Source organism: Acipenser ruthenus, chromosome 1, assembly GCF_902713425.1.
Source record: "Acipenser ruthenus chromosome 1, fAciRut3.2 maternal haplotype, whole genome shotgun sequence".
NCBI lineage: Eukaryota > Metazoa > Chordata > Actinopteri > Acipenseriformes > Acipenseridae > Acipenser > Acipenser ruthenus.
In genome coordinates, this window is record NC_081189.1 from 114,106,181 (window position 1) to 114,250,359 (window position 144,179).

The window sequence follows — 144,179 nt, forward strand, 5'->3', positions numbered from 1 at the left end:
AATCACGTTTAGTTGGATTGCAACATCTCCCCCCCCCCCCCCCCCCCCCCCCAAAAAAATAAAAAATTCGCGGAGCTCAGCTGCGCCACTTAACCAAAAGAAAACTTATGAAAACAAATCCACCTGCAGAAAAATTTGAATCGGTCAAAAAACTTTTTATTTTATTATTATTATTTTCCAACAAAACATATTCTAGCTTTATTTTAAGACGACTGTGAACGAGCCAGTAATCAATAAAATAGCAGTATATCCAAACATTTTAAGAAATAATTTACCGGTATGTAACAAGATTTATCAGTTTAATTAATAACTTGATTTAGTTAATATTGAATCATACATCAAAGTACTCAATATTTAAAATGTTAATAGCTAATTAGTCACAAAAAAAGTATTCACCATAGGCATCAATTGAATTTTTAAATGAATGTTATCAAGTACAAAAGTTAGCATAAAAAAGTTTCTACAAAAGAAGAACCCCATTCCAGCACCTCAAAACTGAGCCCACGGTTCAAATGCATTCAAACTCCTGTAGCTGTTTGGTTTTGTCTCCCTTTATCTGCGCTCAATAAATTAGTGTCACAAAGGTCACTGACACAAAGGTAAACTCAGTGACATACAAGGGGGTGAGGGAAATCTTTTTCTCTTTATAGTAAAAAGGTTGTGACATTCATCAGAATCAGGCACTTCGTCTGTTTATTTAGTTTGAATAAGTTAAAAAATGCCTTTTTTATTTTTTGGTGACTATTGACATGCGAGTCTCAAAGAAAATATACTGCCACTCGACTGTCAATAGAAAAAATGGTATTGACACCGACTGTTCTACTGACATCCTGTATATAAAAATATTCTATTTTTATTTGTTTGGCATTATACCTTATGGCATTATTATTGTTATTATTATTATTATTATTATTATTATTATTATTATTATTATTATTATTATTATTATTAGAGTGTTCAAACCAGTTAAGATTTCAAAGTTATCCTATAGCTCCGCCTTTCATCACCAGCTCCCGCTTACTCTGCGGTCTGAGAATAAGGCGGTTGAATGTTCTACTCCTACTGTGCTGTGTTTAAATATTTATTTATTATTTTTAATTTGTTCCAAGTTGGCAGTGCTGTGAAATTCAGGACTGTGTTCTGTTATCATTTCTTAAACCAAATCTACTAGCATTAGCAGCAGTGTGGAGTAGTGGTTAGGGCTCTGGACTCTTGACCGGAGGGTTGTGGGTTCAATCCCCAGTGGGGGACACTGCTGTTGTACCCTTGAGCAAGGTACTTTACCTAGATTGCTCCAGTAAAAACCCAACTGTATAAATGGGTAATTGTATGTAAAATAATGTGATATCTGTATAATGTGAAATAATGTATAAGGTGATATCTTGTAACAATTGTAAGTTGTCCTGGATAAGGGCATCTGCTAAGAAATTAATAATAATACTGTTCACCCAAATTTTTATAAAATAAGTTAAAATTAGCAAGTGTGGGAGAAATGTGTGTGTGGCTGTGTTTGCACAGCCACAGATGTAACTAGTTTATTTAATTTAATTGACTACCTGTTAATTTGTTTTAGTTTAATTAGTATCACCTGCCTACAATTTAGGAGGCAGGTATTTAAACAGGGCAAACGGTTTGATCAAGGCAGTCCCCAGTCTGTGTGAGGAGAGAGGCTGGTACAGTGAAGAAAACCTGTGTGGTTTCATAAAGGTTGCATGGAAACCTTTGTATCTGTGTGTTTGAAGAATTGTTTGTAATCCGTAAATGGCTTAGCCATTCGATTTTAACACCTGAAAACAGGGAGTTTACTTAGCGCTCCAAAACAGTTAGGTTTTGTTTTGTTTTTGTTCATTTGTCTTTTATTCGTGTAATTAATCAAAATTTGCACGCAAGTTCTTTCAAATCTTCAAATCTTGTGTCTGGGTCTACATAAAAAAGGGCTACGAACCTAAAAATAAGTAAAATCCTTTACACAAGCTAATAAGTTTTAAAGAGTGATGCCCTTTCTGATGTTTTAATATTGCTAGATGAACCTTTCATATTTTCATATTTTTTCTACACTATAAAAATAGACAATGGTATTAGAGCTTAGAACTAACGGCCATGTTTGAGATGTAAATGGTTAAGACTACATAGGAACACCAAACATACTACAGTAGATTTTAAAACTAGGCCTGTTTACACTAGTTTGAGATCTAAAAACTACAGAAAGGGGGGGGGGGGGGGAGATGTAGATATTTGAAAATAGCAGGTGAATAACAAAAACCAAAAATTGAGGTTTGAGTATTACAAAATAAATAAATATCCAACTATGTTAAAACATAACATTTTATGTGGTGTATAATGCAGATGACTTTTGAATTGGACTATTTTCTATCTACATTTACTGCCACAAGGGTGTCTTTAGAATGCCTGCCCTATTTTTTTGGGACTGTTGATTGAAAAGCACCAGTCCATACATTTCCCAGTATCTACAGTATGTTACAGTAAAAGTCCAAATCTGGTCAATCTTAAATGTCAACATTTACCAAATAAGGTGGCAAATGTCCAAAATTATGAAGAAAGATTGCTTTTCAGACATTTAACGGTTAATTTTATGATTTATTGGTGAATGCAGGTATATCATTGAAGAATGTATTTATTTGCGCCACACATAGCGCTTTGAGTTTTGGCCAAAAAGCTCTATCTTGGTCTCATCTGACCACAAAACCTTTTCCCACATTGCAGCTGGGTCACTCTCATGCTTTCTGACAAACTCCAGACGTGCTTTCAGATGGTACTTTTTGAGTAACGGCTTCTTTCTTGCCACCCTCCCATACAGGCCAGTGTTATGCAGAGCTCTTGATATGGTTGACTGGTGCACCATTACTCCACTCCCAGCCACTGAACTCTGTAGGTCCTTCAAAGTGATTGTTGGCCTCTCTGTGGCTTCTCTCACAAGTCTCCTTCTTGTTTGAGCGCTGAGTTTTGAGGGACGGCCTTTTCTTGGCAGTGCCTGGGTGGTGTGATGCAGCTTCTACTTCCTGATTGATCCAACTGTGCTCACTGGGATATCCAAACACTTGGATATTATTTTGTACCCTTTCCCTAATCTATGCATTTGTATTACTTTATCTCTAACTTCTGTAGAATGCTCTTTGGTCTTCATTTTCCTTCAGATTCACAGCCTGACCAATGATCCTTCAACAGTGGGGTTTTTATCTAGAAAACGTGACAGCAACTTTAATGGTTCACAGGTGGAGGCCAATGGTAAGGTAATTGTGTCCTCGTTAGGGCAATTTCTTTCATTGGTGTAAACTGGGAGCTTCCACAACACAGGGGTTGAATACTTATGCAAGCAAGAGATTTCAGTTTTTTATTTTTCTTAAAAATATTTCCCAACATAAAACCAATGTCACCTTACAATAATTGATTTTGAGTTTCAGTGTTTTAAAATAAAATATCAAACAGAAAGAAATTTCAATGTACCATTTGTAATTCAGTAATATGAGAGAATTGGTCAGGGGTCTGAATACTTTTGCATGGCACTGTATATTTAATTACTTGTTGCAGCATGGTACTCTTGTGGCTCTTGGAGTTACAAAGGACTCCATGCCTCACAATGCGCGAAAGTAATAATGGCACTTGGTTATTCTTGAGATTTACTGGTGTAGTGTTATTTTCAGGAACGCTGTAAAAATTGGTAAGCTGCGCACTGCGCTTGCTCACACATGCTTAAACAACTTCCACCAAGAATGCAGGGAAGCGCCCATTCAAATCCGGTACGTTATGCTGTTTTCGGGCTTTTACATATTTTTTAATTCAATGTATCATATTTTCCAGTCTTTTACATTGTTGTTAATGTCATTTATCATATTTTTCTCACCATTAAGAAAACAGTATGCGAATATTTATGAAACATTGTACATTCTTTTACTCATGCAACTTTGTGGTGAACTTCTCATTTTGCCTTGTTTGTCGTGAATTTCTTTTTCTGTTGCGAAATTGATTGTCTGTATCCAGTTTTAAGTTTGCAAAAAACAAATGTGTAATTAATGGTAAATGTACCTCTTTTTGACAATAGATAAACACCCATCAGATCGCAATTGATTGCATCTGTACCAAAATATGACAGTGTATCACTTTCAGTGTGACAATGTATTGTTTTCTGATGTTTCGTTTTGGTATGTTTCAACTTTGAATTATATTTGATATGATTCCAATTTCGTGTATATATATATATATATATATATATATATATATATATATATATATATATCATAAGGATATAATAAAATTGGGAGTTTAAGCTTAATTTCTGTTTTTGGTTCGAATGCAGCAGCTCATCCCTCAACGGGCTTCAGAGCACCCTCCACAGATAAGAGGATGCGTTCACGGAATCTGACCAATTTAGACAGTGGGTTGGCTAAATTGGTCAGATTCTGCGCAGAATATGCACAGAATGATCTCTGTGAAGGCACCCATTGTGTTCATCCAAGAAGCGCATGTAGTCCATCTATTGGCTTCACGGGATGTCAATCAAAAGTGCACAGACCATAGCCACCCCAGAAAATCGAGTCGAGGAGTGGGAGCGAGAAAGAAAAACCGCAAAGCAAGCCTTCTAACATACAGAAGACAGATGGCAAAATAATCAGACATTGTCTACATTCAGTTCATTTTTCAAAAAAAACAAAAACACATCAAAACAAACATCAGAACGCGGTTCATGAGAATTCACAATTTTGTAACGGACGGCACCGAACTGTTGTGTTTATCTGAGAGGATAGAGTATTAAAAGGTAGGTTGTGTTATTATTATTATTATTATTATTATTATTATTATTATTATTATTAGACATGCTTTAATCAGAATTATTCTGCAATGCAGACCGACTGACGAGCACCTTATCTGGTTTTGTTTAAAGAGAAATCGCAGGAAAAGATGACAAATAATCTGCTTGCATACATTTCTTAAATGATACCCTTGAACTGATGTACGCTTTACGCAAAAGAGACGCTGTTCAATGTACAAGCTGTGTTTTTTGCGTTACGTGGTATTTTACATTAGGTTACAACACTGCCGTCTCTGCTGTGAAGTATGTACCGGTATTAATTGTTTAATGTATTCTTATATGTATGGCCTTTGTTGAATTTGTAGCAAAAACATATATGCGTCCCGTTACGTAATACGGAGCCTGTATGAGTCCTGAAATTCCGCAAGTGTACAGTTTTGGTATGTAGAGGGATTTGCAGCTGCATTTGGGTACGGGTTAACGGTATATTACATGTGTTTTTTTTATTGTATATTTCCAAGTGCAAACAAAGTTCATGAGCATTATCTCAAAAAAGAAAAAAAAACAGTTTTTGGTGAGTAAAATGAGAAACCCATTAAAAACAGAGTGTAGGGCTGTTCAGTGGTTATAAATAAATACGTGTGTGGTTTATGTTTTTCTCAAAATTAATGGAATAAAATATGCAGAGGCTACTACAACATAATACACAAAAGCCCAAATACAATAAGAAAGAAATAACTCATTTTAAAACAAAACAAAAAAAAAACTGCTTTAGTGGCAACAGAAAAAGTAAAATAAATAAATAAAAAAGCACAGGTTATGGTGAATGTTTGATGTTTGTTTTCCTGTATTAAGTTGAGCAACAAAAAAAAAGGGAATGAAACAAATCAATGCCATTTTAAAAATGTGCTTTACATTTCTCAAACAATGGCTGAATAAGAAAATATTGCCCACAGTTGGAATGTACCAATATTGAAATAAAGATATCTAACAATATGTCAGCAAATTATGTTTGTGTGAAATATTTGTCTCAGGAAGCCTACAAACTGTAAAATATGTTACTCACTGTCACCCAACAATGAAGCATTTGTAAAAATTATTACAGAATTTGTTGCATCTAATAATATATCAAACCTGGCAATACATGGGAACACAAAAGTGTGCCGGATCACATAGCAGTGTGCTGGTTTATAGAGGTAGCTACTGTTAAATCTAATACTGTATCTATAGAAAAAAGGTATCAATGACAGACAAACTGTTTGAAAACTTTGAAAAACTCAATTACAGTACAGTAGGGGCAGGGCTGCCCTACCACTTTGTGGGCCCTATGCGATAGACAAATGGAGGCTCCCCTTTCAGTCACATGTGAATAGCCTTTTCTGATTAGTAATCACAAGCTACGCAGCCTAAAAATGACTCTGCATAAACTATATACATAAGAAGCTTTTGCAACACCTAAAAATGTTTTTTATAAATTCAGTAACTTATCAGAACTTTTCTTTCTTTTTGTGTCTTATAAATGATCATGTTTCTGACTTTTGAGCATTCATTAACTTCTGTGTTTCTTTTTCTCTTTTGAGATCCAGAGAGGTATTTAAAGTACACCCTGTAATTCAAGGTTTTAATTAATTAATTAATTAATTAATTAATTAATTAATTAATTAATTAATTAATTAAAATCTCCATTATATAAACAAGTATTTTACTGCAGATGTATCAAACCCAAGGCGTAAAATAAAATTATCTTCGGATCCTGTTTTGTAACAGAATTTACTTGGGTCGGTATGTAGGAAAACATTTTTATTTTACAATTTTATAAATGTTGGTTTGAAGTTTGGTTTTTATTGGCTATTAGACCAGACAGACATCTAAACCCTTCACAAGGTTACAATTGGATTTTTTTCTCCATATAGACAGAATATAAAACAGTAATATTGTGTGTAAGTGATGTATCGAGAGACAAAAGCAAATCAGCCAAAAGCACCATTCCACATTTAATTTGGAGTTCCCAGGACTCTTACATGAAATGTTGAAAAAACAGTAAGAGAAATGTCGCCAAAGGAAGGTGAAAATGTCCATCACAATTACATCCCAAAAGTAGACAAATCTAAATCAAAAACAAAATGGCCAAAATGGTTTAATAAATCAATTAAAAAAAATATTCAGCGAAAAAAGGCACTTCACAGAGCGTTTAAAAGGGACCAAAAACAAAGTACACAGAAAGAGTACTTGGAACTGCAAACACAAGTCAAAAAAGAAGTTAGAAAGGCAAAGAGAGAGATAGAAATCAATATTGCTAAGGGGGCTAAAACCAATTCCAAAATGTTTTTCCAATATTATAACAGCAAGAGAACACTCAAAGAGGAGGTTAAATGTCTAAGAGACACAAATGGCAAAATCATTGATGAAGAAAAAAAAATAGCAAATATATTAAATGATTACTTTTCACAGGTTTTTACAAAGGAGGACACGGACAACATGCCCCACATGTCGACCTGTTCCTATCGAATTTTAAATAACTTTAGCATAACAGAGGCAGAAGTGTTAAAGTGACTAGGAGCTCTTAAAATAAACAAATCCCCTGGACCGGATGAGATCCTCCCAATAGTACTCAAAGAAATGATAGAAGTTATTTACAAACCGCTAACCAAGATCATGCAACAGTCCCTTGACACGGGTTGTACCGACAGACTGGAAAATTGCAAACGTAATACCGATCCACAAAAAGGGAGACAAAACCGAACCAGGTAACTACAGACCAATAAGCCTGACTTCTATTATATGTAAACTTATGGAAACTATAATAAGATCTAAAATGGAAAATTACCTATATGGTAACAATATCCTGGGAGACAGTCAGCATGGTTTTAGGAAAGGGATATCGTGTCTAACTAACCTGCTTGACTTTTTTGAGGATGCAACATTGACAATGGATAATTGCAAAGCATATGACATGGTTTATTTAGATTTTGACAAAGTCCCGCATAAAAGATTAATTCTCAAACTGGACGCAGTAAGGATTCAAGGAAATGCATGCACATGGATTAGGGAGTGGTTAACATGTAGAAAACAGAAAGTACTGATTAGAGGATAAACCTCAAAATGGAGCGAGGTAACCAGTGGTGTACCACAGGGATCAGTATAGGTCCTCTGCTCTTCCTAATCTACATTAATGATTTAGATCCTGGTATAGTAAGCAAACTTGTTAAATTTGCAGACAACACAAAAATAGGAGGAGTGGCAAACACTGTTGCGGCAGCAAAGGTCATTCAAAATGATCTAGACAGCATTCAGAACTGGGCAGACACATGGCAAATGACATTTAATAGAGAAAAGTGTAATGTATTGCATGCAGGGAATAAAAATGTGCATTATAAATATCATATGGGAGATACTGAAATTGAAGAAGGAATCTATGAAAAAGACCTAGGAGTTTATGTTGGGGCTGAATGGCCTCCTCTCGTTTGTAAACTTTCTTATGTTCTTATGTTCTTCTTTGTTATAACTGTCAGTGCTACACGATTAGTTGAGACAAGCAGTATTTTGAAAGATGAAGTCAGCCAGCTGAAAATTCTCCGGACTCTGTTATATTTTTGAGATTTTTTGAGCCATCATTCATCTTCATCATCCTTATTCTGAGATTGTTTGATCTTGAGCTCTGAAAATTTTGGTTTCCTGCCAGGGTAACCCTCATTGTGGTCTCTATTGGCGCAAGAAAGTACGGTTTCCTCTCTCTATACTGATCGATGAGAGTAACGCTATTTGTGGTTCCCACTGGACAAAAAGGAACATTAATTTCTGAGAATTAGCTACGCTGAAGGATAGCCTATATATCTGGTAAAAGTAAAACATAAAAAAATACATTAATATAAATATTGAAATAAATGAATATATAAATGAATACATAGAGATTATGTATTTATTTATTTATCTTGATATTTATTTCTTTTTCACTATCATATAAACACTGACATTTAATACTGTATGAAACGAAAATAAATATTAAACAGTTCTTGTTCAATTGTATATTAGTGAAGATTTTTGTACATACAGGTCATCATGCTTTCATGTAATTTTACTTTCAAATAAAAAAAATATATTAAGGACCCGTACAATTGCTTTGTTACAGGACTTGTTGTCTGTTCAGTTTGTCTCGTCTATCTATGTTACATGTATTGTAAGGGGAACGGGTCACGTCGTTAGTGAATGGGGAAAATGTGTGTCGTTGTTTACAGGGGTTGCAGAGCATTTGAGAATTCAACACCGTCTCCCTGAGTTAGGGTTGCCACCTGTCTGGGTTTGACTGGACAGTCCGGGAATTGGCATCTGTGTCCGTGTGGCAGGAATTAACAAGTCTGGACACCCTGATGTCCGGCTTATAAGTGAAACGCATGAGAAACACCAACCTTCCTATAGTATTTTCTTTGACATACATTAGTCCATGAGCCAGGGGGGTCGGTCAGTACCAAACAGGGGGACGAAGGCTCACTATGATTTTTGGCAAGGTCTAGACCCCTAGAGATAGAAAACAGGTGATAACTCTTTGCCAAATCTGTTTTATCACCACATTTTCAACTATACCCCAAATTCGCCAGTAGCTAGATTCCTACAATTGTGAAGTATGGTCTTTATATCACTCTTCTATGAAATCTTTATTGATTAAGTTAGGGCATTGAAATTAACAGCTAAGATAGTCAAACACCTGCACTTGCCAAACAGCATTCAGTTATCTTCACTGGTTTGCAATTGGCAGTCTGTCTATTGCACCTTATATTAAATGCAATTTTTGAACACTTTTTTTTCAGAAAAAATTAAGATAAACATTAATTTACATATGTTGACTCCTTTTTTATAAAATGTTATTAGTGCACTTTTATATAGAGAAATGTATCGGTCAATTTAAGACCTTTTGTAATTTTCTAGGTGCTGTATTAATGAGTTTACCCCTACTCCCATTGTATTTTCAATGAAAAAATGATTCACAAGCCTACAAATACTGCACAACTATTTCCACATGCTTCATGACAGCTATTTTATCTTATACAAACATTTCTTAAGTAGTATTTGCTTGTTTAAAATGACGATAGTTAATCTTGATGTTGAATAGGTGTACCATATCTGTATGGTGTATATACCATATGCACACATCAACTAACCTGTTTACTTTGCTGTGCTTGTGGGCAGATCTGACTTCTGAACGTTTCATTTCTTTTTTAAGTTAGTCTTTACTATTTAAAAAAAAAAAAAAACATTGTTGTGCCTCCTATATATGGGACACTAGTCTCAGATGGATACAGTACCAATTATAAAAAAAAAACGTGGGCTAAATATCTTTACTTCTTTAATACAACGGTTTTAGTGCACTTGTATATTGAGTAATGTATTAGGGTCAATTTAAGACCTTTTGTAATTTTCTGGGTGTAATTTTCTAGGTGCTGTATTAACCTCTTCTGTGCTGCAGGGTCTTTAAAGCAGTCTCCTGTTAAATCTTTATTGGGTCTGTGGTTTCTAAGACATTGTATCATCTGGCTGTTCATCAGAGGAACTGTCATCACATCCCATTGCTTGATTGTCACAGTCAGAAAGTCTACACATATCAGTGCACTTGAGAAGATACATTAGGCAGTTTGCAGCTCCTGGGACAGTCGCAGGCCAGTAGATTGAGCTTAGCCTGAGGTGCGGGCTGTCCTTCCATCCAGTCTACTGCAAGTTTCACCTCCCCATCTTGTGTTTCCCACTTCCAGCCACTCCCAATAGGGCTAGGTGTCTATAGGTTCTTTTCCAGACACCTCTTCCATATTGCAGCCTGGTAATTGGTCAGTTGGGCATCTTTCTTTAACCCTTTGCGGTCCTATGTCGGACCAGGTCTGACATTACAATTTTTCCTGTCCGGTCCGATGTCGGACCCTGTCCAATATCAAAAAGGCATCATACACAGGTCCCTAGTCTCTGGAAAAAGCCGAGAAAAACTTTCAAGGGCCGAGAAAGGCAGATAGAAGCCCCCCCCCAAAAAAAAAAAACAGAGGCTGACCTGAGCAATACGCATAGTCCCTTAACCACAGACATAAACAAACAAGATAACTGCTTCCGCATCCAAGCTTTTTGAGATGTTATAATAAAATAATGACTTGGATAGCATTATTGAGGAGTTTGGCGATAAATCAAGTGATCAGGAGATGATTTATCAGTATGCAGTACTATGAAGAGTTATGTGATAAATACAGCGAACAAGGAGTGGGGCAGGGATGGAGATGCAGTACTGAGTGTCCTTTTGATATGCATTGCCTTTTCAAACCCGTTTTACTGTGAATAAAATTACTTTTAAACAGTGTGTGTAAAATAAACAACTCGTGTGAAAATAAATTAGACCTGACGCGCCTGACAGGTGCTGAATAAATGGACCACAAAACGTTAAACAGTCTGTGCATGGGGGCAGTTGGTGACTCTCAATCTCGCCTTTCTTCGCACAGAATAGGTGATATCTCAAATCATTTACATTCACTGTAGCAGATTTGGCTGCATAGGAAGGCATGTGAACCTTTCCAATTTGTCCATCAGCTCCTCAGATGGATTCCATCCCCCCCCCAACTGTGAGAAGGCTTCCTGTGCCTCTCTGTTGGTACTCATAATTTTGAGGGCACTAATTTTCCCTTTGCCTGCAAATGTGCTGACTGTGTCATATCCTGTATATGCATGCATGCATGCATGCCTGTGAGAGCCTGACAAACATTTGTGCCAATAGCAGCTACTAGTTTCTCAATGTCAAGGGCTCTTGTGCATGCTTTAGTGCCACATTTCTGGAACAATGCAATCTTGGAATGCATGATGAAAACATCATTGTCCTCTGAGCTTATAATTACTGCTTGATAGCCTTCTTCAGCAACATGTGCTGCATGTAGCAACACATGACCATCTGCTTCCTCTTGTGCACTGTTGAGATCAGGCACCTCCTGGCTACCTTCAGATGTGATCTTGTAGCATTTGTCTTCAGAGGTTGCAAAGAGTACCTTATCCTGAAGTCTCTCAGTGTACTCTGCCTTTCCCCACTCATTCACCAAGAAGGAGATGAAGCTTGTTTTGTTTCTGACTCGGCTGAGAAATTTTCTCCACTGCCTTACAATTTGTGAGGCTGTGATGCTTTGTAGCTGGAGTCCAGGCTCTTCCCCTCTAACTGTTCTTTATAGATGTTTCCTGGTATGTGTCAAACACCACAGCAATCCTTTGACTCCTACTTCCCTCCCTCAGAGCCATGAGGCTGGTGCACAAACAGGCTAGCACAGCCATGGACAGCACAGCAATGGACAACACAGCCATGGATAGCACAGACATGGCCACTTCACCAAAGCTGGCTTGATCACCTCTCACCCTTTGAACAAGATTCGTTCCATCAATCACAGTGGCAGAATTGTCTGGCATTTTTTCAGCTGGTGCTACATTCTTAAGCAAGCATGTGGCTAAAGCAGCTTTGTTGGTATTTTGAAGGAGCCCTTCTGAGGTTGCCAATGTCCATGGCAAAGATCCCAGAGCAGGGCTTCAATTTCATTTTTTTTTCCAAAATAATCATGTTTGGTCACTATATATTGTAATCATAGATGGCTAAAAAAAAAACAAAAAAAAAAAAAAACACAGCTTGCAAAACAACGCTTAGATAGACTTAATATCATCTTTTTTTTTCAAAACTGTTTCCTTCTGCAGTGTACTGAGTTTCTATAATCCTTGAATCCGAGAATCTCATATGAGAGAATAAAGTCACGCGGCACTTAAAATATCCAGCACTACTTTTATTTATTTATTTATTTATTTATTTATTTATTTATTTATTTATTTATTACATCATAGTGTTTTTGTCACTGACACCTACTTCCTTATAGAGTGTTGTAGCGTTTCAGGCATTCTAAATTGGGTGGAAAATACAGTAGCCTGGTGTCTAAAAATATCTCTGCAGGATTTTCCCACACCGAAAGTTGCAGATATGTGGGAGCAACTTGGAAAATGCCCGATTCCTGCAATCCCACGCTGAAATTCAAGCCCTGCCACAGGATGGGAAAGTACACTTGCCATCTGAAGGTTCTGTCTCTGTGCCATCACAGTGATGCGACCAAAGAGTTCCCTGTCTGCTTTCAGAATTATTGCCCTCTGTGGAAGGGTGGTGGACAATTCACTGACACACACGGGAGACAGAAGGTTTATTGCAACACTGCACTGGTGCCCAGTTTTATTATTTTCTTTTTTTGGCTTTATTTTCTCTTTGTCCGTGGTCTGAATACCGACAATGGTAGTCAGGTCCACAGTAGTACATACAGGTACAGTCCAAGGTTTCGCACTCACAGGTGCTCAAAAGAATAATACGAACAAAAGACGAAAGAAAAAGGGAAAATATAACAGTAATAAAACTTCAAAATAAAGGTGCTACACTCGGCAGCGTTACCCCGACCGTCGCTATCCGTACGGCCTGGGTCTCCGTCCTACTCTCACCTGTTCCCTCAACCTGCATGTACTGTTCGGGGTTCTGCCCAAGTTTTTCCCTGCTCAAAATTCCTTTTCTTTTTCTTTTTAATTTGTTGTTGTGCTCGTTCTTCTTCAGCCGTGCTCGGTCCAGCCGCAGAGCTTCCGCCAGCTGGCTTGTTTCGTCTTAGATGGGCAGGCTGAGGGAACAACAGAGTGTTATCTTATAGGGTCAGCAATCCCCCAAGGCCCGCCTCTCAGCCACTCTGAGAGAGGGAAAGCCAACACACCCTCCTCTGCCATGACTGACAGGCGGATCTACGAGTCTGCTGCCCCCTTCCTGCAGTACCACGCATGCGCCAGACAGTCAGCACAGATTTCCCCTGTTACACCCTCCCATTGCGTTTCATCTCCTTCTTCTTGCACATATTGCTAAAGGTTTTCAACTTGTTTTCATGGAGTCATGAAATTTTTTCATCGGCGGGTTGCTCTCAAGTCTCTCAGTTTTGAAGTCAGCATAACTTTGTTCTCCTATTTCATATGCCTTAATCAGGTCAGAGGCTATTTCCTGAGAAGCTGCTTTTGCTTATCCTGTTTCACAATAAAGGGGTTGATCCAGCTTTGTAGTAGACTCACCACTGGTGACACTGCATCTTCATCTTTTTCAGTTTTTGATTTGTGTAGCTCTGCATGATGAAGATCTGATTTGTTGTTCTGCACCATATTGCTCATCAGCTCTTCTGTATTTAGCTGTGCTGTAATATCTCTTCACAGCACCTGGTTTAAGACTGAACATTACTGTACCACCTGGTGTCTGTGTGTCTTTATTTACTGTGACTTCAGTGGTTTGGTCAACAGGAATGTGTCCAAATAGATTGTTGCCAGACAGCTGAACAGAAAAGTATCCATCCATGAAGCTCTGGTAAACAGGGTGTTCCACTGGAAGCATTGTCATCTGGGCATAGTAGATGGGCAAATACCTATTGATGTTGATTTAAAAAGTGAGTTCCAATGTTTCTTAAGAAAATGCACAGAGTCCTTTCTTAAATTAATAATAGGTTTATTATAATACATGCAGGGAATCATGTCCTAAATACAGAACAGACAGATTCCAAATTCTTTTGACTTTACAAGATGTTAAATACCCCTCAACACAGGGCGGTTCCCCTCCCGTTTCTGGTACGTAACCAATGGTAAAGCGACCTGTTAATTGGTGTTGGTATTTTTACTTGCCCCCCACCCAGCCAAAGCCTGAATTTCAAAGGGTCCTTTAAAATTCAAATTAACCAGATCTTATCCTGTTTCCCCAGACAGTCAGGGGGTTGGAGGTGTGTGAGATTACAGGGGGAGAGATAGTTAAGGATTTATTCCTTCTTACTATAACAAGAGAACTGTAAAATGGTTAAGAATGCCCGCCCATGTTGTTGCGTGATCTGAGTGAGATAATTAAATAAGAAAGAACAGAAAAGTTCAGGTTTCTTTAATGCACACACATACACAGAAACGAAAGTAGTGTCTGTGTACCCCAATTGAGACGTGTTCAAAAGATGTGATGATATGTCATGTGCTGAGCTAGCCTTGTAAATGGCTCCCCAGCAAGAAATTACCATTTATGTTAACCAGCTATTGTTGTGTTTATTATCTTGGATGTGTCAATTTCTTTCCTCCAGCTGCCAGCAGTTGTTCGTTGGAAAAGGTGCCGTTGGTTAATTTAACCCTCTTCTTAAGAATATGCAACTTCAGATGACCTTACCACTCACTCTCACTTCCTCTGCTAATCCTTATGAACGAACAGCGCATAGGAGATTTGTGAATTTAGTCACTCAAGTGCACGGAATGTGTGCTGCAAAAAGACAGATAATTTAAACCAAGCAGAATAATATCTGCTGTTATTTCTCTTTTCCATGTTACAACATTCCCGTCTTTTTTAAAATTAAAGATGGAGGGGGGTGATCCGCTACAACCAAGTTGTTCACGTGATCCTGGGCCCTCAGATGTCCTCTTCACTGGTTCTGAGTAGTCACACCAAGTAACGTGTTAGTATAATATACTATAGTAAAACATGTTCCTCTCATTCTAAGTCTCTATATTATGTGAAGGTATCTACCTTGTCTTTGCTGTTTCTTCATATAAGTATGTCATAAGCAAAAACAAAACAATTAATATCTCGTCACTCAATGTAAATAGAAAACAATACTGTTAATACAATTAATATCACTGCACATATCCCGAGGGTTGTATACCTGGCACCAGTAGCTCAGACAAGTACAAACTTAGCGCATTTCACAGGTGTTTTTTGGTCAGCGTGACCCCAACCTAGCTCCCATTTTACTTTGACTTACAAAGATACAATAATATTTTTACTTTTATAACAGAATAAACTGGAATATAGAATACTCTAACGTAACTATTGGTTAATACAGAGCATATTAGAAGTTTTTGTATGAACAGTGTGTTTTAACAATTTGTTTAGTATTTCTGCTGGCTTTACATTCTTTAAAACACAGTACAGTTATTACAACATTTTCACACACATGCAGTTTCACAAATGTTCAATTTGCATCCCAAAGATCAGCCTGCTTCCAGTAGTTGTCACAGTCTTGGGTCAGTTTCTGCTCTCAGTGAGTCTGTCAAAGCCACCACAGGTGTGTCTTTAAAAGCCTGATACCTGCAAAAACTTAAAACATTCCCAGTCCCATCATCAGTGGGAAGACTTCAAATAAATTAGACTGTTTCTATCAAAGAGCCATCTAGCTCTGCCGCATACACCTTTCACTTATAGGTGATTAAGGGGCTCCCGAGTGGCGCATCCAGTAAAGGCGTTCCACATGGAGTGCAGGATGCGCTCTATAGTCTGGACGTCGCGAGTTCGAGTCCAGGCTATTCCACAGCCAACCGTGAACAGGAGCTCCCAGGGGGCGGCGCACAATTAGCCGAGCGTCGCCCGGGGGGAGGGAGGGTTAGGTCGGCTAGGGTGTCCTCGGCTCACCGCGCACCAGCGACCCCTTTAGTCTGGCCGGGCGCCTGCGGGCTTGCCTGTAAACTGCCCGAGAGCTGCGTTGTCCTCTGACGCTGTAGCTCTTGGGTGGGTACATGGTGAGTCCACAGTGTGAAAAAAAGCGGTCGGCTAACGGCACACGCGTCGGAGGACAGTGTGTGTTCGTCTTCGCCCTCCCTAGTCAGCACAGGGGTGGTAGCGGTGAGCTGAGCTTTAAAAAATCATTGGCCATTCTAAATTGGGAGAAAATAATAAAAATAATTGGCAACGACTAAATTTATAAAAAAAAAAAAAGGGTGATCACACTTTATACAAGGGAAGACAGGTTTTAAGTTCATTCGTGACAGCTGCTAGGTTTGGATTTTCTCCAACAGCCTCTCCTCGCAGGTCTCTCCTCGCTGGACTCCCACAGCTAGACTCCCGGCTGTTTGATTGGCTGCCGCTTTGTGCTGGTGCACTGTGGCAATGTGCCCCGCCCCTGTGTGCATTTGTGTGTTATGTGTTGTATGTTGCGTGTGTTAATGTTGGTGTATAGAGATTGATACACGGGATATAAACGGGTCAGTGTTTCACGTGTGATTTAAAAATGTAGATTTGTATTTAGGCACGGGATGGCACATCACTGCACGTGCATTTAAAGTATAGTATGTGAGCACGGGGTTGCACAGAATTAATTCACGTGCTGGGATTCAAGTGAATAATTAATTAGTAATTGAATCCCAGCACAACAGTATATATAGATGCACATTTCTTTCACTCAGGGTTGGGTGTTCGGTGAGTGGAGAACGAGTGTGGAGAAGGTGAAACTAAAATAGTAAAAGAAAGTAAGAATGTAAATATAAGTGTTTCCGTGTCACAAAGACGGCCAGAGTGGGTGGCGTCAGACCAGAAAAGGAATACACAGACAGAGACGGTGGTGATGATGAGCTGAGTGCAATGGCTGCACTCAGCGTTTATTTAACAAATAAAAGGGTTGTAAACAGCACAAAACAGGACACGGCACTGGTAGCCAAAAGAAACATATAAACAAAACGGACTAAACACTTAACAAACGGTGCACGGAGACAAACAAACACGGTGAGTACAAACAACTATTATATTTACGATCTTTCTTCACTTTACTTTTACTCCTCTCTCTCTCACCCGTTCTCCACTCTCGAACACCCAACCCTGACTGAGTGAAAATGTGCATCTATATATACTGTTGTGCTGGGATTCAATTACTAATTAATTATTCACTTGAATCCCAGCACGTGAATTAATTCTGTGCAACCCCGTGCTCACATATTACATTTAACCAGCACGTGAAGTGATTTGTGCTCTCCTCGTGCCTAAATACAAATCTACACTTTAAATATACGTGAAACACAGACCCGTTTATATCCCGTGTACCAATCTATACACCAACATTAACACACGCACGCAACACACAAATGCACACAGGGACGGGGCACATTGCCACATATACCCCCCCTTGTGCGCAGCACACATGGCCTCAACGGCCACCTCCCCCCTTAAAAACCCAGCAGTCCAGGACAAAGTCTCGGGCTGGGAAGGGAGGCTTCAGTGGGCCCATGGCTGGAAATGCTGTCAGCTCCCCTGCCGGTAGTGGCACGGCTGACAGCATGCTGGTCCCGTCCTGCAGCGAAAAAGCTGCGGGGGCAGGTGGTCCCCCGACCTCCCCCTTCTTCGTAGCCGGCAGCTCCCTCCTGTGGGGCTCCGGCCACAAGAACTCCTGCAGCGAAACTGCTGCTGGGGAAAGTGGTCTCCAGACCTCCTCCCCCTTCTTCGTGGCCGGCAGCTCCCCTTTCTGGGGCTCCGACCACCGTACTCCCTGCGGAGGTACGGGCAGCAGAGGCAGCTCCTGCTCCTCTGCTCCGGGCGGTGGCGGAGGCAGAGGCAGCTCCAGCTCCTCTGCTCCTGGCGGTGGTGGAGGCAGAGGCAGCTCCAGCTCCTCTGCTCCTGGCGGTGGTGGAACCAGCAGGCATTCACCCTCTGCTGGTGGAGGTGGGACCAGCAGGTATTCACCCTCTGCTGGTGGAGGTGGGAGGGGCAAGCAGTCCTCCCACTGCGGTGGAGGTGGCGGAGGTAGAGGCGATGGGGCTGATGCTGGCCACTCAGAGGGAGGCTGTGGCGGTGCTGGCTCCCTCTGCTGTGGCGGCTGGGCATGTGCGCGCCATGCTGCCTTCAGCAGCATAGCTCGAGGCTGCTGGGGAACACCAGCATCCTGCCCTTCTCCCCCCAAAAAATTTTCAGGGGGTTGAGCCTGTAACTCCTCCCCTTCTGGCTCTTGGGACGGCACCAGCAGGTATTCACCCTCTGCTGGTGGAGGTGGGACCAGCAGGCATTCTCCCTCTGCTGGCAGCTTGGGTCCTACGGCTGTGGAAGCCCCGACTTCCCTCTTTTTGGGCTGTGGACGCACCGACTCCTCCCTTTTGGGCTGTGGACGCACCGACTCCTCCCTTTTGGGCTGTGGACGCACCGACTCCTCCCTTTTGGGCTGTGGACGCACCGACTCCTCCCTTTTGGGCTGTGGACGTTCGGGCTCCCCCCACTCAGGCGTAGGACGTTCGGGCTCCTCCCACTCAGGCGTAGGACGTTCGGGCTCCTCCCACTCAGGCGTAGGACGTTCGGGCTCCTCCCACTCAGGCGTAGGACGTTCGGGCTCCTCCCGCTTGGGCTGTGGACGCTCAGGCTCCTCCCATTTGGGCTGTGGACGCTCAGGCTCCTCCCACTTGGGCTGTGGACGCTCAGGCTCCTCCCACTTGGGCTGTGGACGCTCAGGCTCCTCCCACTTGGGCTGTGGACGCTCAGGCTCCTCCTCATAACTGCGGAAGGGACAGTTGGCGAACAGATGATCCTGGTCGCAGAGGAGGCACCCCGACGATGGCTTGTTACATCGCCGTGGATGCCTGGCCCTTAGGCGGCACTCCTCCTCCCTGTCCTTCACCTCTTTATCTGTCTCCCGCTTGGGCTGTGGAGGCAAAACCAGCAGGCATTCACCCTCTGCTGGTGGAGATGGGGACAGCAGGTACTCCTCTGCTGGTGGTCCTGCTACCTGGGCTGCTGTTCCGTTTATCGTTGCCTCCAGGTAGCTGAGGAGAAACTCCACACCTTCCTCCAAGGTGTTTGGGGTGTGTTCCTGCTGATAGGCCTCCCATCTCTCACTGTCCATCATCCACAGGGCCCGAACGACTATGGGCAGAGCCTGGGCCTCCAGCCCAGCATTCTCCAGGAACCAGTCCCGCCATTTTGTGGCGTCTTCTGCCATTTTTTTTTTTTTTTTAATCCAGACCCCTCCTGGTCTGACGCTTGGAGGCGCGGCTATCCCACGATGACACCACGTGTCACAAAGACGGCCAGAGTGGGTGGCGTCAGACCAGAAAAGGAATACACAGACAGAGACGGTGGTGATGATGAGCTGAGTGCAATGGCTGCACTCAGCGTTTATTTAACAAATAAAAGGGTTGTAAACAGCACAAAACAGGACACGGCACTGGTAGCCAAAAGAAACATATAAACAAAACGGACTAAACACTTAACAAACGGTGCACGGAGACAAACAAACACGGTGAGTACAAACAACTATTATATTTACGATCTTTCTTCACTTTACTTTTACTCCTCTCTCTCTCACCCGTTCTCCACTCTCGAACACCCAACCCTGACTGAGTGAAAATGTGCATCTATATATACTGTTGTGCTGGGATTCAATTACTAATTAATTATTCACTTGAATCCCAGCACGTGAATTAATTCTGTGCAACCCCGTGCTCACATATTACATTTAACCAGCACGTGAAGTGATTTGTGCTCTCCTCGTGCCTAAATACAAATCTACACTTTAAATATACGTGAAACACAGACCCGTTTATATCCCGTGTACCAATCTATACACCAACATTAACACACGCACGCAACACACAAATGCACACAGGGACGGGGCACATTGCCACATTCACTCACCGTGTTTGTTTTGTTTGTCTCTTTATTTTGGTGTATAGTGCCGTGTCCTGTTTTGTGTTCAAACCTTTTGTTTTCTGGTCTGTTAATTCTTCACCAAAACTCCAAGTCTCTGTCTGTTTATTTCCTGCTTCTGGTCTGACGCCACCCACTCCGGCCGTCTTTGTGACATGCACTAATAGGCTTGCTGTCTATTATACTAAACTGCGTTAAAGATAATACATAAGCAATACAATAGTTTCAGTGCACTTCAATGGGATCACACAACTACAAAACGCTGTGTGGAAACCAATCAAATTGCAAATCAACCTCTATTCAATTTAACCACACTCACTTGGTACTAATCACAAACAGTAGATCACCTAATTAAAACAACACCATCTTTATAATGTTACTTAAATACAGCTAAGGTTAAGAGTTGGAATGAGGCCTGTAGTAGCCACTGGGAGAGATTTGGAAAAGGTCCTCAATCTACCTGTCCTCACTCGGACTGCCACAGCTCAGACTGCCCTTGGACGTGTGGCTCTTAGACTGCCACAGCTCAGACTGCCCTTGGACGTGTGGCCCTTCGGTGGCTGGCGCTTAGAATGTCTGGTGTTCTAAGACACTGTTTGCCAATTTATACTGTCCTGCTGGTCTAGAGCTGGTCCAGTTTACATGCTATCTAAATTCACTTCAATCAACCACAGCTCTGAACAATTTAGAAAATTAATGCCTTCAGCCAGCTAATGAAGTTACATCAGCAAACGAGCATTCAATTGTACTTAACAAAATCGCTTCCTTCTGAGTGCAAACAACAAAACACAATCCAAGCAGGTCGGTTGCTAGAACAACTGATTAACCAAGGGAAAAACAATGTTCATTTTAACACTACAGCCAGCTAAGAGACACGCCCAAACTGCTCACTTGAAAATCACTGTTTTGTGAAAGAACAGGTAGTACATTAATATCCCTGATATCCTCCAAAAGGACCCTTTTTTCATTTCTGTACAAAAACTGTAGGTTTAGGTGGCAATGTGTCTGCATTTTTTTTTTTAGCTGCATGTATTATTATTCTCATTTAATAAATTTACTTGCTATTATTAAATATCTTTTTTTTCCCCATGTGCTTTATTTTAAACTTACCTCACTCCTACTGTGCTTTATTAAATCTTAAGGAGATGGAAAGCAGAAATGTATAAAGAAATGGTAACGTTATATATATATATATATATATATATATATATATATATATATATATATATATACATACAGTGCCTTGCATAAGCATTCACCCCCCTTGGACTTTTCCACATTTTGTAGTGTTACAACCTGGAATTAAAATGGATTTAATTGTGATTTTTACCATTTGATTTACAGAACATACTTAACACTTTGAAGGTGCAAAATATTTTTTATTCTGACACAAAAGTTAATTAAACAAAAAAAAATACATTTCTTGGTTGCATAAGTATTCACCCCCCTGAGTCAATACTTGGTAGAAGCACCTTTGGCAGCAATTACAGCTGTGAGTCTTTTTGGGTAAGTCTCTACCAGCTTTGCACATCTGGATCCCGCAATTTTTGCCCATTCTTCTTGGCAAAATTGCTCAAGCTCTGTCAAGTTGGATGGGGACCGTTGGTGAACAGCAATTTTCAAGTCTTGCCACAGATTCTCAATCGGATTGAGGTCTGGGCTTTGACTGGGCCATTCTAAGACATTCAGCTTCTTGTTTTTAAGCCACTCCAGTGCAGCTTTGGCTGTGTGTTTAGGGTCATTGTCCTGCTGGAAGGTGAACCTCCGCCCCAGTCCCAGGTCTCTTGCAGACTGAAACAGGTTTTCCTCTAGAATTTCCCTGTATTTGGCTCCATCCATCTTGCCCTCAATCCTGACCAGTTTCCCAGTCCCTGCCGATGAAAAGCATCCCCATAACATGATGCTGCCACCACCATGCTTCACTGTGGGGATGGTGTTCTCAGGGTGATGAGCAGTGTTGGCTTTGCGCCACATATAGCGTTTTGCGCTCAGGCTAAATAGTTCAATTTTGGTCTCATCAGACCAGAGAACCTTTTTCCACATGTTTGCTGTGTCTCCCACATGCCTTTCAGCTTTGTGGAGTGTCCGGGTTATAGTTGTCCCATGGACAGTTTCTCCCATCTCAGCTGTGGATCTCTCCAGCTCCTTTAGAGTTACCATTGGCCTCTTGGTTGCTTCTCTGACTAATGCCCTCCTTACCTGGTTACTGAGTTTAGGTGGACGGCCTTCTCTAGGCCGAGTCGCGTTTGTGCCATATTCTTTCCATTTTTTAAATGGTGCTCCGGGGGATGTTCAGAGTTTGGGATATTTTTTTATAATCAAACCCTGATTGGTGCTTCTCCAGAACTTTATCCCAGGCATGTTTTGATAGCTCCTTTAGCAGATTGTTTTGTGGAACATTTACGAAGCATTCGAATCAACACCTTGACATTTCCTTTAACCCGACACTTCAACAGCAATAATCACACTGTTGAAGACATCACCGTTTGTGGAATCAGTCAGTGTTTTGGTACAAATTATACTCGGAAGCAAAGAGAATGCAAGCTTATCTTCAAACTTGGAACTTTGGAGCCTCTTGGAATGAACACTCTATTATTATTTATTTCTTAGCAGACGCCCTTATCTAGGGCAACTTACAGTCGTAAACAAAAATACATTTCAAGAATCCCAGTACAGGTATTAATACAATTAAGAGCAAGATAAAATACAATGACTTTGGTTCTAGCAAGTACAAGTATATGACAAAATACGATTCAGTAACGGAGCAGATAAGTGTCAGTGATCGCACTGTGTAACAAATTTTTTTTTTTTTTTTGTTCCTGGGTAGTAAGTGTTATTTCCTAATTGCTTATGCGTCAAAAGTATAGAAAATGGCTATTATTCCCCACAAACTTTGCTTTTGTGACCAGGACAGCGATATTTTGAAATTTACCTATTTTCCAGAACATTGCAGATAGATTCAGTGCTGAGTAAACTTGGAGTAACTTCTAGAACTTTCTAGAACTTTCCAGTAATATAAATAGTAGTATAAATACAGGGGCCTTAAGCCCACCAGTTCATTTTAGTTCCAGCTGCCTAAGTGGATACATATCTGCATTTTTCTGAGATGGCATCAATGTCATAGGAGACTTCAAAATGGTGGCATTCCTGATGGGTCTCCAAGGCGGTTTTACCAAGTTTCCCTGCTATCTTTGCCTTTGGGACAGCAGGGACACCAAGGCGCACTACCACAGGCGGGACTGGCCACAGCGGACTGAGTTCTCTGTGGGGAGGAACAACGTCAAGTGGGAGCCACTGGTGGACCCCTGGAAGGTGCTGATGCCACCACTGCACATCAAATTGGGCCTTATGAAACAATTTGTCAGAGCTCTAGATAAGGAGTCGGCAGCCTTCAAGTACCTTCAAGACTTCTTCCCTAAGCTGTCTGAGGCAAAGGTCAAAGCCGATGTCTTCGTCGGACCACAGATAAAGAAGATCCTGGAGTGCAATGAATTCCCCAAGAAGCTCACTAGTAAGGAGAAAGCGGCTTGGAACAGCTTTGTCGCAGTGGTTCGGGGCTTCCTGGGCAATCACAAGGCCGAAAACTATGTGGAGCTGGTTGAGACTCTGGTGAAGAACTACGGCACAATGGGCTGTAGGATGTCCCTCAAAGTCCATATCTTTGATGCTCATCTTGATAAATTCAAGGAGAACATGGGAGCGTACTCGGAGGAGCAAGGCGAGCGCTTCCACCAGGATATACTGGACTTTGAACGCCACTACCAAGGACAGTATAACGAGAACATGATGGGAGACTACATTTGGGGGCTGATTCGTGAAAGTGATTTACAGTATATCCGTAAATCTCGAAAAACTACTCACTTCTAAATCTTCTGTAGTCATTTTGTATTACTTTAGTATAAATACATGTTAATTTGGATTCATATGTTGTTTTTTCTGACGAAAAGACACAAATTCGCCCGTTTTCTCATTGGAAATAGGTAAATTTCAAAATATCACTGTCCTGGTCACAAAAGCAAAGTTTGTGGGGAATAATAGCCATTTTCTATACTTTTGAGGCATAAGCAATCAGGAAATAACACTTACTACCCAGGAACAAAAATTGTGTTACATAGTGTAGTTACATCAGGATATAATTATCTACAAAATATTACAGATTAAATAACACTTGTGACAGATTACAGTACTCTAAAGTACAGGATTAAATGCAGTAAAAATAGGGAGCAGATAAGAGCAAGTAAAGCACATTAAGGAAGAGTGATACTGTCCAGAGGGAAAAGAGGAGTTCTACAGGTGCTGTCTGAAGAGGTGAGTCTTGTGGAGGTGCCGGAAGGTGGTCAGGGACTGGGTTAGGGGTTGCAGCGGGAGGGGGTGGCAGGGAGTTTGGTTCTCTTCCATTTCTTTTCAGCAGATCGCAGTGTTGTTCTTGCTGAGCGGAGCACAGAAGAGAGCCAGGGTTGGGGAGGGGAGGGGCGAGCAGGTTGGGAGGTGAGGGGACAGAGGGAGTCGAGGGAGGAGAAGAGGGTGGAGGTAGCAGAGTCTACAGAGAGTTGGGAGAAGGAGTCAATAGGAGGGAGGTGAGAGAGAGCGGTGGAGGCAAGGACAGGGGGAGAGAGTGGAGGTTACAGCGAGAGGTGACAGTGGGGGTAGGAGGAGCAGGGAGAGATGGGAGAGACAGAAAAAGAGATGAAATAGTGATCAGAGAGGTCCAGGGGATGACAGAGAGGGTGGAGGGGCAGCAGGCCCTGGAGTAGGTGAGGTCCAGTTGACGGCCAGCTTTGTGGGTAGGGGGGGATGGAGAGAGACAGACAGAAGTCGAAGGAGTGAAGGAGAGGGAAGAATCCGCCCGAGTGGCTGGGGTTGGAGAGATGGATATTGAAGTCACCTAACAAGCCAGTTGGGGTAGAGAGAGGGGAGGGAGGAGAATAGATAGTCGAGTTTATCGAGAAAGTGAGTGAAAGGTCCACGGGGATGGTACAGTAAAATTAGCAGGAGTTGACTAGGAGAGGTTAGTTGGACAGTATGAAATTCAAAAGGTGTTAACAGAGAGTGAGGAGAGGTCAGAGAGGACAGAAAAGAGTAAGGAAGGAGAGAGGAGAAGACCAGTCCCACCTCCCCATCCAGTGAGACATGGGGTATGGGACAGGACGTAGAGAGAGGACGGGGCGGCAGGAGTTACAGTGTTATCAGGGGACAGCCAGGTTTCAGTGAGAGCAAGGAAATCGAGAGAGAGAGGTGGGAGGCAAAGGCAGAGATGAAATCAGCTTTGTTAGCAGAAGAGTGACAGTTCCAGAGTGCACCAGAGAGAGTGTGAGGGAATAGAGGGTGAGAGGTGGGGAGAAGCAGAGGGATGAGGTTAGAGGGGTTGGAGGAGCAGCGGCGGAGAGAGGGCAGAGGACAGAACAGGGATGTGAGAGACAGTCATAGCAGGACAGGTGAGACAAATAGGCACAGTGGGAGTGAGAGCGGTGGTGGGGGGCGTTGAGGTGGTATAAACCTGACTAGTAGATGCCGTCTTCCAGAGCCCTGCTAGGTTTGGATCTTTTCCAACAGCGTCTCGGCACAGGCTTCCCCTTGCTGGACTCCCACAGCTAGACTCCCGGCTCTTTTGTTGTGAGGCTCCTGACTCCCACAGCTAGACTCCCGGCTCTTTTGTTGTGAGGCTCCTGACTCCCACAGCTAGACTCCCGGCTCTTTTGTTGTGAGGCTCTTCGGTTTGCTGGCGCTTCATGCTGGCACAGAAATTGCCTAACTGACTTATATAACAAGTAGATGGAAAAAAGCTGTGTGGAAACCAATCAAATAGCAAATCAACCTCTATTCAATTTAGCCACACTCACCTGGTACTAATCACACACTACCTCACCTAATTCAAACACCACCTTTATAATGTTACTTAAATATAGCTAATTTAAAATTACTAGGAGAAGGATCACTTACCTATCTTGCCTCAGACTCTGGTTACCTGTAGACTCCCACAACTAAATTCCTGGCTCTTTTGTTGTGAGGCGCTTCGGTTTGCTGGCGCACAAATAGCCTAAGTGACTAATATAACAGAATATAACAGCAAATGGACTTCTGGAAAGATTTCAGAAGGGGAAAACGGTCCTCGGACTAATCCTAGCCACTGAAGTGATGGAGGAACTGGAGTGCCTGAACATCTCTTTGCAAAAGAGAACACAAACCATTGCCTGAATGCTTGCTGCAGTGGAGTGTGTCAAAACCTCTCCAAGAAAAAACAAAACAAAACAGAGGACAGCTTTAGCAAAGCATATGATAAAGCAACAGGATTAAATCAACTCCTTGAATATCCAGCCAATTCAAATGCCACACATGAGAAAACCACCGAAGCGCTTTACTGGTGAGGCTGTTGCACATGCACCAACATCTCCTTTGGAGTACTACAGAGCTGAGTACTACAAACTGCTAGACACTGTAGATGTGTAGTTCAGAGAGCGTTTTGACCAGAGAGGCCTGCAGACTCTTGAAAAATTGGAGTAAGTTCTCCTCACTGGAGAGACTGTCAGTGTTGTCGACCAATACCCAGAGTTGACCAGGAAGTCATTACATGTGCAGTTAGCCATGTTCAGCTCAAAATACACGTGGAATTCCAACACTGAAGTTGCAAAAATCTTGAGGGACATGCTGCCTGAGGTCTGTGGCCATTTTGATTAGATTGAGGCCCTTGTGAGGTTACTGTTAGTTGTCCCTGTCTCCTCTGCTGAAGCTGAGAGGAGCTTCAGTGCTCTTAGAAGGCTGAAGACCTAGCTTCGTAATTCTATGAAACAAAGTCGCCTGAACAATGTAGCCATTTGCCACATTCATCAAGAACAACTTGATCACTTGGAAAGGAAAACACTCTGCCAGCAATTTCAACCGGCGCAGGAATATTTTCGGATCTTTTCTTTAGAAAAACAAGGGAGTTCTTATCTACTGGTTGGCAAGGACAATTTGAAAGTTAACTATACAGTAGGTTAAGCTACGGCGAAAGAAAAAGAGAGGGCTTGTCAGAATTGCATTGTAATGTGTTTTCTTCTAAACGCAAGTACAGTTATGCTTCTAAATGTGTTGTTATTTTTGTTGTGGATGGTTATGGTTATTTTATTTGTATACTAAAACAGGAATTTTCTTTACAAGGGGACCATTCTTGATATTGTCATGCTGTGCAAATCCAGGTGTCAAAATGAATGTTTGTGTAAGTTGTAGGAAATGAGGAATTAATACATAGAAATCTGACCTGCTGCAACAACCAGGATATATACCGTAACAGAGAGGTACAGATAATATATTAAACTTATTTTACACAATACTTATTTTTATTCAAGAAAATGTTATCCATTTTAACTGGATAACATTTTTGACTAAAGTTTATACTGTATCAATCATTAAATCAGCAATTTGATTTATTTTGTTTTCCCCGAGTTACCCTAAGTATTACTGATGTAAGTGTTATTACTGTTTCATACCCCAGTTTCACAGAATGGCCTCCCCCCACTGTTAAAACCAAAGTTCCACCCCTGCCAATTACATTAGGCTAGCATTTTCCAGTAGTGCACTTCAGTTCTTTGCTGTAAGTAATTCAAGTGGCTACTACCTTCTACCTTAATAAAAGTTTACCATAGTAAAAGCATGGCAATGTGTCATAAAGCACAAAACCTGCCCAATCAGAATAGCAAAGTATAGAAAGGAAAATTAATAAAAATGGCAAACCAAGGTAAACTATGGTAATGCATGATATAACCACAGAAAAAGCATGGCAAAACTGCACAAATACCATGCATAAATGCTGTGGTAAACTTTTATGAGGGTAATTATGTTAACCATATTGAGGTGGGAGAGAAAAGGCTTTTTTAATGAGCATATACCTTGGAAAAAAACATTTCCAAGGTAAATTTAAATCTGGTCATGCCCTCCTTCTTCACTCACCACATATTCCACCCTCACATGTAAATATGGTTTATTTTTGTGATTTATTTGATGTAAATAGTTTCTTTATTTTGTACCAGTACTTGTTTTCCACAATCTAAATGCGCCTAATTATTCCATGAAATTCATATAATGGCAGCATTATCTTTTTTTTGCATATTTAAACGTGTTTATTTTATAAATGTTCAATAGTATTGGAAAATGTGTGTGTGTGTGTGTGTGTGTGTGTGTGTGTGTGTGTTTACTGAACCCAGGAAAGGATTACCAAGAGTCTCGGATACTCGATAGGCTGTTAATTATGTGTGACAGAATAGAAGGAAACCAGAAACAGAGTACTGTCTGACTCTGTTTGGCAGAAAGTGCTGATACAAGCTTGATTTAGCTTTTTGTGTGCAGAAAACAGCCACACATTTTATATATATATATACAATATATATATATATATATATATATATATATATATATATATATATATATATATATATATAACAGATACAGAAAGAACCATTGTTTTCATTGGAAATTAGCCCTATTAGAACGATCACTTTTACAAAATCTACCCGGATAAAATGATCTCGGCAGTGACTGACACTGAACTTTCTCCAGTGTGAATGTGTTATTCTCTCAGTGAAAACAAAGACCTTGGTAGGCTAATGTGAAGATCTGGCTGATTCACAGATAACCTATTTAGTGCGAATCATGTGTGACGTATGCAACCGTTGCTCTCTTCACACAAACTGCAACCATGGCAACAAGTGTGAGGAGGTAATAAGATTGAAACAACATGCATTGAGAAAAGCATATCCAGTCTACGCTGGATATGTTTTTCAAGAGAAAGGGCACCTAATTACTGTATTTAGCATGTAAGTGTACTTGTATTTTTTTCATTGATTTACTGTTTTGAAAGAACTACTGGAAGTTGTTGTTTAACCTTTTTGTTTTATAATTTCTAAATGAATGTGAAACTTAAGTACCTAGTTAGTGTGTTGTCCATTGTGCTGTGAAGGGAAGTGAGGAGCCTCGCCCCTTTATGCATGTGTTTCTATAGTTCTAGGTTTTTTTGTACCATAATCAATGGGAGCATGATACTGATACTGCATGTCCCACACTAGCTTCCCACATGAGCTAGCCATCCTGTGAATCCTGCGGTCACAAACTCTTTCCACTTCACTCTCAATGGCTTTGCCAGAATCTTCACGTACAAAGCTATCTACCAACAATAGCTTGGTTTTACTTGCATTCCACTGACAATGTAGTTCAGTCTACAAATGAAGGTGTTTTGAAAAGACCTGTTTAGCTTATTGCTGGCATTACAATAACAATAAAAATATTAAACAGTCCAGCAATGTCATGTGAGAGTAATCCTATTTACAATACACCACAAATGAAGTTTAACGTCCTACTGTCATTACAATAACAAGAATAGAATATGAAACACTTAAAGGTGTGTTGACTGACTCTTTGCTCTTCACATGTTCACTGCTGTGTATTACTGATTGTAATTTAAATAACATCCCGTTTACTGTAAATGCACAATTCTCCCAATTGTTTCTTTGCAAATTCTGCCTTGTTATTTACTAAATTTAACAAGAGGTGTGTCTCCAGACAGAATGTCTTTATGAAACAAACAGTGTGTAGTGCAGTGTATCCTTTACACAGTAAAGCAATCCATTTCCTTTCAGGAATGTATAGGTAGAAAAATAGATTTGAGCTTGTTTCTTCATCATCAGATAATATAATTTAATTAAGAAATGGTCATGGCTTAACATTGCTAATTATAGCTTTATTAAATGCAGGTAGAGTGGAAAGAAGTAAACTAAACAATGATCAAATACGCAAATAATTTAGCTTACTTACTTTGGGAAAGCACTGTAATAACTAACAACTACAAACACAAATGGCACTTCAAACGTATTTATTTATAGTCTACAATCGTACATAAAACCAACAAAAGATTGCAAAATGCACATTGAAAGAGTTGTATATAGTAAGCCGTGACAAAATACCAGAATAAGTCACAGGAGTCAGAACCACCATGTAACACAGTTTGTAACACAGATTGCTGACAGTTTGAGCCACTTTTCACAACCGCACGCTGAACCTCCTTCACCACCTCCAGTGGCAACTACAGTAAACTGATAAATCTACTAAAAGGGCTGTTTTGTGCATAAACACAAATACAATTCTAAACATACAATTCCTTTTACTTACTGGCAACATCAATCCTTATGTAAAAACTGAAACAGCACATTTTGAGTTTAATTACCTAAATACCCCTAACCACTTCTTTCAAGAACTACAGTGGCAGCATCTAAATGAAATAGACTCTCCTTTTAGTGGGGGTAGCGCTTCGTCGTCTTAACAGCAACTTTTGTTTCTTAGCTGTTTTGTGTTTTAGTTTGCCTTTTTGTATGCCCACGGGACCTAGCATTCTTGTAGCGTCAAGTGAGGTTCCTCTGTGTGTCTGCGTGTAAGAGTTTGAATAAAACCTGTGCTTTGTCAAACGCAATGTTCTGTGTTCTGACTCCTTTATCCAGTGATCACCCATGCATGTACCAAAACACCCTGTTACATATGGTGTTAGCTGTGGAATCAGTGGTCCTGCAAAACACAGAATAAGACAATAGTTACCTATATTCCAGAGAGACAGGCTGCAGTCCTCATGTCATTCTTCCTGTTCCAATAAGCCTGTTTTATACCTAGTGTAACACAGCAGGGAGGGGGTTAAAATCCTCCCTGCATAAAAAAAAAAAGTGCAAATGCAAGTTGGTTTAGTTTAATTGTTTTGTCTTATAGTTTAATTATATTTGTTAATTGTTTTATTGTTAATTATCCCCTGCACCTGCTAGTAATTGGAAATTAGAACCAGGTGCAGGGTATTTAAAAGGTGCAGTCAGTCTGCATAGGGCTGCTGTGTGAAGGAGCCCAATTGAAGAGGTGCTCAATTGTTAAAAAAGGTAACTGGGTGTTCCTTGTTGGTGTGTAAAATTGTGTGTTTTCCAGCCGGCAAACAGCTTAGCTGTCCGGCTTACTAGAATTAAGTTCCCGACGTGTGTAGTCAGCGCTCCAAAAACAGAGTTAGGATTTTTGTTTGTTTTGACTTAAAGAAATTAAAGTGCGTGCAAACGCGTTTCTTTCAATTTCTGGTTGTGGAGTCGAAGGAGCCTGAGCAAGCCTGTGCGGTGAGCGTCTTAATTACACTAGCTTAATGTTTACATTTTTACATGTTTACAGCGCTTTGGGATGCCTTGGCATGAAAGGCACTATACAAAATAAATTTGACTGATCTGATTCATAACCGCTTCTTTGTTTCACCCAATAGTTTACCTTGTTCTGCTCCAGTCATTAAGTTTCATAACACTTCCTTGGTTTTAACATCTGCTTATCTTCAACATTCCATTTGCTTCTAATATTTATCATTTCAGCAAGCAAAACAATTCGGGGTTACACCAGCATTAGATGTTTTAACCTTGCAGGTGCAGGAATTATTTACATGGACTTGTCACGTGTGACCCCGAACCAGTTATGTGTAGTAAGAAATTGGATCCCTTTGCATGGAGAATTTCAGTGGCTAGAGTTCACGGCTCCTCGATTGATTCAGATTCAGTTGTATTAAGTCTGGCCACTGATGATGCAGAGCAGAACAGATGTTGGGTGCCCGCTGATATGAAGAACAGTGAGTTTTGGCCTCCTACTGTGTTCTAGATGGATGGCATACCTCGTAGGGTGTCTTAATGTGAACAAAATGAAATATATGAAAGAAACACGTACAGGTCCAGAATGATTGTGAAGGGTACAGAGTTAACTCTGACTCATCAAGTGGGGAAAAAAATCCTCTTGTTTATGTGTGCATGTGACAGGTGCAGAGGTGAATCACCCCTAGCAGGGCCCAAGCCATGTCCAGCCTGCAGTCACCTAGTCAAACACTGTCGAATCTTGTTTGAGTGTAAAGATGCTGAAGGGATATCTTTCTCTCACTTGAATGTACATCCAAGGGGTGTAAAAAGGGTTGAATGCATGGACTGTGAACGCGGTCACCTGGTAAAATGGGCACATCTGGGCAAACTGGAATGTAAGGAAGGTGTCCCTATTAAGCGTGTACAAGTGTCTTGTAGGTATAAAGTCCTGACCATGGCAGCCCACATCTGTGACGCGCGACGCTGGATTAAAGGGCCTGTGGTGGTCTTTGCAGAACCCACTTGAGCTGAACCTGACACAGACTCTGAAACCTGCTGGGAACGTGCTGAACATGGACTGGATGATTTAGAAATGACATGTATTGATAAAATGATATATAATTAAACCCAAAGTAGTGCTTAATAATCTTTAGTCTGTAAGAAATATTGTGAAAATACTGTGTATGCTTTCTGTCTAAGAAACCAGCACTGCCTGGTATACTAGCAGGCCTCAAGGAGTCTCTTATCAAGATAGGCACTTCTCCCAGAATTGAGTGCCAAATCTGTTAGACACATTTCAGTTTGAATGTAAAATGTTGCAGTACTAAGTAGATGCGTGTTAATATGCTTGCTTTAAATAGTATAAACTGTTATGATGAAAAAGGGCTAGGGGTTTCTTAAAAAAGAAAAGAGAAAACTATAACGATCTAAAAGTCAGTACACTGCCTTTTAAATAATGAAAAGAAGATGGTTAGGGATTCTTAGTTGATAAAGAATAGCCCCTAGCTGAAAATAATGCAGAAAATAAGTTGTTATATTTGAAATAACAATGAAAAGTAACTTGGAAAGCAAGAGATTTTTTAGTTTTAGAAAAGTAAACTCTATGTAACCTGTATTCCTGAATTTTTTTTATAAACCTGTCTTTGGAAAGATCATTGCTTGGTACAAAGAGGTATTCTTGGCACAAGAGCGGGGATCCTCTTATCAATAAACTTACGGCGTTAAGGCCAGGATGGATGAGGAGAAATACCTTCTCGTCTTAGAGGAAGGGGGGTTAGGATAGAAATGGACTTATTCCAATATATATTTAATTAGTTGCACTGGCAGAAAGAAGCACGTAGGGCACAGGTGTAGAAATAGAGAAAGTTCTAGAAAACATTTATCAACGCTAAAATTGGCAAAGGGAGAGCTGTCTCAAGCAAACTGGTTTCAGCCAGTTTGTGTACAACTGAAAAGTTGTAAAAGTCGTCTGAAGTTCAGCTAAGTTCAGGCTGCTAGGAGACAGACACTACAGCCTTACAATTTAAATAGAAACAATCAGATTTTCCCTGGAGAGAAACTCTATACTAAAAAGACATAGGATAGAAGTTCCCTATAATACCTGCTAAACACACACCTGTAGGGAAAGAAAGAAACTAATTTGAAAAGATGATATGATATGAGGGAATATATTTTTAGAAGACAGGTTCATGTAATCAATTATAACTATTATAACTATAACTGTTATAATACAACTGTTGGTGTTGTATATATTCAAACAACAATTCTTTGTAATGTACATATAGAAAGTAGTGATACAAGGTAGCAAGAATCTTGTGAACTCTGCTTCACCTAACCTTTCAGACAAAGGAGGGAGTCAGAAATGAGTAGATGAAATCATGGGCCAGTGTTAATTTGTTGGCATATGACTCCAATTAAGTCTGAAGAGTTGGTTGGATTTTTTAGAGACTACTGTTTGCCAAAAAGATAAGAGCTGTCTATATATATTGATGATTGGATTTAATTGGGGCTTCTCATTGCTTTCAATGGGACAAAAATCCTATAAAACCCCCTTGCGAATCATACTGACTTCCGTATAGAGCTAATTGCTGTTTGATCAGAACTTAGAATTATCTGCCTTTTGAAGACAGTTTTTCTCTTCTTGTTCAAACCACATTTCCTTGTTACTGGAAGGTAAGGGAATATTTGATTATTATATCTCACATGTATTGAATGCATTGCTATAAGGTATGGAAACTATGTTTTAGTATTAAGAGCGTGATGTATTGAATGTGCTAAAATATAGCAGTGGGTGCTGTCAGCTTTTTGCTCGGCCAGCCTGAGGGCTGCACATAATACATATAAAACTGTATTATTGTATTGAAGTATTAATGCTATGCTTGTAATACCTCTAGACTAGTTGTTATTACCTGCTGGGATTTGCGCAATCTACCAATCCAATATTAAAAGCATTTTAATAAACCGAAGGAGCACTGAAGTCGCTCTGATTCGTAAAACTTCAAAACAAATGAGTCTGTGTGATTCTCTTGATTAAACAAAGGTTGTATGGACACGCAGCTCATCCAGTGCTCGAACATAAACCACTAGGAGTTTAAACCATCTCTGTCCTCCTAAACATCTCCCCTGAGTTTAAGAGTGTGTGCAGAGCAAATACATAAATAAAAAGAGTATGTGAAAAGTGAAAACGTGACAGACTCCCTTAAACACAGTACATTCTCTATTTAACAATGTATTCAGTTTATACCTGTACACTCCAATATGTCTAATCATGCAATGTTCCCATGGAAACACACCTGCCAAGTCTGACACAAGGTCAATTGTTAAATGACTACATATTTCTGTCTGTCTCGCTGGGCTAACACACTTCTGTCAAGAACAGTAGTAGCCTTTATATGAAAAAGGCAGGCCTCCGATCTTCCAGTCGCAAGTTTTTTAATCAAATTTGACTGGTGTTGTCATTTTCTATACATTTTGACTTCTACCAGATTACAAAATGAAGCAATATCACAATATTAGATGTATTATTTTTGTAAATAAAAAGACAAAAACGCAAACTTTACCAGACCCCCCCCCCCCCCATCCGTCTGTCCGTCCGTCCGTCCGTTAAGGGAAACATTGCTTAATTTCTAATTAGTATTTGGACATGAATCATTATAAACCACAATATTAGTTTTCTTTACAAGTGAATTATCAAACAACAAAACATAAATAAACATAAAAATAACAACAGAGATGTGAAATGTCTCTTTGTACTGGACAGAGCGACCTTTAGCAGAAATATTTCCGACCTTCGATGCAGTGTGTTTTTCCTTGTGTTCAATCATTTACCTGAAGCAAACTACACCAGCTGCTAGCTTCATACATTTAGTGTAACTGGTAGTGCATGAATAAGGCATATGTTTACTGTAGTTATTTTAAGTGAGAAATATATGTATATTTTCACGGGGAACTACATATTATACGACAGTGGGTACATTTCACAGAAACCGTGATAAGCATAAAAAACCCCACAGTTGTAGTCATGGATGATCTTAAGTATGTTTTCAGTTGTTGGAGGGATAGAAAGCTGCGCTCAGCAGTAGCATTAGACATTAGGATGGTAAGATAGATTGTTATATGATATGAGCGTGACTTGTTTTTTATGTAGGGTGCAAACTAAATATTGTGTGCTATACAAGTGCCTTTTTTCCACGTGTACGTTCTGGCAACAGTTGTGGGAGAGTTTTATGAATCCAGCTCCTTGTTCCCAAACCAGCTGGTTTTATTACTCAGTAACCAGCCAGTTCCCCATTGAGAGATGTATGGTGAATGCACTAATGGGATGGGTTTGAGTAACATTATCTTGTTACACTATACAGTTTCTGTACTTTAGACCTCCATCCAAGGCTGTCACCTGTAATTCCATACGGCATAGGATCCCTGCTCCAAACAATCCCTGTATTGTCTTTATGGGGATCTTGTTCCCTTGGCTCATACAATATACTACTGTAGTTGCCACTGCCAGCTATTCCTGCTATTAATATATGTTGCATTTTTTTCTCTGGTTATTTTAAGCACCCAACATGAGGGAAGCTTGTGTGCTTTTGTAAATTGCTATAACTGCTACAGCAGTATGTCATAAACCATTTGAGGTGACTTCATAAAAAGGAGGCTATGTCTGTCATGTGGAATCTCCACTTTGTTTTAACATTTTTCCACATTTGATATTTTCAACATGGGCTTCTGTGTTCCTTAAATATGTCAAATCTATTTTTAAAAGCAATACAGAACATGACATACCTTAACTGCAAAGACAAACCATTTGGCAGTAATATATCATACTGTGATACAATAGCGAAATGTTCCTGCACTGAATAAACTGTACACAAGATACTGACTCAAGGATCTGTATCATGTCCCACTTGCGTACATACAACAAAATTTAATTTCTTTCCCCTCAGTTCTCGGCTGTCGAAAGAGGCCTTTGGGATCTTGAAAGATTGTGCCTTTTATATGATTAGAGGGTCAGATTAGTTCATGCAAAGTGGTCCATATTTGCTTGACTGACTCTTTTAAAAAATACACTGGAGCATTTAACCAAAGCTGTGGTTCCGGAACTCTGGTAAATGTGGATAACTGCTCAGTTCTTACAAATCCTGTGACACTACTTAGGTCTGTAGTGATATCTACTAATAAAAAATGTACTTGATATGAAGAAAGACCCTCTTGTCTGTTTTGTTCCTTGGCTTTAAAATAAAAAGATCCTCCAAATTAACTTATGTAGTTCTAAGTTATGTGTAATTGGCACTACCCAATTAATTTGAATTATTGTCCCATTACTTTTGTACTGCTTATTGGCTGTTAAATTTAGCTTGACCCAGTAACCCTAGCTAGGGCCTTGTCCATTTTAAAGCAGAGAGATAGTGTCTTACTTATATTTTACTTGGTTGAGCAACACCTACTGTATGTTTGAATAGACTGGTTCAGGCATCTCCCGGGTCATGTTATATGTAAGCAATAAGTCCTGACGCACACTACATTATCAGTATTCAAAACTGTTTGAGTGATAATGGTGGCTGTAAATAGTTTATTATGTGATGGCATTGATTAAAATTTTTTAATGTACTTCACTGTACTTTATGCATTTATACAGCATTCAATTTAAACAAAAGACATGTGGCGCTTTTTTTTTGTGTGAAATTAAACAAAACCGGTAAATCACTCTTGATGTTAGCGAAGTGAATCAAAAGTTGTTTGTTACTTGTCACAAAGATGGCCGGAGTGGGTTGCGTCAGCATTTAATAATTAACCAACAGAACAGAAAATAAAAAGGTTGTAACACACAAACACAAACACGACACGGCACAAAACGAACTAACACTTAACAAACGGTGCACGGAGACAAACAAACACAGTGAGTACTAAAACAAACATTACGATCTTTCTTTCTTTCTCTTTCTTTCTTTCTTTCTTTCTTTCTTTCTTTCTTTCTTTCTTTCTTTCTTTCTTTCTTTCTCCTCTCTCTCTCACCCGTTCTCCACTCACGAACACCCAACCCCGAGTGAGTGCTACGTGTCTCTATATATACTGTTGTGCTGGGATTCAATTACTAATTAATTATTCACTTGAATCCCAGCACGTGAATTAATTACGTGCAACCCCGTGCTCACATATTACATACTTTAAATGCACGTGAAGTGATTTGTGCCATCCTCGTGCCTAAATACAATTTAAATACTCGTGCTGCACACACCCATTTATATCCTGTGTATCAACTACAATACACCAACATTTAACACACCACACGCAACATACAACATATAACACACACATGCACACAGGGGCAGGGCACATTGCCACATTACTACTTTAACTTTTACAACAAAATCATTTAAATTTACCTTTAAAAGCTGGTCTAGTGAGTCTAATGTGTGTTTGTTCTCTCCTGCAGTGGATAACTCACGTATATGAGACACCGGCAGCCCTCGAGTGTGTGTTCTGACATGGAGTGACACAAACCACCACATGAAAACATGAGGAACTGCATGTTTCCCTGTAGAGGTGCTTTTAGGTAAGAGTTTCTACAAAGGAACATGAACTGAACTTATTAACCCACAAGGAGCTGATTAAGTGTTTGCAGTTCAATATGTGATACATTCTGCAGTACACAAAATTGTTTAGTTTCAATTTAAAATAATGCAATGCAGCAGCATGATTTATTTTGTGTTACCGGTAGCCTACAGGCTAAAGTAAAAAGAAAGTGCACTATGTGTTCATTTGAGTTTACTACTGTACTGTATACTGTGTAGGTGTACTGTACAGATGTAATGTGAAGCCGACCCAAAACACATTAGTGTTATTTCAGCGCAATGGTTTATACGTTTAAAATACATTGAGCACTGTAAACGTGTGTGTGCGGTTTTATTGTGTTTTTTTTAAACCTGACAGCAAGGGGCTACTGTATGATTTATGAAAAGCTTTTTGGGGGTGAAGGTGGGGGCCCTACTATAGAATCTAATGGCATTAACTGTCTTTCATTATGTATTTGAAAAAATGTCGCACGACATAGTATATTGCAGCTCTCTTTATTAAGATATTTTCTCTTAGTACATACGACAAAATGTATACTTGTTGCAACAGAAATGCAAATTGCGGTATGTTTGTGCTGCGACTGGCCCATCTCAGTACATCTACCCCTCAATCTGTTTATATATAACCTCTTGTATGGAAAAGCCATATGAGCTATAAATAGCTAGTTTACAAAGGCATGTAAGATATAGTAGCCAAATTACAATCACATAAAACACATTTAAAACTTTACACAGCATCACATACATACACAGGGCTTCTTCAAATAGTCATACAATAAATTGTTAAAATGATGATGGAAAATCTCTGATCTAAGTCCAATCTGAAACTGCAGAAAAAACAAGAGACTTCCTTCCAGTAGCACTTTTTACCATCGGTATGTTAAAATATTTGGTACCAGAAACAAGGCTGTAATCACAAGTGAACATCTGGAACAGACTACTCAAATAAACAGGCAATTTGTTATGTGCCCCTTTAAAAAGAATCTGACTCCAGTGAAAGATCCTTCTATTAACACACACATTTAACCCGGAATACAAGGTACATTGATGTTCTGAAGGAGTACTCTGAAGAATAAATGTACAAATCCTGTTGAACACTGTATCAATCTTCTTCAGTGACTTCTTACTAGCAGTCATGTGAATCACATCATTATAGTCCAGAATAGGAAACAAAAGCTGCTTAGCTAATTTAAACCTTGATGTTAAATTTAAGCAAGGATGCTGGCCATACAACAATCTGAGTTTTCTCCCAGTTTTACTATATATTTCTTTTATGTGTTTTTCGAATTTAAGAGTTGCATCAATATTGACACCTAAGTATTTAAAAGTATCAACTCTCTCCAAATATGTGTTATTACAAGTAACAATAATATTATTATTATTATTATTATTTATTTCTTAGCAGACGCCCTTATCCAGGGCGACTTACAATTGTTACAAGATATCACATTATTTTTACATACAATTACCCATTTATACAGTTGGGTTTTTACTGGAGCAATTTAGGTAAAGTACCTTGCTCAAGGGTACAGCAGCAGTGTCCCATACCAGGGATTGAACCCACAACCCTCCGGTCAAGAGTCCAGAGCCCTAATAAAATTTGATTATTGTTTTGTATAATTTTCTCTGAACCAAATAACATGATTTTTTTTTTTCATTTAAAATCAATATTTTTATCAAACTGATCTTGAAGTTCAAAAAAGTCATTCTGCAGTGTCTTAGTTAAATCATGGACATTGTCGGAACTGTAATAAACCACAGTAGTGGTCCAAGAATTGACCCCTGAGAGATACCAATGGATAAAGGCATAAAATCAGATTCCTTCCTGTCAGACAATAGCTTGGAAATGTTCTGATAAATATGATTTAAACCACAACAATGTAGTATGCATAACTCACTTATTAAAAAGTATTCTATAATTAATTAAATCAAATGCATTTGAGAAGTCTATAAAGATGGCACCAGTTATTTTCTTTTTCTCTATAGCCCAGTATATATCATTTGTTAATTTCAGCAATGCTGTCGTTGTCAAATGAGCTTTTCTAAAACCAGATTGATAATTAGTTAATACATTATTTGTTGTTAAATAATCAGTCAGTTGCATTTGGACAATTCGTTCAATGATCTTTGATAAAACTGGTAAGACTTTTTAAGATGAGAGATACTACAGCATTTCACCAGACATCAGTGACATATGAATTAACACAGTAAGCGGACTTTTCAGAGCGTAAGCAGCAAACGTAAGGAGTTTTGGTTCTATCCCACCTGCACCTGCTGTTTTAGTAAAATAAATTTGCGTTAAATGTTTATATACTTCGCCCTCGCTTACCGGTTAAAATTTAAAACATAACCCTTTGTCATGGTCAGCAGAAGTTACATCAGAAGTTTTTTTTTATTTACCTGTATGTTCACTCTAATTAGTAAAATAATGGTTAAAAGCAATTGCAATTTGCACTGGCTCACTAACCATTTGACCTTGTATATTTAAGTGCGAGACAGAAACCCTTTTCCCTCTGTTGAATAGTTTATTAATACCCTGCCAAAAAGTATGTGGGCTATGTAGATTTGTATCAATGTAATTAAAAAAATATTCAGCTTTCGCCTTTCTTATTAAGGCTGCACTTTTATTTCTCAATTGTTTGTATAATATTTTATCAGAATGGTCTCCAGTTAACCTAAACCTCTGCCATACCTGATCTCTCATACGAAACAGCTCTAATAAATCATGTGTTACCCACGGTAAGTGATTTGATTTAACTCGCATTTTCTTAAACGGGGCATGTTTATTATATACCGCTGTAAATTCAGAATAAAAGAAGACCAGGCAGATTTTAAATCAGGAATTAGTTTGAACATATCCCATTTTATATTGATTATAGTGCTCCTTATGACATCACTGATATCCTTCTACTTTCCCATGATTTCCCACACAACTCTCAAATAGCTTATATAATTCCACTGCATCACACGACATGGCACGTGACCAAATCCATTTGTGTACATTGCACATAAAGAAATGATTGCCCCAGCACTAACAGTTAACATGGAAATCTATATACCCTATGCTTTTATTTTCTGTATTTAATATATAAGATGTATTGTGTGTGTGTGTGTGTGTGTGTGTGTGTGTGTGTGTGTGTCCCTGGCAATTACAGGCCAATATATATATATATATAATTAGACAATGAGGTTCATTGACAATGAATATCAGCTGCATTTAACAGATTCTATGAACATTTTTTAACATGCTTTAACGAAGACAATATGTCGAAACGCGTAAGCTTTATTTAGTTTTTATTTTTACATTGTTCTTAATAAAATATGAATAATTGAGAGACACTTTGTCTAAGTGTCATAAGTTTTTCATTAAGCGAGAGTTGCCGTCTTCACTCTTCAGTGGTGGAAATATCATATGTAGTTTGTTTTCTTTTAATATATATATATTTGTTCATCTAATCTTTGGTCTATGATTATTTTTCTCTCTTTTAGGTATCCTGTTTTGACTTTAGCTGTATTGCTTTTCTTCGCATACATTTGCAGTAAAGCATCCAAGACCGAGCAGAAGCCCAGCATGGGGGAGGGGTTTAATGTGGATCCCACTCGCGCAAAGGTTTGAATATTTTCTTCTGTCACTTATTGTATTTGGCTAGTTTATAACTCGCACAATTTTAAAAACTGCACAAAAATAAACCAGTCTCAGATCCTGTCGATATTAGTAATACATAATTAACCGTCCGATGAGCAGAGAATCGTTTTGGATATAATATAATTTAAAGATTGTGGAACAGTATGGCAATAACGAAACATTAGATCTCAGTCCATAATAAGACTAGATGATTAGTCGTTACATGCCAACTTGAATCTTCCATCTTTTTTCTGGTGTAATAAGAGAGTATTATTATTATTATTATTATTATTATTATTATTATTATTATTATTATTATTATTTATTTCTTAGCAGACGCCCTTATCCAGGGCGACTTACAGTCGTAAACAAATACATTTCAAGAATCACAGTACAAGTATTAATACAATTAAGAGCAAGATAAAATACAATGACTTCGGTTCTAGCAAGTACAAGTATATTACAAAATACGAATCAATATCAGAGCAGATAACAGTGAAAAAATAAATTGCTTGTCTGTTCTTAAATTAATAAATATAATTACTCAAACATAGTAAAAAAAACTTGTCAATCCTACAAGTAATTATTGGGAAATGGTGGTAATTGGTAGTCTTTTCTAGTAATTCAAAATGTAAGTAAATGCATTACTTACATTAAGTAAACATAAATTACTTCTCATTGCTTGATATAATAATTGTAGTTACTTAAAAACTACTTAAATCCATTGCGCAAGTAATTTTTAGTAATAACTGCTAAGAAAAGTAAGTAATTAATAGGTTTTTCAAGCAAAACATTTTTTTACTTTCATTTACTTCAAATAATATATAAAATTACTTACAAATAGTAATAGAACTTGTCTATTTAGAAAGTAAATAAATATTAAGTAACCAAATTATATTGTTTGAGTAAAACTGTTACTTAAAGTAATTAAATATTTTACAAAACTGAAAATGTTTGTGCCTTTTTTTACTTACTACAGGTAGCTTTTTAAGTAATTAAGTTAATAACATTTACTTAACTAATAGTTTGTAAATATGTTTTTTAAAATAACATTATGAAAGTGCTTCTTTAAAACTATATAATAAAATTGGACTATCACATTGATTTTTGGTACCAAAAAGAATGTTGTACAATATAATGAAGAGAAAGATATAAACTTTTAAGTAAAATAATTTATCTAGAATTCACATCTCAAAGCAAGTAAATAAGATAAATTCAGTCCAGTACAAATTCCATATTCATTTTCATGGGCACAGACTATATAAAAAAAACATCAAAATGTATAAACATCAAAATGTAATACAAAATATTGTTTCTCTAATGTGACATGAAATCAAAATATAGTATGTGGTGCTGTGGCAGAGCAGGGCTCTGCCCTTAGAAATACAGCGGAGGGAGTCGGGCCGCCGTTCCCGCCTCCGCCACCGGAGGGAGTCGGGCCGCCGTTCCCGCCTCCGCCACCGGAGGGAGTCGGGCCGCCGTTCCCGCCTCCGCCACCAGAGGGAGTCGGGCCGCCGTTCCCGCCTCCGCCACCAGAGGGAGTCGGGCCGCCGTTCCCGCCTCCGCCACCGGAGGGAGTCGGGCCGCCGTTCCCGCCTCCGCCACCAGAGGGAGTCGGGCCGCCGTTCCCGCCTCCGCCACTAGAGGTGCCACCAGCGCTGCTCCTGCTGGAGGGTCCAGGCTCCCTGCCAGCGTTCATGGTCTTGGAAGGTCCGGGGCCCCCGCTGTTGAAGAAAGCTTGGGGGAGCCGACATCAACCCCGCCCACCACCGCCCGTTGAAATAGCCCATCCAAGGGACATAAGGGGACTCTTGGGGGGAGGACTTGGGTTCAAAGGGGGGGGGGGGAGTTTGGCCGATTTGCGGCCTCCGTACTTTGTACGTGGAGGGAGGTGTGTGGCAGAGCAGGGCTCTGCCCTTAGAAATACTGGCAGGGAAGGAGTTAAATTCTCCTCCCTGCCCAGATTGATTGCTTCAGGTGGGAGCAATCAGCTAATTAATTATTCAATTAAGGACTGAGGCGCCTGGCATAAAAGGAGGCTTCAGCCTCCCATTAGGAGAGAGAGTTCTAGAAGGAGTAGTGTTTTTGTGTGTGCTGTGTTAGTTTTTTTGCAAACCAGTGAAGGCAACACCCAGCCTGGAAGCCTTATTTGTAAGTTTTGTTTTGTGTTTATTATTTTGTGTTTAAAACCTTTTTGTCTGGCCCTTGTGCCGATTTATTTTGTATTTTTGTTAATTAAAAACTTTATTTTTAACTTTAAACTGTCTCTGAGCCTCAACCTCGGTCATTTCCTTGTCACATTTGGTGTCAGAGTGGGATAACGCCACCTGGAGGCTCAGGGCAGTATTTTTTTTTTTTTTGTTTGTTTGTTTTTTTGAATTGAGTTTTTGCTTTTTTTTCTGGAAAAAAAAAATGGGGAAGAAGAGCAGACAGCGGCAAAGGCAGGAGATGCAGCAGCCGAAGAAATGTAAGCTGCTGCAACAACATCCACCACTGGAGGACCCGGTCAGCCTCTTCCCCTGGTGTTCCTAGTTCCAAGGTGGACCACCGCTGGAGGTCCTGCCCAGAAGTGCCACCGGCAGACTGGTGTGGCCGTTGTGAGGAGGACAGCCACAACTGGGCAGGATGCCCCTACAATCAGGCCCAGGAAGAGGTGCAGTTTTCACCCCGGGCATCAGGGGCCACCCCACTACCTCCAGTGCCACCATCTTCACCACCATCCCAGGAAATATGGGACTGGTTGATGCACCCTGAGGCGGACCTCTTCCACGACCTCCCCATAGTTATCAACACGCTGTGGCGTCGAGATGGGGGGGAGGTGGGAAAAGTGGGAGGAACAGCATCACCCGGCGTCCTTCGCAGAGCTTGCCCTCATGGTCGTTAACTACCTGGCGGTAGATATGGGAGAGGCCCCAGTCATTCAAACAAAGAAGGTGGAGCTGTCGTCCCGAGAGCCAGAGAGGGAGGAGCTGTCGTCCCGAGAGCCAGAGAGGGAGGAGCTGCCGTCCCGAGAGCCAGAAGGGGAGGAGCTGCCGTCCGAGAGCCAGAAGGGGAGGAGCCGTCGTCCCGAGAGCCAGAAGGGGGGCCGCTGCCGTCGCCCAGAGAGGGTCCGCCTGCTGTTCGTGAGGGGCCGCCGTTCCCGCCTCCGCCACCAGAGGGAGTCGGGCCGCCGTTCCCGCCTCCGCCACCAGAGGGAGTCGGGCCGCCGTTCCCGCCTCCGCCACTAGAGGTGCCACCAGCGCTGCTCCTGCTGGAGGGTCCAGGCTCCCTGCCAGCGTTCATGGTCTTGGAAGGTCCGGGGCCCCCGCTGTTGAAGAAAGCTTGGGGGAGGACTTGGGTTCAAAAGGGGGGGGGGGGGGGAGAGTTTGGCCGATTGTGGCCTCCGTACTTTGTACGTGGAGGGAGGTGTGTGGCAGAGCAGGGCTCTGCCCTTAGAAATACTGGCAGGGAAGGAGTTAAATTCTCCTCCCTGCCCAGATTGATTGCTTCAGGTGGGAGCAATCAGCTAATTAATTATTCAATTAAGGACTGAGGCGCCTGGCATAAAAGGAGGCTTCAGCCTCCCATTAGGAGAGAGAGTTCTAGAAGGAGTAGTGTTTTTGTGTGTGCTGTGTTAGTTTTTTTGCAAACCAGTGAAGGCAACGCCCAGCCTGGAAGCCTTATTTGTAAGTTTTGTTTTGTGTTTATTATTTTGTGTTTAAAACCTTTTTGTCTGGCCCTTGTGCCGATTTATTTTGTATTTTTGTTAATTAAAAACTTTATTTTTAACTTTAAACTGTCTCTGAGCCTCAACCTCGGTCATTTCCTTGTCACAGGTGCTTATACGTGTAATACTATAAAAGTATAATGCTTATACTTGTAATACTATACCATACTTGAAACAAACTGAAAATGCAAGTAGAAAAAAACAGCATTGTTTTCAAGCATAGTTTACATTAAGTCATTTTTTTCTTGTTTTTATTAATGAAGTTGCAAGACAGTTTTATCTAATCAAAGATGGTCTGGAAGTTGCCTTGTCTCTTAGACAAAAAAAACTTAAAGTAGCACAGCATCCTTCTCATGTACATTATCTTGTAACACTTCTTTTTGGATGTGCAGTAATGCCCCATAAGCTATCTGGGGATAACCAAGGAGGTATGTGTAATAAAACCCCATAAGTGTTAGAACTGCATCGGTAGAATCTTCTGCTTTACCAGTTGGCTGGTCTTTGTACATCAGCATTATTGAATTTGAATCTTCTTGATGATGGACCATAATCCACGGTGTGGCATTGTTTTTGTGGGCACTAGCAACACTTTGCCAGGTCTCTGCAGTTTGAAAGAATAAAAACTGTATTTCATTAAGAAGAAAACTACATGATGATTTTAATTTAGACAATGTCAAAATATAATTCTTCTCAAATCTATCTAATCTATTCATACTTGCTATGATGAAGCCTTCAAAAATTATTTGAACTTAACACCTGAAGCAGGCACAGCAATTAATTAAGTCTAGTAAGGGAATCCATCAGATTTTGTTCTATTTTTTAAGTTGAATATATATATACCAATGTCTTTTTGTGCCAAAGTAAATTTTTAAAGCCACAACACTAGTACTAGGTCTGTTATTGGAAACATGCTCAATTTTACATTAAAACAAATTCTTACCAACAACGTATGTTTCCAAGTGAAGCAGCTGTAATTCTGTTTTTAGGGAAAAACATATGCACTTAGGTAGAATGCAGCGATGTCAAATTTGCTCTATCATTAACTGGGTCATTAAACGCTAGTTAAGGTCAAGAGCAAACCCTCCACTGCTGCAGCTATAAGCTACTGTATTTGAAACGGTATAAAGTTGTAGAGCTGGCCCATGTTATCAAAGTTTGAGAAATATTTACATTATCAAATTTAAAACATACTTCTTACCTTGACAATGTGTACAACATGGTGTGCAGCAGCTTTTCCCTTTACAGATAAGCACTGAACCACAAGAAGGTGGTAGCTGAAGGCAACAAGTATTTGCAATTCTAAAATTAAGAAACACTATTTTTAATAAAATGTTATAATAAAGGACAGTAAAATGTTCTTGTTATGTAAAAAACAAAAACACACTGCAATAACATATAACTAGAATTCAATCTACCATGATTAGCAATCACATGTACAGTATATAGGGTCATCCAAGTTGTGTGCCTAAATTACATAAAGGATTAAGTAAGCTTACTCTTGTAGTCTGTAGTTAGTTTATAGCCTTTGCATTTTCTATTAATATTTCTCCTACTCTCATTTAGAATTGTTTATCTTGCTATGATCTTGCTATCTTGATCATGTTATTATCATAAAGATAGTATAGTGTCTACATTGCTGACATGTGGCAAGATTAGAAAAAGTTTGTCCTTCAACTGAAACACAGCATTAATGTGGTAATACTGATTAAATCACTTTGTTTAATAATGTACTCTGTTGGGTAACATAATGGTGTCACAATATAAACCGCAGATATTGCAGACACATCTTGGGGAGCAGTGTGGAGTAGTGGTTAGGGCTCTGGACTCTGGTTCAATCCCAGGTGGGGGACACTGCTGCTGTACCCTTGAGCAAGGTACTTTACCTAGATTGCTCCAGTAAAAACCCAACTGTATAAATGGGTAATTGTACGTAAAAATAATGTGATATCTTGGATAAGGGCATCTGCTAAGAAATAAATAATAATAATATTTTGTTTAATTGCAACAACAAAAGTTATGCTGGAAACATAATATGAATAACTAAAAAATACCAATCAAATGTTTTGTTTTTTTTAAATACTTAAGAGTTCTGCATTTAAACTGTTTGTTTGCAATATCTGTTTTTCATGGAGACACCATAAGTGTGACTTTTAGTGTATATTATGTTACTGCTTTAAAAATAATTATTAAAATTACATCAGCATGTTTCGAATAACTGCCAATATAAGAGAGATGGTAATCTAGTACACAAAGGACTAAATAAAAATGTGAAAGTGTTGCGAATATTATTATTATTATTATTTTTGTATTATGTTAATATACAAGCATCATGCCCCTAAAATGACAAATGTCCCAGATAGGGGCACTGAATGACAATCACAAAGTAAAAAAGTGATAGATTTTAGAAATATTAAACTTTATGACCCAACCACAGCGCATATGTTTTCTTGTTATTGCCAAAATAAAATCTTGTCTTAACTTTGGGTGGTCTATTAGATGCCCTCTCCCCTTCAAGTGCCACTTTACAGAACTTACATAGCAGGGCTTCTTGAAGCAAGGATACATTTTATTAATTTCTTCCACACGTTGCACTTTGAGGTTTTCTATCTTCTTCGGCCTGGCATCAAAAGAAAGACGAAGGAGTTGCTTGATCCTCTCAGGTGAGGCATTCTCACTGCATTTACTCAGATCATTTTCAATTGCCTCTTGGGCTCTGTCTGGAGGTTTCTCACCTGCAAAATGCCACATCATTTTTTATGAGTAGCATACTAGTTACAACTCCAAGCTGAAAGTTAAAAGACTATTTATATGCAGCATTATAAGCGTATGTTATATTAACATTTTCTAAAAGGACTGGTATTAGAAATGTTCACATAAAACAAACTGAGATGTCAAATAAGGAAATAATCAAGTTTGTATTTCTGATATTTAAATGCTGCCCTAACAAAGCCTTATATACTTTAATTCAATGACAATACATTGGATACATTGGAATTAAAACATAAATTGTTACTTAAGATAATCTATACCTGTCAAACTGTCTTTGCAGTTATTCACTTTCTGAAAGCTGCAGATTTGTGAAATACTTCCTTCTGGGTGCTGTAATCTGCCTGCTTTATGAACTCCACTTGTTTCTTCTTCAGCTGATGCTTCCATACAAGAGGACCCTAAGTGAAACATTATTGTACATACACAATTAAGACATTAACACCAGGGCAAGATAAATTGACATAAAAATCTATCACTTTTGGAAAGATGTTTTATTTTATAAAACAAAAAGGTAATTCAAGTTTAAAAACCCACCAAAAAGAACTCTGGGTGTTTTTAAATAAATTTTCAACTAAATGTTTACCATATGTATGGATGGTAGTTTTGAACACTTACCAGAACTGAAACTATCTTCCCTTTCCATCTGAGCCTTTTTATTACATTTAATACCAGGTTTTCTGCCTCTGTTGGATACTGAAGGAGTGCTGTTGTACATCCTCCTCCTTAGGAATCCAATTATCCCAGTCTGTTGAATTGTTTTAAATCAAAACATATGTCATATTTCATGTTTGCTTTTAATGTGCTATAAGCTATGCTAAAACTGAAACTTTTAAAACAAAAAGTATATATCATTAGTATATATTATGTATGCATATTGGGCCCTGTTTTTGTACGTGACTAATGTTATGTTTTATGTTATATTTAGGCTTTTGTAATGATCAGTTGCGTTTCTGAAAAAAAAAAAACATAACAAAAAAAAAACACACGCATTGTGATACAATATGGTATATGGCTGCAAACCCCAATACAACTGGGTCTTTATCTCAGGTTTTGGAGAAAAGAACAGAAAACCTTACTTTTTGTTTGTTGAAGTGAAATATGTGTTGGTGTATTTATAGGGTTGCTAGGTTTTTGACCAGAAAGTCTAGTTAAGGGCACCTGTACAGTCTCTGATCAGAAGCACTGTCTGGTTTTTCAATTTTCTATATATCTAAGCATCCCGTAACAAATACAACTTGACAGATGTGTAATAGAAGCGTCAACATATGTTGCAGCACTTGGTAAGAGAAGGAATATGATTTAATCTTCCTTATTAAATTCTTAATCCAACACAGTATACACCTCTTAGTCTAGAGATTAAATCTAAACATAAAATATTGACTGTTTTACTGTTAACTAAAATCATGTACTTAGGTAATTCTGTCTCACTCCAAGTGCTGGGTTGTCACGCAGTGAATTATACTTGTTAGCAATAGCTCTTGCAAGGTCATGCAATTCCGCTTCAGTTGGTCTTCGACCTGATTGTGTACACAGGTGATCCATACATATTCTTATAAGCCTCTTCCTAGTACCATCAATTTCCTTCTGGCTGTATTCCTCTGGACTACTAAGGACGGAAATATGTGGCACAAATAGCGTAGCGTGTTCCTCCTGTGCTGTGTCTTGCACTTGAAGTAGCTGCGGACTGCATGATTGAACGGCTTGCATGATTCTGGGTTTTTTGGCAGGAGTGGTCTCAATGTCTTAAACACAATTACGGTATATATTGGTCAGCACATCATATTACAGAATTATTAATCAAAGATTGTAAAAACAAACGTGTAATAAAGGGGTTAATGTAAAAGAGACAATATCATTTGTATTTTACCTTGTACAAAGAGTTTTGAATGCCTCTAATATTTTTCCTTGAAAGAAAATCTTCAAATAAACCTTTCAGGTCTCTGTCAGACAATGTTAAAAATGTCTGCCCATCAATACCGTCACCTTTAAGTGTTTAAATACATGATATTACTGCTTTGCATCAAGTGTCTGTCTTTCAGAATTATACATTTATTATTAAATTACTATTTTCATATTTTAAAATATGGTATCTTTTCAAATGCTAACATATCTGCCACAGTGAGTTTTGTGAAATTAAATATTTAAAATTGGATTTTTAACGTGAATTTCTGAGGATCAGTTAAATGTACAGAGCAGACATGCCAGACTTTTTCATTATGAAAATATTATATTTTATCACAACTAATATTATACGTGTTAATTTAATTTTTAGATATTAGTACATTATCCTCTATCTACATACCTTTCAAAATGTCTATACAGTTTTTTTTACTAGTTTTTGTGTTTGTAGCCAGAAACACCGTTGTTCCACAGACATCTGGCGAACGTCATCGAAGTCCATATCGAAGTGGTAACATTAGAAATAATAATAATAATAATAATAATAATAATAAGCAAAACAGATGAGGACGGTTTACGGCTTGATACTGAAAGTCAAGGGCGTAGGTTTGGTTTGAACATTGGTGGGGACACAATTTTTTAGGGGGGTGGAGTCATGGTCGTTAGGGGGGTTCGGGGGCATGCTCCCCCGGGAAGAAATTTTTTAGGAGACAGCTGTTAAATGGTAACTTCTGGTGGCTTGAAATGAATGCTGGACATGAATCGAGGACAATCTGATTGACATGAAGTTGGCTGGTATACACTTAAAACACTATGATAAAGTGGCCCTCCTGGAAGCTGGTTTGACATCCCTGCTATAGAATTACTAATAACCTGAATTATAACCTATCCCAGCCTTACTGTAAGCTACCAATACCCCTGGCGCTACAAGCATGAGCACATGCACGCTCACGTGCTCTGCCTGCCTCTCCTGTGTCTGTGCTGCTGCTCGTACCTGGGTGCATTGCTTCATTCACCTGATAAAATAATAAATTGATGCATGCCATATAGAGAGAAAATATATGGCTATGCTAACTTTATTTGCTGAGTATTACTATACAGCATTAGCCTACTATTATATCACAATGTGCCTCAAACAATAATATATCTCAAAACTGAGTCTAATACTTTCACTGTTATAATCACTAAGTCATTACAGACCTCACCTGCGACCCTGTTGCTCCACCTGCCTCTGTACTGCTTTTACCAGGCTGCACTGCTTCACTCGCCTGATAAAATGATAAATTGATGCATGCTGTTTAGAGAGAAAGTATGACTCTGCTAACTTCATTAGTAAATTATTTTTACATTTGCTATGAGAATCATTATCAATTGTGTTTATTACTTTAATAACATCTTCCTACTTACACTTTGACTTTTTGTAAAAAAAACTTCCTTATGTCCATCTTTCTTTTTTTGGTTGCTATTATGCTTGTCACCTAAAGCCAAATTGAAGTGATTAACTAACGTTAGTTGAATGACGATATCAAAATATGCTCACGCACACGCACACACACACACATAATGATTTAGCTGTGAAACAAGCTAGCTAGCCACCAAGGACGTGGGGTTAGCAGCTAGCAATGGGTCGCTAACGTAATAGGTAGGTAGGTCGGTAGGTTTATTCACTCAAACTATGTTGCTGACGACCTGACAATACCTTCAGCCCCGGCACCTGGCTTTCATTCAGTCAGTGGCTCACACTCATATCAGACTGACCGGCAAGCGGCAACATCAGATGAGCGTCTTTCCAGAGTCCAGCCAGCGGTTCTCAACCTATTTTTACTCACGCCCCACTGAAATTTATTTGTATATCTGTCGTCGTCGTCTTTTTGGAGGAGGGAGGAGTAACGAGAGGGGGGATCTTGAGATAGTTAACCCTTTGTGGAGCGGATAAAATGACTTGACAAAAGACGTTTCAGATTTATCAAAATTATTGGTAGGGACAATTCAATGGTCCCTTGACATTGGTAGGGACATGTCACTACCGTCCCTAGCTAAATCTACGCCGGTGCTGAAAGTGCGGGAAACTAGTCAGAACGGAGGCTGCAGTGCCTGCTCGACGAGAAGGCTCTGATTGGCTGAGTTCCACCACGAGGAGTAAGCGCCGATTGGCTACAAATACATCTTGCAAATGCCTCTCGTGGAATTAATGTTAGTCGGAGCTATTTTAAATCCTGTATTTCAAACACCGTTAGTTATTTTGGGAAAGATGGCTTTTAAATGTACTTTGTGTGGTATCCTGTTGCTTACATTGAGAATCCTACTGACTCACATGGCCACAGAACATTCTTGTAGCCCCAACTTTATGGTCCAGTGCCAGCTGTGTCCTAGGATATATATGAAATATAATTCATATTGGCCATAAACCAGTGAGTCAAAGTTATTTATTTATTTATTTTTTTACATAAGTTGATTTTTGTAAGCAGATTAATAAATTAACTTTAAGGCATAGAAAAGTTTGTAACAAATACATTAACAGGTTTTGTATGATTTAATTGTAAGAAATAAAAGTGATTATTTTAAGTAATGTGATGTGTCTTATCTTATTTTAATTTAACTTATGTATCTTTCACCTTTAAAATATATAATGCATTTTCTTAGTATTTTTAACAAAACAGTTTTTTATTACCAAATTGTATTTATTAATTTAGTTAACTCCTTTATCCAAATGATGATGTAATGATGTAATTGAATAATTCATTACATTTCACTGTGTAACAATTTTTTTATTTTTTTTTGTTCCTGGGTAGTAAGTGTTATTTCCTAATTGCTTATGCCTCAAAAGTATAGAAAATGGCTATTATTCCCCACAAACTTTGCTTTTGTGACCAGGACAGTGATATTTTGAAATTTACCTATTTTCCAGAACATTCCAGATAGATTCAGTGCTGAGTAAACTTGGAGTAACTTCTAGAACTTTCCAGTAATATAAATAGTAGTATAAATACATGGGGCCTTAAGCCCACCAGTTCAGTTTAGTTCCAGCTGCCTAAGTGGATACATATCTGCATTTTTCTGAGATGGCATCAAGAGACTGCAAGCATCCGACAGACGCATTTTGCTATGTCTGCGGCCAATTTATCAAGACAAGAGCAAAAAAGTACTCTGTGGAAGCATCTGCTAAGATGTGTGAGGCCTACAAGGCATATTTCAGCATGCCTGTCGGGGATCAAGACAAACCCTGGGCACCTCATTTCACCTGCGAGCACTGCAAAAAAACTCTGGAAGGTAAGATGGACAATTGTTGCTCGGAATTTTATGTTATAAAATGTTAAAATTTTTAAAATTGTAAAAGTTTTTAATTTTAAAATGTTTTACAATTTTCAATGTTATTGAAAAAATATATATGAAAAATGTTGCGAGAATCTCTTACACATTAGTCATGGGTGAAATAAATGTATTTTTGTAGGATGGTACAGAGGGGAAAAGAGAGCCATGAAGTTCGCTATCCCAAGAATTTGGCGGGAACCCACTGACCACTCAAGCAACTGCTACTTCTGTATGGTGGACCCTTCCAAACGTCGGACTGGCAAGAATGCACCTGCTATCACGTATCCGGACCTTCCTTCATCCATCGCCCCGGTGCCACACTGCCATGAGCTCCCCGTACCCACTCCTCCGGAGAGAGAGCAGCCGTCTTTAATAGAGAGCAGCAAGTCAGAGAGCGAGGAAGACGTTGTAGATCCAGATAACAATTTCAGAAGTGGAGCTGAGGAGAGAAACCCATACTACCCCAACCAAAAAGACCTCAACGACTTGATTAGAGATCTTGGTCTCACCAAGTCCAATGCCGAGCTTTTGACATCTAGGCTCAAGCAGTGGAACTTGTTGGATGAAAGTGTGCAAGTCGCAGATCAGAGGAAGTGTCACCAACCTTTTTCCAGCTTCTTCACCCGTCAAGATGGGCTCTGCTTCTGCCACAATGTGACCAGTCTGTTCGAGGCAATCGGAATCGCCTGTAACCAGAATGAGTGGCGCCTCTTCATTGACAGCTCATCCAGGAGCCTCAAAGCCGTGCTGCTCCATAATGGTAACAAGTACCCGTCTCTTCCCCTGGCTCACTCGGTGCACCTCAAAGAGGATTACAACAGCATCAAGACCTTGCTGGACGCCTTGAAGTATGATGAGTACGGCTGAGAGGTCATAGGAGACTTCAAAATGGTGGCATTCCTGATGGGTCTCCAAGGCGGTTTTACCAAGTTTCCCTGCTATCTTTGCCTTTGGGACAGCAGGGACACCAAGGCGCACTACCACAGGCGGAACTGGCCACAGTGGACCAAGTTCTCTGTGGGGAGGAACAACGTCAAGTGGGAGCCACTGGTGGACCCCCGGAAGGTGCTGATGCCACCACTGCACATCAAATTGGGCCTTATGAAACAATTTGTCAGAGCTCTAGATAAGGAGTCGGCAGCCTTCAAGTACCTTCAAGACTTATTCCCTAAGCTGTCTGAGGCAAAGGTCAAAGCCGGTGTCTTCGTCGGACCACAGATAAAGAAGATCCTGGAGTGCAATGAATTCCCCAAGAAGCTCACTAGTATGGAGAAAGCGGCTTGGAACAGCTTTGTTGCAGTGGTTCGGGGCTTCCTGGGCAATCACAAGGCCGAAAACTGTGTGGAGCTGGTTGAGACTCTGGTGAAGAACTACGGCACAATGGGCTGTAGGATGTCCCTCAAAGTCCATATCCTTGATGCTCATCTTGATAAATTCAAGGAGAACATGGGAGCGTACTCGGAGGAGCAAGGCGAGTGCTTCCACCAGGATATACTGGACTTTGAACACCGCTACCAAGGACAGTATAACGAGAACATGATGGGAGACTACATTTGGGGGCTGATTCGTGAAAGTGATTTACAGTATAATCGTAAATCTCGAAAAACTACTCACTTCTAAATCTTTTGTAGTCATTTTTGTATTACTTTAGTATAAATACATGTTAATTTGGATTCATATGTTGTTTTTTTCTGACTTTATGTGAACGAAAAGACACAAATTCGCCCGTTTTCTCATTGGAAATAGGTAAATTTCAAAATATCACTGTCCTGGTCACAAAAGCAAAGTTTGTGGGGAATAATAGCCATTTTCTATACTTTTGAGGCATAAGCAATTTAAATATGCTTTATTTTGCTCTTATCTGCCCCCTATTTTACTGCATTTAATCCTGTACCTCAGAATATTGTAATCTCCCAAGTGTTTAATCTGTAGTATTTTGTACTTAATCATATCCTGATGTAACTATCACTACTTAATCATATCCTGATGTAACTTTCACTATTATCTGCTGTATTATTGAATTGTGGTTTGTCACACTTGAGAATTATTGTATTTCTTGTTCTTATTGTATGACTTATATTGTAACACTTGAATGTATTTGTATTTGCTTGCGATTGTAAGTCGCCCTGGATAAGGGCGTCTGCTAAGAAATAAATAATAATAATAAATAACACTTACTACCCAGGAACAAAAATTGTGTTACATAGTGTTTTCAATTAAAACATTTCTGGAAAACGTTTAATAACAGCCCCCCACTCTGATCCGACGGATTTAAACCTGCTCCACTGCATTCTCTTTCATAGGGTTTGATGGGATTTGATAGGTATTTATGGTATAGGGAGTTTGTAAGCTGGGGAACATTTGTCTGCCCCCCACTTGTACTACCATATAACTGCCATGACAGTGGGGGTAGGAGGAGCAGGGAGAGATGGGAGAGACAGAGAAAAAGAGATGAAATAGTGATCAGAGAGGTCCAGGGGGGTGACAGAGAGGATGGAGGGGCAGCAGGCCCTGGAGAAGGTGAGGTCCAGTTGACGGCCAGCTTTATGGGTTGGAGGGGATGGAGAGAGACAGAAGTTGAAGGAGTGAAGGAGAGGGAGGAATCCGGCAGAGTGGCTGGGGTTGGAGAGATGGATATTGAAATCACCTAATAGGACAGTTGGGGTAGACAGAGAGGGGAGGGAGGATAGTAGATAGTCGAGTTCATCGAGAAAGTGAGCGAGAGGTCCAGGGGGACGGTACAGTACAATTAGCAGGAGTTGACAGGGAGAGGTTAGTTGGACAGCATGAAATTCAAAGGTGTTAACAGAGAGTGAGGAGAGGTCAGAGGGGACAGAAAAGAGTAAGGAGGGAGAGAGGAGAAGACCAGTCCCACCTCCCCGTCCAGTGAGACATGGGGTATGGGACAGGACGTAGAGAGAGGACAGGACGGCAGGAGTTACAGTGTTATCAGGGGACAGCCAGGTTTCAGTGAGAGCAAGGAAATCGAGAGAGAGGTGGGAGGCAAAGGCAGAGATGAAATCAGTTTTGTTATCAGAAGAGTGACAGTTCTAGAGAGAGTGCGAGGGAGGAGAGGATGAGAGGGGGGGAGAGGCAGAGGGATGTTAGAGGGGTTGGAGGAGCAGCGGTGGAGATAGGGCAGAGGACGAGAGTGAGAGGACAGAATAACAGGGATGTGAGAGACATAACATGATCTGTAACACTACAAGCTCTTCAAAACACACAAAACAAAACAGCACACAATACAACACATATAGTACATAAGCACAGCTATCCTGGTGTTCTACACTTATTCACGTTTCCTCTCAGCCCACTCCGACACACTCTCCACTCTCTGCACACTTCCGCTTACACTTAGACCCAGTTCACACTACTGTGCTGGTCCAGGGCCGCCACAGGGCTGCCTCAGATTTAGGCCAGCAACCCTGTTCGCACTTGTGGTTTAGCGCCTTTGCGCGTTCACATGTGACTGAAAAGCAGGCCTAAAATGTGGCAAATTGCATTATTTTTTATTTTTATGGAATGATCGCCTGCACTCAGAATAGAAGAGCTACCGAGATATACAGTAATCCTTGATTTGTAGCAGATTATTAATATATATTTTTTTCAATGCAGCACAGTATCAATTTTATGGTATATATTAAAAAAAAATGATTGACTATTTTGACTTAATGTTATGGTGTGTAACGGGGTGACAGTCCAAGCTTACTCCCACCCACAATTACATTACTCTCTCAAGAACACAGAGGCATTTAGAACGCAGTGTTCACAGGTATAAATATTTATTTTCATAAAGGATACTTCACTCAGATTGCAAATGACGACTAACAGGTTGTACAAGGACTGACATTCACAAGCCATGCTCACGACTGACCACCTAATACTACCGCTCCCTCCTAAGAAAAGACATGGCATTATTATTATTATTATTATTATTATTTATTTCTTAGCAGATGCCTTTATCCAGGGCGACTTACAATTCTTACAAGATATCACATTATTTTTACATACAATTACATTATTTTTTACACATTATTTTTACATACAATTACCCATTTATACAGTTGGGTTTTTACTGGAGCAATCTAGGTAAAGTACCTTGCTCAAGGGTACAGCAGCAGTGTCACCCACCAGGGATTGAACCCACAACCCTCCAGTCAAGAGTCCAGAGCACTAACCACTACTCCACACTGCTGCCCATTAAATAATAATTAATATTTATTCAATAACCGGTTACACGCCATGTAAATTCATTGTATTCTACATAGATTCATCATAAAACATTTTTTAGGAAGTTCAAAGCTTGAAAGGTCACCTAGTAACATAGTGCAGGTGAGGCTGAGATGTCAGAGCCAAGGGTACAACATAGAGTGCTCAGTGTCTTCTTCCAAAACGTTTCTGTTATTGAACAGTACCATAGTGCATGGACATTACTGTGTATCTCATCTCCTAAACAGTACTGGCATGCTTGGGTGTCTGAAAGAAGACCCATCAGAAACAACCTTCTGCTGGAAAGATGTGCTCTGTGACAGACAGAGTATTACTGCATATCTTACCCCAGAAAACAAAATCCTGTGGCACTTATTAATGGGGCAACAATCTCCCCTTCATTGGATCCCAAGAAACGATGGTTCCGTTTTTAAAGACTGCCTCATTGGATGCTATTGAAAGTAGGGAGTTTTTATGAAGGCAACATTTTTCTTGCAGCCTCTCAAAAGATAAAAACCTCCCATGCTCAAAATGGTGGGTTAGACAGGAAATGCTCTTTTGCCTCCAGGAGATAAATTCAAGCTGTTTATCTGCTATCCAGAGATCAGGATTGTGCCAAATGGAGCTTTGAAGTGTGGATCATTTAATTCTGGGTTTCGAGATTAATTAATTGCCACACACTTCTTTTTCCAACATGTCATCTAATCCTACAAAGGCCCATTTATGCACATTTTTATGGAATTTGTCCTAATTTGCATCCATTTGTTTTATGTGAGCAGTACATTCAAATCATTTCAGCCTTCAGAACAGTATGTTTAGTGCGCATATATATATATATATATATATATATATATATATACATATATATATATATATACTGTATATATATCTGTGGTAACGTTACTGGTGGCCAAGGCTGGCTAGAAGCAAAAATGGCAACCTAGACAACAAGAGCTGCAGTTGAAAGCCTTGGCGCATTTTTAATAAATTGCAACGCAAACAAAAGAAATTAACAAAACAAAGTTTCAAACAAATACTTCTAAATACCCAAAGCACCTTTGCTCACACAGGTTATACGCTGACTGGTTCCACACAGGCTTAGCCTTCACACAGACAACCTTTACACAGCCCTTGACCTGCTAACTACCTAACTACAGGCAGGTGACCCTCATTCTGTTAGAGCCAGGTGTTTCCCATCCTGGCTTTAATTACAAACTACAATGCATTCTGGGAGATGTAGTCCTGTATCACACCCCTGGACTACACTGGATGGAATATATATATACACACAGTATATATATATATATATATATATATATATATATATATATATATATATATATATATATATATATATTAAAGTGGGTATACATAAGGTTTAATAAACTGGGAAAAATACATTCATGTCTGCACATATACTCTAGTAATTCCAAGGTGAAACAATTTGCACTTCTCATATGTAGGCAAAATTTCCATGTCCATTACTGTCAGGAAAGTTAAATCCCCTTTATCTACTTTTTTTGTAGCGTGTACAAACCTTTGTCACTGAAGTCTTGCAGAGGAAATGCAAACGGTCTTCCACCAGGAAGAATATGTCTGCTCTCTTCCCTGAGCGATACAAGACAGATATCCCTCCTTTCCTGAGAAAAAATGATGTTCTGAGCAAGGCAGTGTTCAGATACCCCCCGCCATTTGGGTTTCAAAGCATGGAGAGGAAACTGAAGGAAGTTCTGGGCCTTTTCCCCGAGGCTGCGCAGGAGGAGAGGAGCATGAAGTCCTGCAGCCGCTGTGTGGTGGTGGGAAGCGGTGGTATCATGCGTGGGCTGCAGGTGGGCCAGCTTTTGAATCAGTTTGATGTTGTAATCAGGTGAGGAATATGTGTCTATGTATATTGTCTAATTTAAAACTAATTTATTATAGATAACACATTGCAGCAGAGGCCGTTGCTCCCATGGAGCATTGTTACACAGTACCATCATAACTACAGTCTTACAGGTCCCATTGTTGTTTACAGAAGAATGTTTTGTTTAGCTTTGAAGTGTGGAGTGAGGACTGCAGTATATCACATTCTTAAACCCTTACTCCAAGAGATCAGCAGAATTCTGGGCAGTTTATTGAAACTGCTTTTTTATGGATAAAAGCAGATTACATACTTTTATATTGCGTTAGAACTTGAAAGACATTAAGATAAGATGGTGTGTGACATTTTTATTCTATTTTATGAGCAGACTTTCAGTTAAAACAAATGTTAAAATGTATTGGCTGAAAACAGATTTTATTTGAATTTTTTTCAGGTTGAACAACGCTCCAGTTAGTAACTTTATTGAAGACATAGGCAACAAAACCACTATCAGGATGAGTTATCCAGAAGGAAGCCCCAAATCTTGGGATGACATAGATCCTAAGACCCTGTTTGTGGCAGTCATTTACAAAACAGTTGACTTTAACTGGTTGAAGGCCATGATTAAAAGGGAAACAGTGGTGAGTAGTTTGTAAAATCGAGTACTTACACTGTGTAACACAATTTTTGTTCCTGGGTAGTAAGTGTTATTTCCTAATTGCTTATGCCTCAAAAGTATAGAAAATGGCTATTATTCCCCACAAACTTTGCTTTTGTGACCAGGACAGTGATATTTTGAAATTTACCTATTTCCAATGAGAAAACGGGCGAATTTGTGTCTTTTCGTTCACATAAAGTCAGAAAAAAACAACATATGAATCCAAATTAACATGTATTTATACTAAAGTAATACAAAAATGACTACAAAAGATTTAGAAGTGAGTAGTTTTTTGAGATTTACGATTATACTGTAAATCACTTTCACGAATCAGCCCCCAAATGTAGTCTCCCATCATGTTCTCGTTATACTGTCCTTGGTAGCGGCGTTCAAAGTCCAGTATATCCTGGTGGAAGCGCTCGCCTTGCTCCTCCGAGTATGCTCCCATGTTCTCCTTGAATTTATCAAGATGAGCATCAAAGATATGGACTTTGAGGGACATCCTACAGCCCATTGTGCCGTAGTTCTTCACCAGAGTCTCAACCAGCTCCACATAGTTTTCAGCCTTGTGATTGCCCAGGAAGCCCCGAACCACTGCGACAAAGCTGTTCCAAGCCGCTTTCTCCTTACTAGTGAGCTTCTTGGGGAATTCATTGCACTCCAGGATCTTCTTTATCTGTGGTCCGACGAAGACACTGGCTTTGACCTTGCCTCAGACAGCTTAGGGAAGAAGTCTTGAAGGTACTTGAAGGCTGCCGACTCCTTATCTAGAGCTCTGACAAATTGTTTCATAAGGCCCAATTTGATGTGCAGTGGTGGCATCAGCACCTTCCGGGGGTCCACCAGTGGCTCCCACTTGACGTTGTTCCTCCCCACAGAGAACTCGGTCCGCTGTGGCCAGTCCTGCCTGTGGTAGTGCGCCTTGGTGTCCCTGCTATCCCAAAAGCAAAGATAGCAGGGAAACTTGGTAAAACCGCCTTTGAGACCCATCAGGAATGCCACCATTTTGAAGTCTCCTATGACCTCCCAGTCGTACTCATCATACTTCAAGGCGTCCAGCAAGGTCTTGATGCTGTTGTAATCCTCTTTGAGGTGCACCGAGTGAGCCAGGGGAAGAGACGGGTACTTGTTACCATTATGGAGCAGCACGGCTTTGAGGCTCCTGGATGAGCTGTCAATGAAGAGGCGCCACTCATTCTGGTTACAGGCGATTCCGATTGCCTCGAACAGACTGGTCACATTGTGGCAGAAGCAGAGCCCATCTTGACGGGTGAAGAAGCTGGAAAAAGGTTGGTGACGCTTCCTCTGATCTGCGACTTGCACACTTTCATCCAACAAGTTCCACTGCTTGAGCCTAGACGTCAAAAGCTCGGCATTGGACTTGGTGAGACCAAGATCTCTAATCAAGTCGTTGAGGTCTTTTTGGTTGGGGTAGTATGGGTTTCTCTCCTCAGCTCCACTTCTGAAATTGTCATCTGGATCTACAACGTCTTCCTCGCTCTCTGACTTGCTGCTCTCTTCTAAAGACGGCTGCTCTCTCTCCGGAGGAGTGGGTACGGGGAGCTCATGGCAGTGTGGCACTGGGGCGATGGATGAAGGAAGGTCCGGATACGTGATAGCAGGTGCATTCTTGCCAGTCTGACGTTTGGAAGGGTCCACCATGCAGAAGTAGCAGTTGCTTGAGTGGTCAGTGGGTTCCCGCCAAATTCTTGGGATAGCGAACTTCATGGCTCTCTTTTCCCCTGTGTACCATCCTACAAAAATACATTTATTTCACCCATGACTAATGTGTAAGAGATTCTCGCAACATTTTTCATATATGATATATTTTTTCAATAGCATTGAAAATTGTAAAACATTTTAAAATTAAAAACTTTTACAATTTTAAAAATTTTAACATTTTATAACATAAAATTCCGAGCAACAATTGTCCATCTTACCTTCCAGAGTTTTTTTGCAGTGCTCGCAGGTGAAATGAGGTGCCCAGGGTTTGTCTTGATCCCCGACAGGCATGCCGAAATATGCCTTGTAGGCCTCACACATCTTAGCAGATGCTTCCACGGAGTACTTTTTCGCTCTTGTCTTGATAAATTGGCCGCAGACATAGCAAAATGCGTCTGCCGGATGCTTGCAGCCTCTTGATGCCATCTCAGAAAAATGCAGATATGTATCCACTTAGGCAGCTGGAAGTAAACTGAACTGGTGGGCTTAAGGCCCTTGTATTTATACTACTATTTATATTACTGGAAAGTTCTAGAAAGTTCTAGAAGTTACTCCAAGTTTACTCAGCACTGAATCTATCTGGAATGTTCTGGAAAATAGGTAAATTTCAAAATATCACTGTCCTGGTCACAAAAGCAAAGTTTGTGGGGAATAATAGCCATTTTCTATACTTTTGAGGCATAAGCAATTAGGAAATAACACTTACTACCCAGGAACCAAAAAAAATAAAATAAATTGTTACACAGTGTTATCTACAGCGTCCTGGTTCACTGAGGCGGCAAATTGTAATATGATCTCTGGATCATAAGGTTTCAGTTCAAGGGACAGGACAGTGAAAACACACTGACCCTCGGAAAGGGCCATTGCAAAGGCAGGGGGAAAGGGGGCGGGGGGTGCGGGATTTGACTGAGATCCAAGGTCCTTTCTCCTGACTGCCAGCCAGATTAAATGAACCACATACATAAGAGTCCCAATTGAAAGTGCACATCCTAAACATGTCAGTTGAGACTTATTTTTCTGTGAGGAAACTGACACTGAAAAAGAGAAGTCTTAGTTTGCAGTAATGTTGAATTTTATTATTATTGTTTATAACTTTTTTTTTCAGTCCCTATGGGATAGGTTGTTTTTTTGGCAGGGGGTGCCGAAGGAAATCCCCATAGGAATATCCCAGTTTCGAATCCTGAACCCTGAAATCATCAGTCAAACAGCGGTGGACCTTCTCCAGTTTTCAGAACCACGATGGAGGTTTTGGGGGTGGGACCAGGTACAGTATCTCTTGGTTTAAGGAGTTGTGTCCTGTAAGGTCACAGCACTGACTTCTGATTGTCACAAGTTTGATGAATGGACGTGTGTTACAGGAACTTTTCTTTATTCTGTATACTGGAATTACAGAATATGATTTTAATTCTAATACCGACATCAGTTTTTTTATTTTTTATACCACTGTAGGATTTTCTATGTTAAATCAGTCCGTCACAACTCGTTGGCTGTCTTCATCAAATTGATCTGAACTCATTCCTCTTTGCTTAGAGACATTTCACACCTGAAAGAAATAGTGAGACCACCAATGTTAAAAGTGACACCTATGATGCCTGACTTATGGGACATACCATTTTACAAAAGCTTTCAGAAAGAGAGGCTACTGTACGTGTTCTGCTGAACTCTGTTCTCAGTAACCCTCTCCTCTTGTTTGCGTCTAGAACGTGCCGACACTGGGGGTCACTGCCACAGTCCTGGCCACATACCTGTGTGACGAGGTGAGCCTAGCCGGGTTTGGATATGATCTCACGCAACCTGAAGCTCCACTGCATTACTATGAAAACAGACGCATGGATGCCATGAAGGGGGAAACCATGCACAATGTGGACGCTGAGAAGCAGTTACTAGCGAAACTGGTTAAAGCTGGAGTAATCACAGACCTCACAGGAGGAATACACTGCAGCTTCTGTGAAAACTAAAATCCAGCATTAGTCACTAAAGCCAGCACATAATATTGTGTATTTTATTTAATTTTTTTGCTCTTTCAGGAAGAGTTTTTTTAGTGCATTTAATTAATTTTATTGAATTTGCTTGTACAAACAAAACAAAGTAAATGTGAAAGTAGGTGATTAATTTAAGGTAAGCACTGCGTTTTTGATGATTGTATTTTTAGGGGTGCAGTGAAAAACATTTTGGCTCCATACTGTATGAAGTTTGTGTCTGTTAATTACATTCCATACAATGCAATGGAGGTCATTCATTTCCGTTATCATGTAGTAGTTGTAGGGAATTTATCCAGGTTTACAGGGATTTCCTCTTCACTGCGCCAAATTGTGGATGGCAATCAGAAAAACGAATCTCTCAGGCCCTACTCTCTTTTTTACTTTTCAATGATACATTATATTTATTCAACTTTTGTAGACTGTTTAAGAAAGCAATACTAGTCAGGTTCAATAGGTTAAGAAGAATATTTCATCTGTCAAAAAAAAAAACACTATGCAAGATGATAAAATCCAAGACAGAGTGGAGTTGCTGATCTGTGAATCAATGGAACCTCATGTGAGTGTCTGTTCAAAACTAGGATACAAATATCCTATTATACTTCTAAAACGACTAAATATAGGTAAAACATTATAATAATTTTTAAACAAAATGTTTTAACTAAAATGCAGACATTTATTGAATACTCCTTCACAGGAAAAACTAGTCCAAAAAGACAACATTTTTTGTTTTTAAAGAATGAATTTTCCTGAACTTTTTCCATTTTTATAAATGTTAATTGTAACATTCCCATGCATTGATGGTGGCAGCAACATGTTACAGACAAGGCATGAAAGATGAAAGGTATCCCCATTGGCTCATGGCCGTACCTTATTTCTTGAGAATCAAGATGTGCTTATGGCAATCTTTTTGGGTGGAGGAAAAAAAACTTTGCATTTTTCTGAGATTTTTCAAGCTACTTCAGGACGCTTTTCATGGGGCACTGGGGTTCTCCCAGTTTCTTAAACATGAAACCGCGGAGACTATCTTTATGATTCTTAGGCCCTGTCCACATCAGTCTGCATTTGTCACCTCTCGACTCGACTACTGCAACTCTCTCTATGGTGGTCTTCTGGCATGCGCCATCAACTGACTGCAGCTAGTTCAGAATGCCGCTGCCAGGATCCTTACCAGATGTAAAAAAACTTGAACACATCACCCCCCTGTCTTGCCCAGCTGCACTGGCTCAGGATTACTTTCAAAATTCTCCTGCTCACCTACAATGCCCTTCATCACACAGGTCCCTGAGTACCTCATAAACCTGCTGACCCGCTATGTCCCTGCGTGCAAGCTGAGGTCCTCCGACTCTGGCCTGCTTGTTGTCCCCAAGCAAAAGTGCACCACACTTGGAGAACGCTCTTTTAGCTTCATGGCTCCGACTCTCTGGAACTCTCTCCCAGCTTTGGTGTGTGATGCTCCCACCGTCGCTCGCTTTAAATCAACTCTCAAGACCAACTTGTTCTCTCTTGCTTTCCATGCTCTTTAAGTCTGATATCTGTGATTAGCTGTTGTGTCTTTGCTACTTCTCACTTTTTTTTTTTAAACTGTATCTTATTCTCATGATTCTGTACGACATATGCATCCACAATGTTCTAGAATTCACATCCTAGCCTTGTATTTAATGTATTAGGCATTGTATTTCACTGTGTCTTGTAAAGCGCTTTGTGATGGTGGTCCACTATGAAATGTGCTATATAAAATAAAGATTGATTGATTGATTGATTGAAACTGTGTTAAGGGTTAAAAAATGATTTTAAAGTCCTTAAATCCACATTAAACATGATTTATAACCATGTTCAAAAACCGAGTTTGATCCCTACTCCAGGGGTTAGTCTCGAAATCAGTCAACCTGCTTGACCTGTAATCTGGATGTGGAGTGTGTTCGAGTTTGGTTTTAGTATCCTCCAAAATGCCATACTGCGTACCTCCTCCATGAATTCCGTGAAGGCCGGGAATTTTTGAGGGCGAGGAGCCATCGCCTTTGACCAGAATACTGAGCGGCATGGCTCTGCCGCTGTCGTCCAGGGGACCTGCAAAAACGATGCAGCACGCTGCATCAGTGCCGATGTCGAGTCCAACAGCAGTGGAGCGCTGGCTTCTGAGGCCACCTCGAAGCTAGGTTCCACCTTGGCAGGGGGTTCGGGCACCCCGACTACCTCAATGCCAGAGGAGAAGGAGGCTGCGTCCCAGTAGTCCGCTATAGAGAGTATGTCCTCCAGTGCCACCTGGGATGCCTCTTCCTGTTCACCCTGATCTCCCCTGGGGGAGAGAGGGTACGGTAGTTGGGGCGGTATTGGAGCAGGGGCTGCGGCTGGAGCCGCAGGTGCCTGTCAAGACAACAGCTCCAGGACCTGCTCCATCTGAGCCTTCAGGTCTCCAACCTGTTCTCCATCACCCAGGGCTGAAAAGCCACACAGATACTGCAGGCCACCTCTCTCTTGAGGGCCGGATGCATCGGAGGCACAGGTAACCTACGATCTACGCTCCCCTGCCTCCAGAGCCCGCTCCTTCTCCACCCTTGCTCCGCAGTGGTGGAATGACCTTCCTACAGATGTCAGGACCGCCCAGTCCCTGACCACATTCCGGCGCCTCCTTAAGACTCACCTCTTCAGACAGCACCTGTAGAACTCCTCTGTTTTTCCCCTGGGACACTATCACCCTTCCTTAAAATGCGCTTTATTTGCTCTTATCTGCCCCCTATTTTACTGCATTTAATCCTGTACTTCAGAATACTGTAATCTGCCAAGTGTTTAATCTGTAGTATTTTGTAATTAATCATATCCTGATGTAACTATCACTGTCACTGTTATCTGCTGTATTACTGAATTGTATTTTGTCACACTTGTGCTTGCTTGAACCAAAGTTATTGTATTTATCTTGCTCTTAATTATATTATTACTTGTACTGTGATTCTGAAATGTATTTACTTACGATTGTAAGTCGCCCTGGATAAGGGCGTCTGCTAAGAAATAAATAATAATAATAATAATAACCCACCTGGCAAACACGGCAGGTATACTGACGGCCTATATGGATGGCGTCCTGTGCGAGTCCCTGCTCCCTGCTCCCTGAGTCCCTGCTCCAAGGGCAAGCTGTTGGCCAGAGCCTGGCTAGCTTAGTTGTGGCTCGCAGACAGCTGTGGCTGTCACAAGCCAGAGGTCCTGATTCGGATAAGAGATCCCACCGGGAACGTGAGGCGTCCCGGCAGGTGGCTGCGTTGCTCCCGCGTGGGGCAGGCCGATCCGCTGGCGAGCTCCTCCGATGCGGACTGTCACCAGGACAGTTCCGGTTCCCATGGCTCTGCTGGGTGACCTAAGGCATCGCCTGCAGGGCACACCAGCAGCGAACAACCGGCCCTTCCCAACAGGCAGAGGAAACTCAGGACGTGGTGCGCATTTTTTGGCTACCCAGTTTCTTAATGGCGTGCGGCGATTACGTCCTCCCAGGAGGACCGTTCTCCCCGCATGGAGCCTTGATATCGTGCTGGAGGCTCTCACGAAGGCCCTGTTTGATCCCATATACTCCATAAAGTTGAAGTATCTGTCTATGAAGACAGCCTTCTTCGTGGCTATCACCTCCGCTAAGCAGGTCAGTGAGCTGCAGGCATTAGGATTGTAGGAGTGCTGGAAAATGGGGAGTTCTTGAGAGAGAGAGCAAGAAAGTATTGTTGTTTTTAGTAAGCCCCGTCTCCGCGATTGTGTTGAGCAGCACTGCACTTTGTTTTTTTAATTAATTGAACTTCTATTGTTTTTATTTAACAGTGCAAACCCCATGTCGTGACTGTGTATTCCTGACTTGTCCTATTTGTTTAAATGTAGTTAACCATCTGTATTTAATAAAACGATGTTCATTGCCCTACATAGTGTTGTGGTCTTAGTTTATTCTGCCTGACTGTTCCCACCCTGATCGAAAAGAACGAGTGCCGATCCCGGGTGCTACAATTGTATTCGCTGATTGTGGGCTTGTTTTATTTGTGTGTTGTAATATATTCACAGTTTTATTTTTATTTTTGTGTAATTATTTTGAGCACGTTATTTTGAAAGAACACTCTATTTGTTTAGACACACTAGTTGTACACATCGGTAATTGGGAGGTGCAGTGTGTTAAATACTTCACGTGGAGAGCAAATTGAGAGAGATCTGATTGAAAGGAGAGGTAGCTCCTTGTTGTATGAGTGAGCCATTTAAATGGCACGGGGTAAATCTGTTAGGAAGAAAGCTGTACACAAGAGAATGCTGAAATGATATTAACAGTACCAGAGACTAATATTAATAACAGTAGTTAGTGGGCACCTTGCAGCTGTTAAATTTGTACTGTTTGTGCAGAACGGAATTGTACCAATGCTTTTACTGTTAAGTATTTTAATTGCAATTGGATTTAATGGTGCCAGAGTATACATTGATTTTAGCTTGTTTTCTTTGTTGTTCACCATTTTAGTTGATTTGAATAGTTTAGTTTACCATTATATATCGGTTGATTTTTGTATAGGCATCAGAAGGTGAGTCTGGAGGTCTGCTATCTGTAAGGGGGGAAAGAGGTGCTGCCTTCTGCAAAATAAGCACAGAGGATTGGAATTGTTTATAGGCTAAATGCATAATTAAACAGGCGCCTTTAGTTACATCGTGGAGACAGGTAGTGCTAGTAGACAGTATTGTAAAGTTTTGTCCTTTTTCATGTGTTGCATGCTTTTGTGTCCCAGCCAACAGAATAAAAAGGACAGGCGTGTCTAATAGGTAAATAGTTTAACAGTCTAATTTAGTGCTCTTAATAGGGCTGGCGTGGTCGGACTACATTTATCATCGTTTATAGCCAGGCAAACGTTACAAATACAGTACTTATAAAAGCTTGATATTGAGTCTATATTATTATAACACATATTTCTTTTGATGCTGGTGTCAGTGCAGAGAATATTTATAGCACTGACTGCCTTAAGAAGTAACGCAACTCTTACTTGATACAGGACACGGGAAAGACAAACAAATCTCTCCTTTGGCTATTTGAAAAGACCCTGCTGTTGCATAAAATCCCCTAAAATCATAATTTTTTTCATATACATCAGTAATGCTTGGCTTTGTGAGTCATTCAAACAAGTAAATGAAGCAAATTAGTACACATAAAATAGTAATAATCATTTTCCAGCACAGCAACTACATTGCTTGGCATTTTAATAACAGCAAAAGTGGTAGCATTACCCATATACCTGCTACAACACGAGGGCATGGCACAAATCCTTGTTTATGGAGACAAAATACCAGTTCCTATAGAGAACGCTAGGGTAATATGGTCCTGTGTGGTCCAGTGGTTAAATAGCCACTGACTCATTGTGTGACCCTGAGCAAGTCATTTAATTTCCTTGTGCTCTGTCTTTCAGGTGAGACGTAATAGTAAGTGACTCTGCAGCTGGATGCATAGTTCACACACCCGAGTCTCTGTAAGTCGCCTTGGATAAAGGCATCTGCTAAATAAACAAGTAATAATTATAATATGCTTTTTAGGGCAGACAAAACCTGTCTGTAAATTCTTACGGAAAAAAAGTCTCTTAAACATGACTTTTGGGTATCACTTCGAACTCCTACATGACCAGTTAATGAGGCGATAACAAGCCAAACTGTCGGAATTTTGTCAATCGTCGGTATTGTGAAAAACAGCTGTATTTTTTTCCTTAAATCGGAATGTGGGAAGGAGTGTTTTGAGTATCACAAATATTCTTTAAACGTTCCTTATTAAGAAATTCTGGTACCGACACTTTTGAGTATAGAGCCCAATATTACTACCAGATATATTTACATTTGTTAGTTATTTATAAATAATAATACTTGCTTACTGGTATCTGAATAAATGTTTGAGTATGTTTTAGAAAATGAAGATTGGTTCAAGCAGTACAGTAATTCTTGAATGGCCAGTTATTTTTATTTATTTTATAACTATATATATATATATATATATATATATATATATATACATATATACACTACCGGTCAAAAGTTTTAGAATACCCCCATTTTTCCAGTTTTTATTGAAATTTAAGCAGTTCAAGTCCAGTGAATAACCTGAAATGGTACAAAGGTAAGCGGTAAACTGCCAGAGGTTAAAAAAAAAGTTTAGGTTACCAAAAACTGAAAAATAATGTACATTTCAGAGTTATACAAAAAGGCCTTTTTCAGGGAACAAGTAATGGGTTAACAACTTACAGCTGTTCTGCAGCAATGGAAGTAAATTAAGCCTTGAAAGTTGATGCTAACAATTCCTACAGGTGTCCCAACTTTTGTTGATTACTTACAAACCCTCTGTCTGTATAAAAGCAGTGTTGGAACAGACTGTGTTACTACACCCTCTTAAGCATTATTTGGACAGTATTGTACTGCAGGAAGTAGTATATTGCTCTCATAATGGCGAGAAAAAGGCAATTAACAAAGGAAGACAGACAGACCATTATAACCCTTAAAAGTGTAGGTCTTTCCTTTAGAGAAATTGCAAAGAAAGCCAAGGTGTCAGTGAGTACAGTTTCCTACACCATCAAAAGGCACTTGGAAACTGGAGGAAACTCTGACAGGAAGAGGTCTGGCAGACCCGAAGCCACAACAGAATCAGAAGACAAGTTTCTGAGAGTCAACAGCTTGTGTGATAGGCGGCTCACAGGACAACAGCTTCAAGCACAGCTTAACACTGGTCGAAGTAAGCAAGTCTCAGTTTCAACTGTGAAGAGAAGACTTCGAGCTGCAGGTTTGACAGGTCGAGTGGCAGTAAGAAAGCCATTGCTAAGATGGCAAAATAAGAAAAAGAGGCTTGCCTGGGCCATGAAGCACCGCCAGTGGACTACTGAAGACTGGAAGAAGGTCTTATGGACCGATGAATCAAAATTTGAAATCTTCGGTTCATCACGCAGGGTTTTTGTACGCCGTCGAGTAGCGAAAGGATGGTTCCTCGGTGTGTGACACCAACTGTCAAACATGGAGGAGAAAGCGTGATGGTCTGGGGCTCTTTTGCTGGATCCAGAGTCGGCGACTTGCACAGAGTGAGTGGCACCCTGAACCAAAACTGCTACCACAGCATTTTGCAGCGCCATGCAATACACTCTGGTATACGCCTAGTTGGTCAGGGGTTCATCCTACAGCAAGATAATGACCCAAAACATACCTCCAGGCTATGTCAGAACTACCTTAGAAGAAAATAATTTATTTCTTAGCAGACACACATATCTAGGGCGACTTGCAACACATACATACAGTATTTTAAAGAATTACAGTATAAATAAGAGCAGGTATGATAATACCTTCAGACATAATCAGAGCAAGTACAATACACAATAACTTCAATCCTAATAAGAGCAAGGACAAGATAAAGTAAGGGCTAAATTAAATTAGCAATAGTTACATCAGGGTTAGATAAGCGTGTTACAGTATTGCAGATACAGTTAAATTAAGGCAGTTTAAGTGCAGGATTAAATACAGGTATAATAAGGAACAATAATATATATAGACAACTGAGTCAATTGAAACGTATAGGTTAGTACAACGCTGTGCCATATTAAAAGTTAATAGTTTGAAAGCTAATTTAGAAACAACAATATACGTTATGGTTAGTTTTTGATGTGAAATGTTTTAATATTAGGTTTCCGAATAATCCTTTTAAAAGAAATCAATGGGAAATCGCTGTCCGTCGACAGGCATCTGGCAAAAAACTCTGGGAACCGACAAAATACAGTGTTTTGTGCAGCAAGCATTTCAATGAAGATCTGTTTGACAGAACTGGACAAAAGTGTTTGACTGAGGGATCATGCTTTACCTACGGAATTTGACTTTCTAGGAGTTAAAAATGTAGGTATTTAAATTTATAATATAGCCTATGTGCTGAAAATGACGACCCTAGACTGTCTATAGCTAATGCATCTGAGTATTGCTTGGAGTCAGGTTTTTATGTTTGATCACATCTAGAGTTTGCAGCAGAAGCCACAGAGGGTTCTCAAACAGAGAGACTGTGAAGTCACAGTAACAGCTTCTAATGAGAATGTCTCATCCACTGTGTAATTGGTAAAAATGTTATGGTTCCAACTTATCAGTTCCATGGCTGTTTGTGTTCCTTTTCATGTTGTTCTGCTGTAGCGAATGCATTTAACCCTGCTGAATGCGCACCGGTTTTTAATTTGTGTTGATTGATTGATTGGGGAGGGTGTATAAATGAGAGGGCGTTACGCTTGCAAGGGAGAGAAGGAAAGCCAGAACAACAAGCAAACGGCGATCGCTTGTTTTGAATGAGAGTTGAGAACAGAGGGGACTGGAGAAGATCGTGAGACTGGAGTGCCAGTTGCAGAGCTGCTCAGAAAGCCAACTGTGGAATACCAGCTTGGACGGTGTAGACGCGAGGATTAAACTGGACCCCTGGGCGGTGCGAGATGCTGGTGTACCTGAGACTTCCTCCCGAGAACAACCCTCCAATACTGAAATACAAATAAGTTCCCGTCCCCTTCTTCTTTCTAGACATCCCCTCTCTCTTTTAGTTTCATTAGATTGTAACTGATAGATTGGCCCAATCTGTGTGCATTTATAAGGTTCTCTGTTAGTTGTTTTAATCGTTGCTTTTTATTCTGTGGTCTGTACATTTTTAAATATAGTGTTATTGCACTTTCAAATTCAAAGCTCAGTCGTGAGAGTACCTGAATACTGGTGGAGAAGACCTGACTGGATAGTTTATTTGGGTGGTGTGTGTTTTCATGTATTTTGTTGCACTTGTTTGATTTTGATACATTTGTTCTAAACATTTTTTCTTTGTATATGTTATTATTTTACTTGTGTTCTTGGTTGTTGTGTATTTTATTTATTTATTTTGGTGTTTTTGTTAGGGCCAACGTCCCCACATTTATTCAGACTCTATACCTTTATTCAGTATAATTACAGCTAAATTAACTTGTGTGCTTCGATGCGCTTTTTAGCCTTTTGTATAATAAAACCCTGTTTGACTTTGATCCTCTGTGTCTTTGCCTTGTCTTGTGTGTCCTCATCTAAGGTCTCGATTTGTACTGGACCTCCTGGGTTAGTTAAAGTGGTGGCAGCGACACGTTACTGTAATTCTAATCCAGTTTTGAACCCACCTTAATTATTTAATAAGGGGCGGGCGGTTACACTGTTAGAGGCAACAGGTGATGCAGGTCAAGCTGTTTGAGTAGGTGACTGTTTTTTTTTTTTTTTTTTTTTAGACCTCTGTTTGTGCCTGAAACTTTTACTGGTACAGGTAGAGATTGGATTGGTCCGTCTGAAGCCGCTGCTGAAGCAAATCAATGGAATGAAACAGCTAAAAAAAAATTTTTAAGTTTTATTGGCTGGTAAGGCAAGAGAAATATATTGCGGTTTGGATTCTGAATCCTGTAATGATTATAAAAATTTAAAGAATGCAATGGGTCGATATTTGGTCACCTCTGCTAGCGAGGAATGGCAAAGGGTTAATTTTCATAATTACAAACGGCAAACCAGTGAGTCTGCAAGGGAAGTAGTATACGCTATAGCAGATGTCACCATGTCAATGTTTAACCAATGACAATGCAACATTTGGTTTTGACAGGTGCCCTTAGCCAGTCAGGATCGACCAGAAGTCCCGCCTCCCAGTTTCTGTCACGTGTTTGTAGTCTTTAAGCAATTCCGGAAGTGCCCCCCTCCCGTCTTGTCACGTGTTTGTAGTTTTAATGCAAATATGGAAATCCCACCTCCCATCCGGTCACGTGTTTGTAGTCTTATAGAAACCATTATTATTATTTATTTCTTTTCTGATAAACTACAATCATGTTCAATGATTGTAGTTTATCACATTAAAATGGGGGATTAAACAAAGGTTTGGGGGTATAATTTTTTTAATTTGTGTTATATTCTTTATTTCAGAAAAATAAAATGAGCAGTAAAATGGGAAAAACAAAAAGGAACAAAGAGTTGAAAATAAATAAATAAATAAAATAAGATGAAAGTGTTAAAGTATTAAAATGTTAAAACAAGGATTAAAAAATGACTTTAAGAAAAGACTTAAGATCCAATGGACATATGTCCACGTGGTAGATGCAGCTTTTATTGATACAAATAGAAATTGAAATTGTTAAAAAATAAAATAAGCATGGAAATGTGAAAACAGTTTGTTAAAATGCATAAAGAGTTGAAAAATAAAATGAGCAGTAAAATGTTAAAAACAAGGTTACAATGTGTGTACTTAAAACATGAAAAACAGTTTAAAAGTGGTGAAATGTGAATTGTTAAAACCTGTAGAGAACAGAGAAGCGTGTTTGTTGAAAAAACTTCCTAACTAACAAATAAATAAATAAATAAATAAATAAATAAATAAATAAATAAAATGTGAGATCCTGTATACATTGTTAAGTTTACATTTTAAAAATCTCATTGCATTATTTATTACACAGCTGGATGTACAAGCACATGTAAAGGCAACACACAGCGCTTCTGAAATGTCCGTACCAAGTGTCTTGAGTTTAACATATTAAAAAGCCCAATAAAAAAAAAGAATACAAACCTTGATTATCGGCTGCCATTATGCTTGACTTGTTACAACATATTTGCTTAAAGAAATATCATTTTTAAAATAAAATGCTACAAACCTTAATTGTGACTTCGTTTGTCTGTGTCTGAGGCAAAGAGAACACTGTTGTACACTAAACTGTGCCCCGTATGGAGCTAAGTGACGTCGTTCGAAGATAAGAAACTAGGGGTCCCAGCACTGGCTAACAGCATTGCTGGTCATGTGCTAAGGGTGTTGCTGGTCATGTGCTAAGGGTGTTGCTGGTCATGTGTTAAGGGTGTTGCTGGTCATGTGTTAAGGGTGTTTCTGGTTATGTGCTAAGGGTGTTGCTGGTCGCTCAGTTTAGAAGATAAGAAACAGTCCAGAACCAATGGCAAATCGTTGCAGTAAATGCTAAAAACAACGTTGCAATGCAGTTACTTAAAAATGAAAAACCATTTAAAAGGGGAGAAATGTGAATTGTTAACACATGTAGAGGCTGCATGTCCAGAGCTATATTGCCCCGATACAGAAGGAAGTGACACAGGATGGCTTTAAATAGGGAAGTGTGTATATTTAAAAATGACAAAGTGTTTTAAAATGAACAAGGAACAGATGTTGTACAGATCTAAACAGACCTATACAGAAGTAGAGAGACACAGGCAGGTCTTAAACAGAGAAGCGTGTCTGTTGAAAAAAGACAAAATGTTTAAAATAAGGAACAACCTGTTTAAGAAATGTACATACTTAAACCAACACATAAATAAATAAATAAATAAATAAATAAATAAACAAACAAAATAAAATGAGAATAATGTGAGACCCTGTATACATTGTTAAGTTAACATTTTAAAAACCATATTGCATTATTTATTTTACACAGCTGGATGTACAAGCACGTGTAAAACAGCACGGTCGGCTTCTGAAATGTCTGTACCAAGTGTCTTGAGTTTAAAACATTAAAATGCTGCTATGTTAGACTTGTTACAATGTATTTACTTAAACTGAAGAAAAAAAACAGTTTTAAAATAAAACGCTACAAACCTTTTCATCTTGGCTAAAATAACAAACTCTTGAACACCGTAGCTTGGAAGAATATAACTAACACACATACACATACACACACACAACAGAGCAAATTTTTTTGCTTAATTTCAGGGCTTTCAAACTTTGGCTTTCATTTCCAGGAACAAAACTATGAAGTGTAAGGGCAACAAAAGTGAATAGTTTTACAGTGTATGCCCCAAATAGACCTACCTGTTGTCAATATTTTGAAAATGTTTTGTAAACAATGTTTTCTGATGAATAAATGTGTTTATTGTTTTTTTTTTATTTCAGTTAGCATAACTGAATTACTAGAGCTACATTTTCAGTACTGCCTAGTAGTTCATTGCAGAACATTGACACAAAAGTGTTTCTGAAAGGACAGTCATGTGAATGTACTCAAAAAACCGTGTAGACAGATTTCGCCACAAGATTCCCACACTATATAGCACTTTAATGGTAACACTCAAATGGTTTTCAATTGTTTTGTCATCGGAATCTTTTTCAGTTCTGAAAAGCCTTGATCTCTGTGTATTTTCTAAGTCCCCTCTAACAATTCCCTGTCACGACATTCACGGTCTTGTACAACCTGAAAACACTGCCTGCAAAACAAAGATTGTTAGCCTAGTTTTTTAAGTCGATCAACACAGCTCTTTGCAGTGCTTTTCAATACATATTTCAGTACTACTAAATGCATGTGTGCACCGCCATCCATATTCCAAAAAACCGTCAGGACTAAACGTAGTCTGTCTTAGCCAGCGGCTCTGTGTGACAGATAAATGACATTCTACGAGCCCTGTGCTAAGAACTCCCCAACAACTGTTTATCACAATGGCATTGGCGATTCTCTTGTGAAACTGGCTGGACAACCTCTAGATATCAGCACAGGAAAGAACGGGTTGGAGGCTTTGAAATGCGCTGTCCACTTCTTTAGCTGTCTTGCTTGTCAAAGGGCCAGTCCCTTCATACTTAGACAGCGCAGCTATACACACTAAAATGTAACCTAAAACCATTGTTGAAGTTTGAATACCGGCACATCTCTAGTTCATTTTGCCATTGCTACTCAACGTCAGCAACCACCGTTCTGTTTCTCTTAAAAATGCTCCCTATTTGGTTTATGCATCGTGTAAGCGTACTGGTCTGTTAACCAATGTGACTCTTATTTTCTTTATACAGACACCCGGCTATTCTGAGCACTTAACAGGCTTCCAGAATAGTTTTTTGTGCAGTTTTCTGTAAATACATAACAGTCTACATACTGTGTAACGAGAAGTATTCTATGTCATTATTGAGAGGGGCTATCTATATGATAAATTTGTATTTATTTAACACAAACACCAACATAGACAATTCTTGTTTTAATTAATTTATAAATTGTTTACCATTCCCCTCTTTGAAACTGTTCTCATTCTACCTAAAGGAATTACAGCAAACTCTTGTACAGTGTCTTAAAATAAAACACACCAGTCACTTATCGCTATAGCCTATCACCACAGGCCAGTGTAATCCCGTGCCCCTCGCCCGTGAGGGGGACCTGGCACTTGTGCAATTGTCTCTCAGTTTGCCATGCTCACACAAGAATAGACACAGCCTAAGTTTGTAGCATTTTATTTTAAAACTGTTTTTTGTTTTAAGTAAATACATTGTAACAAAGTTGGAAATTGTCTAAAATACGACCGCTGATAGTCAATGTCTGTAGCATTTTTTTTTTTGAAGTTTTTAAGCTTTAACTAAATGAACTGAAATAGACTTTCATGATACGTGCATTTCAGCATAAACGCCTGATTTCAAAGTGTTTAAATACGTGCCTAAAGACTGTTTTGTTCAGTTGATAATCCTTCAGTCTGTAGTTTTGAAAACTTTTGTGTTAGTTTACTTCTGCATAAGCTTACACTAGGCCGCTCCAGCACTGCCAAGAGAGACCAAAACTGGTCTTTCTGCACAGCTGTGTTAACATTTGCCTTATTTTATTTGTATAAATTAAAAAAAAAATACAACAACAACTCTATACTTTAGTTTTATTTACCGTTTTACTGTAACAATTTGTTTTCTTAACATTAAAATTGACTTGAAAATACAATCTTTAAAACTGTTGCTTTAAAACTACACACATGGCCTTTAACCGAGGTAAAACTAATGTAAAAACTACAAACACATGACAGGGGTAATGGCACTTCCACAGCGCCCTCAGCACACCGGGGGAACTGCCAGCCACACTCGCAATTCTCTCTTAGTTTGTTCAGTCAGATACAGACAAGCATTGACACTGAAAAGGTTTGTAGCATTTTATTTTAAAACTGTTTTTTTTCTTCAGTTTAAGCAAATACACTGTAACAAGTCTAACATAGCGGCAGCTGATAGTCAAGGTTTGTATTCTTTTTTTTTATTGGACATTTTAATGTTTTAAACACTTGGTACGGACATTTCAGAACCCGACCGTGCTGTTTTACACGTGCTTGTACATCCAGCTGTGTAAAATAAATAATGCAATATAGTTTTTAAAATGTTAACTTAACAATGTATACAGGGTATACATTATTCTTATTTTATTTTGTTTGTTTATTTATTTATTTATTTATTTATTTATTTATGTGTTGGGTTAAGTATGTACATTTCTTAAACAGTTTGTTCCTTATTTTAAACATATTGTCTTTTTTCAACAGACATGCTTCTCTGTTTAAGACCAGCCTGTGTCTCTTTACTTCTATATAGGTCTATTTAGATCTGTACAACATCTGTTCCTTGTTCATTTTAAAACACTTTGTCATTTTTAAATATACACACTTCCCTATTTAAAGCCATCCTGTGTCGCTTCCTTCTGTATCGGGGCAATATAGCTCTGGACATGCAGCCTCTACATGTGTTAACAATTCACATTTCTCCCCTTTTAAATGGTTTTTCATTTTTAAGTAACTGCATTGCAACGTTGTTTTTAGCATTTACTGCAACGATTTGCCATTGGTTCTGGACTGTTTCTTATCTTCTAAACTGAGCGACCAGCAACACCCTTAACACATGACCAGAAACACCCTTAACACATGACCAGCAACACCCTTAGCACATGACCAGCAACACCCTTAACACATGACCAGCAACACCCTTAGCACATGACCAGCAACACCCTTAACACATGACCAGCAACACCCTTAACACATGACCAGCAACACCCTTAGCACATGACTAGCCCTTGTTTTTCCCCATTTTACTGCTCATTTAATTTTTCTGAAATAAAGAATATAACACAAATTAAAAAAAATAATACCCAAAACCTTTGTTTAATTCCCCATTTTAATGTGATAAACTACAATCATGGAACATGGTTTCCATAAGTGCCTTAAAGACTACAAACACGTGACCGGATGGGAGGTGGGATTTCCATATTTGCATTAAAACTACAAACACGTGACAGGACAGGAGGGGGGCACTTCCGGAATTGCTTAAAGACTACAAACATGTGACAGGAACTGGGAGGTGGGACTTCCAGTCGATCCTGATTGGCTAAGGGCACCTGTCAAAACCAAATGCTGCATTCTCATTGGTTAAACATTAACATGGTGACATCTGCTATAACGTATACTACTAAGGGAGTTTGGGAATGCAATTAGGAGGTTGGTTAGTAAGGCTTATCCAGGGGCAGATTTGATCACTCGACATGCTGGCAAGGGATTGTTTTATTATGGGTATTGGTAGCGGGGACTTACGTATCCAGTTGCGTAGTGCTAAACCGAATAATTTAGAAGAAGCAATATTATTATTATTATTATTTATTTCTTAGCAGACGCCCTTATCCAGGGCGACTTACAATCGCAAGCAAATACATTCAAGTGTTACAATACAAGTCATACAATAAGAGCAAGAAATACAATAATTTTTTTCAAGTGTGACAAACCACAATTCAATAATACAGCAGATAATAGTGAGAGTTACATCAGGATATGATTAGATAGTGATAGTTACATCAGGATATGATTAGATAGTGATAGTTACATCAGGATATGATTAAGTGCAAAATACTACAGGTTAAACACTTGGCAGATTACAATATTCTGAAGTACAGGATTAAATGTAGTAAAATAGGGGGCAGATAAGAGCAAAATAAAGCATATTTAAATGAAGGGTGATAGTGTCCCAGGATACAACAGAGAAGTTCTACAGGTGCTGTTTGAAGAGGTGAGTCTTAAGGAGGCGCCGGAATGTGGTCAGGGACTGGGCAGTCCTGACATCTGTAGGGAGGTCATTCCACCACTGCGGAGCAAGGGTGGAGAAGGAGCGGGCTCGGGAGGCAGGGGAGCGTAGCGGAGGTAGAGCCAGTCTTCTAGTGCAGGCGGAGCGGAGAGGTCGAGTGGGGGTGTAGGGAGAGATGAGGGTCTGGAGGTAGCTGGGTGCAGTCTGGTCAAGGCATCTGTAGGCTAGTACAAGAGTCTTGAACTGGATGCGAGCGGTGATCGGGAGCCAGTGGAGCGAGCGGAGTAGTGGAGTAGCGTGGGCGAAGCGAGGCAGAGAGAACACCAGGCGGGCAGCAGAGTTCTGGATGAGCTGGAGCAGACGGGTGGCGGACGCAGGGAGGCCAGCCAGGAGGGAGTTGCAGTAGTCTAGGCGGGAGAGTACCAGGGCCTGGACCAATAACTTTAGCGTCCGAACTAGAGTAATTGCAGTGTCTGGGGCCAGAGTGTGAAGTTCAGAAGAGCGGTGATCGGGAGCCAGTGGAGCGAGCGGAGTAGTGGAGTAGCGTGGGCGAAGCGAGGCAGAGAGAACACCAGGCGGGCAGCAGAGTTCTGGATGAGCTGGAGCGGACGGGTGGCGGACGCAGGGAGGCCAGCCAGGAGGGAGTTGCAGTAGTCTAGGCGGGAGAGTACCAGGGCCTGGACCAATAACTTTAGCGTCCGAACTAGAGTAATTGCAGTGTCTGGGGCCAGAGTGTGAAGTTCAGAAGAGAAACAGTCTAATATGCCCGGAGCGGATAGAACTACCATGGGGGGAATGATGGAAACTGTTGAGCTATTAAGGCAAGAGGTGAGACAGCTCAGAACCTCAGTCCAGGGGGCTGAAAGGGGATGTATGCTTCCCCCAAGTAATCGGGGGTCCTCTAGGTTCAAGCAGAATTCTGTGGTAGGTGGGAGAAATAGGATTAAGGTTTGTTGGAATTGTGGCAGCGAACAACATTTAAGGAATAATTGCCCCGAGCTTTTGGAAAACTAGAACGGGCAGGTGGACTGAGTCATACGCCTGCCGGCTCTTATTCATTGGGGACAAAAGTCAAAGCTATGATCGCTGTATTCTGGGGAAAACTTTCCCTTTGACATGTACGTATGACGATCTTGATACCCAGAGAGTAACAATTATTGAGGATGTAACCATCCCCACCCCACGTACTGAAGTTATTGTAATGGGCCAAGTAGAAGGTCAGAATAGGAGAGAGCTCGTTTGAGCCGGCGGACAGTTTCTCAGACCGGTACGATTTGTTGGTTGCTAGGGTTATGAGCCAGGTTACTGAAGGCCAGGTGCCAGTAAGAATTGCTAATATCTCTTTTGAACCACAGATTTTAAGACAAGGAACGAACTTAGGACAACTATTTTGCATGTAGTCCAAGAATTAGAAGCTGTTAAACTGTATCGAAATCTAGAGGTATTGAACAAGGGTGGGCGCTAGGGGACCTTGTTCAGAAACTGGGGCTGCACGAAAGAGGCTTTTCTCCTTGGGAAATGGGGGGTATGCAATATCTTTTGCAAAATAATCTGTCTGTTTTTAGTTTGGGTGATAGTGACCTGGGTAGAACTCACTTGACCTTTCACAAAATTGATACAGGGGCTGCTAGACCAGTCAAGATGGGACCTCACCGGGTCCCCCTCCACTACCAAGAAGAAGTTAGTACCTGTTTACAAGAGATGCAGAGGAATGGAGTGATTCGACCCTCACACAGCCCTTGGTCTGCACCGATCGTACCAGTAAAAAAGAAAGACAGTAGGCTGAGGTTTTGTGTTGATTGTCGGCGCCTCAAACGATATCACTGTTAAGGATGCCTACCATCTCCCTATAATTGACGATACCCTGAACGCGCGGGGCTCTGCCCAGTGGTTTTCCACCCTTGATCTTACAAGTGGCTATTGGCAAACTGCTTTTATTGCTCGTCAGACTTTTTGAATTTAACATCTTACCTTTTGGTTTGTGCAATGCACCTGGAACCTTTCAAAGACTAATGGATTTGGTGCTTGCAGATCTGCAGTGGACCACCTGTCTCGTCTATTTAAACAACATCATTGTCTTTGGGAGGACATTTGGGGAACACCTGACCAGGCTGGACACAGTCCTCTAGAAGCTGCGTGAGGCGCAACTCAAGGTAAAACCAGACAAATGTAATTTGTTTGCACACAGGGTCCAGTATCTTGGTCATGTGATCTCAAGGGAAGGGATTGCTGTTGACCCAAGTAAAGTGGAGACCCTGAAGACTTGGCCAGTACCGAAGGCTCCAACTGAGGTGAGGAGCTTTGTGGGTTTAGTCTCTTACTATTGCTGATTTGTGGCAGACTTAGCAGAGACTGCACAGCCATTACATAAACTGACTGAAAAGGGAGTGGAGTTTAGATGGGATACGAAGTGCCAAGACGCTTTTAATTAACTAAAAAGGTTAACCACTGCTCCAATTTTAACCTACCCAGACCCTAATAAACAGTTCCTTTTGGATACCAATGCTTGTGATGTTGGTATTGGTACCATGCTTTCACAGGTGACGGATGACAAGGAACGTGTGATTGCTTACGCCAGCAGAGCACTCACAAGACCAGAGCGGAACTACGCTACTACAAAAAAAGAACTTTTAGCAGTAGTTATGTTCGTACAACAATTTAAACATTACCTTCTGGATAAGGAGTTTATATTGTGAACTGACCATAGCTCACTGTGGTGGCTAAATAACTTTAGTCAACCTGAAGGCCAGTTAGCACGATGGCTGGAACAGCTTGCTCCCTCCCATTATATTATAATGCACCGCCCTGGCAAACTGCATGTTAATGCGGATGCATTATCTCGAAGGCCTACAGATGCCCTCGGGCCATCAGTTACCCAGTCAGTGGCCCCTGTGGTGAGTGTGTTAGAGGAGGAACCCTGGAATCTGTTGGCAGCTCAAGAAGCCGACCCCAGTCTGGTACAATTGGTTCAGTGCAAGAGGAATGCTGAGGATATACCGGAAGAACTAGATGAACACCCAGTGCTGAAGAAGTTCCATGGAGTCTGGGGAGAGTTCCAGATAAGGGAGGGGCTCCTGGTGAGGTCCATGGACCAAGAGGGTGATTTCGCTGGGGTGGTTCAAGTGGTCCTGCCCAGCGCTATGGTCACTCAGGTTCTAAAAATGTTACATTGCGATATCGGTGGAGGGCATCTGGGAGAAGAAAAACTGAGGGGAAAAATTAAAGAGAGGTTCTTTTGGCCCGGCTGGGCTAAAGACGTTAAGAATTGTTGTCGCCAATGTCAGATATGTGCAGCACAGAAAATAACTGGGTCACAACCAAGAGCATCCATGATCCCCAATCGAGTAGACAGTAGATGGATATACTGGGTCCACTGCCACTGCCACCTGCTAGTAATCGCTATATTTTAGTTATTATAGACTGTTCTACTAAATGGGCGGAAGCCTTCCCTCTCTCTAATCAGGAAGCCGTCACCGTGGCAAGGGTGGTGGTCGAACAGTTTATTTGCAGATTTGAAAAACCTAGGACAATACACATAGATCAAGGTAGGAATTTTGAGTCCTTACGAACGAAATTTGTAGACTACTAGAAATTAATAAAACTAGGACAACAGCTTACCATCCACAGTCTGATGGTTTGACAGAATGTTTTAATAGAACTTTGGCTACCGTGCTCGCTTCGTATGTTGATGCTAACCAGACTAATTGGGACACACTCCGGTTTCAATCACTTACGGAAGTACAACAGACCGATATGATCAGGCATTAGGCGATAGTACAGGCATTAGATGGGATAGCCAAACAAGAAATTGTGCTCCTTCCATTAAGGGAACGTATGACTCCCAGTCAGATCTTTGCAGTGTTAACTCCTGAAGAACCAGGGGTGAATCGGGTTGTGTCGGGACCATCCACCAGGAGGAGTCTACCCCGGTCACTGACTTGGCTTTATCTGGAGACGGGCTGGATAATTATCAAGAATGGAAGTTATCAGAGCTGTTGCAGCGTTGGACCAAGGTCTTTGCCAGTCATGACGACGACTTTGGAAGAACCAACGGTACTACATTGGATCCCTACTGGAGATGCCCCCCCCCTGTCGTGAGTGGTTCTGTCCGATTCCACCTACCTTGTATCAAGAGCTTCGGAGCCTGTCAGCCAAGATGCTGGAGGGAGGGGTAGTGAGGGAAAGTGCCAGCCTGTGGAGTAGTCCTCGTAAAGAAAAAAAGATGGATCCTGGAGGTTCTGCATGGACTACCGATGGCTTACTTCCGTCACCCACAAGGACGCTTGCCCCCTCCCCCAGATCGAAGAGTCGCTCACGCGCCTTAAACAAGCAACCTGGTACTCCACCCTGCACCTTGCCAGCGTGTACTGTTAGGTTGAAGTAGACCCCAGAGATGGTGAAAAGACCACCTTCACCACTCCCTTAGGCCTTTATGAGTTTGAGAGGCTGTCGCTTGAGTTGTGTAATGCCCCAGCCACCTTCCAGAGGTTCATGCAGTGTTGTCTAGGAAGCCAAGTAAATGAGTCCCTCTTGATTTATCTGGATGACGTTATTGTTTCCCCAGACTTTGACACCCATCTGGAACACCTGGAGTAAGTATTTGAGTGTTTGTGAAGCCATGAATTGAAGCTCCAACCCACTAAGTGTCGACTCCTACAGAAGGAAGTGTAGTACTTGGGCCACATCTTGAGTGCGGGTGGAGTGGCCCCCTCCCACTACCATCCGCCAGGTCTGTTCCTTCTTAGGGTTCGTGGGATATTACCGGTGATTCATCCCTTCATTCGCCCGGATTGCGATGCCGCTGTATGGACTATTGGTAGGGACGATGGCTTCCGTGAAAAAGACGGCTCTGGTGAAATGGACACCCACCTGCCAAAGTGTGTTTGATGAACTCAAGCGGGCCATGCTGGAATATCCGGTGTTGGCTTACACAGATTTTGCCTTACCATTCCGCTTATACACGGATGCCAGCTTGAGTGGACTGGGAGCGGTACTCGCCCAGGAACAAGAGGGCAAAGAGAGAGTTTTACCCTACGCCAGCCGGAGCTTACATCCTACTGAACGGAACGACCAAAATTATAGGTCTTTTAAATTGGAATTGGAATTAAATTTGGCATTGAAGTGGGCGGTAACAGAAAAATTGAAAGACTACTTGTGGGGGGTACCCTTTACCGTCTACACAGATAATAATCTGTTGGTTCATTTAAAGACGGCTAAACTGGGAGCCACAGAACAACGCTGGGCTGCACAGTTGGCCAACTTTGAGTTCAAGATATTGTATCGACCAGGTACCACCAACATTAATGCAGACGTGCTTTCCCGTTTACTAGAGGAACGGACTGTGACTGCCCAAGCCTTTGACGTGGTACCCCCCCAGGTAGAAGGAGAGTGCATCTCAGCCAGGGCTCCACATGTGGAATGGGAGGTGACGCAGTGGGAACAGTGGCAACAGAAAGATCATACTTTGCGGGCCCTACGATATTGGCTGGAATTAGGGAGGTGCGCCGATGAAGTGACTGTAAAACAGAGGTAGAAAAAATGGATTGCAGCTGGGCTGGTGCCTATAAAGATATGGATGACAAGGAGTGTAATTATGTTACCTCTAGTAACAACTTGTTTACCTCACGAATGGTAGCGGATGACTATTTGTGTAACGTGCGTGTAGCAGGTCAAGAGAATTTGGCTCTTTTGGATTCTGGCTGTGGTCAAAGTTTGATCACCACCTCGTTAATTGAAAGTTTAACATTGCCTAGTTGTAATGAAGTGCGGATTAATTGTATTCATGGCGATATTAAAACTTACCCAGCTAAATTAGTGGAGATAGAAATTGGAGGGGACTTGGTACGATATAAGTTTGGGGCGGTTCCTCGCTTACCTTACCCAGTAGTTGTAGGTAGGGATTGACCCAATTTTGAGAAAATATTAAAGGAAAAAAGGGTTTATCCTCGTTACAGGCAGAGGATGAGAAACCCAGAGAGGGGGTTTGTGAGGTAGACCAGTTGTTTGCATTTTCAGAGGAACTGTTTGCTGAACCTGGTAAAACTAGAAAAATGAGGAAACAGAAAATGAGGCTACAGGGAAAAGAGATAGAATAACAGGAAACTGTGATGTGTTGGTTAATTCAGGGACAGCATCTGAGAGTACTGTTGAAAGTGTACCAAAAAGTAGTGAACCGCCTAAACCACAAAGGTTACCTTCTGGAAAGTGCTCTAGGAAAAGTGAAACAATGAGGCAGGAAAGACTTAGAAAAGCAGAAGCTGTGATAGGAGAAAGGGAGATGTCAGTGAAAATGTGGAATGAATTACCTGTCTCCCTAATGGACTTCAGGAAAGAGCAACTCGCAGACTCAAATTTACGTGCTGCTTTTGAGCAAGTTTATGAAATTGATGACAATTATGAAAACACTAGAGACAGCTTACCCGTTCCACATTTTATTACCAGACACGATTTATTGTACCGCTTGACAAAAACTGAGCAAGGGGATTGGTTGGAACAATTACTGGTACCCTATAAGTTTAGAGACTTGATTTTTTATTTATCTCATAGTCATGTGTTGGGTGGTCAACTGGGCGCACATAAGACAAGAGAAAGAATTTTGAATAGATGGCCAGGGGTTTACCAGGATATTCTTAATCGCTGTAAGCAATGTAGAGAGTGTCAGCTGGTTTCGGAGAAAAAAATGACACCAGCCCCTTTAATACCACTACCCATTATTGACATCCCGTTTACTCGTATTGGGATGGATTTGATTGGACCCCTGGAAAACACAAACTCGGTCATCGGTACATTCTAGTTATTGTAGACTATGCAACCAGGTACCTAGAAGCAATTCCGTTGAGAATCCCCAGCACCAAGAATGTAGCGCAAGCCCTCTTACAGGTTTTTAGCAGGGTGGGTTTTCCAAATGAGGTGATCACAGATCAGGGAATGCCTTTCGTAGCTTCCATATTAAAAGAGCTGTGCAAATTGTGCCAGATTAAGAAAATAGTGACCTCAGTTTACCATTCACAGACGGAGGGGCTTGTGGAACGATTTAATAAAACATTGAAACAAATGTTAAAAAAAACTATGTACTGTTTGCTTTTAGAGAAGTACCTCAAAATTCCACTGGGTTTTCCCCCTTTGAATTGCTATATGGGAGACGACCCCAGGGAATTTTGGATGTCATAAAAGAAACCTGGGAGGAGAAACGTAGTTCAGGCGATAATTTAATTGAGTTTGTCAAATGAAAGAAAGAATGAGCAAGGTAGCTGAAATTGTTAAACAAAATGTGGAAGATGTACAGGAGAAACAACAGCGACACTATAATGCTGGGGCTAGGTTGCGAAAGTTCATTGTAGGGGATAAAGTGTTGGTTTTACTTCCCTCGCATGTACATAAGTTTTTAGCTAAATGGCAGGGGCCATATCAGGTAGTAGAGAAAGTGTCGGACCTAAACTACTGTTTAGACCCGATAAGAGAAAACCATATCAGGTGTTTCATATTAACCTGTTAAAACCATGGGAAGAAGGACAGATAGTGGATGTAGAACATACACAGGCAGTAAATTGGTGAACATTTGTCAGAGACCCAAAAGGCTGAAATCATGACTTTACTCAATGAAAATCGGGATGTGTTTTCAGATTTGCCAGGGGGAACTAATCTAAGAAAGCACAAAATTGTTACACCGCCAGGGGTAGTGGTTAGAAAAACACCATATAGAATCCCTCAGGCTAAACGGGAGAGCATGACAGAAGAGATCCAAAAGATGTTAAAAATGCATGTAATTGAGTCAGACAGCAATTGGTTAAGTCCAGTTGTGGTGGTGCCGAAACCGGATGGCACCATCCGATTTTGTATTGATTTTAGGGCTGTAAATGAAGTGTCAAAATTTGAGGCTCATCCCATGCCAAGAATAGATGAGATGATTGAGAAATTGGGACGGGCTCAATTTATAACGATGTTAGACCTAACCAAAGGTTATTGGCAAGTACCCTTAGAAGAAAGTTCTAAGGAGAAAACAGCGTTTTCTACTCCTGAAGGTCTTTTTCAGTTTACCGTTCTCCCATTTGGTCTTCATGGGGCACCAGCTACTTTTCAGCGCCTCATGGATAAGGTTCTTAGACCCCACCAGCAGTAGCGGCGGCATACTTGGATGATGTGGTTATTTTTAGTGAGGATTGGGAATCCCATTTACCTCAGGTGAGGGCAGTGCTGCATTCATTGCGGGTCAGTAACCTGACGGCTTATAAAAAGAAGTGTGCATTTGCCATACAAGAAACTAAGTATCTGGGGTTTATACTGGGGAATGGGGAAATCAAACCCCAGGAAAAGAATGTATATGCCATACAAGCCTGTAAACAACCTGCCAATAAGAAGCAACTGAGAGCATTCTTGGGGCAGTACTCTCACAGGAAAGGGATGGAGAGGAACATCCAGCACTGTTCTTAAGCAGGAAGTTATTACTAGAGAGGTTAAATATGCCACAGTAGAAAAAGAGTGCATGGCTATTAAGTGAGCAATAGAGGCTCTTAAATATTACCTGTGGGGAAGAAGATTTACCTTGGTTACAGACCATGCACCATTAAAATGGATGTATCGGAACAAGGATGGGAATGCAAGGGTGACACGTTGGTTTTTGTCCTTACAGCCCTATTGTTTTGATATCCAGTATAGCAGGGGTGCCCAATCCTGGTCCTGGAGGGCCGATGCCCGCCTGGTTTTTGTTCAAACTGTACACTAAATTGATTAATTGGACCAATTAAGCTTCTAATTAGGGCTTGATTGGTCCAATTAAGTAATTTAGGGCACAGTTGCAACAAAAGCCAGGAGGGCATCGGCCCTCCAGGACCAGGATTGGGCACCCCTGCAGTATAGGAAGGGCAAGGAGAATATCAATGCTATTTTTTTATCGAGACACCCTCAGTCCCAAACTAACTTGTTTGTTCAGCCTGAGATCCTTAAAAAAAGGGGTTGGGTATGCGACGGAGTATATGTCTCTAATCAGAGTCTAAAAGACCTGGGACCATGGTTGGAGACATAAATTCGGGGAAGAAAAGTGTGTTGTTCTACTGGCCATAGGAGTTTTTTTTTTTTTTGTATGCCCGATCCCCTGGATTGTGCAAAAAGGGGGGTAGTGTAAGGGATTGGTCAGTAAAATTGAGAAAACAAGATAAATAAACTGGTTGGTAAACACTACTTGTTGTGCAGGGACGGCATTAGGACCGTGTGGAAGCTACTGGAGTCAGGGTTGGCTCCAGTCCAAATTAGTTAATCATTTAATTCAATGTTTTGTTCATTGTCTTCAACGATGTAATTGATTGGTATTTAAAAACTCGTATTTAGTTAGTATCAACAACTGTTTAGATAGGGCCCGAGAACGGGTTAGGCTTTTGTTTTGTTTTCTTTTATTTTGTGTATTCACGCTACGATGTTTTCACCGCATTCTGGCTGTCAAGTCTGTGTTTAAAGGAGAAAAGGTCTGTGACTGGAAGGCAATCCATCACAATATATATATATATATATATATATACAGGCAGGATTTCAACCTGGTCATACTTTCACTGCAACTACATAACCGCTCCGCTACACACATTCACATCTTAACCCTTTCAACAGACTAGGCTACTATTTACATTTACCCTATCCAAACCGAAATACATTGACTCAATATAGCTTGAACAATTTTGCTATTCCCGTAATGTGTGTGTGTGTGTGTGTGTGTGAGTGTGTTATTATCCATTAAGTGAAAAAAAGTGATATCTGAAACAAAAACACATTGGAAATGTGAAAAAACTTTTATCAAAAAAAGTTGTCAAAAGTGCCCAGCCATTTAAAGTAGAGATATCAAAAACACAAGCTAAGGTAGAAGAAATTGGGGTAAAATTGGCCAGCACCAAGTAGATAGACACAATTGTAACACCGATGGGGGTCAAGGTTACCCCAATTGTTTCTTCTAACTTGCATCAAAAACACAAACCAAGTTAGCAGAAACAACTGGGGCAACCTTGACCACCACCACTGGGCACTCTTGATATCTTGGCTTTTTTGCACATTTTCAATGTATTTTTGTTTCAGATCATATTCACTGTTATAGCCTGATAGCACTCCCTTGTGGTAAATAAAGAAATTACTGACTGACAATTATTTGTCTGAATTAGTTTAGTTTTTTTTTTTAGATATTATTCTTATTACAGTGAAGCCTGAATGAACCAATCACCAAAGCGACTGAACGATGATGTCAGCTGCTTAGCCACGGCACCACCGACCCATTTGTATAATAATAATAAATAAATAAAAACACTGGCAACAGCCCCGATGACGCCTTTACAAAAATGCTATACGATACATAAGGTTGTGTACCGTTTAGATTTATGACTCCTATAGTAAAACGATCAAACCTATAATAATCGTAATCGGGACTATCGTACTAGCCCCCCCACCCCCCCACGCCCGCAAACTGGAGACAAATCTGGGACAGGTATCATGGGAGAGAGAATAACGGTGCTTATTGATTTCAGCTTTAGATTATCACTGACAGTAAGACAAAAAATAGCTTATTGTTTGAACCTTGTTTCATGTGACACCAGATCCACAATCCAATTGTACAGTACACTATAGGAATTGTAAAACATATGAAAGGGTCCTTTGCAATACTGTCATTTGTTATGGAACTCCAAATTAATGTTCACATACAAAATGCATTGTAGAAAGAAAAATACACCAAGCAGTTAAATGGAGATATGAAGTAGAAATTCAAATTGTGGAGTTGGGTTTTACTCCCCAGATGTAGTTTTTATTTAAATTATTGTTTATTTTTTTCACAAGAAAAATGTGTTAGAAATGGGTTATTAAGGCCTTGGGTTTCTGTAATGTAACCCACCCTAAATATTATCTTAAACCCTATAGAAATAGGGGTAATAAATAACAGTATGTGGCAGGCTGGCTCGCAGTGGTGAGGTGTGGTGACGTCACGGACCAGGAAGTAACTGAATCACAACAATGGATGGACGACACTCAGCGTGTTTAATAAATAAATAAACAAAAAAAAAGATTTAAACAAAACAACAAAACCAAAGGGCTCGAGGGCCGAACGAATCAGACAGACAAACAAGTAAGTGTCGTGCTGGCTAATCCAGCATGTTTTAGCAATTGTTAAATTCTGTCTTCTCTCTATCTCCCCGTACCTCCTCTCTGTACACCCCACCCCGCAGCACGGACAGCTGCAGGTTCTTATACTCTGGCCGAGGGGTTAACTGGCTGTTAATTATCTTATTAACCCTCGGCCACAGTCTGCACACGTTTGGTAAGGATGCATGACTGTCAGCTAGTTAAATAATCAGTAGCTGATCAGTCATGCATCCTCATGGGGTTTTTAAATATAAATATAAAAAACAATAACAAAAGACGCAGTGCTTTTATCCGCGCCGCAAACAAATACAAATAATAATAAATAGGGGCGGGACACTCTGCCACACATGCCCCCCCTTGTGCGCAGCACACATGGCCTTTTCGGCCACCTCCCCCCCTTATTCCCTAAAGTCCCGGCCAGCAGTCCCGGCCCAGGAACAGGGGAAGCAAGGTGTCTCCGGGGGCGGCCACGGCGGGATGTCCTCCTCCCACCCCAACAACTGTAGCGTCCCAGTGGACCACGCACAGGCCGGCTCCTCTGGCCAGAAAAATTTTGGGGGTGGTCTCCAGACCTGCCCCCCCTTCTTCGTGGACGGCAGCTCCCCTCCGTGGGGCTCCGGCCACCCTTTCTCCTGCAGCGAAATTGCTGCGGGGGGAGCTGGTCTCCTGACCCCCCCCCCCCCCCCCCCCCTTCTTCGTGGCCGGCAGCTCCTCTTCATGGGGTTCCAGCCATAGTATTTCCTGCCGCATGGCAGGACTGGTAGCGACCCCAGGCAAAACAGGACCCTCGGGAGGCGACAGCAGCAGCTGCAGACCCTCGGCAGGCGACTGCAGCAGCAGCAGACTGTCGGCAGGCGACGGCAGCAGCAGCGGACCCTCGGGAGGCGAACTTGGGAGGGGAGCCCCTGGCCATGGAGGCGGTAGCGGGAGCTCCACTTCTCCCTCGTACCCTGTAACTGGTGGCTCTCCAGGCGATGCAGAGCAACAGGCAGCCCCGGGCAATGCGGAGCAACAGGCAGCCCCAGACGATGCGGAGCAACAGGCAGCCCCAGGCGATGTGGAGCAACAGGCAGCCCCAGGCGATGCGGAGCAGGCATCCTTGGGCAGTGCGAAGCAGGCATCCTTGGGCGGTGCGAAGCAGGCATGCTTGGGCGGTGCGAAGCAGGCATCCTTGGGCGGTGTGAAGCAGGCATCCTTGGGTGGTGCGAGGCTGGCATCCTTGGGCGGTGGATGTGGAACCAGCAGGTATTCACCCTCTGCTGGTGGAGGTGGGAAGGGCAAGCAGTCCTCCCACAGCGGTTGAGGCGGAACCAGCAGGTATTCACCCTCTGCTGGTGGAGGTGGCAGGGGCAACCAATCCTCTCACGGCGGTTGAGGCGGAACCAGCAGGAATTCACCCTCTGCTGGTGCAGCTGGGAGCGGCAAGCTGTTCTCCCACGGCGGTTGAGGCAGAACCAGCAGGCATTCACCCTCTGCTGGTGGAGCTGGGAGGGGCAAACAATCCTCCCACGGCGGTTGAGGCGGAACCAGCAGGAATTCACCCTCTGCTGGTGGAGGTGGGAGGGGCAAGCAGTCCTCCCACGGCGGTTGAGGCAGAACCAGCAGGCATTCACCCTCTGCTGGTGGAGCTGGGAGCCGTAAGCTGTCCTTCCACGGTGCTTGAAACAATGGTGAGGGCTCCTCTCCCTCTGGCGTTGGAGATGGAAGCGACGGCTCCTCTCCCTCTGGTGCTGGAGACGGCAGCAACTGCTCCTCTCCCTCTGGTGCTGGAGACGGCAGCAATGGCTCCTCTCCCTCTGATGCTGGAGACGGCAGCAATGGCTCCTCTCCCTCTGGCGTTGGAGATGGAAGCGACGGCTCCTCTCCCTCTGATGCTGGAGACGGCAGCGACGGCTCCTTTCCCTCTGGCGTTGGAGATGGAAGCGACGGCTCCTCTCCCTCTGGTGCTGGAGACGGCAGCAACTGCTCCTCTCCCTCTGGTGCTGGAGATGGCAGCAACGGCTCCTCTCCCTCTGGTGCTGGAGACGGCAGCAACTGCTCCTCTCCCTCTGGTGTTAGAGATGGCAGCAATGGCTCCTCTCCCTCTGGTGTTGGAGACGGCAGCAACTGCTCCTCTCCCTCTGGTGCTGGAGACAGCAGCAACGGCTCCTCTCCCTCTGGTGCTGGAGACAGCAGCAACGGCTCCTCTCCCTCTGGTGCTGGAGACGGCAGCAACCGCTCCTCTCCCTCTGGTGCTGGAGATGGCAGAAACCGCTCCTCTCCCTCTGGTGCTGGAGATGGCAGCAATGGCTCCTCTCCCTCTGGTGCTGGAGACGGCAGCACTGGCTCCTCTCCCTCGGACGTTGGAGACGGCAGCAATGGCTCCTCTCCCTCGGGCGTTGGAGATGACAGCAATGGCTCCGCTCCCTCTGGCGCTGGAAACAGCAGTAGGGCCCCTCCCATATCTGCAGCCAGGTAATTGAGCACCATGGCTGCGATGTCTGGGAGGGATGCTGGGTGGTGTTTCTGTTCCCAGGCCTCCCAGTGCTCCCCATCTCTTGCCCACAGGAGGTTGATCACAGCAGGGAGGGCGACCATTATATCCCTCTCAGGCTCCGCCAGCCAGTCCCAAATCCCCTCAGAGGAGACAGGATTCTTCCGCCTCGGAGGATGCGGGTCCTCTCTCCCCCTTGCTGGATGCTCAGGCTCCTTCCTCTCCTGCCATGGAGGGGGTTGGTCCGGTGCCACGTGCCCGACCTCACCAACCGTGAAGCACCACTCCTCACCCTTCAGGCAGGTGAGGAAGACGTCCAGCGTGGTAAGGACCCGCTGCTGTTGTTGCGCCTCCTGCTGCTGTTGTTGTTGCTGCTGCTGCTTTCTCCTCCGGCTACTTTTCCCCATTTTTTTTTTTTTTTCCTTCACAAAAAAACACTTTTTGAAAAAAACGAACACAAAAAAAACTCCCTTTGCTGTTCCTGGTCCGGCTCCTGGAGACGTTGTTTGTCCCACGCAGGACACCATATGTGGCAGACTGGCTCGCAGTGGTGAGGTGTGGTGACGTCACGGACCAGGAAGTAACTGAATCACAACAATGGATGGGCGGGTGAAGCTGAATGCTATGGCACTCAACGTGTTTAATAAATAAACAAAACAAAAGATTTAAACAAAACAACAAAACCAAAGGGCACGAGCGCCGAACAAATCAGACAGACAAACAAGTAAGTGTCGTGCTGGCTAATCCAGCACGTTTTAGCAATTGTTAAATTCTGTCTTCTCTCTATCTCCCCGTACCTCCTCTCTGTACACCCCACCCCGCAGCACGGACAGCTGCAGGTTCTTATACTCTGGCCGAGGGGTTAACTGGCTGTTAATTATCTTATTAACCCTCGGCCACAGTCTGCACGCGTTTGGTAAGGATGCATGACTGTCAGCTAGTTAAATAATCAGTAGCTGATCAGTCATGCATCCTCACAGGGTTTTTAAATATAAATATAAAAAACAATAACAAAAGACGCGGCGCTTTTATCCGCGCCGCAAACAAATACAAATAATAATAAATAGGGGCGGGACACTCTGCCACACAGTACAATAGAAAACACAATCTTTACAAATAGTTTATCTTATTATAGTTACCAATACATAAACACGAAACAGAAAAACATTATCTTCAGATCAGAAAACTTTAGCTTTTATTGAGCAGTAAAATAGTTCCCTTTCAAGTACGAAATGTGACCTTTACCATATGGGTATTTACCTCCTAAAGACCCGAAACCTGAATTAAATATATCAAAGCTGCTCACAGAGCATGTGACGTAGTCATGACCTGCCCCTGAGGGCACAAAATGACAGGCTCACAGACCTCAGCGCCATTTTTCCTTTCAAGAACTGATCTGACAGGAGTGCCTACTCAGATAAGTACTTGTTACTTTTTCTGCTATAAATTTTTGCATTTATTGTGTTTTTACACAAATTATATGTGATATTAAAAATAACCGCTGTATTCTTTTTACAAATTACATGTATTTGTGCACCACAGCCTGTTGTTTGTTATGTCCTGCTGCGGCCTTGTGCCCTGCGTGAAGCCAGCGCCTTGAGTAGCCCCTTCCCAGGGATCAAGCAACATAAGTCGGCTGACTCTGTGCTCTCATTTAATTTTTCTGTTTTAACAGAGACTAAGCGCAAGCCTGTCTGCAATGCGTGGTGCGGCACACATTTTGGTGACAGCTTTTGCATCACCATTACGAGCGCTGTTAGTTCATTCTAACAAGCAGGCTTCCCTCAGTCTCGTACTGACTGAGTGGCTTTGTCAGTAGCTTGCACAGGTGGGCATCCCTGTACAGTGTTATCCATGGCAACTGCAATCTGGAGAACCCATACCCAGACTGGGACAAATCACTTTCTGTGCTGGTGGCCATTTGGCCACTAGCTTTCAAAACATGGTGGCCAAGTGAACTTTTATTGTGGCCAACATTTTCAAACAGGGACAATTAGGAAACATGTATATGTTGCACGCACATTGCTTTTGCATGCTTTGTTTTCATGTAATGGGTGTTTTTTATTATCTTTAAATTGTGGGAGGGGAACTATTTACAATCGATGTACCAGAGAAATAACTCCATAAACTTCAACAGAAATATATTCTGTGCATAAAATGCCAGGGAACTATATACATTAAAATGTCAGGGAACTATATACATTAAAATGTCAGGGAACTCTTATATTAAATGCCAGTGAACTGTTTTCTGTGGGCATAAAATGGCAGTGAGTATATACATAAAATGCCAGGACATAGAACTATATTAATCAAATGCCAGGGAAGATAACTATATAAAAAATCCAGGGAAGTGAACACATTTCTTTATTTTTCAGTTACTGTCATAGACAAGCTGGCTAAAACACTAACTCTGTTAACTCGCTTGCAGATTGTTCAGAATACCGCCGCTAGAATTCTGACTAACACCAGGAAAAGTGAACATATGACCCCTATTTTGGACTATTTACATTGGCTCTCTGTGCAGTAAAGAATTTATTTTAAGATTTTGCTGTTAGCTTACAAGGCCCTGAATGGATTAGCACCTAGTTATTTGCAGGAGTTACTCACCCCGTATCTTCCAAACCACACTCTGAAATCACATGATGCAGGGCTGCTGGTTAGTCCTAGGGTCAACAAAAGCAACACGGGAGGTAGGGCTGTTTCTTGTAGAGCTCCTAAATTATGGAATGCTCTGCCTTCATTTGTCAGGGAAACTGGGACCATTACAGTTTTTAAGTCAAGACTAAAAATGCACTTTTATAAAATTGGCTTTCTTATCTTAGTGGGTTTTAATACAACTTTAAAATTGCTGCTTTTGTATTATTATTATGTGTATACTGTTATTTATATCTCTTATTTAAATGATCTGATTGTGGCAGTTGTATGTGTGACATGCTATACAAATGTAGTGTGGTTTGTTCTGCTATGTACTGTAAAGTGCTTTGCGATACTTTTGTATAAAAAGCGCTATATAATGCAATAAATAAATAATTAAACTCCTCATCATCTTCTGTTACATTCTCATTTTCATGGAGTTGGCCAGATGTGGGCTTTCCAAATCCAAATGCAAATAGATTTGACTGTTGCTTCAGTTTCTTTGACATTTTATTTAGGATAAGTAAGAGGTATTTTTTTTTCAATTTCCCGTGCCGTCTAAGCTGATCAGCCGAGCAAGTCAGGGAAACTCAATGGCCCGTAGCACTACAGCACTCCTGCAACACAGAGAATATTTTAAAAGATATAGTTATTTTAAACCCCCCTGTCTGTGCCGTAAGGCAGCACAGACACCTCAACACTCCTTTCATCCCTTGTTCTTGTTGGGGTGAGGGGAATATTCTTGCTTTTAAAATGTTTTCGTTTCTTAATTTTCTTTAAATTGGCAATAGCCATTTCTTCCGAACTGCAGACAACGCAGAATGAATTCGGAATGATAATTTCTGCTGTTGGCTCTGCAAGATCACCAGGGTGGTGCAGATTCTGACAGTTTAGCAGAAAGCCTTTATTACAGAACGGAAGTTCTGTTGTATATACTGTAAATGTGGCGACTTTACGAAAATCTACTTGCCATATTAAAAACTGAAGGTGAAGGTGACATTTCGAGACCGGGCGACCTGATTGGAACCACCCTGCCCATACCGTACTGTTACTGAGGTCACCGACCCACTCCGTTGCTGAGTACTGGTACCATACCGTACCAACCCGGTACCATCCTGATACCGTCCAGGTTCAAACCCGCTACTGACCAGGGCTAACATCCCCGGTCCGGTGCCAAGCTGGTCTTTAACAGCCCTGTTACTGCACACTGCATTGCTACTTGCATATCCCTGCAAGACCAGTCTGCCTGTTGAGGATAAGTACGGCAGATGCTCTTCCTGCCTGGGGCCAGAGCAAAGGAGGCACTGGTTTTGTGCACATTTCTCCAAGCGCACACTGGAGAAACGTCTCTCCCACAGTTCTACAGAGAGCTCTGCGTCCCTCACTCCTGCACAGCTCTCTTCCCCATCACCCTTTGTTCGAGAAGTGGCTGCATCCTCCCCCATGGCTCTGTGCCAAGGGAGAGCGGACGGCAGACCTGGGAAAGTAGCCCACGCAAGCGGACTCGGAGCAGATGGAGAAGCTCTGGGCAACAGTTTCCCACCAAGGAACGGTGCCACAGATTACTGCGTGAACGTACATCACCGTCTGTCCCCTTGGGGTCCCAGGGGGCTACGAGCCCGAGTGCACCTGGACTTTCTTTTTGAGATCCAGTCGTTCTGGGGTCACCCGACCACAGGTCCTGCTGTTTCCTGGTCTATGGACACCCTATATAGGGTACACGATGCAGAGAAGCTGGGCCTGGCCCAGTTTCTGCCAGTAGAGGCTTCAATTGCCGCACTGGTACAGGTGCCTAATTTAGCGCTCCTGTTCAAGGATGCTACCTGCCCCAACAAACAGTGCCAGGTCTCGGAGGCGATCCTGAAGTGTGCCTATTCAGCCAGTGCATTCGCCACATGGCTGGGCAACTGTAATCGTATTTTGGTAGCCTACCAGTCCTATTTGCTGAGGTCCCTCAATGACAGTCACAGGCCCTCATCAGAACAGCTGGATGAGCTGTGCCTGGTTAATAAGAACCTGCTCCATCTGTCAAAACGGAACACACAGGCTGTGGGTAGAACCCTCACTGCGTTGGTAGCCACACACAGGCAGAATTGGCTTCCCCAGGCACGCGTGCTTGACGGGGACAAAGCTCCGCTGTTGGATGCCCCTATTACACCAGGGCATACCTTTTGGTCTAGCTCTCACCATGTGCAGGAATCCACGCAGGAGCTGGTGCACTTGCTTCCTAAGCGACCACCCCCAGTGCACAAATCAGCAGTAAACTGGCGCCCTGCGCCTGCTGCCAGAGGTGGTGTTCAGAACCAGCCCACGGCTGCTTGACCTGGAGACACTAATAGGTTGCTCCGCCTGGTTCAGAGGCAAAAGCCTTAGGCCAAGCCACAAGCCGTGTAGCAGCCCTAAGGATTTTGCTGCCACAGGCTCAGGGCCCCTTTTCAGGGAGGCATCGGGAATATTGGCGTCAGTGCACCACGGACATGTGTGCTTTCTACTGTTCAGACTGGCTACTCGCTGCAGTTCAAACACGGTCCTTGATGACAGCAGCTTCTCAGACCCTACCTTTGGGTCTCCTGCGCATGCTCCCTCTGCAGGTCTGGTTCAACAGCAGGGTTTTTCAGCCCGTTACTGTGTCGTCACTGTCTAAAGGCGCTCACTTGATGGAAACAGCCTGTTCATCTATGTCTTGTCGTAACGTTGTCTTCTCGGTTGGCCCTTACAACACAGGCATAAAGGTGAGTTTCTCCCTCCATTTTTTAGCCCTAGCTGCTTGTTACTGGGGTTCTGAATGATAACGCACAATGCAGCCTCGGCTTAGCCCTGTAGCATTCCGACTGAGCGGTAGTCTTGCCCTTGCGACGGCTTATTTATAATGACCCATTCGGTAATGGTTACAAACTGCTGCCCATTCAAAACTACTGTGGTCAGTGGCATGCACAGTGCAGGTACAGCCTGAGTCAGAGTGAGATAACCACACTTCTGCAGTACCTCCTTTTGCCAGCAGATGGAACTGTGCTCATGGTGGCTTGCACAAAGTAGCACCACTAGTTGTATGTAAAAAGTGAATATAATTATACTCTGTTTAAAATGTCAGCAATACAATGCAAGAAGACGACTTGAAAGTATTGGTACATTAACCACATATTATTTACACTGTATTACATACGGTACTCAGTTTCAGTTTTATAGACAGTTGGTTCTATACGCAAAATTGTCTCTATTTCAGTGTAGTGGCAAACATTTTACCAAACCAAATTTTTTAACACTTTGAAAATAAAATGTCTAATAGACGGAGTAACAGATGGCGTGCCTCCCCGGGAAAACAAGATGAAAAGAGATACAATATCAACAAAAGCGATGAACTAGGAGGTAACTGTTTCAAAAGAATGCTTATGACTGATGTATTCCTTGTGTTTACTAATGATAGGAACCTGCTGAAAACCAGCTCTTTTTTGCATGTGTAATACTGCACACTGTGGTAGATACTGAGTTTGCTATCCAAATACTTGGATGCCATTGCCAGATGTATGGATGCTCTTGTGGCACGACTGCCATTGTCATCTGTTGGTTATCCTGCATCTCCCACCCTTGCCCATTGCCCCCCTGTTTCAACGATGTCAGTCCCCCACCTCTTCCTCAGTGATGGTAGCTGAGTCTCTCATTCATCCTCTTCCTCAGTGATGTCAGCTCCCCATCACCCAAAGCAGAGCAAACGTTCAGCTGCTGGGAAAAAATGTATGGATGACTATGTAACCTATTAATTGCAGGTTGATGTATAATATAATGTGTGTACAGTATATTATTATTATTATTATTATTATTATTAGTAGTAGTAGTAGTCATAATAGTCCTATTTAAGGCACATTTAGAGACTACACCAGCTGTCAAAAGACAGCTGGAAAAAAATTCTAGTTAGCAACCCTGAGGGTGCTAAAAAAGACGGACCTTAACTAATTTAACGAAAAGACCGGTTAAAAAGGCTGTAAATTAAATTCCCAAAACGAAAGGGGAGGTGGTACAGAGCACGCCCCCTAGAGCCCACTGGTCGACAAAAGAAATCATGTCGCCAGCGGACTCCGCGTGGGCGTGCTCTAACTTAACCCTTGAACGGACAAGGGCCCTGAACATGGCCCCACAGTCAAAGAGACCCTCCCCAATCATCTTGCGCTTCCTGGTCTTGTAGATGGCAAGTTTAGCAAGAGCCAGGAACAGATTCACGAGGAGGTCCCTCTAGCAGTCGTTGTCGTAGTAGTAGTAGTAGTAATAATAGTATTAGTATTAGTATAATAATAATAATAATGTTAATAATTTATTTGGCTGACAATTTTATCCTAAGCAACTTTTTTTTTTTACATACAAATGCTGGTACCCATTTATACAGTTAGGTTTCCTGGAGCAATCTGTAGTTACGCTCAAGTAGTTAAACAGATGGGTAGTATTTTCGCCTGTTTTTTTTTTTTTTATGTTAGACTTTAGGTGTAATTCGGGGGATGCTGTAGAGGGCTCTCTCCCGCTTTGCGCTGCTTTTTTCTCATCCTACATCCTTTTCTTTAGCCAGTCTTACCTGCACTGAGTTGCTAAGGATCTGACCTTTTGTCCTGTTCGTCTCCTTCCTGTCTCTTGCTCCACTAAACGCCCAGCAGCCAGAGGATGCTGCCTGACCCGTCAGGAGTGAGAGTCAGATTTGTTGTATGTTATGTGTCTAAACTTTGCTCTTTCTCTCTCACTTTTATGTCGCCCAGCAATCGGAGGATGGTGCCTGACCCGGCAGAAAGTGTTTATATCTAATCCTTTGCTCTTCTCGTGTCTCCCTCTCTACGTCACCCAGCAGCCAGAGGATGCTGCCTGGCCCGACGAGAAGTGGAAAACTCTTTGTCTGTTTGCTACCCTATCTCGTCCTGCTATCAGTATCTAACCTCAATGTTACTAAGCACCATTCCCAAACTCCATCCCTCAATCTCGCCATCCCTCTCAAACTCATCTCACTCTTAAAATCTCAAATCTCGCCCTGTCTCAAGCCTCGTAAACCCGGAGAAATCCCTCTCAACTTGTCTCACTCTCAATATCTCACTCCCAATTTCACCTCCTCTCAAGCCCTTGTAGGCAACCAGTGAATTACTGTTGTTAAGATTTGTGGCTATAACTCATTAACTATAAAGGTTGCAGGTACATGTCATACATGAAATGGATGAGCACACACTAGGCTTTCATAAAAAGAAAGTGAAATAGTCTGAAGCTCATCGTGTTTAGTACAGAAAATGCTTTTTAGAAAAAAACCATTATTGTTTATAAAATTTTTTAGCATGGTCAGCTCAAATCTGACAGTGTACAATGAAACCTCAACATATAAGGCACATGGAAAAAATGTATAACCATTAAAAAAGCCTATATTTAAAAGGTTGAATTAGTCCTAATTCATGTACACTGCAACTGCAACCCCATCAGAAGGTCCATAATGCCACATTTGTGCAATAAATAGCCCACCACCCTGATGGATATCCACAAAACGCATTTTTCGTTTGACACTGCTGTTGTTGGTCAGTGGGAAAATGTATATAATTGACTGCCATACAAAGTAACGCATCTGTTACCTGATGCAGGACATGAGACATGGCTGGCTGGGTGACCCCAAATCTGTCTCCGGCTCTTTGAAAAGACCCTGTTGCATAAAACCCCAATGCCATTAATATTTTCATATGCACAGTAATGCGTGGCTTCTGGCTGTCAAGCTTTTTTTGTCAGGATTTACTACATTGCACAAATCTAATATTCCTGCCCGATCTTACCTGAACCATTGCACGATGTCTTTGTCAGGCAGGTTGACTAAATGCATGCATGGTCTATAAATTCTAGCTCGCAAATGTCGTCTGACATTTGGTTGTTCACATTGCAGTGCTGCGGGCTGCTGGCGCAAAGGCTGAACTTGATGCTCCTCATTTATTACAGCAATAGCGACAATGCCAGCGACAGCGGCAGCATTACCCATACATGCTACAACACCAGCGCACAAATCCATGTTTACAACGACAATATAACCGTTCCTATGGTGAACGCTAGGCTAATATGCCTTTAGGGCAGACCACACCTGTCGGTAAACTTTGACAGAACAAAAGTTTCCTGGATTTCCCACTCCCCTTTATTAAGTGTTGAAAATGCCCCTTCTAAATATCCCAGTTTAAGAGATATGCAGAATAAAAATAAGTGTTATTTATAGAAACAGGTGTGTTTAAAACATTATTAAAATAAATAATACCCTTTCACACAGACGAGTTATGACAGCTCAGTGTCGGCACTGATGCGGCATTTTGGTCTGTGTGAACTGCCTTTACAGTCACAGAGCCATCATATTGTAACGATCCGTGTATTGTGTTTGTGTACTGTATTCCCTCTTGTTTCTATTGTCTGTTATTGCCGCTGTATTGTGTTCCTTTCCCCCGTCTGTATTACCTGTAGCTGCGGGTTCGCTCTGTCTCTGGCTGTGCGAGCTGCCCCTGTCATAGGCTGTTTGTTGTGTGTGCCCATTGGTCCTGGTGTGCGGCTGGGGACCAATGGGTTAGCTGTTCGCTCTGGCACCCGATTAACATAAAGGGGCGGGGCTTAGCTATAAAACGGGGCGTTGCACGCTCATTGTGGTCGGTGCTGAGCAAGTGGCTGGAGCAGTGGGCTCTTAAAGAAGTTCATAAATAAAAGCATTGAACTTGAAAACGGCGTGTTGTGTTTGTCTATCCTGCGCACTGCGCGAAAACGCTACACTGGTGTCAGAAGCGGGATCAATACAACGAGTAATCCAGCGTTGAGCAGGACCAGGAGAAGACAAAGATGGACCAATGGCTGTGGTACGACTCCAAGCCGTCACAGAACCGGTGGGACGGCGGACTGGAGGATCTCCTCGGTGACTTGGAGGAGCGAGGCTGGTGCCTTGCCTGCGGGGAGTTCGGGCACCAGGTGACGTGCTGCCCCTTCCAGGAGGAAGGGGACCTACTGCCTGCCCGAAAACAAAAGCGGAGGAGGGGTGGTCGTTCGAGGAGGCTAGCGAAGGAGTCTAGATCGTCTCCCGCGTGGGAGATGGGGGGCCTACCGCTGCCGCCGCCGCCCGAGAGAGCGCCGCTGCCGCCGCCGCCCGAGAGAGCGCCGCTGCCGCCGCCGTGTGAGAGAGAGCCAGGGCCGCCGCCGCCGCGTGAGAGAGAGCCTGGGCCGCCGCAGCCGCGTGAGAGAGAGCCAGGGCCGCCGCCGCCGCGTGAGAGAGAGCCAGGGCCGCCGCCGCCGCGTGAGAGAGAGCCAGGGCCGCCGCCGCCGCGTGAGAGAGAGCCAGGGCCGCCGCCGCCGCGTGAGAGAGAGAGAGGGCCGCCGCCGCCTGAGGGAGAGCCAGGGCCGCCGCCGCCGCGTGAGAGAGAGCCAGGGCCGCCGCCGCGTGAGAGAGAGCCAGGGCCGCCGCCGCCTGAGGGAGAGCCAGGGCCGCCGCCGCCGCGTGAGAGAGAGCCAGGGCCGCCGCCGCCGCGTGAGAGAGAGCCAGGGCCGCCGCCGCCGCGTGAGAGAGAGCCAGGGCCGCCGCCGCCTGAGGGAGAGCCAGGGCCGCCGCCGCCGCGTGAGAGAGAGCCAGGGCCGCCGCCGCCGCGTGAGAGAGAGCCAGGGCCGCCGCCGCCTGAGGGAGAGCCAGGGCCGCCGCCGCCGCGTGAGGGAGAGCCAGGGCCGCCGCCGCGTGAGAGAGAGCCAGGGCCGCCGCCGCCGCGTGAGAGAGAGCCAGGGCCGCCGCCGCGTGAGAGAGAGCCAGGGCCGCCGCCGCCTGAGGGAGAGCCAGGGCCGCCGCCGCCGCGTGAGAGAGAGCCAGGGCCGCCGCCGCGTGAGAGAGAGCCAGGGCCGCCGCCGCCGCGTGAGAGAGAGCCAGGGCCGCCGCCGCCGCGTGAGAGAGAGCCAGGGCCGCCGCCGCCGCGTGAGGGAGAGCCAGGGCCGCCGCCGCCGCGTGAGGGAGAGCCAGGGCCGCAGCCGCCGCGTGAGGGAGAGCCAGGGCCGCAGCCGCCGCGTGAGGGAGAGCCAGGGCCGCAGCCGCCGCGTGAGAAAGCACTACTGCTACCTGCCTTAAGAGAGCTACCACTGAAAGCGCCAGTCCTTTTAAGGGCTCCTGCAAAGGGCGCGACCAAGGGACAGGAGCAAAGAGAACCGCTGGCGCCTGAGGGAGAACACCTGTGGCATGAGAGCGAGCTCCTGATACTGGGGTACCGAGAGTCACGCAGCTCAGCAGAGAAGCACGACCCGTCGGCTCACCCACCAAAGGCCCTGGAAGGAAAACCGGACATGCGGGGAGGGGGTCTGTGTTTCAGGGGTGGAGGTTGCCGAGCCCAGTCATATGCTGCATGGAGCCTTGTGAACTTTTTGGGGGCAAAAAGGCTAAGGTGGGGGTAGTGTAACGATCCGTGTATTGTGTTTGTGTACTGTATTCCCTCTTGTTTCTATTGTCTGTTAATGCCGCTGTATTGTGTTCCTTTCCCCCGTCTGTATTACCTGTAGCTGCGGGTTCGCTCTGTCTCTGGCTGTGCGAGCTGCCCCTGTCATAGGCTGTTTGTTGTGTGTGCCCATTGGTCCTGGTGTGCGGCTGGGGACCAATGGGTTAGCTGTTCGCTCTGGCACCCGATTAACATAAAGGGGCGGGGCTTAGCTATAAAACGGGGCGTTGCACGCTCATTGTGGTCGGTGCTGAGCAAGTGGCTGGAGCAGTGGGCTCTTAAAGAAGTTCATAAATAAAAGCATTGAACTTGAAAACGGCGTGTTGTGTTTGTCTATCCTGCGCACTGCGCGAAAACGCTACAATATTATGCCGTCTCTGAATCACCTCGCGAGGTGGTTTAGACACTGGAGTGTCTTAACTCCTGTGTGAAAGGCTATGCCGGCACTGAAGTGCTATAGTAGGCGTGGATTGAAAGTCAATATCCCACGTGACTGTATATTATTGTATACCAGACCTGTTGGGTATTTTTATCGTCGGTGTTACACGCTTTCATTTTTTTCAAATGCAATGGCTGGTCAAGAACGAGGTAGTAATTGGAGAACAGAAGAAGTTTAGGAATTGTTAAAACTAGACTTCAATTTTCCACATATATATATATATTAATAGAGTGGACAACGCAAGCACAGGTAAGTTTACAGTACACTACAGTTCTCCAGCGCCGTTTGAAAGTTGTACTCACACGATCCCTTTGCCTATGTGAAAGGGTAATGACGGTATTATACCGACATAGATTGTGTAATTTCGTGCTGTGTGAATGGGTATTTTAAATAATTTTTTTAACGTCTCTGAGGCGTGGCGGTATCTGTGTGAAAGTTGTACTAGTCACTCCTTATCATTGCAGCAAAGTGGAAAATAGCACCCAATGATACCAAAGTTCACCTTCTCCCTAGAACCAGTAAATATGCTTTCTAACAACTGATCTTAGACACTTGAGCTTAAAAAAAGTTATAAAACATCCACTTGAAATTAGAGATGGCAGCAGAGACTAAGGGTCTGTCCCAGGCGGATAGTATTATCTCTCTGCATCTGTGGTTGTCTCAATAGTTCTCAGTAGTTTTCAAGAGCAGCGTCGATTTTTTTCTTTTTAACAGAACTTGGTAACTCGGTTGTATATGAAATACAGATTGATCCCCAGCTCCTCATGCTTTTAATTTGTGCTGCATTTCTTTCCAACAGACAGAAGTTGTATATACAGGATACTAATATTTCCTCTCCGGCTCCAGCTCCAATTTGAAGGATTGTAAAATGGTGAAGTGGTTCCAGTTTTGAATGTTTGCGTTTGGTTTCTTGCGTGGAGCCGATGAAAACAGCCCTCACATTGACTGACATAGTATTTGTGGTAACTGGTAAGGCTTCCACTAGCAGAGCAGCCTTTTCATTTGCTTTTACTTTCTAAAATAGTTAAGAGGAACCACTCTGTCTTATTATTGTGTTACTCTCTGCTGTGTCATTCATGTCATTCAAAATTATCAAAATCAAATGGTGGGCCTCAGATTCTGAAACGTGTAAGATTGTCAGCTGGGCTGGAAAGATTTAGCTGTTTCTTACTAAAAAACATAGACATGAATATCATACAAAAACTATACAGAACTGTAAAGGTTGGGATGGTGTTCTACAAAACTTAAGGTGTAGTTGATTACTTTGAAGAAAGGGGTTTTTAAATTAAAATAAATAAATAAAGGAACTGGAACCTTTGCATAAGGTGATAAGTTCTGAGAAAGAGCTGATTGGAAAGGATCACATTATGAAGTGAATTCTTCTTTGGCACAAGTGATTGAGTGATGTATATCTAGGGAACTACTTGTTAAATTTTTATGAAACCTGCCAAGGACAATTTATGTGTCACCGAATCTGGGAGGATATGGAGGCTGTGAAGGGTTAGCTTAGTAAACATGCTCCTGTAGTGACACACAGCGACCGTACTGTAGGAGGTCTTCGATCCTCCCGCTAGTGCTCCACTGCCATTGCAAACACAAAAATAAAAAAAAATTGAAAATTGCTAACAGGAAGCAGCAAGCCAGATTGCTATCTTTCCTTTGCTTGGCTATGACGGTTTCACATCACTAACCTTGGACTACCTTACCTAAATTAACATTGGATAGTACAAGATTAGTTCAAATCCTCATTAAATGGGAATGCGGTCAAAACACTGAGGATTAGATTGTTAGAGGTAATTTGTCTGCTAAAGGCGACCATACAATACACAGTACCAGTATAAAAGTACCAGTGCAAAAGTCTTTTAGTCTGTATTGAAATCTAAAGCCGTAATGACATTTTAAACTGACTCCCAACTGGTGATATGGCCAGACATGTTCCATTGAAATGCACCAACATTGGCTTCCCTGTTTCGTGTCCTGGCTGTGTGAAGTAGGTCGGTCTTCTCTGGGGACTCCGAAGGGAGTGTCGCATTGGCTCTGGCGCTCCTGTGAGTTAGGGAGGTAAAACTGGCAGGGACTGTTTCTCCTCATCGCTCTACAGCAAACCCTGTTGGCCAGGCGCCCAGAGAGCTCAGAGCACACACCTGCAGGGCTGGCCTTTGTCCAGAGGTCGGTATCTCGATGACATCCGCTCTTGAGTTCCTGGGTGAAAAAGGAAACTGGCTTGGTCGTGGGATCGGAGGACACCCACAGAACCTTCGGTTTTTCAGACAGCCTCCTATATATGATGCACAATGTGGCGAAGCTGGGCCTGGCCCAATTTTTGCTGGTGGAGGCTTCAATTGGTACACGTTGGTACAGGCTACTCATTTATGGCTCCTGTCCAAGGACACTATCTGCCCCAACAAACATATCAGTGTGCTCAATTATCTGGATGACTGGATTATTTGTGCCCAGTCTCCAGCATGGGCAGAGGCCCACACAGAACTTATTACCGGCCACCTTCAACGGTTGGACCTCACGGTGAGTCATTCGAACAGCCAGCTCACGCCTTCTCAGACAACCTCCTATTTTTATCTTGCTCCTAATTGTATTATTACTTGTACTGTGATTCTTGAAATGTATTTTTGTTTACGACTGTAAGTTGCCCTGGATAAGGGCGTCTGCTAAGAAATAAATAATAATAATAATAATATCTGGGAGTGTGCTTTGACTCCAGTCCATGCTGTCCACTGCTGTCCAGAAAATTCTGGGCTTGATGGCAACAGCTTCCCAGACCCTTCCATTGGATTTCCTGAGCATGCACATTCTCCAGGTCTGGTTCAACAGCAGGGTTTTTCAGTGACATTCTGCTTGTATACCTGAAATGAGATGAAGAATGTATTCATTTCTTTTCCTATGGTACATTGTTTATGAATCGCCCTGTTTTCAAATACTTCCAGCTGAAGCTGTCAAACCGCATATGTGACCGTGGTATCTTTGTAACATTGACACTGTTAGCAAGGCTCCGGGATGAGACCTTGTTGAAGTAAATGTTGTTGTGTTTATACTGCCAGCTGGCGGGAGATACAAGAGATTGGAGTTTTTCATTGCAAGTCCATGAGGAGCTGCAATGGGCTTTGTAGTGAAACTTCTTGGCAGCCTCCTCCCGTCTATCCGCTACTGCAGTTTCTCTCTTGAGCTCAAGGGGTGTGAACCTTTGATATGAAGATCACAGACTCGCGTAAGTGTAGGACCCTTTTGGGTAAATACAAATAATAATTAATTACAGTTACATTTGTAACAAAAATGGAACCCAAACATAGTCAGTAATGTATTAATGTTAGTTTGATATTACAGTTTAAGCTTTAAATTGTGTGCCTGTACCTTTAAATTTGCAAATAATAAAAGTACTAGATGCTTTTTCTTTTTAAAAAGTACAGTTTCAGTTTTGTATAGTATCAGTGTGCAAATGGAAGTGATAAATGTTCTGGAAGCATAAAAAAAATGAATAATAACACAACAACAAGCTGAATCAGCGGTGAAGAGGTGAAAATGTTCTAATTTCATGAAAAAAATAATCAGTGGTTAAGAATATTATTCTGACGTGTGTCTGTCCAAGTCCAGAGTGATACATATTCCTGTATCACTGCCGGCCAAAAGAGTCATTTAAAAGATTTGAACCCTTTGTTGCATTGTGTCCAGTATACTGGGCAGTTAATTAAATGGTCCAGATATCCAAACACTGTATTTTCTTTTTAAAAGTGTTGATAGTAGGGTGTACTTGAATTGTTTTCATTCTAATGATCTTATATTGTATATTTTAATGGTTTATGAATTTTTGGACCAAATAAATGAAAAGAAATGTGTGGTTTGTGGTGGGGTACACACGCTCCTATGCGTATTGTATGTTATATGTATGTATGCAAACACAAGTCAAAAAGGAAGTTAGAAAGGCCAAGAGAGAGATTGAAATCAATATTGCTAAGGGGGCTAAAACCAATTCCAAAATATTTTTCCAATATTATGACAGCAAGAGAACATTCAAAGAGGAGGTTAAATGTCTAAGAGACACAAATGGCAAAATCATAGATGAAGAAAAAAAAATAGCAAATATATTAAATGATTACTTTTCACAGGTTTTTACAAAGGAGGACACGGACATGCCCCACATGTCGACCTGTTCCTATCCAATTTTAAATAACTTTAGCATAACGGAGGCAGAAGTGTTAAAGGGACTAGGAGCTCTTAAAATAAACAAATCCCCTGGGCCAGATGAGATCCTCCGAATAGTACTCAAAGAAATGAAAGAAGTTATTTACAAACCGCTAACCAAGATCATGCAACAGTCTCTTGACACAGGGGTTGTACCGACAGACTGGAAAATAGCAAACGTAATACCGATCCACAAAAAGGGGGACAAAACCGAACCAGGTAACTACAGACCAATAAGCCTGACTTCTATTATATGTAAACTTATGGAAACTATAATAAGATCCAAAATGGAAAATTACCTATATGGTAACAATATCCTGGGAGACAGCCAGCATGGTTTTAGGAAAGGGAGATCGTGTCTAACTAACCTACTTTACTTTTTTGAGGATGCAACATTGAAAATGGATAACTGCAAAGCATACGACATGGTCTATTTAGATTTCCAGAAAGCTTTTGACAAAGTCCCGCATAAAAGATTAATTCTCAAACTGAACACAGTAGGGATTCAAGGAAATGCATGCACATGGATTAGGGAGTGGTTAACAGGTAGAAAACAAAAAGTACTGATTAGAGGAGAAACCTCAAAATGGAGTGAGGTAACCAGTGGTGTACCACAGGGATCAGTATTAGGGGTTCTGCTATTCCTAATCTACATTAATGATTTAGATTCTGGTATAGCAAGCAAACTCGTTAAATTTGCAGACGACACAAAAATATGAGGAGTGGCAAACACTGTTAAAGCAGCAAAGGTCATTCAAAATGATCTAGACAGCATTCAGAATTGGGCAGACACATGGCAAATGACATTTAATAGAGAAAAGTGTAAAGTATTGCATGCGGGCAATAAAAATGTGCATTATAAATATCACATGGGAGATAGTGAAATTGAGGAAGGGAACTATGAAAAAGACCTAGGAGTTTATGTTGACTCAGAAATGTCTTCATCTAGACAATATGGAGAAGCTATAAAAAAGGCTAACAAGATGCTCAGATATATTGTGAGAAGTGTTGAATTTAAATCAAGGGAAGTAATGTTAAAACTCTACAATGCATTAGTAAGACCTCACCTAGAATATTGTGTTCAGTTCTGGTCACCTCGTTACAAAAAGGATATTGCTGCTCTAGAAAGAGTGCAAAGAAGAGCAACCAGAATTATCCCGGGTTTAAAAGGCATGTCGTATGCAGACAGGCTAAAAGGATTGAATATATTCAGTCTTGAACAAAGAAGACTACGCAGCGATCTGATTCAAACATTCAAAATCCTAAAAGGTATAGACAATGTCAACCCAGGGGACTTCTTTGACTTGAAAAAAGAAAAAAGGACCAGGGGTCATAAATGGAGATTAGATAAAGGGGCATTCAGAACAGAAAATAGGAGGCACTTGTTTACACAGAGAATTGTGAGGGTCTGGAACCAACTCCCCAGTAATGTTGTTGAAGCTGACACCCTGGGATCCTTCAAGAAGCTGCTTGATGAGATTCTGGGATCAATAAGCTACTAACAACCAAACAAGCAAGATGGGCTGAATGGCCTCCTCTCGTTTGTAGGAGTCCCCAGACTTGAATCCCATCGAAATTTTGTAGATTGACTTGAAGACTGCTGTTGTAAAAAGGAAACCAAAGTCGATTGCAGAACTCAAGGCTGTATGTGTAGAAGAATGGGCAAAAATATCCCCGGAAAGATGCCAGGGACTGGTTTCAAAATACAAAAAAAGATTGCGAGCTGTAAAGGAAGCAAAGGGTGGGCAGACAAAATACTAATGTAAGGATACCCAAATACTTTTGTCAAAGTATGAAATTAGTTTTTGCATGTTATTTTTCATTTTATGCATGTTATGTAATAATTTGTTGTTTTATTATAAAGCTGAATCTCTAATTTATATCTTTCAATAGAACAATTCATAATTATAGAAATCACTTTCTTTGTGGTTTTTCTCATTTTTTTAACTGCCCGAAGACTTTTGTGTGTGACTGTATATCTATTTTTTCACTGGAGCCATTGCGAACTGACTCCTCATATTCTCACTTCATCTCTTTCCCTCCTACCCATCTCTTAATACATGTCCTTGATTACTGGTGAAGAATGTGACCATGTGTAGTCTATTGAGAACAGCTGCCGCCAGACCTGGAGGAGAGAGACAGAGAGAGACTCTCAGAAACTAAACTGAGAAAGAAAAATAAGCACAAGCCTGCTGTGTTTTTGGCATCCCCTCCTCCCTCTCTCTCTCTCTCGCTCACTCTAAAAAAGAGACGTCTGTAAGACGATCGTTTGTTAAAAAGGTTTCAACAGCTTCTTTTTCCTGAGGGCCTTTTGCTTTTTAATGTAATTTTTTTTTTATTTGTAAAATAGTGCATTTCTGATCTCAATAAATAAAGATTTTACAGATAAATCTGCTGCCTTATTATTTATCAACCAATGTAGAGCGAAATTGGTAACAGACAAGACTGGTACAACATTCAAAGATGTTTAGTGAGCAAGAAATGGGGGTGGGGGTGGTAATCCCAAAACCCCTGTCATTCTGCGCGTTCCATTTCAAGCTGCCACAATGACACCGGTGAATAGACATTCATGACTGGAAGACTGGAACAGACTCAGGAAATCTAACTGAGAGTGACAAAGAGCCACAATGCCATTCTGAGGCTGGCAATAAGAATAGGATGAGGTCTGAGTACTAATTGAGACAGGTCTGAGGGAGCGAAGCCATTCGAGGCCTTATTTATTGAAAGCAGAACTTTAAATTCCACTCACATCTGCACTTTTAACCTAGGAACACCACCTGACTATCCTTTGCATTAATCAATACTGAAGTATTCAGTTTCTGTTTTTTGCCAGCATTGTATTGGCATATCCCCTTTTTAATCATATGTTGCATGCAGGCAATAAAAATGTGCATTATAAATATCATATGGGAGATACTGAAATTGAAGAAGGGAACTATGAAAAAGACCTAGGAGTTTATGTTGCCTCAGAAATGTCTTCATCTAGACAATGTGGGGAAGCTATAAAAAAAGGCCAACAAGATGCTCGGATATATTGTAAGAAGTGTTGAATTTAAATCAAGGGAAGTAATGTACTTTATATAAAAACAAATAATATAGTATCTTCCTACAGAATAGGTTTATTTGTTTTTACATAGGACCACTGGTAAACTGACATACAATTGTGACTCCCATTGTAACTGCTATTATAAGTCACCTCCCCATTGGAACCTATTAGGAGCCACAAAACTTCTAATATTGCTGAGAGTGTACATCTCACACTCAGAATGCCAATGACAAAGAATTCTCAACATTTAATCCACAACAGGGTCTATAAGAACAGATTAAGGGTGTTAAAATCAGCTTTTTGTCTGTTTTTTTAATTTAGATTTAAAGACTTATAATGTTTATAATTGTTCGGTAGTCACCTGTAATCCAGTGTACTTTCTCTTGCACAGACCCTGGCAAAGCAACGAGCGTGCAAGAAAATCACTCTTAACTCGATTACAGGTAGCCACTGAACACTTTTAAGTATACATTAATACGGCACATACATACTTTTTGTATTGTAGAAAAGGTTTCCTTTTAATGCAGAAAAAGCACTGTGTGAGTTTGATAGATAAGAGTCATCCACCCAGGGGCTTAACATTGAAATACAGATTTGACACCACTAGAGTCACATGATAGTTGACAAAGCACATGATCTAGTATTTCCTCACAGCTGGACAGAGCTACCAATCCAGTCACCAGGAAGTCCGCTTTGCACTCCGGACTAGCCACAGCTGGAAAATGACTTGATTGTGAAATATTGCAGGGTGAAATCCCTGGACCCACAATGCATCATTCGAAATAAGTGTCTTTGAACATTACATTCTTAGCTTTTCTGTCAGACTTTCACAAAAATATGAATTAGCTTGGTCTGGTGAAAGCGGTGGTGCTGCAGATGGATGCTGTTAAAAGAAACCACAGCATTATATACTTGGTGTTGACTGCCACTCCTGTAAACTACAACGACTGTAGCTGCCAACCAGCACTCCTTTATCTACAACCAAGAACAATCAAGCCAAGGAAATTCAAACCTACCTCCCAAAGCTGCCTCTGCTGTGGTTTTGAATTCACTTCCATCACACTGGAAATCGCCAAAACATAGATCTGTTCCTAAACATATAACAATAGCGCTTAGTGGGATTCTCCCCCTATCTCAGTCAAATTATTCTTCTATTCAATAAAACATTTAATGTGTTTGTCTGCAAAAAAACATGTCGAATATGATCACCATGATAAACAGTGGGTGCGTTAAGTAAGTGAGCCACTCAGAGCAGCTCAGTGAAAGAACCTACTTAACGGCAAGCTCAGTTCCACTCCCTCTGAGCAGCTCAGAGCACTCAGTTACTTAACGCACCCACTGTGTATACATTACAAATACATGAAAAGGTTATTTAAAACGTAACTTTTTTTATATAATTTTTCTATCTGTGTGTTGAAAACACATAGCCAATTAGCCCTTTCCTGAATGGGATGCTGCCTGTTTGTTTAAGACCTTGTCATTAGCAAATTACCACCTAGCTCACTAATGTTTTTTCCAGCTCTGCTCCTTGTGCCTTTGGGGGCTTTGAAGCCACTGGTCCCAATTTTCCGGTGAAATTATTCAGGAAGAGTCTAATTATCTTGCTGTGTTATTGAAGTGGGTCTCCAGGCCTCTACAAAAACAAGCTGCCGCTAAGCCTGGCGTCAGCTGCTCGACCCAGCCTCTCTGTGCCAGCCGTGCAATTATAAACAGAATCTGTATCATCGTACTGAAGCACAGAGATGTTTGTAGTTACATGCACTGGTTACCACTCGCTTGCACAACCTCAGGGCTATTTTTATTGGGACCAACCTGTTCCAGCAACAGGATACAGAAGTGTACAAAATACAATTCACTGCCAATTGCTTTGGTGCTCTGGAAAATATTTTAAGCTAAGAATCGGGTCAATTGATCTGCCTAACACAATGGCATAAAGCATGCTGGAATAGTTCTGATGCCTTCGTAATTATGAGGTTATTATTATTATTATTATTACTATTATTTATTTCTTAGCTGACACCCTTATCCAGGGCGACTTACAGTCATAAACAAAAAATACATTTCAAGAATCACAGTACAAGTATTAGTACAATTAAGAGCAAGATAAAACACAATGACTTCAATTCTAGTAAGTACAAGTATATTACAAAACACGAATCAATATCGGTTGCGGCAGATCCCAGAGGTTCCCTCCGAAAAGGGCACACCTGTAAAAAGAGATTCAAGCAATGGACAGGGCAGGCTTTGGGCTGTTTGTTGTTGGTTGTACACTAGCGTTTGCCATTCTGGTTCAATTATCAAATTGCTCCTAACCTGAGGATAGGACCCCAGTCTCAGCACTTTCATCCACTGATCAGGAAGCTGCATTGCAAGGCACTCCCACACAGTAGATAGAATGGTCTAAACATTGAAAATGTAAATTACAGATATAAAATGTTTAAAATAACAACAAAGCCACTGTATACCAATTTCTTGTTGTAATGAAATCTCATAAGGTATCTGAGCAAGATAATGCTGATAATTACATTTTGTTGCATTTAGAAACTGGTAAACAGTGCCTTTATTGGTATTTTAAACCTCTAATTTATAGATGTATTTACCAGACAGTAATACACATTAATCAGGGTTCTATTACTTAAGTGGCTCACGAAGCAGAAAGATCTTTATATTACATTATAGGGAGTTCATTACTTTAACAAAAATCATCCTGAGACAAGAGCAACCACGCACTTGTGCAAGTCTCATCGCCAACCTTAGAGAACGATGCTACTGGGAGCATAGGAATGCAATTACAACTAATGACCATTAGGAGCTCCTCTCATCAAGATCCACTTGTAAAGGAACTGCTGGGAAGGTACTTCAGCATTTGTGACAATGCATGGCATAATGAATAAGGATAGAAGCCAGGTCTCCCATGGGCTGACATCTCTTCATTTTATAGAATAGCCTCAAAGTTTACAAACCCCACTATAACTCCATTAGGTCAGATGCTGAGAATTTTACCATCTACACATTGCTTTCCAGCCTCTTTTGTTTTGTTGTCTCATTATTACTCGGTATGTTAAAAATGTATTGATTTTGTTCAAAAACTACACCTGCATTAATCATTGAAAATAATACAAGTTCAAGAGATACTGACATTTCAGGCTTCTGAACATCCTCCATTCCTGATGTGTTCGTAAACTTTGGGGTAGTCAACCCAGTCAGCTAAACCGAAGGTTGTTCATTACACACACACACACTGCATATGAAAACCAACCAAACAACAAAGAAATACATTGTGCTTTCTACAACAGTAACTGCTAGACCAAACTATCTCCCTTTGCCAAGTTTTACCCTGCAATAATAAGCCAAGCAGCCAAACGCTGTACGTGCATATCTGTGGGAGAACCTGAAGGACATCAAGAAACACAATTCAGTTTGTAATAATATTTAAAAATAAAAAATACAAAACAATTCTTTACTTTTTTGTTCTTATCAACAACAAAACTGTAGCAAAAGCAAAATAAAAAGACACAGAGTAGGCTGTGTTTAAACTGCAATGGAGGGCAAAACATCTTGATGCTGTTTGTGAAAGATAAAGATGACTGCAATTCAAGATGCAAACATTTTGAATGTCTAAAAAGCCTAAGAAAAGAAAGAGAAAGCAAATCATTTTTAACAAACCAGATGCTGAAAAGGTAGTTTGGGCCCACCAACAATCAATACAATAACAGAGAACAGTTATTTTTACTTACAACACCCCCCCCCCCCCCAAACATTACATCTTTGGTTAAAGCTTACAAATAATGTACATTGCACAAAGCTAATTGTCACTTGCTGACTTGAAATGGCAAAAAAGCAGACATGTCTAGTGTATCCTTCTTCAAATGCTGTAGGACTGCTAGAAACATGCCTCTTGCATTTTATTTCTTGCATTTATGTCTGAATTACGGATTTGTGTTTGAATTGGATCCCTATGCAAATGCGTCTCCTTGGAGAATCAGGTATATTTTAGCACACCCACAAGCAGCCTCTGCTCTGTCAGCTTCGGACTGTATGTTCTCTGGAAAAACGACTCATGCATTGCCTTGTTGGTCCATCTTGCAGCAATAAAACACTGTTGCATTTGTCTTTCAAACACTACCTCTTGCAGCAATAAAACACACAGTTGCAATTGTCTTTCAATGATGAACGTAGGTTGAAATATTTGTATTACATGTTGGCACAGATGTATATAGAGGGTTGTTTAAAGCCATTCCCATGTCCAATAATGCAGTGTGTGTGTGGTACATTTCAACTTAAATTAAACCTCTACAACTGGGGAACTACTTTCTTTATATCAAGCGCCATATCCGCTTAGCAACAGGGCGTCCTTTGGAAAAGTGCAATTCGCCCAGTGATTCTGTTGGATGGGTAATATGGTAAGCAGGTAAATTGAGGAGGCTAAGGGATGATAAAACTTCAAAAGCACCATCTATCATCAGGCACAGAGCAGTCAAGAAGTTCCTCTCAACAGTGGCGTAACTTTGGTTTCAAAAGCGGGGGGGGGGGGGGGGGGGCAGTTTCTGTACCTGGGCATATAGTAATACCATTTAAAATAAACATTAATTTCATTCAGATTGGCGCCTTTGCTGTCATGTTCAAATAGAAAATATTTTTATTGCATTGTGCGCCAACGCTGCTTCAGTTGCATTTCCACTCGGTCCTAGTGGAGACCTCTAACTAGTGATTAGCATATATGAATAAATTATTGAGAAATAAAATGTTTTAGTACTGCTGCAATGTGAGGAGGACTTTTCCACACAAAGTGAGGGGGACATGTACCCCTGCATCCCCTGTGTAAACTACAGCTATGCCTCTCAAAGCTCAGGGAGCGAAGTGAAAGTCGAGTGAATTCATCTGTAGCATCACCTAAACCTGAACTCATGATGTCGTTAATGAAATGCGTTATCATTTTGAAATGCTGGATAACACAATACAGAATAAGCAGGAATCCTGCTCTTTTCTCGCTGCCACTAGCCCTTCACTTGCTTCTGCTCACAATCCAATAGTTTGCTATAGGGTTGTTGTTGCATGCAAACACAACAGTACACCACCTTAGGTCATCATGTTTTTCTTACCAGACCTTTTTTTGCAGTTCCCTTCAACTATTATTTCGATGCTAGTAGAAGAATAAAAAACTCAACTAGTTTTTGAATTTGCACATTATATTTGACAGAGGAACATGGCATGTGAGCTTCAATCTGGAGATATCCATCGCTCAGTGCTCCCACGTTGATGCTGTACCTTCAGGGAATCTCTCAACAAAGTGAATGAAATCATCTCAAGGAATATCTAATACAACCTGCTACGCTACTTAAAGCCTATAGATTAAAAAACCGGAAAAAATAACAACTGTTCCAACAGATTAATAGATTCAGTAGATTAATGACAATTAGACCAAACTGTCAGCTGTAAAATGTCCTTAGATAGGTCTATGTAACAGTTCTATGCAGGATAATTCCCTTTATTAAAAGCTGTTGTAAGAGCTATTAAAAGAGTATACACAACCATGTCTTTGTTTGAGTATACAAACATGACTGTCTGCAACACAAACATCTAGGTCCTATTCCTATATCTTAGCAACAAACCAACAAAAAAAAGAAAGAAAAAGGAAAGTGCTGTCATAATATAGCTTTCTTTTCTGCAAAATGAACCAGTCTTCTTATGGTTAACAGTCTTTTAGTTTGTGAAGAAGGTCTCTGCATAGTGCTGTCTTGTGTAAATTTAAACAAAGTCTTTAGTAGATTTTATGAAAATAACAGTTGTTGCCAAGGCTGGCCGGGACCCAGTTCTCTGTTTGAAGTTCCATGGACTTGCTGTCTTCATTCGTGCTACTCCTACAAATAAAATAAATCATTTATGTAAGAAATATTACACACACAGATGGAACAGTAGCATTATATATATACATATACATATACATATATATATATATATATATATATATATATATATATATATATATATATAGTAATACAGTTAACATTCCCATGCACACCCATTTAATCCTCACCCATTCATTGCCCATGACTGACGTTGACAAAAAGCTACGCTGAACTTTGACAAACTATTAATCAACCTCCTATTACTGCTGTTGGTAGCTCTTTGCTTCTGTGCAACTATGAGCAGCTGCCAAACCTAAAGAGGGCAGACTGAGGATGGCTATTTCATTACCCCAGTTTCTATGGAAGGAAGTGCTAGTTTTCTGGAGGAGAAATGCATGTCAATCATGACTTCTTTTCCCTTTATCATGTTCAAATTAAACTCTGCCAGCAGCAGACACCAGCAGATACGATCGCAGTTCAAAGAGCTGGTTTAAAAGTTTGAATAACAGTAGCAGCTTTAACACCAACATGTTTAAAGAGTAAGTTTGGACTTATAGAAATGTATAAGGGGAGCTACTGAGGCTGCAAGATAATCAGCACTGACAAGTAAAAGGATGGGGAATTCATTTTTTCGACAGCCTATATTCATGCCAAAGGGCTGAAAAAAACAACATTCTGTATAAAAGGTTTGGGGAATGAGTCACCGTTTCAGGGATGGAGCAGCAGGAAGGGGTACTCTCAGGCTTTCACTTCTGCATTCCCTGGGTTTGAATGTGTGGAACTAGTTTTGTGTCTCTTAACTGTCTGTTTGAGGCTCAGACTAACTGCAGGGGGCAGAGATTAGGTGCACTGGCAGAGCTGTGAGAAGAAGCTCTAGTGGGGCCCCCTGTACCGTGCCTAACTGAAGCCAGTCCCTCAACTACATTTCAAAATAGTTGGCTATGTAACATATGTGTGGCTTATGTAACAGGTAGTGTGTTGTGTGAAGCAAAAAAAAAAAAAAAGAAAGCACGGCTTTGCAAAAGTTAACTGGAGAATTTTTCAGGGCCCCCTTTTTTCTTTCAAGAATGCCGTAGGATTGTTAATGTGTAGAAAGCATGTGGCCCCTGAAAATGTAACCACTATACCCCGCTACGTATACAGAACATGCACATGCAGGCAATTCCCTTAGCACCTGTAACCTTGTAGCAAACTGACAGAGTGTACACAGCAAGTTCTACCAGCTGGGTTGAAGCAGCTGCTAAAAAGGCGTTCAGCACAAATCAAGAATTTGACTTGTTCTAGAATGGATCAGAAATGTGATTCTAGAATAGTGCAGCTCTCATGAGCAGGCTTCTGTAAAGAGAAACAAACAGCATGTATTGACTAAGGAATTTGACAAAATTAATAAATAATAAGTTACTCTAAATAATCCAATTGGAAGCGAATAGTAATCTGTACCATACTATATTTGTATGTTTTTCATACTTTTATTTCTAACTATTTGGATAATTTATATATATATATATAATTATTCGGATAGAAAATACAGCTGTAAATGTTTCAGACGTGGGTTGTTTTTTGACAGAAATAAAATCAGACAGCAGTAAAACAAAACTGTAACTATAACGTTAAACACATAAAGAAAAAACGAATGAGCGATAAAATGAGCAATAAAAAGCAACAGACACGTTATAAAGTTGAGCAGGTAGAGATTTGAAAGCCGGGTATGTTTAGTAATCGATATGGAGAGTTAACCGCTAAAGCAGAGATCGGCGTTTCATCAATTTGTAAACTGTATGAAAAGAGAGAATACCTCGCAATCCAACCTGGTCTCATAAGGAAAACGTTAACACAGTAACGTCTTGCCGAGGTTCTGAAAAAGTGCTTGAAACTCGGTACATGTCGCTTTAAATCCGCGCTGCAGCTCTCAGAAGCAGAACCAGACTGTCAATTTACAAAAACTGTTATATTTTAAAAAGTACCAAAACTACAATTCTGGAATTTTCAGGTTTTGTTCTCAAAAACTCCATGGATGCACTGTGTTAATTTCAGAATTACGAGCAAAAACAAACAAACCGACATCAATTAGGTCATACCAAATGCATAATTTATGTCTAGCATACCTATAACAATTTATATCTCTCAACGCGAATACATTTTAAGAACACATTCAGTATGTACATTCAAAATATGTTAAAAAAATAATGATCGTTTGAAACCAATCCAGTACTGAAAAGGTGACGTAACAGACACAGATTTGGGGTTATGTGGTAATTTAGCCGCACAGCATGGTGGTAGATCCAGCAAAACGTTAACTGGCTAACGTTTCCAGAGCCTCGGCAAGACGTTACTGTGTTAACGTTTCCCTTGTGAGACGAGGTTTCACAATCTGATCTCTTTTTACAGCTGTAGTTCTGGCTTGCTTATTTATACAAAAACTCATAGATGTACTACTACGACTACTACTACTAATAACCATTTAAACATAAACTATATAATAAATGAATAAAATTGAGAATCAAAACAATGTGCTTAACTCTACAGCTCATTCATTTTAAATAAATCATGGGGCTACATAAGGACTGTCATTCAAAACATTTTTAATGAGCCACGGCTTGTAAGAACTTTTTCATTTTCTCAGACCCGCTATAATGTAACAAAGAGATTTTTCATGCCGGCCCACTCCCGCCTCTATAACAGCTGCTCTCCGTGTTGTATCCTGAGTGATGATGAGTGTTTTTTTATTTCAAAGTGTTTTTTTGGAACAGATGGCCAAGGGAGAGCTGGGGAATGTGCCAGCGCGAGCTGGGGAATGTGCCAAGTCCTGCGGTGAGTGAGTGCTTTGGGTTCCAGCTCGCGTGCCTTTCCCTTGCCCTCTGCCCTAAGTGGCGCCAGCAGGACTTCCCAACTAGAGCTCTGAACATCTGGAGTCTGGGACTGCCAGAGCGAAAAAAAAAAAAATCAGCTAGCTTCCTACTGAATCAGCTTACACTAGGATAACACACTGGCTATTATACAGGCAAATTAATATAAAGAAACAACGACGACACGTCCACACACACACACACACACACACACACACACACACACACACACACACGTTAGTATACAAAGCACTAGGCTTAACATCTTGACGTCTCCAACGGTGCAAAAGGCGCCGCACGCAAGAATTATATTTATATTGCGACTAAAAACACAAACACATCAGCTGATTCATCTACACATTTTGAAATAAACATAAAACAACTCAATACAGACAATCTCGCTTTCATTTGCATCGTGTCCTGGGATGCAATGCAAGAGTTAAACGCGCATTTTAGAAATAATGTTTTTCCTTTTATTAAAGTGCTGAACATACCGAGCAATGCAGGAACACATTCGTAACAAGCGTGGTGGAAAAGCACAGACTATTTTGTATAATGATGACTAAGGTGACCAGATTTTTAAGTCCTTAAACTGGGACAGTATGGAAATATTGTGAATAATTTCCAGCTTCCAAGCTACAGGGAAGCTCTTGGGTTTTTATTTTCACTTTGGCAATGTTTGATCTAATATCATATTGAAAGTGAATGCAGAGACTCATGGTGATGTTCAGAGTGGAATCTTTTACTTTCAAAAGCTCTTTTGTGAATAAGCCATCTTTTTGTCTTTGTAATTACATTTCTACACAACAAGTATATTACATTACACACTAGCAATTCAATAATATCAAATTCCGAGAATCTATTTTATTGCTGATTACTGCTGCAAATCTAGTCCCTTTTCTGCCTAAGAAACTGCACCTTCTCTCTTTGATTTCCACTTTCCATCTCACTCTATCTCTATGCTATCCTCCAGTGTCCAATCTGCAAACCAGGCCCTTCCTGCATGAAAAGTGAACACATCTCAATATTTCTATTTATTAAATAGTTACTTCATAGAATATTTTCAAAATATTTAATTTCTTAGCATTTAGTATGACATGGTATTTGTTCTGTATATATTTTTTTTCTGTTGCAGTTTCTGCTTGGATCATTAGTGTGCCGTGATTAATAGATACTAGGGATTTTTCCAGCTACTTTCTACTATTAAACTATTACTATTTAAGGTTATGAATGAATACTATTTAATCTTCCTTAGTATAAGCATACGCATTAGCCTATGTAAAATGTGCAGAGACGCTTTCTCATTATCACTGATTGGTACTGAAAAACTACATAGACAAGGCAGGAAATGTCATCATACAATTAACACGTTTCTAATACGTTCCTGTCTGTTTTAAGTGATACCCGTTGGCTTAAAACATGTTAAAAAGGAAATGTGTAAATAAATCTATTTGGAGAATCTTAAAGGGATCGACCCCACCTCCAGCCCCCCAGTAATTCAAGCCCTGACTCATTTGCCTCTTTTGCTGAAGGAAAAACATATGTTTTTATCATTGTGTTGTTTTTCTTCTGTTAAACTAATAGATGTGATAAAGTAAAATACTTATAAAATACCTTATATAGCTATCACATGCATGCAAGAGATAACATTCATCTTTGTCTCTATTTTTTTTCTTATACTTTGCAAGATAAAATATACTACTTCTAAAATACATTTAACACAGAAATAAAACTAAAGGGTCACCAAATTAAAACGAGATTTCTCCTGCTTCTTAGGCAGCTTATTTAGATATTTTTAAAGTAAGTAAAATTAAATGAGGATGTGATTCTTTTTTTGTAATTGTTTTAAACTATTTATACAGTATCAACTATCAATGGAAATACATTTTTAAAGAAATTAAATGGGCGACCTGAAACTATTGTATTTCATTATTACTAAAAACAACATAACATGTATACTTAAAGAAATAAAAGATGTTCTGAAACTTGTAAAATATTTTTACAATATGAATTTCACAAATGTGAAAATAACTAGTTCATAAATTATTTTGTATTATTCACTAACATACGTTTCAGTAGTTCGGGACAAACACCAATCACAAAATGTTTTAGTACAAATATTTATTGTGGAGAATGCGCAGTATGCGATTTTACAGAGAAGTATGTTGTATATACACATTCATTTGGCATCAAACCTAACTTGGTTTGAGGGCTCGCTGCCTGGCCTACTGGACGAGGCTGAGACTCCCATTGATAAAACCTAGAAATTGTTTTTAAAAAAGGTGGAGATGGGGAGGTGGTGGATTACGATGAAACTGAAATGCAACTGAGAGGTAAGTAAAGAGGGTATTTATAGTGCTAACAATCTTAATTAGCTAATGTGTAAATTGAATGATTCAATTTGGTGACGCAGAGAATGGTGTCTGTCCCTCCTCCTGAACTTTAACTATAAATTTAATTTCAGTAGTTCGGGACAAACACCAATCACAATAGGGGCTCACGAGTGGCGCATCCAGTAAAAGCACTCGCTAGAGTGCAGGATGTGCTCTATAGCCTGGATGTCGTGAAGTTCGAATCCAGGCTATTCCACAGCCGACCGTGGACGGGAGCTCCCAGGGGGCGGCGCCAATTGGCCAAGCACCGCCCGGGGGGAGGGAGGGTTAGGTCGGCCAGGGTGTCCTCGGCTCACCGCGCACCAGCGACCGGTCTCAGTGCCGCGATTAGTATTGAATATAGCCCACTTGAAGGTTTAGCCAACCTTTAACAAATGATCATCAGCACGCAGGAGAGGAAAACAAAACCCATTTTTGGGAAATAAACCTCTGGGAATCCATGGCTGATTTGATTGCCCTTCCTCCAGGCAGGCTAGTAACGCTTAAGAAAGTACGTTGATGGTGATAGGTAGGCAGGCAGGGGGAGAAAGAGATTCTGATCATTACAGCCTGTGGCAGGATGGCTTGCAGTGGTGACGTCACGGACCAGGAAGTAACTGAACCAAAACAGTGGATGGGCGGGTGAAACTGAACGCCACGGCGTTCAGCTGATTTTATTAATTAAATAAACAAAACAAAAGATTTAAACAAACAACACAAAACAAAAGGGCACGTTGGCCAAACAGATAAAAATAAACAAATAAGCAGATACTTAGCAGTTGTTTCTCTTATTCGCCTCGCTCTCTCCGCTCCACGTACTCTCCTCTGTACACTCAACCCCGCAGCACGGACAGCTGCAGGTTCTTATACTCTGGCCGAGGGGTTAACTAGCTGTTAATTATCTTATTACCCCTCGGCCACAGTCTGCCCGAGTTTAGTAAGGATGCGTGACTGTCAGCTTGTTAAATAATCGGTAGCTGATCAGCCACGCATCCTCACGGGGTTTTAAATTATTAAAAAAAACAACAAATATGCGGCGCTTTGATCTGTGCCGCAAACAAAAATACAAATAATAATAAATAAATATATAGGGGCGGGACACTCCGCCACACAGCCCTTTCAGGATTAGTGAAATCTGTGAGTTGCTGAGTGTAGAGCTGGGATGCCGAAAATGAGTTTGTAGAAAAATCAGAAGCCGGAAATTGAAATTTTGATGGAGGAAACTCTTATAGCTCTATTCTTAAGGGACATAATATAGGATGATACTATGGGCACTGAAAATTAAGGGAAGGGAATGTTGAATGTAATGTGAATTTTTAAATCCCCAAAAGGAATGCGGCTACAGCAACTGGATACATTTTGTACAATGACGAGGAGTGATCATGTAAAGGAATGGTGCTGAATTCTTCGGGCCATGGAGCAGAAAACCAGATTATGTACTGGTCCAGTGTACCCCAGTAGATCCTCTGGTTCCATTGTTGGAGACGGGCAGTGGCTTTGGCAGGGAAGGCTTTGTGGTATTCAAAGAAATGGGAACCTCCGAATCTAACTGAGATGTGTAAAATGATCGCCATACAATTATCCAACTCGCACAGGCGGTCGGGATAGAACTCGCATATAATGTCCCTGAAATGGCTAGAGCTAGAATGAACTCAGAAATGGTAAGTGTTTTGAATAAACTTCCAATGAGCTGAAAGAAGAAAAGCATCTCACAGAGAAGGGGCCACTATGGGGGCCTGCTGGACACCCATAGTGGCCAGGGAGGTCACTGCAGGGGCCTGCTGGATGCCTACAGTGAGGGGAGGGTAACCTAAAAGGTTACGTTTGGAGGACCGCTGGGAAGGGCAGAAGAGTGGATGGAAAATCGGGGCCCTGCTGGGCAACCGTTTGAGGTAAGTAATAGAAGGGGGCTGCGGGGCCCTGTTGAAGCCATCAGCTGGAAGAAAACCGTTTGACAAAGAAGGGACCACTATGGGGGCCTGCTGGACGCCTGCAGTGAAGGGAGGGAAGCTGAAAGGTTATAGTTGGAGAAGGGAGCACTATGGGGGCCTGCTGGATGCCCATAGTGGCCAGCGAGGTCACTGCAAGGGGTCTGCTGGACGCCTGCAGTGACGAGGGGGTGTAACCAGAAAGGTTACAGTTGCATGTTGACAACAGTGGCGGGTGTCGAAACCCTGGGATGGATCGTGGAGGCAGCTGCTCCTAACTGTAAACACAGTCTCTGGATACAAATGCTCAGAACTGCTGATGAGCAGAAAGAAAAGCATTTCAGAGAGAAAGGATCACTATGAGGGCCTGCTGGATGCCCATAGTGGCCAAAGAGGTCACTGCAGGGGCCTGCTGGACGCCTGCAGTGAGGGGAGGTAACCTGAAAGGTTATAGTTGGAGCCAGAATGCTCAGGAACTGCTGAATGAGCCTTTGATTGACAGGTGCTGTGGCCCCGCCTTTGGAGTTTTCCGGATGTAGACACGCTTTACTAGGGGCGAGCTGTATAGCAACGATCTGTGCTGACGTCATAGCGCCAGCGACGGGAGAAATAAAGTAAACAAATTCTCCTTACGTGCTGTAGATTTGAATGGGATGTTGTTGCGATGAAGATAAAGCTGGAGCCGGGAGATGGTCCAGTCTCTGATGTCAGGAGTTGCGGAGGAACGAGTGGCCAGGCAGGAGCCACGGCAGACAGGAGAAGCAGACATCTGGGCAGAGAAGTTTGGAGTGGTAATACCGCCGACCGAAGTTGTGGTGGAGTTGGCCCGGGAAGGGCTGGTTGAACTGGTTGAGTGGATCTCGGCTCCGTGGAAACGGCAAACAGATCATCATCCGCCGAAACGGAATAACGGAATACTGACCATGATGCGTGCATTTACGATGAAACCAAAAGTGGTCACCTTATTTTAGGCCGACTATTGCAGTAAAACATGAATTTTAAAAAATCAAGTGGGATTATTATTATTATTTAAAACACCTAACGTGTCCGCAGTGATCATTCGATTCCAATTGTTTTTCCAGAATAAAATATATTTTTGTCCACGTAGAATGCATTTTAGTTTAAATTGCAAAAAGACATAAAAACACCATCAGGTCATTAAAAAAAATGTTAACATGGCAAACCTCCATTACGGTCAGATCCCTTTTATCGTTTTCTTTTTTCATAGTTAAGGCATTAACAGGTTAACTTAACAAGATCAGCGTTTAGAACAATGCCAAATGGAACAGCATCCCCTATCTGAACATCGGCTTATAGAAAACAGGAAACAGTCTCTTAAAGGGAGGACAATGAAACGCCAGATGAGTCGAATACACAGCTGGTAGAACACCTGGATGGTGGCCAGATGGTTAGAGTTTGAAGTTTGTTAACTTTAAATCTGTAATTTGAAAATCTATAGCTGACAAAAAACAGGCAACAACAATCGGCTCATTTTATTGATGCATTTTTTATTATTATTACTGTATTACTATTTAAAAGAGTAAAAAAGAAAAACTCCAGATTTCGAACTTTGAACATCTGGATTATGAGAGTGCCACAAATTAATCTGATGTGCTGACTTCCTTTTGAAATAGCTTACATTAAAACTGACACTGAATATATTAAACAATAGCAAATACTGTTCTGACAAAGATTTAAATTTTATTTATTATCACTTAGTCATATAAACCTGAATCCTGGAATTTCCAAATGCAGGAAGATATTCACAATATTATACTATAGCAACAGAAAAAAAATATTTCTCTTTAAAGAAAAACTCGACTGTGTGTTTGGGAACATCTGGTCTGTAGGTCATGATTTTTAAATAGTTTAACAAAGATTAATGATCTGATTCAGCATTATTTTTACACAGTAAGATTACATTTCACTTTACATTGTATATGTAACAGTTTGTTTATTACTGTATGTAATCCAATCTAATGTATGTGCTGAGCTTTACTTTGTGCGTCACAGTTGGGTCTGTTGTTTGCTGTTGTTCACTTAGTGTCATACTACTACTACTACTAATAATAATAATAAAAATGTGTGGCAGCAGCAAACATCTGTACTCAGTAAGAACCAAAATGAGCTTCCTACTGGATTATATAGTGCTATAAACAGTGCTACTGTAACATCACATACCATGCTTACACACAAACACTACAACTACTACGACTAATAATAGTAATAATAGCGAGATTGCATTGTATACATTTGTAGTTGCATTGCAAATAAATGAGGTATACAATCTTTCCATTTTATGTTTTACTTGACCAAAATACTTACATGCTTAATACATTTAATTGAGTATTTAAAAAAAATAAAGATTTGAAGAAAAGCAACTAGCAGCAGCAGCGGCAGTTGATATTAGTTAAGGCTTTAATGTAAAGATGAAACCTCTTCTAGCCAGCTTCTTACTCATACATTAAAAACTCCAGTGATTGATTGTAAGCCATGACATCTGGATCCAGGAGAATGCTGTGGGAAGTTCAGTTCAAGTTTACAGAACTCCCATTGTCATAAAACTCTGCACAAAGACATAAATCTCCCCTTTTATTTGCTCATGACACTTTCTATTTGTAAGAAAGCTGGCTGAACACCGAGTTTCCTTTCTAAAGACACTTGATGATTTCACTTAATTGGATCTTTGGAATGTATTTGTGACTTTGCTGCTGCTATTCTGTATCATTTCAAAAAACACATGCGCTGTTCTGAATTTGTGGCTAAGGATTGCTGGTACCTGAAGACCTTGTGAAAGACTTCATGTTGAAAGTCTGTCAAAGAAAAGTTGCTTGCTGTAAAATTGCCTGTTTGTTATTAACTCATTTTTAATTATAGTACTGCGCCCACCCATCACAAAATTTGTTATACACAAAAATGTAAGGGTCCATTTAGATCAACTGAATAGATCCCACTATGACTATTAAGAGGTAATGGTACTGATGCTGATGCTGATGATGCAGCCTGCAGAATGATGCTGTCATCAACTGAGACTGGGGACGTTTCTTTCGTCCCCAGTGAAAATGTATTAACAGAAAGGACTGGTTTATAAGAGCTTAGGTGTAGACTTATAGACTGCCTTACTTCAACCGCCCTACTAGTTCATGCCAAGCACTATTACAAAGCAAATATTTCCACTGATGGGATTTATTATTGCATACTTTAAAAAGACCGGAAACTCGGTCTGTGAGTGGGAATGACCTTCCATTCATTTACCATGTCAACGTGGAAAAAATGACAGTTTACTTACGAAATAAAATAAAAATAACTGTTCATATACAGCAGTGAATCCTTATCTACGATGGGCAACAAAAACTGAAATTGAAGTATTTGTTGTCAAAAAATGGTGTCCACACTGAGCAGTTAATGTCAGTAGTTTTCTCAGAGGGGAGCAAAGGAGAGATCCACCCTGAATCATCATTTATTTTAGAGCCACCCTGAGTCCTCATGTGTATGAACCCATACCTTTCTTTTAGAGCCATCCTGAGTCCTCATGTGTATAAACCAATACCTTTCTTTTAGAGCCACCCTGAGTCCTCATGTGTATGAACCCATACCTTTCTTTTAGAGCCACCCTGAGTCCTCATGTGTATAAACCCATACCTTTCTTTTAGAGCCACCCTGAGTCCTCATGTGCATAAACCCATACCTTTCTTTTAGAGCCACCCTGAGTCCTCATGTGCATAAACCCATACCTTTCTTTTAGAGCCACCCTGAGTCCTCATGTGTATAAACCCATACCTTTCTTTTAGAGCCACCCTGAGTCCTCATGTGTATAAACCAATACCTTTCTTTTAGAGCCACCCTGAGTCCTCATGTGTATAAACCCATACCTTTCTTTTAGAGCCACTCTGAGTCCTCATGTGCATAAACCCATACCTTTCTTTTCTTGGACCTGCCCTCTGCCTGCAGGGTTCTTGTGCACTGCTCCACACATTCTGAGAAGCTTGTGTTGCTGTGATCTGAAGTGTAGTCGAGATCAGCAAGCTGGGCTAAGGAGAGGATGTAGTTACAGGCTATTCTCAGAATGGCCAGTTTGGACAATTTCTGACCGTAGGAATAACAAGGAACCTGAACAAAAGGAAAGAACAAAAGACATAGTTACATTTTTAAAGACATAGAACAATAATACATGTTAGGTTCCCCTGTACAATAAAATAAGCCTAAATATGCTGTACAGTAACAGTAAGTACATTACAGATCTTTTACATACTGCAAGTGCTTCATGAGTTTGGCTCACTTTTAATAAATGTCCTTCAATCTCTCTGCCCAAGAGAATGATGTAATAAAATCTGTCTATCTGTTTTAGAGCTAAAAATTAAAAAGTTGTGTTTTAAGGTAGTTAAAAGCCAAATGGATAAATGTGTCATTGTCAGCCAGTCAACCAACCTACAGTCCACTGAGTTCACAGTAAAAAGAAAATGGTAAAACAAAAGAAGCTTGAATATTTTAATATCTAAAGTATTGCTTTTGGGGTTTCCATAAAGCAAACCATCTGGTATTCAATCCTTTGTAAGCAAAATAAATGCAAAGCACCACAACTATGGAAATCACATAATGAAATGAAACACATACTTGTTACTTGTATTCAAAATCGTCTAACCAATGTCACCACTTTTCCTGCAAATCCCTAAAAAAAGGAGTAAGTAATGGAATGTGTTGGGCTGAAGAAACCCTTCACCTCCATATTGCAGGTGCCATTATAGACCTGATCAATGGCAGCTGATAAACACTCTGGTAGCCAAGATGAAATAGGTCCTGATGGATTCCTCAGCCCAGGTCTTAGTTTACAGAAATCCAGTAAGAAAACAGACATCGAAAGTGTACTATAGTTTCTCCCAAAGGACACTAATTGAATAAGAACTGTCAGAGGACACACAGAGCCCTTTTTCTTAAGACCCATCAAACTGGAACATTTCTTTTACAAACTTTAAAGGAAAAAAGACAACAATCATGGTAATTGAAAGATTTTATGGCCAGAAAGAATGTCTTGTTTTATTTAAACATACACTATTATGTCATCAATGGGTATGCCTATAGGGTTCACTGTGTCTCCTGTCTGCGGTAGGCAGTGTCTTTGAACAGCAGGCACTGTACTGAAAAGCAGATGGGATTGGAAATTTCCACATTGGTTACATCAAGTTCCATGACAACTTTACTACTGTAACTTCATATTCACACAGAACACCCTGAAACACAGTAGAAGGCCAGGTTTGAAAAGCATACTGTCGAAAAATACTATCACAAGTAAAGATCAACTTGAGCGTGGATTTTATATCAACAGTAACACCATTAACAGACAATTACCAAGAACAGTTTTTTATTTATTTATTTTTTTATTGTTTTATAAATCACCAAAGATTAAGTCTTGTTGGATTGTTTCCTCTTGTAATTTGCAGATATTATTTTTGCACTGGGAGTTGAAATATTTCAGTGTCCCACAGGGAGAGGGGAAGGTTGGCTCAGGATAGACCCTTTGGACTCATATTGAATCTTCACTGTCTCATTACTTGTGTTGAACAGTGTTGAACAGTTTCGTTATAATCTATAGGCTTGTCCAAATCTTATGTTGACCTAGAAACAGTGACAGCTGGGCAGCTGTCATAAACTGTTTGCTAAATGCAGGAATGTTGCTGCTTACTAACAAAAACGGTCCTGAAATTACAGATTCATGTCGTTTTTGTGGTTCTGCATCTAACCGTTAAATGACCTTAACACACTTATTAAATGTCAGGGGAGTAGAAGGTACTGTTTTCAGCACTGGGGTACAGTAAACAAGGGACTATTTAACCTGTCATTTTAATAACACAAATATGTAAAACAAACATAAATTAAATGAAAGTCCCGGAGTCATATCAGGGTAACATGCCCATTGCAGAGTGAATAATAATCACAATACCTGCTTCCTAAGAGCCTCAAAGGCGGCACTGATGGTATGCACTCGGGTCCTCTCACGCGCATTAGCCAGCAGCCTCCTTGTCTGCTGAATAGCTTTGATCTCAGTGGCGACGCCAGTAGTTTCACCCAGCCGTTTCCTAGGCGATGCGGTGGGGTCGCTATTATTATTTATGTACGATTCCTGTGAAACTGAAGAGTACGGGCTTTCTGGAGGACGCTGACACAACACAATTCTCGACTGCAAAGAGTGCTGATGTTCAAACTCGGTGACTTGTACCGATCTGGAAAATTCTTCTTTCGTTGGCGACACTGCTGATACAGAAGCTGCGACGGCGGCGGCGGCAGCATCCATCTGTCCCGTCAAAGCGGGTAAACTTGTAGTCCTCATATCAATAAAAGTGCTCGGGTTTCTCCTCAAGTCGATTATATTATCCATGCCATTTGAAGGTGCAGCAAAAGCCCTCTTCTGTACAGTTTCGTGATGCAAGTTTTGACCGGTCGTTTCTGTTAGACCACTTAACAAATCCTCATCCATTTTTGGGTCCTGTCTAAAACTTTTAACGCCGTTTGAATGTTTCAACGCATCCCTGCTTTTCCTTTTCATCTTCCTGATCCCGTGGATCTCCTTAGCACACAGGGCTTTCCAGTCTCCTTCACTTATAATTTGAGGGTCCTTCATTTTTTAAAATTTTGTTTTGTAAAGTCCCTGTAAAAACTGAAAGCAAAAAAAAAAAAAAAAAAAAAAAAGTCTGTGTTCTTTAAATTGCAGCACAATCTTATCTTCTAAGATTGCTGGCGGCGGCTTGTATATTTTGAGTCCTTTGCCTTGCCTGCAGTGGGGATGTATGTGTGTGTGTGGTTCCAGTAGATTCAGAGTGTCATTTGAAATCCCTGCCGCATTGCCAGCATTTTTGTGAATGTGCACGGAGATCCATCTGTGTTTATTTAGCATCAGCTTACACAGAAGCCCCTGTTGGTAAGATCAGTCAGAATGCCGCCTGCTGCTAGTCAGCCATACATACGGCTGCACAACACACCAGAGAACTCAAATTTCGTGAGGCGTTTAAATGTGCTGCGTTTGCCTGGCAAATTTTCAGCACCCCGCGTCCAGCAAATCACAAGTGTGGACGAGATATCTACACGCCCTTAAAAACCAAAAAATAAGTGACGAGCCAAAAGACGCCTACTTTTAAAGCCTGTCCAGGCATCGTTTTATAAACGAGCTTATTTTGAACACTTCACGTAGGCCTATTCTTGTGCTGTTTTATTTTATTTTATTTTGTTAAACGGTCATCTATTACCTTTTTTTTTTTAAAGCTGGATACAGTATAATACTAATAATAGACAAAAATAGATAGAAAATATTCAAGCAAGACCCGTTTTCTGGTCCAAACCGACTTTCAAGATATTTATAGTCAGTACAGTTTTCTAACAAACCCCAGCGAAACTACATCCCTGTCCTGCCCACGAAGCTAAAGGAATAAGGTTTACAGTAATAAACAGCATGTTTGAATGTGTGCCAGGAGTCACCCAGTCTGCACAGCTGAGCTGACCTCATGCATAGCTAATAAGAGCTGTAATTGCAGCTGGGTTGCAGTACCCCCTCTCACCAGCAGATCTCACTGGAATGGCAACGCTCAATTCAGTGGGGGCTCACATTCACTAACTCAAAAAAGAAACCCACAGTAAACGCAGAAGTGCAAAGTTTAAAAAATCACACAATTGAAAATACGCAAGGTAGCTCACAAAGGACGACAACGTGGTAAAAAATAATAATATCTAGTTTTGAAACGTATAGTGCCATAGAACATTGACTTAATATTATACAATATTATATATTACAGTACTGTACCTTTACATTTTTAGCTTGTCGAAATACAAGTTCAGGCGAATCCCATTCATTTTTTATACATTAGGCAGCCTCAATGTATCTGTTTAGAGAAGCAAAAGATATCCCCCATACTAGTACATGCTAGAAACTATATAGCTCCAAAGGAGGTTGTACAAAACACAACGATACGCTGAATGGGTGTCTTATGTGATTATGCACAAGATTTTATTTTGCTTACCACGTTATTGTTGATTTTTATATTGGACTGATGGAAACAAATATGTATTGCTATTAAACATTTGCTCCGTGGTGAATTATTGAATAAAGTAGCAATATAATGGTACATTCAGACAGGTACAGTATATTACACATTTGGAACATCATAAGGATACACAAACAATGGGTGACCAATGAGATGTCAGCATGCATTGATAACAATACTAACAATAACCCAGGGAAGCCCAGATAATATTAATTGATCAAGGATGAAAACCTGAAACAACCAGTGAATAAGCACCGTGTTCCAGGACAAGGATGTCAGCTCATTTTACATCTGGTCGGGACTGAAGCAAGGTCAGGTTTCTTGCCTTAGGTCACAGAAGGAGTTACATGATCTCATGGCTCTAAGTGTTTGAACTCACCACTTGTTTGTGTATCCAGCATTAAGATTGTGCAAGACTGTTAAGACACTGTTAGGACTGGCCATCTGAAGTGTTAGCAGCCTCAAACTGCATTTAGTTTTTTCTTTCTGTCCCCTTACCTTTTGATGGTGTTTGCAATCATTCTTAGTGGTTTTCAGTGCAATTAATCACATACTGTGTTGCTCTGGCTATGCGTTCATGAGCTGCTCCTCAGTTTTAGTTGCCTGCCGTAGACATATTATTATTATTATTATTATTATTATTATTATTATTATACCACAAGATTGGGTATACAGTATCTAGCGTGGGATGAAGTGGAATGACATGCCTACCGTGACTGGTTTTGAAAGTGTTTACATTTCAATCCAGTGGTGTGCTGCTGAAATTGACAGACTGAGCTCAAGCTGTTATAAAAGAAGGTTCCAAAAAGGCCATAAACAGGTTTCAAAATTAATCTGCGTCGAAGCACAGTCTGTTGAAAATGAAAGTAAAGGTCTGACGGTTCAAATAATCCCTGAATTAATTGATTTCATATTTAAAAAATGTACACCTTTTATTGCTATTTATTAAAAAAATATATACTTGTGGTATAAACAGAATATTGAGGCTCACAGTTTACTGGGACATCCTTTTGCAGCGAATAAAAACCTCATACCATGAAATATGTGGTTTAGATCAGCCAAAGTATCTTCACAGCAGTGGCTGCACTGGTGTATTGCTAGCAAAGTGGCAGATCACTTGACACACAGGTTCTCACTTAATAAAGACGGCCGATCTAGCCTATGTCTTTGGTGGGCAACTGGAACTGAAGAGCAGCTCCTGATGTGAAGACATGATGAAGACAAACTAGTAGAAAACTATTTCCTGAATATATTTGTAAATACATAGAATGACTGGCTGTTAGCTGACTCGAATATTAGGAATTGATACCTTCAGGGAAGTAACATAGCTCTTAGTGCTGGGGCTGCCTCTCTCTTTAACAAGCACTGTAGGGAAGGAAAGAAGGTAGCTTTGTCAGTTTAGAGACAAACCACATAGATACTGCAAGGATTCATGTAGGTCATAGGTCATACCAATTTATTTTCAAAGTGCCACATTGACAGCACAAAGAAAAGCATAGCCTCTCACCTTGTTAATGGTTTGTGCTTGTTTGGGGACAGAGAGTTTATCCGTTTACACTTTTCAAATTTATTGTCCGCTGTTGACAGACAGTTGGTATGACTTGCATAAAAAAAAGAGAAATAAAGTCTGCTAATACAACCAGACAGGCTAATAGAGTACTTGAATTTGTCTTCTGCTTTTGCACTCCAATAATTGAAATGACAGCAATGACAGAACATTGTGGCAGCAAACGTCGGCACATGTTGACACGAGTATTGTCCTGAACGTACATGTATTGTACCCCCATGCTATATCGTTCAGTGGTGGAAATATAATTATCCCGCTTGCTAACTGAGATGATAGTCATTTCACATCATGGCTCTGTCCCATGTAATTAGAAGGCTGGGGGTCACACAGGTGCACATCACACACCATGAGACTGGAACCACTGCTGCAACTGAGAAAATATGAAAATCACTCCCTGGAAAGAGCACTTTCCTTCCTGTCATTCAAATAAACCCCGCATTCCACAGATGACACGTGAGGAGTGAGCTTCTGGTCAGCAAGCAGCTGTAATGTGCATATAGTAATAACAAACATCGTTAGCAGACTATTTGGGAAAGATTTGCAATTTAGTTTCTGAATGGAAAATAATAAACATGATTTTTTGGAAATCTTTTTTGCTCCTGTGCATTTTTTTTTCAGATAAGGAAAATAAAACACGATTGTTAAAAATGTAGTTGTACTTAGCTACCACCTCACTTCCCCACAATAATCAGTCTTTGAATATCAGTCTAAAACGGTAATACTACAAAACTAGTAAAACTAGATTTACTTTATGAATCCTTGAAATAAACTTCCAAGGGCACGCTCCATAAAAACTAGCACAGGTTTCAGAAGCCTCTGCCCTCAAAACATTTTAAACGTTGCTTCTCAGTGTGAGTTTTTAATGTTTGTATAAACATTTTATAAAGCATATAAAAAATGTTTTGTTAAGTAGTGAAGGTGGTCGCATTTCTGTTTTGACACCATGTTGAAAATTGCCCCCACTAATACCCCATTTCCACTGGCACCTCTGAGTGATGAGGTCCCTAAGGCCCAGACTCTCATTGTACGGGTGGTTTTCCACTGGCTATTTGTAGTCGAGTAAGAACCACTGTGAAACATGGCCTCACAACACATCTTAAACTGGCTCTGAGCCGAGCAGGGGTGGGGTTAATGAGGAAGTACAGGCTCTAGTTTTTATGCTCCTCTCTAGTTTTTTGTATTCAGTAATATATGAAGAACGTAAACGCCATAACCTCTGGATCCGCCTTTCTCAACTCAAATACAGCGTCTCTTAAAACCGCATCACCTATAAGCGACTTGACATGTTCATTGCGTGTGACGTCAGTGGCACGGATTGGGCTCTCACAGGTCGGAGGTGCCAGTGAAGAAGTGGTATTTGAGGCCCAGCTGTGCTGGCCTCATCCTCCACCAGGAAGGTTCTCCGCGGGCCAGAGAAGACCCCTGGCCAAATCTATCCTTTTATCTATTTTTTATTTTCCTATTCTCTGCCCACTCTAGGTTCCCCTTGGAGGAAGTAACGCTTGCGTCCCAGCCCTGGAGGCTGATCGGTTTGGTCTCACCTCTGCGAGGACTGCTCTCAGTGAGCCAGGGGAAACCCTTGCACCTCAGACAAGCAGCAAATTCACAAACAGAAAAACGCTAATTCACCAGCTTGTGGGTGTCGGGTTTGAATCTGGCTCCGGCCATAGGCACTCTCTGCTTGAGGTGCAGGGCTGTGAGGGAAAGCCTGACTGCCATACAACCAGTACCACCCTTTCATGAACAAAAAAAAGGGTTCCCAAGGGTTAACAGACAGACCACACTACAGTAGACAGTAGTCAGGTTATTTCTATCTTAAAAATAAAAAGGAAGGCTGTAGAATCTTTTTAATTTGTTTACATTTTTTTAAACACAAAGGCATCCAGTTGTTCTTGGGCAAAGTGCCAGCCCCCGAGTGACCCTGCTGCTTCCTCCTGATATTGCATTCCACTGGCATGTCCTTTGCCCCGACTGACGCCAACCTTCTCCTGGACCCCCAAAGTAAACATTTCCAGCTGGCACTCCTGCCTTATTTTTCTGAAGAGACGATTCATAGTTTTCCTTAAAGGGTCTCACATGTAAATTCTGTATTCTTCTTCTTCTTCTTCTTCTTCTTCTTCTTCTTCTTCTTCTTCTTCTTCTTCTTCGACAGCCAATTGGTTGCTCTGTGTGTGTGTGTGTGTGTGTGTGTGTGTGTGTGTGTGTGTGTGTGTGTGTGTGTGTGTAGGGGGGGGGGGGGGGGGATTAATTAACTTTGAATGTTCCATCAATAATGGTGGAGTTTTGACTATGTGCCTCTGTAACTCATGATACACAGTCCATTATAATTATTCCCTGAAGGCCAGGGGCTGAGAGGGGAAATGGAGGTGGTCTGTGTGTATATGCCTCTGAAAATGCTGTCTTCACATTAGGCTGCCTACAAGGTCTCTTCTGTAAAGAAGAAAGAAGAAAAAAAGCCCAAGACCTCGAACAAGCAACATATGGTTACTTTTGTATCCAATGAATGCTTTCACCACATTGTACATTTTTTTCATTTAAAATGAAAACAAAGAAAAACACTTTATAAGAAAATGAGGTCAAGAACATACAGGCCTGCAAACCCGCTGGAATATTTATGACTGAGCAGTGCTGTTGATTGCTACTGTTGTTAATCTAAAGGGCAGTGTGATATTATTAATTAATTAATTAATTAATTAATTAATTAATTAATTAATTAATTAATTTATTAATTAATTAATTTCTTAGTAGACACCCTTCTCCCGGGCGACTTACAATTGTTACAAAATATCACAATACAAAGTATCACATTATAAAATATCACATTATAGAATATCATAATAGAGATAAGAGCAGTTATGAAAGTACAATAAGATCAAATTTAAGTAATAGCAAAATAAAGACTACACTAAGGTATAAATAAGAGCAAGTTTGACTAAGAGCAGTTATAAAATATTTGCTTATATCAGGAAAGTCCAGTAAGAACATGCAGTAAGTATGATAAATGGATGAGAATGATTTCCCAATAAGAGCAAAAAACATGAGTACGGTTACTTATAAGAGTAAAATCAAATACAAGATATAGTTATAGTTAGAAGCAGTAGTTGAATGTGCCAAGGTATGGAACAGTTCAGTGCAGGTACAAGCTGATGCAAGAACTGGTACAATTGGGTGCCATATAGTTCAGTGCAGTCGAGAGTTGTGAGGTTTACAGATGCTGTCTGAACAGGCGTGTCTTGAGGAGGTGCTAGAAGGTAGTCAGGGACTGAGCAATCCTGATATCCGTGGGTAGGTCATTCCACCACTGAGGGGCAAGGGTGGAGAAGGAGCGGGCTCTGGAGGTGGGGGAGCAGAGGGGGCGAGAGGGGGTGTAGGGAGAAATGATAGTCTGGAGATAGCAGAAAGGTCGAGACAGTGATAGGCGAGTATAAGAGTTTTGAATTGGATACGAGCAGCGATAGGGAGCCAGTGCAGAGAGCAGAGCAGCAGTGTAGCGTGGGAGAAACGAGGAAGGAAAAAGACAAGACGAGCAGCAGAGTTTTGGATGAGCTGGTGCGGACGGATAGCAGAGGTAGGAAGGCCGGCCAGGAGTTGCAGTATTCGAGGCGGGACAGTACCAGGGCCTGAACTAGGAGCTGCATGGAGTAAATTGGTGAGGAAGGGGCGAATTCCGCGTATGTTGCTGAGGAAGAAGCAACAGGAGCATGCCAGCATCGAGATGTGCTGAGAGTAGGAGAGGGAGGGGTCGAGGGTGACACCGAGGTTCTTGGTGGAGGAGGAGGGAGAGAGGGTGTTGGATTCAAGAGGAATAAAGAAGATCAGCAGTGGTCTGATCTGGAGAGGTTGAGTTTGAGATGATGTGAGTGCATCTAGGAGGAGATGTCAGAGTCACAGGTGGGAAAGGAGAGGAAGATCTGGGCATCATCAGCATAGAAATGATATGAGAAGCCATGGGAGGAGATGAGGGGTCCCAGGGAGTGGGTGTAGAGAGAAAACAGGGGTCCCAGGACTGTGCCTTGGGTGTCACCTGTTGAAAGAGAGCAAGAGGCGGAGGGTGAGCCATGCCAGGACACCCGGTACATGCGATCGGAGAGGTAGGAGGAGAACCAGGCAAGAGCAGTGCCGGAGAGTCCCAGGTCAGTGAGGGAGGACAGGAGAATAGAGTGGTCAATTGTATCAAAGGCAGCAAAGAGGTTGAGGAGAATTAGGACAGAGGAGAGGGAGGCGGCACGAGCAGAGAGTAGAGAGTTCGTGAAGGAGAGAAGAGCCGTTTCAATGGAGTATGTGGGGTGAAAGCCAGATTGGAGGGGGTCGAGCAGGGAATGTGTTGACAGGAAAGGCAGTGTGTAACTCATCAAATGCATCACTGGCTTTAACAGGTGCAACCAAAAAACAGAACAATAAACAAGACTTGATGATATATTGCATAAATCAGTCACAAAAATAAGTTTATTTAAGATATAAATCTTAAATAAGTGAAAATCAGGTACGTGGAGTATAAGCATATCATGTTGATGGCAACTGTTTTTTTTTTAACTTTGGCAATGTAGGTTATTAAAAGTTTAAAAGATTAAAAAAGTATACATTATGATATATTTACAACCAAGATAATTAGCAGGTTTGTAAGTTTCCGAAATGTGTCATCAAATCAGTGTGGGGGAACAGAAGGCAAACAGAATGCTTGGCTATGAAGACAAAAGTATCAAACACAAATCAAGGGAGGTTCGGATGGGGCTGTATGATAACTGGTGAGACGGCACTGCACAACACTGTGGAGAGAGTCCAGCGAGGAGCAACCAGACCAATAGCAGGGCTCAAAGGTATGAGGGAACTGAAACATTTTACAGCCAAGCATTACACAGCTAAGAAGGGTGGCACAGGGCAGAATTGAATGCAGACAATGGCAGCTACCCAAAGACCACTAGGGGAATTGGACATAGCTGATGGCAGCTACCCAAAGACCACTAGCGGAATTGGACATAGCCGATGGCAGCTACCCATAGACCACTAGAGGAATCGGACATAGCCAATGGAGGCTGTAAAAGGAGTGCAGGAGGCTTTTTTTTAAACAGTGGTGAGTGAATAGAATGGGTTAGCAAGCCCCGTTCTTGATGGTAAATCATGTGCAGGTGGTGTAACAGGGCAGACAACACTGCTTGTTACACTCTTCTCTCCCCTTTAACCTCGGCGATCAGCTGCAACCAATCTGTGAGATCTGGGTCACGCCATCAATGTAACAGGTTGGAGGCGAGCAAGAGCCGGGCTCTTCTGTATTCATGGTCATTCAACCTCATCTCATCTCACCAACAGGAAACAGAATCTGTAATGGCAGTGCAACACACAACACTGTGGCAGTGGGATTGCAGCTGACTTCCAGTCAAACCATGACACCTTCGGTAACAAAGATAGTGTCGCTTTCATGCACATATTCCACAGTTCAGTGCGATTTAAACAAACAGGCAGGAGGTTGTAGTGGCAGGTGGCTAGATGTTTAAATCTTAAAGTTTGGTGCTCAAAAGAAAATATCCAGTACAGGGTGGGACAGGGGTTTACAGAGTCGGCAGGTGGCCAATAGAGACACCCTTCTCCAGATGGCTGACCTATTTTTATCTCCCACGTCATTGAATAATTCATTTGGGGGGGGGGGGTTCAAACCACCCCCCTAGCTATGCCACTGGTCTAATGTCCCTAGCTGCTACTGTAAAACACTTTTTAAAAATATGTTGTACCGCTGTTTGTTTAATGTAGCAGTAGTTACAGTATGTACCTGTGAAATGTTTACTTAACTGAGATATCGGAAGCTGTCAGCAGAGCAATTTGTTTAGCGTTAAAGCCTTTACCCACTTTTAAAACACAAATTTTGACCGTAACGTTACACACTTTTTACTATAAAATGAGACTTAGTGGAATGACATTCCCAAGTAAAAAGGAGAGGAAGGAGCTCCATGTGACATTCCTGGATTTAGCTAATGCATACGGTTCAGTACCACCTGAGCTTCTTTGGGCAACAATTGATTTTTTCAGTGTACCGATGACAATAACAAACTTAGTGAAAGCCTACTTCGGAGATTTGCAATTTTGTTTTTCAACTTCGGAATTCACCATTACATGGCAATGGCTAGAAATTGGAATAATGTCAGGATGCACCATTTTTCCACTGGCTTTTACCATGTCAATGGAAGCAATTTTTAGGGCATCAAAATGGGTAGTGGGAGGAGAACGCTTGGCTTCTGGAATGCGACTGCCACCAATTAGAGCATACATGGATGACATGGCAATCATGACTACAACAGTAGCCTGCACTAATCGGTTATTGGGCAAATTAACTAATAATATTGAATGGGCACGAATGCAATTCAAGCCCACTAAGTCAAGGAGCATCTCTATAATTAAAGGTAAAGCAGTGGATAAGAGGTTCTACATTAACCGTGAGGCAATACCAACAGTGTCTGAGAAGCCTATGAAAAGTCTTGGGAGATGGTATGATGGGGACCTAAAGGACACAGTTCGTGTGGGAGAAGTGAGACAACAAGCTGTGCAAGGGTTGAAGAGCATAGACAGCTGCGCTTTACTGGGCAAACTGAAACTCTGGTGCTTTCAGTTTGGTCTACTGCCAAGACTTCTGTGGCCACTCACTGTGTAGAGTTGTGGAAGATGCAAAAGGCTGCCCTTCATATCAGTGATATCATGGGGCAAGTACAGCATGGAAGAGAAGGCCTTCATCTCAGTTCAGCTCCTCCTACATGGCACAAGGCAGCCCCAGCTCAACGGAGGAAGCTGGTAGTCAACGAGGTGCAAAAGCAGGAGGAGAGGTTGAGGTGTGTAAAGGCAGTTTACCAGGCCAAGCGGGGAGAATGGATGAGATGGGAGAGTGTGGAACAACGCAAGATTGGCTGTCGAGATCTATGTACAATGGAACACAGTAGGATCAGTTTCCTCATCAGGTCAACATGTGATGTTCTCACATCACCACAGAACCTTAATCTATGGGTAGGAGAGGATCCATGGTGTCCTTTGTGTTCATCACCAGCTACATTAAGGCACATTTTGACAGGATGTAAGGTGGCTCTTAGCAAAGGACGGTTTACTTGGCGTCATGACCAGGTGCTGCGATGTTTGGCCTTAGCATTGGAAGACAAGTGCAGCACAACCAACGGATTGCAACCAATGCCAGCAATACTGTAAAACTTCAATTAAACGCCTCCAGTGTTTTACAATATTTGCCAGGAGACCCGGCGCGTATTGGAGACCATTATATATATATATATATAGTAACAAACCAGTAGAGTACTCCCGTGTAAGACTCTACACTTGCTTCCACCGACTGGCACAGACACGAGGAACGTTCAGGCAAGTAATTTTTATTTACAATATTTACACAAATTATCACTTTCTTTATGTTGAGTAAAGCCCTGTACGGGTCACTAACTGGCTCACTTCTTTGTCCCTCTCTAACTATTTCAGAAATGCCGAGTCCGGCCGGCCAAGGCCGGCCGGCCGAGGCCTTTGCAAGTCCTGTGGAGTATTTCTACCACACAGGTAAGTATGGAACCGGCGCCCTCTGCTGGAGTCTCTCGGCAACACAGGTAAGAATCACGCAGCCTCCCTCTGCTGGAATCTGGCTGCACCACAGGTGAGAAGAAAGAGACACCCTCTGCTGGAATGTCTCTGTAACACAGGTGAATGTAAGGATAGCGTGGACACCCTCTGTTAGAGTATCGCTGCAACACCGGCAAGGATCCACAAGTATGGAATGGGTCCTCCTAGAAGACGGGCCCCGTTGACAGAAATTGTATCCAGGTTGTGGGGATGAACCCCTGCAGCCAATGTCCCAGTGGTTCACAGAAACACGGGGGTGTCTCAGAGTTCAAGCACAATATCCTTATTGTCCACGCCACCTGTGGAAACTGTTGTTCATGTCTGTACAATAAAACCACGTCAAAAACCCCAGACTGTTGCCTCAGTTCTTGCTGTTACAGCTCGCTATTTTTGCTGGGCATGAATGCGCACTTCCCTCTGAGTCCCGAAAGAAATACACATCCACATACAAACGGCAGTTGTGACGGTTCCCAATCGTCACGGAAACTGCGGAATTATTTAAATTCATTACCGATAGACAGCGTCTTTCGTCCAGTATTTCATAAAAATAAATTAAACCTTAACAAAACAAAAGACTACCTCACCAAGAGGATAAACGCCCACGGTAAAACAAAACACAGCTTTTGCTCAAAACGAAATCAAACGTTCACTTTACCTTCCAATAACACGTAATGCACTTTCAACTCTCTGAGAACTGTTCAGCAGTACACACCGGTGGTGCTCCCCACAATCACCCCTGCTGTCCCGCTCCACTTCCCTTTATACCCAGAAACCCCGCCTTCCCTATTAGTGCTAGGGTTCCTGGGTTGTATAGTTTTTCAAATGGCGTCGCCATTTCTTAAAGGCGATGCCGCTCTTTCTACAATATATATATATACAGACGTGCTCAAATTTGTTGGTACCCCTCCACAAAAAATGAAGAATGCACAATTTTCTCTGAAATAACTTGAAACTGACAAAAGTAATTGGCATCCACCATTGTTTATTCCATATTTAATAGAAATCAGACTTTGCTTTTGATTTTTTATTCAACATAATATTGTAAATAAGAAAACAAATGAAAATGGCATGGACAAAAATGATGGGACCGCTAACCTAATATTTTGTTGCACAACCTTTAGAGGCAATCACTGCAATCAAACGTTTTCTGTAGCTCTCAATGAGACTTCTGCACCTGTTAACAGGTAGTTTGGCCCACTCTTCCTGAGCAAACTGCTCCAGCTGTCTCAGGTTTGATGGGTGCCTTCTCCAGACTGCAAGTTTCAGCTCTTTCCATAGATGTTCGATAGGATTCAGATCAGGACTCATAGAAGGCCACTTCAGAATAGTCCAATGTTTTGTTCTTATCCATTCTTGGGTGCTTTTAGCTGTGTGTTTTGGGTCATTATCCTGTTGGAGGACCCATGACCTGCGACTGAGACAGAGCTTTCTGACACTGGGCAGTACGTTTCGCTCCAGAATGCCTTGATAGTCTTGAGATTTCATTGTGCCCTGCACAGATTCAAGGCACCCTGTGCCAGGCGCAGCAAAGCAGCCCCAAAACATAACCGAGCCTCCTCCATGTTTCACTGTAGGTATGGTGTTCTTTTCTTTGAAAGCTTCATTTTTTCGTCTGTGAACATAGAGCTGATGTGACTTGCCAAAAAGCTCCAGTTTTGACTCATCTGTCCAAAAGACATTCTCCCAGAAGGATTGTGGCTTGTCAATATGCATTTTAGCAAATTCCAGTCTGGCTTTTTTATGTTTTTCTTTCAAAAGTGGAGTCCTCCTGGGTCTTCTTCCATGGAGCCCACTTTCGCTCAAAAAGCGACGGATGGTGCGATCAGAAACTGACATACCTTCACCTTGGAGTTCAGCTTGTATCTCTTTGGCAGTTCTCCTTGGTTCTTTTTCTACCATTCGCACTATCCTTCTGTTCAATCTGGGGTCGATTTTCCTCTTGCGGCCGCGCCCAGGGAGGTTGGCTACAGTTCCATGGACCTTAAACTTCTTAATAATATTTGCAACTGTTGTCACAAGGAACATCAAGCTGCTTGGAGATGGTCTTGTAGCCTTTACCTTTACCATGCTTGTCCATTATTTTCTTTCTGATCTCCTCAGACAACTCTCTCCTTTGCTTTCTCTGGTCCATGTTCAGTGTGGTGCACACAATGATACCAAACAGCACAGTGACTACTTTTCTCCATTTAAATAGGCTGAATGACTGATTGGAGACATGTGTGATACTAATTAAAGAAACTAATTAGTTTGAAATATCACTATAATCCAATTATTTATTATCTTTTCTAAGGGGTACCAACAAATGTGTCCAGGCCATTT

The 144,179-nt window shown here is 41.3% G+C and overlaps 2 protein-coding genes and 1 long non-coding RNA gene across 5 annotated transcripts; 1 reads left to right on the forward strand and 2 right to left on the reverse strand.

Moving 5' to 3' along the window:
- The first annotated feature begins 4,511 nt into the window (after window positions 1-4,511).
- LOC117420817 (lactosylceramide alpha-2,3-sialyltransferase-like) lies at window positions 4,512-72,581 on the forward strand. Of its 3 annotated transcripts, none has more exons than XM_034034470.3 (7): window positions 4,512-4,774; window positions 37,722-37,841; window positions 41,350-41,470; window positions 58,907-59,247; window positions 59,675-59,861; window positions 62,706-62,864; window positions 63,301-72,581. In XM_034034470.3, exons 2-7 carry the CDS (start codon window positions 37,804-37,806, stop codon window positions 63,556-63,558), a joined length of 1,104 nt encoding a protein of 367 aa, XP_033890361.2. In that variant the 5' UTR covers window positions 4,512-4,774; window positions 37,722-37,803; the 3' UTR covers window positions 63,559-72,581. The 3 variants fall into 3 exon arrangements, with proteins under 3 accessions (XP_033890361.2, XP_034773217.1, XP_058890199.1); XM_034917326.2 differs by lacking the exon at window positions 4,512-4,774 and adding an exon at window positions 33,873-33,964; XM_059034216.1 differs by lacking the exons at window positions 4,512-4,774; window positions 37,722-37,841; window positions 41,350-41,470 and having other exon boundaries at window positions 59,095-59,209.
- Window positions 47,733-49,101, reverse strand: LOC131740032 (uncharacterized). The gene is made up of 3 exons (XR_009330655.1): window positions 48,576-49,101; window positions 48,221-48,358; window positions 47,733-47,923 (listed from the first exon to the last, which is right to left on the reverse strand). It is a non-coding gene; the product is annotated as an uncharacterized LOC131740032 (long non-coding RNA).
- Window positions 72,582-116,200: 43,619 nt separating the features above from the next.
- Window positions 116,201-131,721, reverse strand: LOC117420828 (transcription factor Atoh8-like). The gene is made up of 3 exons (XM_034034501.3): window positions 130,606-131,721; window positions 128,586-128,777; window positions 116,201-117,533 (listed from the first exon to the last, which is right to left on the reverse strand). Exons 1-3 carry the CDS (start codon window positions 131,281-131,283, stop codon window positions 117,528-117,530), a joined length of 876 nt encoding a protein of 291 aa, XP_033890392.1. The 5' UTR covers window positions 131,284-131,721; the 3' UTR covers window positions 116,201-117,527.
- Between the last annotated feature and the right edge of the window lie 12,458 nt (window positions 131,722-144,179).

Coding starts and splice junctions, on each gene's coding strand:
- LOC117420817 (XM_034034470.3), top strand. CDS start 37,804: ATGAGGAACTGCATGTTTCCCTGTAGAGGTGCTTTTAG. Junction 59,248..59,674: donor CAGTTTGATGTTGTAATCAG/GTGAGGAATATG, acceptor AATTTTTTTCAG/GTTGAACAACGCTCCAGTTA. Junction 62,865..63,300: donor GGTTTTGGGGGTGGGACCAG/GTACAGTATCTC, acceptor GTTTGCGTCTAG/AACGTGCCGACACTGGGGGT.
- LOC117420828 (XM_034034501.3), bottom strand. CDS start 131,283: ATGAAGGACCCTCAAATTATAAGTGAAGGAGACTGGAAAGCCCTGTGT. Junction 128,778..130,605: donor TTGAGGCTCTTAGGAAGCAG/GTATTGTGATTA, acceptor CCTTTTGTTCAG/GTTCCTTGTTATTCCTACGG.